The sequence below is a fragment of the Rutilus rutilus genome (genome assembly GCF_951802725.1).
Source record: "Rutilus rutilus genome assembly, chromosome: 8".
Classification (NCBI taxonomy): domain Eukaryota; kingdom Metazoa; phylum Chordata; class Actinopteri; order Cypriniformes; family Leuciscidae; genus Rutilus; species Rutilus rutilus.
Genome location: NC_140222.1, coordinates 10,181,965 through 10,303,200, shown reverse-complemented (window position 1 = coordinate 10,303,200; position 121,236 = coordinate 10,181,965). Strand labels below are relative to the sequence as shown.

Sequence of the window (121,236 nt, the reverse complement as noted above, 5' to 3'; positions counted from 1 at the left end):
AAAGTGCTGTAATAGCTCTGTTTGAAATTACAATAATAATAAAAAAACTACAACTTAAGATTTAAATATTTATTCATTTCTGTAATGTCACAAAGCCTTTGATGGCAGCATTCAGCTTCATGAGCCACTCTCCACCGGATAAACACACATCTGTTCATCTGTCCCGACTGTAACATCCAGACAAGATTCACATCACCCCTGTGATTTATGAACTCAACACTACATTTACATGGTGAGGTTGTTTTAACTTTTTATCCAACATAAATGTTCCTCAATTTATCAACAGTAATGGACAAATAAAATTGATAACTTATGTTTAGTTACTTTATAGATTTGTTCTACTTCTACATAACAGCAGACATACATCACTCAGATGCCTATTTCATATCTATTAGACGTATAAAATCTGCAATTCTTATAGAAGATTTTCTTGCCAGATATTAAATAGACATTTAGTAATTGTATTTAAGATGTATACGGTTTAAAATGTATGCAAATCCACTTTGGAGACGTATGTGTCCTTACTGGAGCTCCTCTGTTAGCTACATAATAAAATGTGATTTACAGCAAAATCACAAATATAGCGTCTTTACACTTTCAACAATTAAACAGTTTGCTGTACAGTAGTTCAACACGTGCGATCATTTGATTTGTAATACTCACATTTGAGTCTCGTCCGTCATCCTTTCCGTCACGTTCGAGTATGACCTATCCTTCTTCTTCTTTTTTATGACGTATCCTCTCGCGTCGCCTCCTGGGATAGAAGAGTATCCATCGGTTGAGCACTCAAAAATCTGTCCGGAAGCAGTAAGCCATCCGGGAACTTCTCGCCTACTCTTTTATGAATACTGATGTTTCGAACGTACTGCTTCCTTCACGTACTGTTTTCGCCTACTATATAGTAGGAAAGTAGGCATATTCGAACGCACTTAAGTCCGAATCTCGCGATAATTAGTACGTCACCCAGGTAATTCTCGCCTACTCTTTTGGATTCATACATACTTTTTCGCTCGCCTACTCTTTTTCCCATACTAAATAGTAGGGAAGTATGCGGTTTGGAACGCAGCCCTGTTGTCTAATTACCCATGTGCTCCTAAATGCCGATGTCAGAGCGCCCCCAATGGACAAATATATGATTGCATTAAAATGGCTCCTACCAGAGCCTGTCTAAGGAGAGCCTGCCCACTCCCTATTAAGTCCTATTGTACCGAATTTTGGTTGTGTAGTTCCACCAGAGTTCCACTGGAGGTGATCGCGGGCGAGTGCAGACTGAATAGGAGTCCATGAGGCTAGACGCCTAAATGTGTCTCTTTCACCCGATTGCCGTTGAGAAATCTCAGATTTGATTGTAGGTTTTGCAAGTTCAACATGGGTTTTAGGTCGAAAGTTGAATGAACGAGTACTTATGTCCTTTCGATTTCTTACAGGTTGAGTTGTTGTTAACACGCTAGCATTCTGCTAATGAACGCTGATTGGTCAGTGAAGGACTGATTATGACCAGAGATGCCGTTTGATGGCATCGTGGCATCCAAAGCGGGACAAGAAACAATCAAAACAAAAAAACTCTTCGAGCACGTGTATTTACTGTGTCAGCTGTGTTGTCGATGCCTCGAGAGAAAAGAAAGTGCAGAGCGCGAAAGCATCAAAGTGACTGAAGGATTGCCGTAAAGCAGTATCTCTGGTCGTACGATGTGTGTGACGTCACTGACATATTTCATATTTATTTTATTGGAGGATAACCCCTTGAGATGGAACATCTCGTTTTCGAGGGGGTCCTCAAGATAACACCAAACACTTACACACTCGCACATACTAAAGCTCTTCCTCACAACTAACCACCCCAGCCTGTCCCACCTCTGTCCAAAGCGTATTCACATAAACAGTATAGTAAGATATCAAGATATTACAGGAGAGAACCTAATTTAGCAAAGCCACCAAAACAAACAAATATATAGCCTACGTATACATACATATACAAAAATACATACATATATACACATACATACACATATGCACGCAGACATGCATGCATGCATACATACATACATACCTACATACAACATACATACATACACATGTACACATACATGCACATATGCTCTCATGCACATATACATACATAATCTTTTTTTAGGGGCATTAATGAGAAAGAAGGTGCATAAGTAAAAAAGAAAATACAGGTCATACACCAGGGAAACATTTACATTGGTCACAAGATTGCAAGTAAATTAAGAGGGCTGACTTAAAGAGTGGAAAGGAAGAGATGACCTTAAGGAACAAGGTAAGCTGTCCCAATCAGAGTGGGCTTTGAATTTGAAAGCACGTCTTCCGATTTCTTTAGATATATTTGAGACAGAAAAAAAAGAGATGATCAAGGTGTCTAAGGCCATAAGTTGACCTATATAAGACTAAGTGTTGCTTCAAATAAAGAGGATAATTAAAAAAGATACATTTATAAACAAACTGAAACCAGTGTAGCTGTCGTCTGGCCTTTGGTGATAAGAGGTTCAATTGCTGGTACATATGACAATGATGGGTTAGGAACGGACATCTTAACACAAATCGACAGAGACTGTTATAGACAACATTTAAGGATGTAAGGTGTGATTCTATTGTACAAAGTCAGCATAATCAATAATAGGAAATAAAAGCTGAGTTACAATTCTTAATCTAATCTGTTGTGTGAAGCAATTAATTGAATGGTATAAAAGTCTTAAGTTATAATTTACTTTTTTTAACTATAGAGTCAATATGAGGCCTGAAGGAGAGCTTGGAGTCGAGCCAAAGGCCCAGATATTTAAATTCCTCAACATTCTCCATAAATGTACCATCTGAGAATTTAATTGTTAGATTATTACCTTGGTTATGCCGGGCAGACCTAGTGGCAAATAACATGCTGTATGACTTTCTTTTATTCAGTATAAGTCCATTATCTGAGAACCACTTTGTTGCACAAGTTGCAGTGAGGATTGAATCGAATTAATATCACGTTTTGAAGAATAAATAACTGTATCATCAGCATACAGGAGAATTTGACTGTCAGAGCATATTTGTGGGAGGTCATTAATGAAAATAGAAAATAAAAGAGGGCCTAAACAAGAACCTTGTGGAACACCCTTTTCCATTATCTTGAACTGAGAAACAGCATCATTAAAAAAATACACACTGACGTCTGTAGTGAAGATATGAATTAAACCATAGAATGGACTGTTCAGAGAGACCAATGTTATATAATTTATCAAGGAGAATATAGTGATAAACCAGATCAAACGCTTTGGTAAGATCTATAAATATTGCTCCAGTGGACATATTATTGTCCAAAGAAGATTCTAGCATCGTTAACAAATTTTGTGAGAGCAGTAGTGGTGGAGTAATTGGGCCTAAAACCTGATTGGTTTGGAGAAAAAATAGAAAACTCATTAATATATTTAAACAGTCTCTTGAATATAATTTTTTCAAATACTTTTACTACATTGCTAATAATAGAGATTGGTCTGTAATTGTTAGGATCAAGAGGATCACCACTTTTGAATAAAGGTGTTACTCTAGCACACTTCCTCATGACTGGAACTTTGCAAGTAGATATAGATAAATTAAATAGCTCACATAATGGATATGCTAGAACATGAGAGGCAATCTTAATAAACTTTATCTCCAGACCATCTATACCAGCACCACTTCCAGATTTATTTTCGGAAATTGCCTGCTGTACCTCAATGGGAAGAATTGTGGTAAATGAGAAAGAACTGTTTGCTACATTACTATTTACGGGGTTGGAGTAACAAAAATCAGGTGGGCATAATTTACAAACAGAAGAAAAGTACTGATTAAAGGTGTCAGCCACAGAAGTTGGATCACTTATAATATTATTATTTATTCTTAGTTTTGTAAGGGAATTCTTATATACTTTTAAAAGACTTTTTAAAGCAAATAAGTGACTCTAAAAAATCTAACACCCAGCAATGTGTCATTTCTTTGCATCTCCTTTCAAATACAACATTCAAATTACTAGACAAAAAATGATATCCTGAGAAAAGTGGATTTTGAGGGGTATAGCGCCATAGACCTCCATTCATTCTGCACTCGTCCTGTGAGCGCCCTCATATGGAACCAGAGTGGAACTGCAACCAGTTCAGAAGCCGGAAGTTTACTGAGAGTGGAAGTTCTCCCCTTATTGGGCATTCTCTGCTCCTACACACAGTTCATCGGCCAGTCCGCTCCCACAAACCTCCCACTCCTCAGGCATGCCATGTGCGGTCAAGCTGCCGAATGTTGGTGTGGATCCCTCACGTAAGTCCCTCACCTTATATAAAATCAGCATCGAGACAGTATATTTTAAGTGTAATTTACAGAATTTATATAGAATTAATCTAACAGAAGTAAGAGTGGAATTTGTATGGATATGTGCTTTCCACTTTGTGAAGAAAAGTAGAGATTGACAGAAATCCCGTCAAGTAAAACAGAAGTAAAAGGTATTATTAAAACAACTGTTGGAAATAAGTGGCTAGAAGAATGGGTAAACAGTCAAAGGGGAGACATCTATTTAGCATTCAAATTAAAGTGGGGATTGAAAGAAGGGTATATAACCAGGTTTCATAACTCAAACATTATTCACTGCATATTATAGGAAAGTGTGAGTCAGAATGCTGCAATTTCATGTGAAAAATCAGAAACAGTTGAACGTGTGCTTTTACACTGTGATGCATATGAAGGAGAAATAAATCAGCTTGTTGAAAAACTAAGATATGGAAATGAATCACAATTGAGTTCAGAATATATTTCAGAATTCACAGAAACAGTTAAGGGTGTATGATTATGTAAAATATTTAAGAGATAGAGATTTGATTAAGGATTTTGTTTTTTCCTTCCGTTCATCAAGGCTTCACACTCCATCTCAAATGCACCTTAAGCTGGTTTACCACCATAAAACACAACAGAATTAGATGTTCTGCTGAAGTTCAAACTGAGCATCATAAGGGGGAATAAAGGTGATTTGAGTGACTTTGAACATGGAATTACTGCGCGTAGATCTTGTTAGGCACTTGATCTTTGTCATGATTATGATTTTTTTTTTTTGGTGCAATGCCGGAAAGTTGCTGTATGCCGTTCTGCATCTCTAAGATAAAAAAAAAAAAAAAAAAATCTAATCTGAAGTTTTATATATTGCCAAATAAACAGACAGAGATGTCAGTCAATTCCGAAGCCCTGTACAACACGTCCATTACAATTAAGCATTTGCACTACATAATGCTGGTGTTATTGTAATTATTATTGTTAGAGCATTAAAGCAGTTTTCCCACGATGAGTTATCACATAGCGACAGAATGCATGAGGTTATTGATATACAAATCATTCAAAAGTCTTCTTTATGAAATTATGGGAAGGGATGGGCTCATATTAACATGTGCCCATAAGCTGATATGTCACATTTAATGTACTTGAATGACATTTTCTCATCAAAACACGTTGCTTCCCTAAATATTACACGACATTAGCCTACTTCGTAAATCACCCACCCTTTTGATGAAGACGGTTGCTTTAAATAAAAAAATAATAAAAAACTTTGCCACTGTCAGTAGTTTGAAGGCAATTTGAATAATATTTTGACACTGACATGTCAACTCCAAATTTGCTTTGTAAAATGTAAATGCTGAAACTAGAATTAATTTGTGCATGGCTTTACAAACAGCAAGAACAATGAATAAACAAACAAATAAGCTACATGTGTAGTGAGGTTTGTGATGTAGGCCTGTGTAAAATGTCACAATCAGTAAATGCGCTATCGCTCCGCTAGTATATAAGCTTGTTGTTTGTACGCCTCTTGGGGTGTGTCATGGCTCCCCATTTCTTTCGATGTTACGGACTGTTGAGAATGTAGTTAGGTTTGTGACATCGTCTGCAGGGCTCTGAGTCACGCTGCTGCTTTGGTTCCAGTCACATTCTCCGTAACTGGTGCTGTCGGAACTTCCCCGATCTCTCACACGGGAAGCCCCTGCAACAAGTGCTAATTTCCCTCTGGAGTTTTTTTTTTTTTTGGTTTCATTTTATCAAATACATTCTTGATAACTGTTGTTTTTCACGGGAACTCGAACCTCTTGCCCTTTTCTTGAACAGTGTTTTTTTTCCAAGAAATTACGAGGAAGCTTCTCGCAATAGACATCAGGCAATGGAGACGGTTGAATTATTCCCTGCAGGTGTGGGGAAGTTTTTATTACTAAATAGCTTTGTCTCTATAAAGTATCGATCTCTAGTATTAGTGTTAGTTTCGTTTACGGTCGACACAGGCAACGGATACAATTTAGATGAACCACCGATAATGTTCATTACAATACAATTTTGAAGAGCTCCACAGCAATATGGAGACCTTTTCCGTGTTCGTATTTTTGTTCTACGGTAAGACTTAAGATTCATGTAGGCTATACTAGCTTAATTTCGGTTTGGCTTTAACTGTATAACTGTACTATACTATACTATACTATATAACTGTATATATAACTATATAACTAACTGTGCCATGTAACTTGTAACCACTATACTATATACAGTGGTCCTGTTTGGTAGGGTGAGTTTTTGCTTGGATTGCAAAACAGTTGTTGTAAGAAGGTAGACAACGCCAGATAGGTGCTAGCGATTTCCTTTCTTTGAGGTTGTAATGATGATGGTTTGTGCCTGGTTTGGAAAACAGGTTGTAAGCTGCTGCCAGGAGCTGGCTTTTGTCACTGTTTTGAAGTATTATTTAAGTTTGAGTCAAAGTATTGAACGTCTGCACCGATATACTTTCTATGAACTTGCTACCATCTGAGCCTATTTATGTGATTGTTTTGGTGTTTTTCTGAATTGTCAATAAATTGAATAGAAAAGACAACCGGGTTGGAATATCTTAATGTGCACCATTGATAGGCTTTACATAGCCTAACTGTAGGAAACAGTTAAGTGTTGCAGATTTAAAAAAAATCTTCTTTTCTCTTGTTTCTTCATGGTGATGGGCAGATTTTATTATTGCAAAAATCAGAGATGTGTTTTATGTGGTATTTTTTAAAATTGACATTATTTTGTCCTGCTCTTTTAAGTTGCATACATTTTTTTTTTCTGTTATGAATTCAGTATTATGTTATTTACATTGAGTCGATTTTTAGCCCTCTGCCTTTATTTTTATTTTTTACTGAAATAAATTGTAGACAAGTCAAATTAGATTTATTAAAGCGTAATAAAAATCACCTAATTATGTTATCTTACTGTCACAATTATGTTATGTTTGTGTGTTTTTCTTAGTTCCTTTTATTTATTTATTTTTATTACCTCAAGCTCCATTTACAAAATTGCCATGCCAGGTTGGCCTCTATTCTATGTACACTTTTACTTTTACTCATCTATTGTTTCATTAAAATACTTATTTTTGTGAACCACTGCTACTCTCTTCATCCTCTTATGGACTACCCGTGAGTCTTAATCTTCATGCTTTTCTGCAGTCACAGCAACAGTGTGACTCTTACAGTGTTTTATATCTAATTTCAGGTGTGTTTGGTGATACAGTTGGTGAAACAGTGTCAGTGATGGAGGGAGATACTGTCACTCTACATACTGGTCTCACTGAAGTCCAGATTGGAGATGTGATAGACTGGAGGTTTGGACCAAATGCCATTCTCATAGCTAGAGTCAATAGAGCAGCAGGTACAACTAAATTATATGATGATGTTATTGATGGGAGAGACAGACTATACATAAACGAGCAGATTGGAGATCTCATCATCACAAACATCAGAACTGAACATTCTGGACTTTATAAACTAAACGTCCATGGCAGAAACATAGAGATGATATACAATGTCAGTGGTGAGTATGTCAGGGATTTCAGTGTAATAATTAGATTATTTAATTATAATTATTTTTCCACAACTTGTCAGATATTAACTAGAAAGGGGTCATGGCGTGACGAATCAAATTTCTTTGGGTTGAAATTTCAGACCTGAAAAATGTATTCTCACTGCAAAAAGAACATTTGTTAAAACCAAGCTGTCAAAAATATTATTTTTTTCCACTTCCATTCATTTGTGACGCCACACTGTGACATATTTGCATTTGACTGTCTCCATGGCAACATTTCAGTGCCTATTTTACCTTATCAGTTCAGTAGCCACAGAGCGTCAGTAAGATAATGAGAGAGCATTAAGTCAAGCACTTCAAGTACTTCTAAACTAGACTAGTCAACATTTGTAGTGGATCAAAACCTTTCATCAAAGTTATACATGAATTTTGAACAATACCCGTTCTTGTCTTAGAACAACTTTGATGAATCTTTTTTATCCACTTCAAATGTTGACTACTGTAGTTTTATTAAAGTTTAAGATGTTCTGTAAGTTTCTGTAATACTGCACACTCAATTGTTCTTCCCCTTTTATAATAAAATATTCAAAAGCCACTTGCACATTGTGATATATTTTTATGCAGTTGTGTACTTACATTATCCCAAAAGTTCCCAACAATTTGTAAATCCAGAGAAATTCCAGTTTTAAATAATGACTCGTCCCTTGTTATTGTCGCCTATCAATGATGTAATATCCGCGCTATCCTCTGTTTCCGATGGGAGGAAAACAATATATATTGCACACTACAGTTATATTGAACTTTTTCTTTTTGTACTTTAGTAAAGTTTTTTTATTAAGTCTGGTGATCAAGTCCATAGCAGTGAAATGAAATACAGTATGTGTTACAAAAAAAAATGTTAGCCAATACTTTCAAGTACTGTGGGTTTGTCAAATGTACTTTTTAGTACGATTGTTTTAAACTGTGCAGCATTAACACACCAAATCATTTGACAAATAATCGCATATCAGTTATAGGCTATTATAGCATTACATTACACGTTTCATGTAGCTACTTCATTACGATTACATTAAAATACTTTGATTAAACGTGCAGCTAATACAAAAACTAATTTATTATCTCATCCGTGAACATGATTTGTGAATTCCACACATCTCTGGATGGTGAAAACGACATCCCTCATTGTTTCATTCTCTTTCATAGCGTCATCAAGATTCACCTTTGACATTGTTTTGAAAACGCGACCTCTGGTGGTAAAAACTTACATATTGTGCCTTTAATAGACCTAAAATGTGGATTTGAATAGTTATAAGATTAGATTAGATTAGATTAGATTCAACTTTATTGTCATTACACAAGTACAGGTACAAGGCAACGAAATGCAGTTTAGGTCTAACCAGAAGTGCAATAGCAGCAAGTGCAGGATATACAGTGGTTCCATAAGTGCAGAACATGGATATGTACTGAATAAATATAGAGTTGAATACTATTATAAACAAAAATTTACAGATAGATTGTCCTATGAATATAATATACAGATAACTATTACTGTGAACAGAGTTTACAGCTAGATATGTACTGAATATAATAATATACAGATGGCTATTACTATAAACAGAATGTTTACAGATAGATATGTACTGAATATAATATACAGATGGCTGTTACTATAAACAGAATTTTACAGATAGATATGTACTATGAATATATATACAGATGGCTGTTACTATAAACAGAATGTGAGCATAATATACAGATGGCTATTACTATAAACAGAATTTAACAAATAGATATATGTATAAGTTAGGCTAATGAGCAGTATAACAATGGATTTAAAGTAGTGCAAATAAAGTTTGGACAGAAGCTATCCGAGTGAAAGTGCAGTGGAAAGTAATTGCATATTACAGTTATAAAATGTTGAATCAAATTTTGACTGTTGAAGGAGGGGTGTTTTGTCTGTTGTTACACAATATTATATAAGGCTGATCTCTGAGTAACTCTTTTTGTTTTTCCTCCAGTTTTGTCTGATAAAACTGATGGAGTGAAGACTGTGTCAGTGATGGAGGGAGATTCTGTCACTCTACACACTGGTGTTACTGAAATACAGAAGTATCATCTCATTCAGTGGATTTTCAGAAACATTGTAATAAGTTCAATCGATAAAACATCCCAAGTAAAGGCCATAAAAAAACATAATGCTAAGCCATTCTTAAACAAATTGGAGGTGGATCATGAAACTGGATCTCTTAAAATCAGGAGCATAAGGACAGAACAGTGTGGAATTTATATCCTACAGATGACCAGCAGCACTCATACCATACATAAGAGATTCAATATAACTATTGTTGGTGAGTACTTTATAAAAGTTTATTCTCTCCTTAGAAGTGTAAATGAAATCATCCAATTTGGATGATTTGACCATTAATGGGGGGTCATGTGTAACCTGAATAATTTTATGGACTGATAAAATTACAGGGCACGGAATGCAGTATTTCATGACAAAATAGTAAATGTTAAAACAGAAGCTAGCATATCAATAAATATCAGCAAAAAGTTTCTTCCAATTCATGGATATAAAAGAGAAAGTACTTAGAAATGTTTTCTGTTTGTTCTCCATTTGTGTTTGCTGACACAGGTGCAGTGAAGTCAGTGTCGGTGATGGAGGGAGATTCTGTCACTCTACACACTGATCTTACTGATAAATATGATGAGATACTGTGGATGTTTGAATATGAAGACTTTCTCATAGCTGCATTTAATAGAATTGCCCGAAACGTCTCCACATATGATGGTGTTCCTGATGGGAGATTCAGAGACAGACTGAAGCTGGACGATCAATCTGGATCTCTGACCATCACAAACACCACAACTGAACATGCTGGACTCTATCATCTAGAGATCATCAGCAGCAGACACACCTTACACAAGAGTTTCATTGTTAATGTGTGCAGTAAGTATCTGAAGTCTTTTATTTGTTTCAGTTGTGTAATTTTTTACAGTATTTTTATATATTCAAATGATGTAGATCAGTGGTTCCCAAACCTGTCCTGGAGTACCCCCAACACTGCACGTTTTCTTTTTCTCCCTTGTCAAACACACCTGATTCAACTCATCAGCTCATTAACCCATGTGATAATGAGCTGATGAGTTGAATAAGGTGTGTTTGACTAGGGAGAAAAAGAAAACGTGCAGTGTTGGGGGTCCTCCAGGACAGGTTTGGGAACCACTGATGTAGATCATCTTAAATGAACAAATTACAGTAAATAAAACTGAAAGCATATGTGGCACGTTGCCATTGATCACAGAAAATACGTTTGAGACAATGTAAAAAATGTATTTTTCAATGTTTGGAAGAGATAGGAATGACTGTTGCATATGTTCTGTTTATATTCTTGATAACACTGACAGAAATGATGGAAAGAATGGATAGCAGCATAAAATGTTATTTTTATTTTATGTAGTATTTTTTGGGGGACCCCTCAAGAGCTTTGATACAATTGCAACACTGCAACAGCCCCTTCCACATATAGTGTTTACTGGTGAATTACCGGTGAATAACCAGTGAGAAATATGTGTAAACAGGACCTTTATAAAAAATAGGCAACCGGTAAATCAGTTCTGGGAATTTACCAATGAGGGGAGTTTTAATATTACCAGTAAATCACCCGTATGAGGCTGTGTTATTACAAAATGATGACTGGTATGATCACGTACAAGTCAGAACGCACTGATGTAAGAAGTCTGCTTTTATGGAGATAACGTTATAGCTTACATCTTAAGCCCGGTTTATGCTTCTGCGTCGAATCGACGGCGTACCCCCGCAGACCCCTCTGCGTCGCCGCGAACCCCTCTCCGACCCCCCCGCGTAGCTCCACGTGCACCTCCAAAAAATTGTAACTACGCGTCGAGGCGACGCGGGGCTGTGATTGGTCAGATTATACATCATTTCCGGAGTGTAGCTTTTCCGGTTTCCCCCTCCCGCTATACTGCCATTTTTGAAGTGACCACTGCTCGGAGTTGTTTGTTTCAACGATGGATCAACTTCTTTTTCTTCTGCGATTAAACATTTGCAATAAAATAATTTGTTGTTCAACGTCGATTAGCTCCAGCTGCAACAACACTCTCTCTCTTTTGCTCGCCATTGTCGAAAATGAAAAAGCGGAACCGGCGCACGGAACCAAAACAAACTAGCCCCCCCCCCCCCCCCCCCGATAACCGATAAGAATACAGTTAAAGTACCGGATCAATAAGCAGTATCGGTAAGAGTAGGAATACCGTAAAAAACCCAACTCCCCGGTCAGTGCTCCGACAACGGCCCAGACATGGAGCTGCTTCAGCCACCAGTCTCCCCAGTCCCTGGTAAGATGCCAAGCCCTGGTTCTTCGTCGGAAATGGCATCTGACTCAGAGATGGAGGTACAGCCTATAGCTAGAGACTCAAAATAGTTAGTTTGGCAGCTCATTGAAGCACTTTTTAAAAAATATTTTTATTTTTATATACAGTATAATTGTGCTTCAAAGAAAAAAAAAAAGAAGTATTTACCTAAACCTTATTCTTGTTTAAAATCATTTACATAATATATATGAATGTATAGAGTATGATAAAAAGGTGACCTTGAAATTGTGGCGTTAAAGGTGATGCGAGCCAAGATAAAATTTGGGTGCACCCAAATTTTGTGCTGGTGCACCTAAATAAAAAAGTTAAGCACACCAGTGCAACCACGGCAAAAAGTTAGTCTAGAGCCCTGCAGGTAAAGGCTCACTCTGGAGGGCGGATGAATGATTGTGTTGGTGAGATGTTACAGAGTATATGTTGATCTTTGTCATTCACATGTGTTTGAACAGATGCAGTGAGAACCATAAGAGTGAATATGGGACAACCTGTCACTCTAGACAGTGGTGTCACTAAAATACAGAAATATTTCCAACTGCTGTGGAAGTTTGGAGATGAAGATACTCTCATAGAATTCAATGGAACAAATTTAGTCTTTTCACGTGATGGGAAATTCAAAGACAGAATCCTTTATCATGAAAATGGATCTCTTACCATCAATGATATTGGAAATGAACACTCTGGATTTTATCATCTAGAAATCATCAGTAGCAGACACACCTTAGTCAAGAGATTCAATGTTTTGGTCACTGGTGAGTACCTTACAACTTTCAATGAAATAATGATTTATATTTCAATTTTATTTGGGCTTCTTATTTGGGCTTTGTAAGATGTTCTGAAAATAACACATTTGCACTATATTAAAATGTCTTTGTTTATAATGTATTTTAATAGATGGATACCAAACACTCATTATAAAGATGATTATAATTATTATAATTAACTCCTAAAACTCATGCAGTTTTAGTCAAAGTTCACAGAGTTTGTTATAGATCAGATACGCTCACACTAAAGCCTGCGTCTCTCTTTAGCGGTTGCAGCAGATCTTGAAGGTTATATTTCACTGATCTGTGTTGCTGTTCTGCTTCTGGCTGTAACTGTTGGTTGGATCATCTATAGAAGAGGTAAGAAACACCTACAGAATTTTCAGTGCAGACAGGAAAATAATCCGATGATAGACTAGAAAGACCAACAATATGGTATACTGTTCTACTCTAGCGTTTCTTTGTAGAAAACTCTGAATTTTACATTTCTCTGATCTCACTGTACTGGCAAAAGCATCCCTATGGAAAAATCAACATTTCAGACAGATCTTGTTTAATGACAGATGTCCTGTAACTTTAAATTATATTGTTCATTAAGCTCTTTTTACATTCTGTGATTCATTGCTTTCTTACAGGAAAAACTAGATGACATGATCTGAGAGAATCCCAACAGGATGCAGCTACCACAACACAATTTTCATTTGATTCAAATTATAGAAATTGTTTACTTTTATAAGCTTCACAACAACTTTTAAACTGTTACCTCTTGAAATACTTCGCAGACACTACCTTTACTTATGGAAATATGAAATACTCTTTTACTGGGAGCATACATAATTTTAACTATGTCAGTAGATATTTGTTGCTTTTTTAACCCTCAGATACATTTTATAAAACAAGTACTTGCAAGCACTACAAAGAACCTACAATAACTTTAGCTATAATGTAATTATTTGTCAGCTTTAGCTTACAAACCAGCTTTACTCACCTTGGTGTTGTTCTAATGTCATATGCCTTTCTTTCTTTTATGTACAACAAAAGGTGATAAAAAAAGTCCCACTTAAAATGGCAGTGAATAGTGACCGGCATCAAGCTTTTAAAAAAAGATGCAAACGTATCAAAGAAAGATATCAAAGATCCCATGTGACACATTTTCTATAATTATTCCATGTATTCTGGGGCTACACAATATGAAATTTCGTTGGTCTTCTGTGCTCGACTTGCATGTTTGCGAGACTCTATTAGTGCCTCAATTTACTCTGACTTGCCTAGAAAAACACACAAGCTGTGAGAAATCAAGATTAACAAAAACATGACATGAAATACAATCCTTGTACCTGTTGTGTCTGTCGTAACAAGACTTCATTTAATTTTAGGGTGAAGTGTCCCTTTATGTGCTTTGTCCTCAGCTGTTTCTTGGATGTTAGAAGCACATGGCAACCACAAAACAGAACAGAAAAGACAGAACCAGTCCCGACATGTTCGGCTTGTTGATTAATGAATGCAGTGACTGGTTGTACATAAGGACATAACAAGTTGCTGTTCTGAACTTTCACCTTCACTGACCCTCAGAAGTTGCAGAAGTGCTCTTGTACTGCACAAAAGGTCTAAAGATAAAACAAAGGCACTTCTTATTATTCAAAACTCTTGACATTTTTTGCACAATTACACATACATTTCTGAACTACCTCAAAACTTATTGCCACTCAAATATAACTATTGCAGCACTTCTAATGTCACAGAGCACCAAGAGTTCTTATTACATTTTTTACGAAGTCAAAAGAAACCTTTCAAGACATAAGATCCCGGGATTTGCTGAGCATTTCCCGGAATCTCTGTGTGAAGAGGGCATATTTACATTTACATTTATTCATTTAGCTGACGCTTTTATCCAAAGCGACTTACAATTGCTATATATGTCAGAGGTCGCACGCCTCTGGAGCAACTAGGGGTTAAGTATCTTGCTCAGGGACACATTGGTGTCTCACAGTGGATTCGAACCCGGGTCTCTCACACCAAAGGCATGTGTCTTATCCATTGCGCCACCACCATGTTGGTGGATATTGGGGGCCATCTGACTTGTTTTACACTTTTCTATGATTAATTGTAAGTTTGAATTTTGTCTTTGTTTCTCTGATATGTTATTTGATTGCTGGTTATTATACCATCTGTTTTCTTGTAACTTTGCCATTGGTCATTTGGAAGTTTAAATCTTGTCTGTGTTTGTATGTAAATGAGTTTCGTTTTAACCCAGGGGTATTCCAGAAAGCCGGTTATGCGACATGTGTAAGTTTACTCAGAGTAAGAAGATAACCTCAACTTTCGGTTCCAATTTCATGATTCGGGACACCACATAACACTAATAATAAAATAATAAAAAAAAAGAATTGGGGGTCCCCAAGATATTCTTATTTTAGTTAAAAAAAATAATGCTTTCACTTGGATATAATGATATTTGTTGCATCTGCTCAAAGTCTGTATGCATTTAAGGCAAATCTGAGTTTGACATTTCATCTATTTTTTATATAAAGACTATATACTTTGCTGCTCCTTTTTCTGAAACGAATGCTAATAAAAACATATTTTATGATTACTGTGAATTTGTCATGCAATTATTGAGTTTGTAATCAGAAGTATAGAGTATAATCAACTATATTTTTTATTTTATTTTATTTTTTTATATTATTATTATTATTATTATTATTATTAGATGGTGGCGCTAATCTTGGAATGGTGAGTTCCTGGTTAGGACACTAGATGGCGCACTAGTATTCATCCATACTGTTACTGTTTATAAATGAGTTACCAGTCCGTCACAAAAGCACACTGTGTGGGATGCTGTTCCTAATCTTAGGAAAAATCTTAACTCTGACCATCCCATATTAAATAATGATTTTGAAGTGAGTACAATAACTGTATTTGAAGTAACTTTGTTTTGGGTAAAACTATACTATTGTCTATGTTATTATTGTTGTTACTATTGAAACTATTGTCTTTGTGGTGAAGTGGTGAACATTTTCAATAATTCTATATCGTTATAGTGAACTGTTGTCTAAGTAAATAGCATTACACAAGTATAATTGGTTCTGTAGGAATAATTACCCATTCCTGTAGTGGTCAAATACTGATGTTTACTACATCTGAAGCACATGTAAGACAGTGGAACAGCACATGGAAGACAGTGAGGTATAGATGAAAGTAACACGTGTATACTGATATATGGAGCTCTGTGTAGGTGATCTGACTATGAACTGACAGAATATTTGAGACGGAAATGCTGGAGGATTTACAATACAGGAGCATTTGGTGGAAATAAATACATAATGTTGGTGAAATGAAGCTTTGTGAAGCTCTAAGGCCTTTTCCTTAACAATCGTAAAATGGCTGATTACTCGAAGCTTTTCAACACGGTACACACTAACCACATCATGTGGTCAAAATGTGGAAAATCTGCCTTTTTGATTTTGATTGTTTCAAATAATAATTCAATTTGTTACGATGATATGTTTTGAACAAATCCATCTAGATGAACACCTGCGGCCCACCAGATATATCACTTGACCCACAATGCACTTTTTTTTTGTAGAAGTTGGAAATTACTTTCGCAGTTGAAATGACCACAGATATACCCATCAGTGTGTAAACAGTCCTGTATTCCTCAATCACTCTTTTGACTACTAAATAACCACCCTCCTTATCTTATCAACATCTTATCTGACAGAAGTAGAGCTGCTATTGGTCCACTTGGAGTTTTAATATTGAGTCATCAGTCATGAGACATTACAGCTCAGATGACACACTTACAAAGACTAAAACACTGTAACAACTGCAAATGAGAAAATGGCATTCAAGTTGTTTAAAACTACTACTTTTGACAAAATGTCTAGATTGTTAGTGTTGCTTGCTACTTGTAGTTAGCTATAATCATTATAACTATTAAACCATAAATATCACAACAGAAAACACAATGTTTTTATTCTTTAAATGACGCAGACATTGAAAAAAACATGTGACATCTAGAATAGTTCTTAGACATAACTTTTTTTAAATGACTGTACAACTTATCTTCAGGTTCACAGCTTGTGGATAAAGTCATGATGCATATGCAAAACAGCATTGTTACGACCGCTAGGGGTCAGCAGGAAAAGGAAGAAAAAGTCTCACTACCAGAGAGATGCAAAGAAGAAAAAAAAAAGATTATTTTTTAAAAGGGTTTAGCATCAGGGGCAGACAAGGCCAAAATAAAACAATCTTTTTTTTCTTTCCCCCCCCCTCTACAATTTCTAACACAAAATACAGTTTAAACTTACCTCCATAGACCAAAAACAATGTGAAAAGATAGATATTCAAAATAAAATGGCGTCAACCCCCCTACCTCCCTTAATTTGGCAAAAATACAATAATATTTACAGAAGATATACATTACATAGCAAACAAATGCCAAATCAGAATCCAAAATTGTAGTCAATCAGGCGTGGGTCAAGTTAACAAGAATAATCACAGGTCCAAAATCACAATCACACTCACAATCTCTCTGGTACGACACTCTAAGCTAGACAAAACGACGACACAAGTAATAGCAAAACAGTCTACGATCAATCAATAATGGCAGAGGTCGAGTGTTTCGGCGGCCTTATATCTGGATCAGCAACAAATTATCTCAAGAAACCGCCCACATGTAACACAAACATACACAAACACAGAGACAATACACACAAGACAGAATGGAACAAATGACTCAGGATCATATCAGTATGATTTTCCATATTTTACAGTGTGACTTGAGACCACCTTAGTCAAAGCAGTTAAACTGTTAAATGGCATAAGTTAAACTGTTAACATCCTGTTGGAAGAAATGGAAAAACACCCTTCAACCGCATGCTACTGACACATCAAGATATATGAGCATGAACACACCACAAACCTCCAGACACAAGCTCATGCAGAAGATGTTTGTCCATCAAACCAATCTCTAAACTAATGCAATTTTACAGTCCCATTAATTTGACCTAGTCCTGCTTATTATATATTTTTTTTGATTATGAGAAAGCTAAGTGTTTGCTTGTTGTTGTTTTTATACCTTTTCTAATAGAAAACAAAATAGTTTTGAGGCTTTAAGAGTCAAACGTGAAAATGCTCCAATGTGCCACTAGATTTAGATAGTTTGCTAGAAGTCATTGAATTACAAATCAAAGTCTTTAGGAGAGCGCTTCATTCGTCCATCCCTCAACGTCACACTTCAAACCCCTCAGAGTCATCCTTCTGTATCTCTGCTGGGATTTTATGAAATTTCTTTCTTTCAGAATTCGTCAGAGGTGTAAAGAGTACCTGAAATACTTGAGTAAAAGTACAGATACCTTACAGTGAAAATTACTCCATTACAAGTTACACTTGAGTAAAAGTCTTAGAGTATCTGATTTTAACAGTACTTCTTTACTCATAAGTAGGCTCAAAGATGAGTCCTCAACACCAAAGAGACATTTCAATGAAAAACAAGAAACAGATGATTTGTGAGGAGAGCGATCACATTTATTTTCTAAAATTAAAATAAAACTGAACACCTCAATATTGCAATAAATCAAGGCTGCTTAAACATCTACAAATACTCACGTCTCAGTTAAGCTCAGGTGCATAAGTAAAAAAGTCTCTTCAATATAATGGATAAATAAAATAATGTTGAGTAAAAAAGTCAAAGCTTACTTGCACTGGACGTCCTGGCTTCAGCCTCATCTCATAAACACGTGCGATTCAGCAACTACCCGCTAATGCACTCGCATTCGTGTAAAGTAGGCTTGTTGACAAGTTTGTGCAAGTAAGGGCAAAATGCACAAGTTATAGTACCTTTAATGCTCTGTAGATGGCGATATCACTTCTTTAACTCAGCAATAAACTGCTGCAGAAAAAGTTAGGTGCCACGCAAAATGTAATGAGTTATTGCATTACTTTTCACAAATGTATTGGAGTAAAGAGTACATATACTTGTTCATAAAGGTACTCAAGTAGAAAGTAAATACTCTACAAAACTACAAAGTAACCAAAAGATACTTGAGGACAGTAACTAATTACATTTACTCCAATACTTTACACCATTTGTGCTGAATTCTCTTGCTACATGTGGTGATTCTGAATCCCAAAACTCAACCACAGACTAAAGGTTCGTAGAGCAAGCTGGATCTGGTATTCAGAAAAAGGTTTTTGATCATCTCATGGCGACAGAAACGTACACCACATCATCCTCTTCCATGTGATTTTCTGGTTTTATTTTCTGTATAAAAAACAACAACAAAAAATAACTTTATCTAATTTTTTTTGTACGGTATCTCACATTTTCAGAATTTTCTTCTAAGCTTGTTTGTTTGTTTGTTTTTGTTCACTGCGGAGTAAAAAAAAAATTTAAATGCAATTGTGACATTTTATCGTACAAAATTGACTTTCGCAATTCTGCGAAAAAAGTCTTAATTGCAAGATATAATCTCGCAATTGTGAGAAAAAAAAAGAAAAGAAAACACATGTGTAACAGTATAATGGATCTGTGCGTCAGGTCTTAAAGTGACAGCAGCCTAATATACCTGATGCCAAGTATACCTGACTCACCACTGAAACGAAACACAGACACACAACATAAATTAGGAATAAATGATCTTACCGATTTATGTGCTTTACTTTTGTAGAATGTTGGCTCAGCGTAAGTGATCTCTTCTGCATAACAGTAATAATAGATTCATTAGAACAACAAAACTATATCTTTGCTAGATGAGTTTACAACTTAGGGCAGTGAAGTTGTTTTATTATTGAATTAATGCAGATTTATAATTTTGTTTTCATTTAGATTGAGAAATGTGCGACATTCAGTGATATTATTCAGACATGGACATGTATTTTTACATGAGTGTAATAATTGCCAAATTTAATAACATTACATTTATACACTATATTACAATACATTTATAACACTATATTAATTTGGTTTCTTTCCATAAAAAGGAACTAGAGGGCATTATCTAGAAAATGTATGAGAATAACTGTTTATCATATTTAGACTGTACATTTAAAGTATTATTTATTACTTGTTTAAAATGATAGGTTACACTTGCCTTCTTGATCAGTTTTTCTACATTTCTTGCAGATGCAAAAGATCATGACTATAACAACAATCATCAGAGATCCAGCTGTAGAGATCAACACTATCAGAGACACTGGAGAGTGTGAAGAAGACTGTGTGTCCGGTGCTGTAATGATAAAGAAAGAAGTGAACGCATCAGTGTGATCTACAACAGAAGACAGAGATCAGGTCAGTAAATACACACATATATCATCAGTGCTGTGGTACCTGCACATGTGTGACAGAGTGTGTTGATGTCCAGATGTGTGGTCTGGTTGCTGATGGGATTGTTCAGCACACAGCTGTAGGTGTTTTTATCCTGATATTCCACCTCCAGAGGTAGAGAGAGACTGATGCTGAGATCACACACACTGATGCTGGACAATACACTGATTCCTTTGTACCAGGAGAGAGTCGCATTACACACATTCAACACTGAACACAGCAGTGAACAATTTGATGATGATGAAGAACAATCTCTGGTAATGTTAGGAGTGGGCAGATGAGCTGGAAAACATGAGAGAATAAACTGAAATATGGATACATTTAATCAATCTTATTTTTTAGTTCAGTGTGTTTAGAGAGTGTTTGTACATTCTGTCTACTCAAACTGTAAAATCATTCAACAATTCAATATGTAAAACTAAAACAAGAACATGTGAATGTTTGGACAAATTCTCTCTACTCACCATAGACAGAAACACTGAATGTTTTTGATGTTATTTTCACTCCATTTATATCTAGTGTATAATCTCCAGCATGTTCAGTTGTGGTGTTTGTGATGGTCAGAGATCCAGTTTGATCATCCACCTTCAGTCTGTCTCTGAATCTCCCATCAGGAACATCATCAGATATGGAGGAGATTCCAGCAGCTCCACTGATTTGAGCTATCAGAGAGTTTTCAGCTCCATATTTCCACACTATCTCGTCGTCTTCATGTATTTCAGTAAGATCAGTGTTTAGAGTGACAGAATCTCCCTCCATCACTGACACTGACTCACCAAACACACCTGAAGAACAAACATATAATCAGATGTATGGCAGATTAAGGTTCATGTTGTTAATAAGGCCTGCATTTAGCTGTAATTTGTACCCTTTAAATGTAAGTTGTAGAACAGCAGCAGACACACATAAGGAAATTAAAGATGATTTAAATTAACAAACAGATATTAGTGAACCAATAACTTAATATTTATTTAACCAAAAAAAACCTGACATTTGAAAGCAACCGAGAATTACAAACCCTCCAATAGTTTTAGTTTACATTCTTAAGAAATCTCCATTACTTTTCTGATTTTTAATGTGAAGTGTTAATAGGCATGGCAAATTATTACAATTCTACACATTTCCAAGACTTTTCAAAATTCCCTGATTTCTACCCAAACAGAGATCACGAACCGAGACCTGAATCCAAAGTAGATCTCACAATAATGTCTCATGCACTGTAAAAAATCCAACTTGCAAATTGTTAACTCAGTTTAAAATTTTAAGTTGAGTGGGCAAATTTTTTACTGCAATGTTGAGTTTACTTATAAAAACTATTTAACTGCAAGTGCACTACTATTTTGTCCAATGAACACAAACAATTAAGTTGAGAAAACTTAATATTTTGATTTCATAGTTCGAACGTTTAACTTCCCGTCATCGCGCATGCGCAGTCTGTCTCGATGTACGTTACTTGGGGTTTCCTCCTCCAACCACGCTATCGAAGGGACTGGATTTCATCTGATTGCGGTAAGTTTTCTTTAAGCTTTATGAATGAAAATAGGCTATAAATTGCACACATATGTTGATAAAATATAGTATTATGTTAAAAGATATATTTCGTGGTGACGATAAGTTTCTATTGTTAGAGATTATCCACGTAGCACATTGCTACTTAACAAGCTAATGTTACCCAGACTAACGTTAGAGTGAGGAAACATGCTTGAAAAAGAAGGACAAGGACGTGCATGGTGTTTAAAAGATGTTAAAAATGTTAAGCTCAGTAAGTCGTGAATAAAGACTTAAATGCGGTGCTTGCGCTGATTGAGAGACAGAAAGCCGCTTCTCTCGGACTCGGACAGAATCTGAGTGCGAATTCAGCTATCTTTCGTGGCGTATTGCGATTTAATAATGACATACACATACAATTATGTCAATAATAAAAAACAAAACAAAAAAAGTATTCAAGTAAACACAGTCGGCAATGTCTTAAGTGAACATAACCAATTTGGTGAAACCTAGATGTTTCAGTATTAGATCCATGAGCTCTTAAAGTGACCGCAGTCCGTTCAATTTAATTTCAAGTTTATTTGTCACGTATACAAATTTCAGTTACAATTTGTACATGCTTAGGTTGATGCTCAGTCATTCTACAGTAGTGCAATATAATTAAATACAATACAATTTAGAGGAAACATTTAATAATAGAAGCCTATGCAAACCTAATGTGTTATGTTAAAAATATGTATGTTAGCTTTGCATATCAAATAATAGAATGGGTAGTATGTGTGCGGTATGTTTTAAAGTGAATAGGATAAAAATATTGTGTATCCTTAAATATTAGGCTAAATCCTTAATGTTAATCAATTAACAAAAGACAAAATCGCTGTAAATACAGTGAAAACTATGCATTGATTCTTTTTCACATTTGATTATTCATTTTCTGTATTATTTTGCTACATGTTAAATTAACCTACTTTAACTGATTTTTTTGTTGTTGTTTTGTTTAATAAAATTATGTATCTTTGTTCTGTTGCATTTGTCCTTTTTAGACTAAAGAACATCAGTACAGTGACAAGATCCTTGGATGTGCTAAAACAGTGGCCTTTATTTTTGAAAAGATCAGGTGAGTTGAACTGAATGTACTTACTGTTTCTTACTGTTTCAACAATGTTTTTTTTTTTTTTTTTTTTTTCAGGGTCTCTGCTGAGTATTACAGTATCACACAAACTGATCCGAAGAGCACCTTTTTCTCTTAGTTAAATGAATACACATCTAGTTGTACAGAGCAAGTGGTGGAGATGAAGATCCTCACTTGATCATCAAGTAATTATTTTGCATGTGATCATATCTCTCTGGTTAAAGGCTGAATGGTGCCATCTCTTTTTCAAGGTAATTCCCATGCTTCACTTTGTATATAACTTGTTCCGTATTTGTTTTTCTGTCTTTCAGACACAGAAACTCCAATGTGCTTCCTCAAAGAAAGTCTACAACTCTTAAAGGTCTGCCTTTGTTTATGAGGGAAAAGTCTGGAAACATCCTGAAGACTTGCCTGGTAAGAAGATCATCAGCATATACACTCACACCTGATATATTTCACCTATTTACCAGATGCTGTTAAGAGATAGGTTTTGTGTGATATACAAAACTTATCATCAACAGACAAAGTCATGGTAAAAATTACTTTATTAAATAATTGTAGTTGAAACTTTCTCAGTGATCAGTTTGACTTCATCTGATAGCACAAATTCAACAAGCTGTTATTTTACCAAAGCAAAGACAGTGGAAAATTACTGCTTCACAACACTGTCCGGAGACATTCCCTCTGATATCTAACCTGTTAAAACAATACAGTGCACAATCATAAGGTTAAACAGTAATGTAGCAATAGCAGAGTAAATAAAATTAATATAATATGAAAGAATATGAATATAGGAGATATAAACAAGAAAAGGCAGCATGAAAGTAATCCATGTGACTCTAGTGATTTAAACCAATCTTCACTGATGCAATATGACCAGTTTTGGGTGATGAACAGAATGTGTGCCTTAATACATGTACGATTTTGGGTGACCTAAAATAACTAAACTAAAACTAAAAAAAGCATTAAATCAGAATGGCCGTGGATTCTGCTGTGGACGAATGCCACAGGCAATCACATCAATGCTGATATGGCATTGTTTGGAGTTGGGAAAATGTTTTCCGTTTATCAGTTTTAGCTCTATGGCTGAATTTGAACATGCTTAAAAACATGACCACCTTTACTTTTCAAGTGAAGTTACATGAGCAGACCTTTAGGAACACTCTGTGGTCTAACATAATTCAATACAATAAAAAAATGACCCTAAATTTATGCTGATTTATTTTCTACTGCAGGACACAGAGCCATTCACAAGGGGAGAAGATGAGGACCTTAACTATCGTTGAAGATGATGTTGCCACTGTCCACTCAAACCCAAATATAAGGTGCCTCTCTGTAGTACTATAAGAGCAGTTTGGGCCAGATAATGTGCAAGACCTTTGCCACAGTTGTTACTCTCCTCTTTGGCTTGATTTATGGCCCCAATGTTAACTATTCTAAAGCATTAAAATACACCAGTAGTAACTGGTTAAGAAAAAAATTGTTTAGTTTGTTTAGAAAAAAAACGTTTATTTATCTTGACCCAAAGTGCTCCGCAAGGCTGATTTTTTTTTTTTTTGCATAGTCCTTCAAAAGATTGTCCAAGTAGCTGCAATCCATATGGATAATTGTAAGGTTGAGCATTTATTTATTCCAGTTTGTACTCTAATTTTGTGCATAGTGTTTTTTTTTTATTTATATATAAATCTTGAAGAGTGGAATAGAACTTCATCACCTTAAAATATGTATACCTAATGCAAATAGAAAATGTGTTGTTTTGCAGAATATTTGTCAATAAATAAGTTCTGTAATGATAGCAATGTCTTTTGTATTGTGTTGTATTTACAGTATGGTTTACTCCCTGCATTTGAATTCTTAATGTGAAGGCTGTACAAGTATCTGGGTGAGATATTTGAAAAAGTTGAATCAACTTAAAAAGTAAAAAAGTTGAATCAACTTAAAAAAGTTAAAAATTGAATCAACTTAAAAAAGTGAAGCAACCAGCTGCAAAGCTTTTTTGAGTTTACTGAACTTCAGGACCTCCGTAGTTGTGCTTACTCGTTTCTTTGAGTTGGACTGGTAGTTGGATGAACTTCGACCACTGAAGTTGAGTAAACTCAAAAATGCTTTGCAGCTGGTTGCTTCACTTTTTTAAGTTTACTCAACTTTTTATTTTTTACAGTGTGAAAGCAGTGTAATTTGAACAGTATCAGAAGCTTATTGCTCTTAAACTGAAAAAATGAAGCCGTAAAATGTTTTTATAACTTACCATTCAGACGCCAACCGCACAAACAGAACAAAACAAACACGTGAAACATTGTCTTTGTCCGTGTCTGAACTACGTACCAAAAACACTGGAACTGTTAATCTGATGTGTGAATCTGAATCGTCCCCTGACAGACTTCGCCCCTCCTATAGTCACACACACACTCTCTGAACACATGATGTTACATGATATATAAAGTATGGTTATATAAGTGTTCTTCTGGCCCTTATTACGATTATAACTGTTTGATGACTTTAGAAAACATACATTCCTAATTCTTTATCATTTAACACTGATAGTTTTTGAAATGGCCTGGCTGTATTTAACATGTAATCCCCCGAAAGAAGAAGAATATTGAGTGAATCTCCCTGAATTTAATCACAACAGAACTTATAATAGTTATAAGAACTCGATTGTCAATTGTTGTGTTTGGCAAAACAAAAAAGTTGAAAACCACACATTTTCATTTTTATATGACACTATATATAGCTATAGCTATTCAGCAGTCAAACGGAAACCTGCTGTGGTTTGATTTCTTCAGAAATGTGATTTGAAGTTTTAGACAAATGTGTGCATGTAACTTGTAGGTGGAGAGCTTCTTCCTGTCCTATAGTAGTTATTAACCTCACAGTCTGACTTCCTCTCCAGATAGAACTGATGTACAATTAAATAAAATACTGAAGCCAAACTTATGTTTGAAAAAGAAGTGTCACAGGTCAGAAGTCAAACAGGATTCTTACCCATAATGCATTATTGATAACATACACAGACTGATAGCTGATCATCTTACAGTTCTTGGAACCTTCAACAATCTATAAGATCTCATTCATACTGCATGTTTATAATTTTGAGTGACAGATGTCATGTTTAATTTTATTTTTTCTATTGGGTTGACAGTGAAATGTGTTAGAAGAATTGTGTATCTTGATCAAATAAATGAAAATAACAAATTCAATTATTGTGTAGCCAAAATTCTATATATTTGTAATTAACAATCTCTCTATATGTATATGTATGAAGCGGGATCGGAACGGATCGGCAGATCTGTAGGCCAGCCTACTCACATCAGTACCAAAGTTTACTTTCAGTTATAGGCGTCATTAATGCGGAAGAACCAGACATTTTTATTTCCGGACAAAAAGTGGTGAAAATGAAGCTTTTCTTTATTTTCCTGTCAGTACCTTTGTTTTTTCTTGACCAAGGTAAGACATTTATTTGTTACAATCTCTTTTACCGCCGATAAAACGAACAAAGAACGCGACGCAGTTTCATTTTGTGTCAGCTCTAATTGCTTTACATTCGATGGAAATGTATTTTATTAGGCTATTTTTATTTCTCTGGTGTGTGTGTGTGTGTGTGTGTGTGTGTGTGTGTGTGTGTGTGTGTGTGTGCAGTAAAACATTTATTAGTCACAATCACTCTTTCGAACGACGAATTTTGACCTAGTTTCATTTTGTGTCAGCTGACTGAGCTCTAATCACTTTATATTCGAAAGAGATTAATTAATTATTAATTATTGTTGTTTTACTTCGAGGATAAATTTAGGTGAAATGTGTTTGTGATGTGGTCACATATATATTTTTCAACACATTTCTGAGGTTGCTGGCACATAAAAAGAGCAATTTCAGGTCGTGAATAACGGAAAAACATTGAAAAGGGGTGGGACCTATGCTTAGGTTAAATGACAAAAACATCTCATCCATCTTGCTGATATTTTTGTTGATATTGATATTATAGCTTCTGTCAAATGCATACACTACACATTAACCTATTTGGGTCTTAATGTTAAAATTAGCAATAAACACATTTTCTGATGTATTCATATGTAGGGCACAAAAGGGGTAAAAGCACCTTAAAGAAAATGTTTGCAGAAAAAAAAAATATGTTTTATTGAACATGGAGCAACACATTTTGTGGGAAAATATATCATAAAAGTGGTTTGGTTTGGTTTTAAAAATCTTATAAATGTGTGGGGTAGTGAGGGTAGGATCCCATTCAGATACATGCCTATTGTAATATTTTCCACAACCATTCTCCTTTATAATTTTGACTTTTGTCGAAACTATTTTCTTGTGATACGTGGATTCTCGGACTGCTGAAGAGTCTAATATTAATTAACTGAAAGTTATTTCAGTTTGAAAGACTAAGTTTATTGGTTTGAAAAGGTTGTCTAGTTTAAATAGCCTATAAAATGGTTTGAAATTTGAAGGTCAGGATATACAGAGACAATAGGCGGTAGCTAGGGTGTTGCTATGCAGTTGCTAGGGTAGTCTGGGTGGTTGCTAGGCTGTTTCTAAATGGTTGCTAGGGTGCTCTGGGTGACCTTCCATAATGTCCACATACAGTAGTCTTCTGTTTCTGATGATAGACCTACTCTTACAAGCTCAAAGACATTTAGAATCGGTTGATGTGTTTAGATAGGGCTTGGTGCCCTGGATATTACTATGTTGTAATTCATTAACATTATTTTAAACCGTATAGATCATTACTGCAACTGTTTCTCAAAGTCAAAGAGACAGATGTGTAAGTCAGGCCATAAATCCACAAGGCCATTTGCTTTTATGTTGCCACCCCTTGTCATAAATAATTTTGTAGATCCACCCTTTTATTTATTACTACATAAACCTATAACATTTAAAAAGCATTAAATATTAGATCAAATTTGCATTGCTGGCCTCAATGTACAAAGTGAAATGCAGATATTTAGGAAAGTGCTGCGGTGAGTTTTTGTGCAATCTGGTGAATTTCTCGGATATATGAATGTATAGGGAAGGGAGGTAAAATATGGATCAGGATGTCGGTTTTATGATGTTCATTAAGTTGTTTAAAATTATCGATGAGACTCCTGTATGTTTGTCTGATGAGTGAATATGTAAATCCATTATGCATTGTTTGCATGTGTCATGCATTACATTTTTAATCCAGGCTCTTTTTTTATCCACAATTTTTATGATATGTTTTCTGTTTTATGTAAATTCACAGCAATTTTTTTTTTGCTATTGTATATTATTTCCACATTATCACAAATTAATTTCTTCTTCAGGTGTGTCTGGTGTTGGTTCAGATGAAGTGTCAGTGTTTGTGATGGAGGGAGATTCAGTCACTCTAAACACTGGTGTTGTAAAAACCCAACAAGACAGAATTAGATGGTATTATAATGACACTCGCATCGCTCAAATCAATGGAGATCTCAGTAAAACTTGTACAGATGTTCAGTGTAATGAAGGCACTGAGAGATTCAGAGACAGACTGAAGCTGGATCATCAGACTGGATCTCTGACCATCACAAACATTCAAAACACTGACTCTGGAGTTTATCAACTAAAGATCTTCAGCATCAGCAGCATCAGTGAAAAGATCTTCAGTGTTTCTGTTACTGGTAAGTCATGTAACAAATGTTTAAATGCATATTATATGTTTAAATCACATTTTTTGAAACAGTGACAATTAGAGCAGCTTTTTTTGTTTGTTTGTTTGTTTGTTTGTTTTTTTAAGTTTCTTAGATTATAGCACCACTTACCTTTGGAAATAGATACATTTTGTCAATAACTTAGTCATTGTAGGCCAAAAAAAAAAAAAAGTTCAGGAAAAACACTTTGACTGAACAGTCCCTAGTGTCACCTTTATTTATATAGCACTTTTTACAATACCGATTGTTTCAAAGCAACTTTACAGTGATAACAGGAAAAGAATGCATCAAAGTTTGTTTCGGCTGTACAGCAGATCTAGAAGAAAATAGTGTCATAGACCAGCTTAAGTTCATTTCATTTTTGTTGTAAGAAAGTTATTAATTTAGCTGCTCTGGAGAGAACAGTGATGTCATCGTCCAGCTCAATTCAGTTCTCATATAATGGTGTCAATGCAAGCAGATCAATGATATTGTTGAATATTAAATGTCCCCAACTAAGCAAGCCAAAAGCCAAAGGGCGACAACCACTCACGGTTTAAGTAGGGGTGGGGCCAGGGAGAAAAGGGTGAAGCCAGTCTGCTCTGACTGAGGACCAAAGTGAAGCTGGAGGGAAGGCGGAGCCTGATGGGTGGAGGGACGAGTCGCAGATGAAGGCCTGGAAGTCCATGGCGACCGACAAGCAATGGCTGACCAAAGTGAAGCCGGAGGGATGAGGAAGGAGCTTTAGGGACGGCCGTCTCAAGTGGAGCAGAGGGAGTGAGTAGCCAAGGTGGAGCCGGAGGGATGAGGAAGGAGCTTTAGGGACGGCCGTCTCAGGTGGAGCAGAGGGAGTGAGTAGCCAAGGTGGAGCCGGAGGGATGAGGAAGGAGCTTTAGGGACGGCCGTCTCAGGTGGAGCAAAGGGAGTGAGTAGCCAAGGTGGAGCCGGAGGGATGAGGAAGGAGCTTTAGGGACGGCCGTCTCAGGTGGAGCAGAGGGAGTGAGTAGCCAAGGTGGAGCCGGAGGGATGAGGAAGGAGCTTTAGGGACGGCCGTCTCAGGTGGAGCCGACTGGTTAACAGGCTGAGGTGGAGCTACGGGCTTGGAGGTGAAGAGTTGACACTCCAGGGCTGACCTGGTGAACTAGAAGTCCCAGGTGGATCCAGGATACAAGGAGCAGACAGTTTAGGAAGAGCCAAAGGGCTGGCAGGAGCCAGCGAAGACAGGGCTGAAGAACTGGGTAGCATGGGCAGAGGGTTACAAAACGGCCTCTTTTGCCATTTCAAGATGGACAGAAACATTAAAAGTGGCCTCCTTGGCTGACAAGGGACAGACAGAAAATTCGGGATCAGCCTTCTTGGCTGACATGGGACAGACATACATTTCAGGAATGGACTTCTTGGCCGACACGGGACAGGCAGAGACCATCGGAACGGAATGGAACATCACAGACAACATTAACTCAGCTCAGGCTCTATGTCTGCGGTAGGCTTTAATTATGCCGGGGGCTTGGCTGAAGTAGTGATGCTTACAGCGTGGACCGTGGTTTTGTGAACCTCCTCCATCTTACTGATGGTAAAGGGAGATCCGCAGCAAAAAAGGACCCAGTCCACAAACTCCATGAATATGCGTTGATGGGCCATCTCCAGGCATGTGTGCTTTGGTTTTTGCAGATTCAAACCTGCCAGGAAAAACAGGCAGAGGCTGGCGTCATCATAGTGGATGAGATGTCGAAGCTCCAAAAACCGTGTGTGTGCAATATGTATACATATACATACACATACACATATATATTCGCTGCTGTCAAGAGCATGCCATACCAACAGGTGTTGATATAACCCTAACTGTAAAGCCTCGTTGGCCAATCAGAAGCCTGAAAAAAGGTTATAACCAGTTCTGGTAGGCTAACAACATGTTGTCATAAGCAGTGAGCTGTGTAGTATTGCAATCTGATGCCTCTGTTCCACAATATAATGGGAGAACTGTGCATGTATCTGTATGTTATAAGCCCTGTTTGCACAGCTATTAGGAGGAATATTTTGGCTATGTCAGATGTCTGCCAATGCACAGACTCGCCTCACTTAAACAAAGGAGATAGTGGCGCACAGTCTGGCATCAAACAAAGGAGATAACAGTGTGCACTCCGACGTCACAAGCCAAAATCTCCGGGTTCTACTGGTTTCTCCGGTTTCACCGTCTACATGACAACACAACTGTAGTTTCTAAGAATCTTCACCCTGGCAAGGAGTTTTCGAAAAAAAATTATTTCAGTGACCGGATACTGCATTTGCTTGTGGACGAACGGCCAAACTGCATAGAAAAAGCTGTGGTTTTGAAAATACCCGTGGACAGGGCCTAAGGCTGGTAAACCATGAGCAGAACAACCAGTATGTCTGAGAACAGACAATGGACTTAGAGAAACACAAGGCTGAAATATCCAAACAAACTAATTAACAAAACGATCACCAGGTGTCCAACATAATCAATCAAAAGAAAAACCATGGAAACAAACACAACCACATGAAACTGAACCAAAACCCATTCACCCCAAAACAAACACAAGAACAGAATATAGCTGCAAGCAGCAATACGGGGCCAAGCCCTGCAAGGCACAGCAAGCAAAAGCCGCTGTAGCGCAATGCGGAGCCAGAAGAGCAAAACATTAGAAATTTAATGTACATCAAGCACAGCAAGTTCTGTAAGCACATCAATTACAGCAGCACAGCAAGCATTTACGCACCAACAGCAGTGCGGAGCCAGAAGAACAAAAAGAGCAGAAATTGAATATACATGTAAATGTACATCAAGCACAGCAGCGCAGCAAGCATTTAAGCACCAACAGCAGTGCAGAGCCGCAAGAACAAAAACAGCAGAAATTAAATATAAATGTAGCACAGCGAGCATTTAAGCACCAACAGCAGTGCAGAGCCGGAAGGAATTTAAATGACAACTTTAAAGTCATCCCACATGGGACTCGAACCCACAACCAGAATGGTTCGGGATATGAGATACATGGTTTAGCAGATTGCGCCACTCAGAGGACGTGAATTTCAAAGCAGCAGAGGAGAGGGTTCAGTTTGAGCATTGAAGCATCAACAGCAGTGCGGAGCCGGAAGAGCAAAAAGAGCAGAAATAGAATGTACATGAAGAAGAGATATGGTTCAGAAGTACTTATGGATGAAATCAAAACAAGCCGCTTTAGCGCAATGCAGAGCAAAATATTAGAACAATGCAAGAATGAACACAATTTTTATGGTCATCCAACATGGTGTTCGAACTCACAACCAGAACGGCTCAGGATTAGTAACACATGGTTTAGCAGACTGCGCCACTCAGAGGACATACAATCACAAACTGCAGAGGAGAGGGTTCAGTGTAAGAATGAGCACACAAAAGCAAGTTATCCAGATTAGCATGCTAAGCTAGCTTAATGCTAATGTAGCTTATAACATGGTACATCCAATCCTGGCAAAATAGATATCCTCGGATTCGACATGACGCAAGGAATCGATAGACACCAATTTTATGATTTTGTGACAAACTGTTCACAAGTTACAGCCTCTGAACCAATTATGGGTCGACCTCATTAAGTTTGCGACATCATAACTTTTTTTTTTCCAGTATAGCAAAAAAATCGGGGACAGTACTTTTATGCGGCTCGGTCCGAAGATCATTTGAGCACAAGTTTGGACAAAATTAGACCAATTTTGAAGGAGGAGTAGCAAAAAAACTGTTTTACATTCGCTCCAATATGGCGGCCAGTCACATTGTTGAAAAATAACATATGAGATATCGTTGAAATCGGCATAAGCCAAGGAATACATTGACATAAAGAAATCAAATTTCAAGCAATGTTAGCAAAAGTTATAAGCGTTTTTTCAAAAAACAATGATATCTCTGGAACACTAGGTGGCGCTGTGATCAAACTTCTCATGTACCTTCGGGCCATGCTAATGACGATCCATACCAAATTTGATGAAGAAATTTCAAATAGTTTAAAATAGGGATGTCCCGATACCACTTTTTGCAGAACGAGTCCGATACCGATACTGTAATTTTTGGTACTCGCCGATACCGATACCGTAACCGATACCTGAATTTTCACTGCATTTGTAATTTTTAAATGTATTAGTAGATAAACCAAAAGATTATAAATCATATTAGTTGGCTTAATTTGTTCATCAAATATATATATTTCTTTCAGTTATTTTCATGCTTAATTAAGCCTGCTAAAATGCATATGAGCTTCTGTAAGCCTACTCACTGTTCATTCTATTGCTCTATCATATTTTATCTTTCATTTAATAGCCACAGCACATATTTAGAGCTGCTTCAGCAGGGCTCAGTGCTGAGGGCTGGGTCAGCGGTTCAAATGTTTGTCAAAACCAGTGAAATATCAATTATTTAATCCAATTTTGATACTACAACAAAAACTAGCAGCCTAATTAATGTGAATTTAAAACAAGTAAGCAGTCAGTAACAAAATAAAAACAAACAATTGAATTACAAATAGGACAAATATATACAATAGAACAAAGAAAGGCTACAAATGAAATAAACAGTGTTTTTAGAGTTTTTCGGGTAGATCGAACAGGTACAGAAATTTGAATAAAGTAATCAAATGTGAAAAAAAGCATATTCATTACTGTATGAATTATATATAGATGGATATTTTTGTAAAGTTGAAAAGGGTAGCCTATTTAGTCAAGAGCAGTGAGTATTTCTTTGTCCTTTGTTTGATTAACATTAAAACACAGAAGCAGGTTTATGCTGCCCCTTTAAGACCGAACGCACGGACCGCATTTGAACATGCTACGTTCATTTGAGATATAACCGACTTTGTTTACTATAGGATACTCACCAAGACGGGCGTTATTACATAGTTGTGTGTGAATTCGTCCGTACAAGCGCAAGACGTGAAAGACAATTTAATTCAGTATTCGCGCGCTGAGACGCTGGTTTGAGGGGCGCGCGCTTCGGATGTTTGCATTCATGAAACTTCTTGACCTGCACACGTCCTGTAATAATGTAGGGAACCACTCGTTATACTTCAGTCAGGTAACAGTTCATGTTTTACTTTACTTGCATATACGATTTAGTTTTCATCCAAATAACGTGCTGAGTGAACGATCAGCAATCAAGAGCATTCAACAGAAGTGCGCTTCTCGCTCTCTGTCTCTCTCGTCAGTTAACGTTAATATAATAAGCTAAAGCTACATGCCTCGTTTAATTTCGTTGCCATTGACATCGGACTGAACAAACTTTCCACTGATGTCTGTTTAAAGGGATGTGCTGACCAGCTCGCGCGTCTATGCCTCAGTTCACCTCGACAAAGCACTCGCGGCGGCCAGTTTCGTTTCGCAAAATGTACGTGGTATCGGTGCGTGGTATCGGCGAATTTTTATGAGTACGAGTACGAGTATATGAGGACAGTATCGGCCCGATCCCCGATGCCAGTATCGGTATCGGGCCATCCCTAGTTTAAAAGATATTGCAAATTATGTCAAAATTCAAAATGGCGGACACGTGGTACATCCCATCATGACAAAATCAATATCCACGGATTCGTCATGACGCCAGGAATCGATAGACACCAAGTTTACAATTTTCTGACAATCCGTTCACAAGTTATTGGCCAAAATATGCATTTTCCATATCTCATGACCCATAGGTGGCGCTGTTCCCAACTTTGGCATGGAACCCCAGATCATGCTTCCGATAAAGTGTACCAATTTTCGTTTCGATTGATCAAAGTTTGGCCAAGCTATAGCTTCTGAACCAATTTTGGGTCGACCTCATTAAGTTTGCGACATCATAACTTTTTTTTTTTCTAGTATAGCAAAAAAATCGGGGACAGTACTTTTATGCGGCTCAGTCCAAAGATCATTTGAGCACATGTTTGGACAAAATTAGACCAATTTTGAAGGAGGAGTAGCGAAATAACTGCATACTGTACTTTTCAAAATGGCCACTACTGTAATGGGCGGAGTCTTAATGTAAGATATTGGTTCTGATCAGCATGATGAGATGAATCAGGTGTACTAAGTTTCATTTTTCTAGATCAAAGGATTCAAAAGTTATAACCATTTCAATGTTGAATTTTTTAACTGCTGGTGGCGCTATAGAGTTGGTCCTAGAGGCTAAAAAATTGGTCCAATTACTATTCATTAGCATCACTAGAAGTGTACCAAATTTCATCATTTTCCTATGTACGGTTCATAGGGCTGCCATAGACTTCCATTTACGGAATAATAATAAGAAAACTAACAGATACAATAGGTGCCTCAGCCCCTTCGGGGCTTGGCCCCTAATGACCCATGACACCTGGGTGATATATGCCAAATTTTGTGTAAATTTGACTAATTGCCTGGGACAGGTTTGAAAAAATAACTTTTGTTGAAATTCCTCTGGTCATGTGTTGGATCTGAAGCATTCTAGTGCATGAATGCATTTTGTTTGCACAAATATTTTCACGTTTTTTTCTCGTTGTGGTGTTTCTTTCGCCAAAAGATCCTTCAATAAGCTGTTGGTTTGTGTTTCAGGTGTTTCTGCTGCTGAACAAGATAAAATGAAGATAAAATCTGTGAAGCAGGGAGAACCCGTCACTTTAGATCCTGGTGTAATAAACAACCCAAATGATGTGATGACATGGTATTTTGATGACACTTTCATCGCTAAAATCACTGGAGATCCCAATAAGACATGCACAGATTTTCATTGTCTTGAGAGATTCAGAGACAGACTGAAGCTGGATCATCAGACTGGATCTCTGACCATCACAGACACCAAAACAACAGACTCTGGACTCTATAAACTACAGATAAGCAGAAGCAGCCTCCGTCGCCGTCGTCGCAGCGTCAGCAGTGTAAAGAGCTTTGATGTTATTGTCATTGGTAAGTGTAATTTAGTCATTCAGGCAATTGTCCATCTGGCAGTGAAAACACCCTCACTGTGGAATATAAAGAAACATGATATTGGTACTTTATAATGTTCTCAAAAGGTTTGCACAAAAATGTATTTATACATCGTTTGTTGAAGGTTTTTAAAATGTCCTCATGTTGGGAGAAAACATTCTTAGAACATCCTTTAAACATTAGAATAACAATAACTTCAAATTAATAAGGTTGTGTGGCTGTTTTAAAAGATCATCCTTGGAACATGGGAAAGTTTAGCCTGTCCTATAGTTATTCCCCTAGCTAACTTTTATCTTAAATTTAGGTAAAGGTTATGCAAGTGTTAGAATGAAACGCTTTCAAAACAATCTTCATGAAATCACTACATATTGTCGTTAGTATTTGATGAATGTTCTCATAATGCTGGCAGAAAACATTCTGTGAACATCATTCCTCGAACGTCCTTTAAATATTAAGGATCACTAACTTTCTGGCTTAAACAATGGCTTAAATTTGAATGTTACACAGCAGAATCCTCTGTGATTCATCAACACCACTCAGTGTTCATATGTGTCCACACTACAAAGAGTTAAAATAACACTGAAGCAGGAACAAACATTTGACAGTACAAACAGTGTTTCCTGTAGTTGGGCTGATGGTGACTTCAAATGAAATATTTTCAAAAAAATCATCAACATCTAAACCTCTAATTCTCAACAAGAGCCACTGTAGATGTATGACAGAAATAAAGTCTGTAATAAGTAAAGTTGGTAATCGTGTTTGTGGAGTTGTTTAATCATCTTCTGCTGAGATCTTCAGAGATTTAATGTCTTTTATCTTCAGTTGATTTCATCTATAAGGCAGTGGCTTAAGTTGTAGTTCTTGTGTTTCTCTTTCCTTCAGTGAGGTGCAGGTGTTTGAATGTTTAAAAGAGTGTTTTCAGGAACATCATACTAACCTTTAAATTATGTTCTATTAATATTAAGGAAACTGGAGTTTTATGTTCTTGGAATGTTACAAATCAACATTCTAGAATGTTGAGTTGTTAATAACAATCAAGTTGAAAGAACATTTCAGGAACATCATAGTAACCTTAAACGTTCCAATAAAGTTTCGAGAAAACTGGACGTTTTAATGTTTCCATAACCAAAACATTGTAGAACAAAAATAATTAATAAATATAATTAATTAATGATAATTAATTAATTACTTCTGCATGAAATAGTTTTCCACTTTAAACTGAATGAGATTCACATGTACTCTCTCAGACCTTCTGATATCTCATTGTGTTTGTTCTAGATCAATCTGACAGATTCACTGACTGTCTGTCTTTTGCTGATCTAGGTTCAGGTCCTTCTTCAGCTGTTGTAGCAGGAATATCTGTTGCTGTTCTGCTGGTGTTTGTAGCTGCAGTTGCTGGTGTGATCTTCTATCGACACAAGAGCTCGGCAAGTATCACTTACAGATACTGTAGTGAGAGGAAAAAAACATCATCTTTATTGTGCAAAATTAGTATTTAATTATGTGTGTTATTATTTTTCAGGTCTTTCAGATAGTGACGACCCAACAAGATTAGCGGGTAGTCACTACAACATGATTCCCAATGAAACATGATTCCAGTTGATCCATTGTTATCAAAAAATACAGTGATAAAGCACTTTTAAAAGCAGATTTAAATGACCTGCTACTGGATGTTTACAATGGCTATAAAAAGTGTACACACCCCTGTTACAATTGCAGGCTATTGAGAAGAATAATAATAAATAAATAAAAAAAAAATCATGCAAGACCTTTTTCCTCCTTTAATGTGGTATTAAACCAACACAATTCATGTAACAAACAAATAGAAACTTTTAAGAAAAAAAGTACAAATAAAAGACACAGTAACCTGGTTGCAGAAGTGTGCACACCCTTTAATTTAACTTGGTTGAAACACCTTTTGCTTTTAATTCAGCAGCCAGTCTTTTTGAAAATGTCCATCAACTTCTTGTCAACATCTTGATTTGAAAATGTTTACCACTCTTCCTTGCAAAAGAGCTTTAGATTGATCATATTGCGGGGGATCTCCTGTCTGTATAGCCTTGTTCAAAACATTCTTTACGTTTTTTGATTGGATTTAGGTCTTGCTTCAGAATGGGCCTTTCCAAATCATTCTTCTTCCTAATCTGAAACCATTCTTTTAAAGTCCCTGTAAAGGCAATTCTAAAAAAAAATTCTAAACACATTAGAAATGTATTGCTAAAACATATTACAAAGACTGTGAACTGTGAAGTGCTGAATTGTGGAGTTAGACCGTTAAACAGTTTTTCACCATTGCTGTGTTCCGGATTTTTTGGGCGGGGCTAAAACGGGGGCTCGATGACGCACCGGAGCCCCTGAGATCCTGGACACGCCCCTACTTGATGACGCACTGGAGCCCCTGACGCTGGCCCCTCCCCTAAATAGAGCACAATCGCATCAGTTTACCGATCGCGAGTTACTGTCAGTACTATTAGTTACTACAGCCTACAGTTTGCTAGCTAGCTATGCATTCGTCACGGAAATGCGTACTACCTGGATGCGATCACGTACAAAACAGATCGGTGTCCTTATTAAAATTTCCAAAAAACGATCATATCAAGAAGAGGTGGATTAATTTAGTGAAGAGTCGCCTTGATGGAGAGCTGAGGATCACCGCCAAAACCTGCCTCTGTAGTGATCATTTTACACGGGATAGTTTTATAAACTTTCGTCGGAGACAACTGGGATTCACTGATAGTCCGCTGTTACTGGTGAATGGGGCTGAGCCGACTATCTCTCGCCTCGGTGTTCATTCTCCCGTCGCGCCGACAACTGGTGCTATCGTCGGCAGTGCGTGCCCACCAATGAGTGTAAGTTGCCTTGTGTGCTTATGTTATAATTATAGTAGGTAGTCCAGGCTCGAACATGTATGGCTTTGTAAAAACAATTAAGCTGCTAGCCTAGGAGCATCCATTCCGGCTGTAGCGGTGACAGACAGTTGAGTGTGGCGACGGCAGCTTTCCCGCGAGTGGGCGTGGTTTCAGCGCAGCCAGTGGACACGCCCCCAGCGTTTGAGAGCAGAGACAACTGCTCATTTTTTCAAGATTTTGATAGCTTATTTTATGTACTTGCCGGCTTTTTTTATCATTCAAATTTGGCTGGGTGGCTAATAACACATTTTTCTGTGGTGTGACAAACTCAGAACACATACTTAATTTTGACTTTACAGGGACTTTAATGACTTATTCATCCTCAGGTTTTTAATGGAGGCCTACAGGTTTTGTGCCAAATGTTCTGATATTAGGAACTATCCGTGTAGTTGGTAATTATGTTTAATCAGACCATAAAACATTTAGTCAAAATTTAGGTGGGCTTAGATTTTTGGTTTGGTTTGAATGTTGTTTTCACATGCAGCAAATGACCAGTACTTTCCAAACATTCATGCAGCTCTTTTAATGTTACTGTAAGTCTCTTGGCAGCCTCCTTGATACATTTTGTCAGTGTTACCCTACCTAGACAGCAACATAATGTCTTCCCAGATCCAGGCCACATGTACTGTCTGGTTCCGGATGTGGATTCAACGCGTACCAGATCTGGGCCGGATCTGGGCCGACGTTGCTGTTTGGGTAATGTCTCCACCGGTTGATGACTTCCTTCATGGTATTCCATGGCACATCTAATGGTTTGTAAATACTTTTGCACCCTTCTCCTGAATGTTTCCTCTTCACAACGAGATCCCAACAAATCATTTTTAAGCTTGTTGCAGGCCATGGCTAAGAAAATCCTACAGAAACGGCTTATTTTATATCATGGATAATTAGCATCACTTAAATGATAACCGGAGGATTTTAATTACGGTACTTTTCAGTAAGAGTTTGTCCCCCATTATTACATCCCTCAAATATAAATAATTATATTGCACACTTATGCAACCTGGTGATTTTATTATTATTTTTAAGATTTTTATTTTTGATCGTTTCATTAATTTTTAATATTGCATTAAAATGTAGAAAAAGATCTGGTATCATCTGCAATTTTAACAGTCACTGTAGACAATTTTAGCTGTTTGGCGTGGCAATATTTTCTTTTATTGTGCAATTTGCTGAAATGTGCCTTCAACCCTCATGTTGTGTTCTGGACATTTTGGTCCTGGAGATTTTCTTTTTCCTGAATGTGTTCGTTAATATTACTGCATTAGACTAAAACTGAATGTTTTTGTTTACACAGGGTAGACTGACTGCTGATTTTTTTTCTTACCTTTTTACACTTGTGGTGTTCAATGCCAAAAATGTCCAACCTCTGAAAAATTGCTTATAATATGCTATATTATTACCAAATATTGGATTCAATCTTTTTTATCAACTTGATTTCTTTCAATTAGCACAGGTTTTGTATTTCTTTTTCATAGGCCTTGTAGGTCTGATTGATCTGAGGTACCTCAGTTTTGCAGGGCAGTTATGTTTATGGTATTAGACAAAAACAATGGTAAGTGCTTTTGTTAATGACTGTGCTTTTGTTAATCTACATTGTTAATTCATCTATATTGTTAATCTACATATCTGTAGACTGTACTCGATATACTGTATAACTTTGAAACTTGTATTGAAGCACTTTTACTGTTGAAGACAAAGCATTTTTCTGGAAGATACAATCCCATTCATTTTCGCCATAGAGAAACAAATGCTGTATAATTCATATTTGAGGTTCATGATTTGATTCAGGCTTAAAACTACTTCTGTGAAATCTCTATTGTCAAAATAAATGGGAAAAATATTTACAAATATATACAAACAAACCACTGGAAAATTGTTCTTTGACAGTTGCACTATTTAAAGAACAAATAAATCATATAATATTTAGAACTAATTTTTGTGTTATGATGTGTACATTATTTACACTATGTGGGCAAATGCTGTAAATGTGATTTAATTCACACAATTAATTTTAACTAATGAAAGTTTACATCTTACCCCAATGGTCTTCTTTACTCACAATTAGTACAGAAATCTTTCAATAATAATTATAATTGATTGAGTTAAATAATAATAACAATTTTAAACATCTGGTAACATCAGGTCAAATTAATCATACATTCAATTTGAATTTGTAACTTGTTATTGTGACACTCTTTCAATTATAAATATAGGCCTATGTATGGCGTATGATGTATGATTCATAGATGTATATCAGTTTAGCAGTTGCTATTTAATTTTCAGTTTTGAATCATGGAGTTTTATTACCATGACAAATGTTTTTGTTGCCAAAGCAAATGCAGTTTTGCTGCATACAGTTAAAACGGTGCTAAAGGAAAGTGCAAAGCAACATAAAATACATTTTTAAAATATATCATTGACAAATATATATAAAATGCATGGCATTTAAGACATTATTAAATGTATTAATATTGAAGAAATATTAAAGAATACTTTGGCCACCAGATGGCTGCAGCGTATATATTGAGGAAAGCATTTGTGAGAAAATCTTAATTTTGCATTACTAACATTTACCTTTAGACCACATTATATTTTGAATGCCATGTTTCTTTCCTTATATAGTGTGGTTTACTTTTCCATATAATTTGAAAAAGCATTTATCATTTTTTAGTACATTTGCACCAACACATTAAACCTCTTGTTGATTTTATTGATAACTTGAATTTAAAACTTTAACATACGTCACACTATTTGTATTTTCCGTCCTCTCTTCTTCCAAACTTGAGGAGATCTGATGTCATAAACCAGAACAGACATGGTAGCCACGCCCACTAGAGCAGAGACAACCAATCGGATCATAGCTTCCATAGTATTACTACAGTGATTTTCAACAAGCTGACCGTAGTCTCTGCCAGGAACTCAAAATTGAGAACAAAAAAAAAACAAAAAAAAAAACAGGTAGTTTCAATATCAAAAAAAATCCCAGGCAGCAGTGTTAGCCAAGATCTGGCCCACATCTGGTACACGTGGATTCCACACGTACCCAGATATGGGCTGGATCTGGGCCGACACATTTTAGCTGTTTGGGATGATACCAATTTTTTGAAACAGAAAGATATGAGGGACTTATTTGGGAGCTTCACACACACTGATGCTGGACAGTAAACTGATTCCTTTGTAACATGACACAGGGGATTTTGCTGTGTAACTTATACTGGCAAGAAACTCTAGATGCAGGCTAATAGGTCCTTTAACTCACCGGTTCATAATCACATAGTCATCTATAGGGTGCAGCTGATTGGTTCCTGCCATATCAGCAGCCAATGAGCTCACTGCTCAACCTTCAAACTAAGGTAGCATTTGCCTTAGCAGTGCAGCGCGCTTCAGAAACCCTCCTCCACCTTCCCCAGCTCCACCTGTATAGATCCGCTACGAGTAATTCATGTACGCCATATTGTACAGCAGCAGCATGTCTTACTTGCTCACAGCAGCGTGTCGTGTGTGTGTTGGCAGTCTCAAGTCCCGTACTTGCTCTGCAGCAGCACCAGTGTAGCAGATCTATTTCACCAAGACCAAACATACAACATTGTCATACCCATTTCCATGCCAATCACTCCGAGAGTTGTCATGAAAGAATTAACTTTAAGCCAGAAAGTTAGTGATTTTTAATATTTAAATGGCGTTCGAAGAATCTTGTTCAAAGAATGTTTTTGCAAACATTATGAGAACGTTCATCAAATACTAATGACAATATGTGGTGATTTCATGAACAGTGTTTTGAAAGTGTTTCATTCTAACACTTTGCATAACCTTTACATAAATTTAAGAGAAAAGTTAGGAAGAATAACTAATGGGACAGCTAGGCTACAAAACTTTCCCACTTTCAGAGGATGAACTTTTAAAACAGACACACAACCTTATTCATTTGAAGTTAGTTGTCATTCTAATGTTTAAAGGATGTTAAAGAATGTTGTTCTGAGAATGTTTTCTCCCAACATGAGGACATTTTAAAAACCTTCTACAAACAATGTATGAATAACGTTTTTATGCGAATCCTTTGAGAACATTATTAAGGCATTTGGACAATTACAAAGAAATCCGTTTTGCACCTGTTTCATGAAAGAGGTCCTGTCTTTTAGTGTTCATAAACTGGACTCCAGTGTTTGGAAATCAGTCATAAAGTATATGAAAAACAACAACACTTTCATGTTTATTACTGGGGCTTTGGCTTCTTAACTGTGAGATGTATTTATAGCTCACCCTATCTGTCAAATTCAGAGTTATTATTGTTCCAGATGTGAAGTCTAATTTTGGACTTTAGATGGCGCTCTAATTAACAATGAAAGCCTGTCTTTCTAATTAATTAACCCCTTAAAAAGTGTCAAGGTTTTTTCTGGCTAACATGGCCCATTAACCTTAACTATTGTACACCGAGAATCATCTCTCCACATTGACAGGTTTTTTCCCTTTAAAGGTTTTAATAAAGGTTCAACGCATTATGACTCAGTATCATGTTACACCCCCGCAAAGACAAAACTTGTCTAATGTGGAGTTACTGCTTCTTGCCTTTGGACAGCAGCGCTGAAAATTGTCTGCCAAATTTATACATTTAGTTACCCCCGAGACTGATGAAAACTAAAGAAATGATTACTCTGAACATCAGAATTATAATTTCAACATTGCAACAATAAATTATAAATTGTGTTTATTCTTAAAAAAGTCCCCAGACATTGACAGAAAAAACAACAACAACAAAAAACAGGAAATGAACTTTATAAAAAAAAAAAGTGTGATGTCAAGAATAGATCTGCTTAGAACTAACTTCGGTTTCTCGTATACTGGAGTTAGAAATAACCACTGAAACTAGCACTGCTTATCTGCCATGACTATATGTGAGGTCATGGAGGGGAGCATGTACATGAGTACACTGTCAGAAATAGGGGTACAGTAGGAGTCCATTTCTGTCCCCCACGGTACAATCTACACTAACGTACCCCATAGGGCTTATTATTGGACCTCAAGGTACATATATGTACCTTTTTAAGGGTCAAAAAGCATTAAAAGATACATATATGTACCGTTTCTTTTAAAGGTGTAGGCACAATATTGTACCCTTGAAGGTACAGCCCCAGTGACAAGCCATTGTACCCCTAAAGGTACAATTATTTACTTTATTTTCTGAGAGTGTATTGATAAGTAATAAGTATTGATTACACATGATATTTTCACATGTTCACCTTCACACTAACATATCACTGTCTTAGAGAATCTTTTATCTGTCAGACTTGATTGATGGGTTCAGCATTTTGTAGTGTAGCTGTTTTGTGTCGACTGTGAGCTTCATATGAGCAGGAATGGAAAAGCCCTTCAACCACAAGCTGTTCACACCTCCGACACACACTCACAAACAGACGTCAAGCACACAAATCCAGCAGTACACACATTCTCATGAACAAGCTGTTTATCCACCCAACAAGTTCAACCACAATTTGTGTACAGCTCAGCAGTAAATATATCCAACCACAGGTTTCAATGTGACTCTAATACTGAGATGTTAGTGGACCAGATCCTCAAACTCCAGGAGTCATCTGACCGCAACTAAGTCACAAGTTTCCTCATTGTTTTAGCCAAATCAACATTAGGTGTGTTCAACTCCTGCGGGATTCAACCGGCGAGATTTGCCGTTCCATTTGGGGAGGAATTGAAAACAGAGAGTAGAAGTCAAACACCTTCTGCTTCCTGTAGAGACGTTTTGCGTAGGCTATTATCACAGATGGAGTTGATTAGATGCAAAAGCCTGTTTGTCAAATACACAGACATCTCAGATGTTTTCCATGACACTTTTCATTTAGTACTTTGTGTATTGGTTAATACAGCGCTTGTATGTACAAAAATAAAGTTCAACATAAGACTATACTATTTAAATACCAATAAAGTGGGACTATCTTTTATCGGTTTTATTTTGATAAACATTACTCAATATTACATTAAGATTAGGCTACATGAAAAGAGTTTTTACTGTTGTAAAAAAGTGGCTGTGTCCGAAATCACATATTTCCCAATTCTATACTAGGCAAAACAACAGTATGTGATAAAAGTAGTATGTCTGAATTCACAGTACTCATATAAGAGTAGGCACAAAGTCCCCGGATGACTTGCTTGTTCCGGTGAGAATGTGAAGAGTGCATACTATCCCATGAGGCCACGGGAGAGGATTTATGAATGGCAGTGAAGCGATGCAACTGACGCTGGTAGATCACATGATAATGACAACATGGCAAATGTAGTGCGTACTGCATACATACTATAGGCTACATAATGTACTTTTTCCATTTTTTTTTGTTTCTGTAAATGCACTGTAGACGGATGTGTTTGACCGTTGCGCTCCTGTCTCTGCAGGGTCTCACGCACGAGACCGGGATCTAAAAAAGTGGCGCTCAAGATAAAATAAGTTAAACTTTTTAAAAAAGCATCTTTAGAATTTGCGACTGTAAGAGTTAAACATGAAAAGGCTCTAAATAATTATTTAACCATTTTTTACAAAATTATTCATAGCCATCCATTTTACATAAATAGTGTTTGAAGAATAAAATATAATTTTAGTGGAAAAATACTGGTAATTCTCGCCTCGCACTATGGCGATCCATTACGGTCTAGGTGTAGAAGTGAACATTTTCTATGCACCCGAAGCTCAAATGGATCTGACAATTTGCGTTTGTTGTTTATCTGAGATAGTAGGCGGCTGTATTTGCTGCCAGTGTGAACGGGGCTTTAGGTGTGAACGGGGCTTTAGGTGCTACATGCAGTGATTGTCAACAATCCCAAAACTCTTCTACAAGTTTTAAAGAACTTGTCAGCAGGAGTTGTGAAGGTTGTTGCAGGAGAACAATTATCTTCTCATGGCGATTGGTGCATACTCCACTTGATCTTCCTCTATAAAACTCTGTGTAAAAAAAAAACAAACAAAAAAACAATAATAATAAAATATATATATATATTTTTTATTTTTTTCTGATGATAGATTTTGGGATTGTGGGATATATCTAGCATTGCATGATGATCTTACGGCTTTTATTTATATGATGGTGCTATTGTGTTTTCTTTTGTATTATGATACTGTACAAGCATACATATATTTGACTGCCTGTTAAATTTATACAGAGATGTACAACATAACTTAGGAATAAATTATCTTACCGTGTTATGTGCATTTCTTTCGATGAACGTTGGCTCAGAGTATATGATCTCTTTTTCAAGAGTCTGATCTGTTTCAACAATAATAAAAGATACGTTAAACAAATATATGTTTTTTCAAAACATGAAAATGTGTTATTATCATGGCTGTCAAAGTTACAGCGTTAAAAGGGCCATATATAAGATTTTTAATATAGGCCTATTTATCACTTTTTATTGCCAATGTGTGAATAGCTTGTAACGAAACTTAAAAAACAAGACTTTCCCTGACTTCCTGTTTGTCTATAAAAGCCTGTATGTGAAGAAATTGAAACCTTGTTTGCGGGAAAATGAAAAGGATGTGATGATTACATGCGCTCCTGAGAGCCTCTTGTCCGTTCAATGACACATTAAATGAATGCTTATACAATGTTCAGGATAATGCTGAAAGAGCCGTTCTGTACTGTAATGTCAATGTGTCATGCAAAGAAAAGGGATTCATTCAAGCTATAGTCTCACATAACCAAGATCTATATAGTCACTGCTATTCTAGAAATTAATTTAAACATCTTTTACACATGTAGTATTGTTATTGTATCAGTACATTAATGCAGATTTGCATGTCTGTCTTCAAATCACTTTTATTGTCACACCACTTACATGTGCCATGGTAAGTGAAATTCTTGTTTTGATGCAGTTTGAGAAATGCAGAAAGTGTATTTCTGAGTGAGACGAGTAAAGAGCGCTGACCAGGGTCATTTTATAGATAAATGCCAAACACTTGCCTTCTTGATCAGTTTTTCTACATTTCTTGCAGATGCAGAAGATCCCAACGACTGCAACAATCATCAGAGATCCAGCTGTAGAGATCAACCCTATCAGAGACACTGGAGAGGGTGAAGAAGACTGTGTGTCCGGTGCTGTAATGATAAAGAAAGAAGTGAACGCATCAGTCAGATCTACAACAGAAGACCGAGATCAGGTCAGTAAACATACACATATATCATCAGTGCTGTGGTACCTGCACATGTGTGACAGAGTGTGTTGATGTCCAGATGTGTGGTCTGGTTGCTGATGGGATTGTTTAGCACACAGCTGTAGGTGTTTTTATCCTGATATTCCACCTCCAGAGGTAGAGAGAGACTGATGCTGAGATCACACACACTGATGCTGGACAATACACTGATTCCTGCGTACCAGGAGAGAGTCGCATCACACACATTCACCACTGATGAACACAGCAGTGAACATGATGATGATGAAGAACAGTGTGAAGAGTTACTGATGATGACAGGAACAGGCAGACGAGCTGAGAAAGATTAGAATAAATCATGTAGAATAAATCATACTTTTTTACTGTGTTTTAATGTGTTGAGAGAGATAGAGTCTGTGATGTCAGTCATAAACAATAGACTGCTCAAAATGAAAGTGTTCAGTGGGCTGAAAAGGAAAGTCAAAAATAAGTGTGTAAAAATTATTTAACTCACCATAGACTGTGAAATTGAAACTCTTGATCACTCTGCTCATCTGTAGTGTATAAAGTCCAGTATGTTCAGTTGTGGTGTTTGTGATGGTCAGAGATCCAGTTTGATTGTCCAGCTTCAGTCTGTCTCTGAATCTCCCATCAGGAACATCATCATATACAGTCATGCTGTCGGCTGGTACATTGATTTCAGCTATTAAAGTGTTTTCATCTCCAAACCTCCACATAATCAGATCTTCATCCATTATTTCAGTGAGATCAGAGTTTAGAGTGACTGAATCTCCCTCCATCACTGACACTGACTTCACTGCATCTGTACCAGCAAACACTCCTGAAGAACAGAGTTTATCACAGATTAAGGGTCCTAAATAACTTTGTTGGTTTACTTAGGATCAGTACTATGTAAAAGTAAAATGAAGAACAGAAGAAGCCAAACGAAAGAACAAATAAATGAACATAAAAGCTAAAAATTAGAAAAGTTGAAGGAATCTTAATCTGTCCCTAAACTTATTCAGATGATATTCCTGAATCCAAACCAGAATAAGTAATACTTGTTCAATTTCAAAATACCTGAAAATAATAGCAAATGCATCTCAATGTTATTACTCTGTATAAAAACTAAAGCGTGACCTAAATCAGTATATACAAACATATAAAACACATTTTTACTTACCAGCCAGGTTGCACAACCACAAGCAGAACAGAACGACAACATGAACCATTTCTTTGAGCACTATAAGATGTGAACGCTGGAAGTCTGAAAACAGACTGCTTCGACACAGCAGAAGTGAGATATAATCTAGTGTGTGTGTGTGTGTGTCTGTGTGAATCCTCATATCCTCCCCCAACACAACCTGACCACCTATTACTGAAAGACCACGTATATTAACGATACATTTTTTAAGGTGGAAAACTATCTTCAGCTTTTCAAAGGCCTTACCTGAATTTTGAATTATACATTGCGCTGCATTGTGTGTATGGTTGAAAAGAAGCGTCCATAAGTTTAAACTTAAAAGTTCACAAATAAGGAATATTTAGAATGTTTCCCTAAAATCAGTGATGGGTTCATCTTATTTCAATTGAAATGGTGCTTTGCGTGGAGTGAGTCAAATAGCGAAGTTAGTGTATGTTAGTTCAGTTCTATAAATAGGGGAGACCGGGGACAGTTGCAACACTTTTTGCATTTCTCTCAATTACTCAGAGACTATTTGGACTAGACCAACCAAATTTGTATATATTAAACTTGCATCTGTCTGCTAATTACCCATACCATTTAAAGATGATTATATATGACATATCGTTCACAGTATTTATTTGAATGGAAGTCAGATGTTGCAACTGACCCCGACCCAGGGACGGTTGCAACACAACCCAGGGACGGTTGCAACATGTTAAAAATACCTTAAATTTCATTAATTAACTTAAGCTTTTTGTCTCAATGAGCAAAGAATTCAGAAAATATTAACTGTTTTAGGCCTACTATAATATTATAGTATTATTTATTTCAATAATATTATTGTAGCCTATTATTTATTTATTTAGTCATATTTATCAAATAACAGTTATTGAGTTTTGTTTATTCATGTGTAGAACATAGGCCTACATAGATTCAGTGTGCAGGTGTTACAGATGCTATTCAATCTCTCCATATTTCAGTGTCAGACAGGAAGAATTTAACAATTTGCAATGCAACAAACTTTTATTAAACATGCAATTTATAATTTGTTGCAACCGTCCCCAACCCTATCAGCCATGACAGAACATCATATGCCTGCTAGACACACTGACTTTGACACATGCTAACCATGTCACTTAGAAGTCAACAAAACAATAATTCAAACGAAGTAAGTTTTGATTAAATCATACAAAATTTCAGGACAGTATGACAAAAATATATCTCATGAAAAAATGTACTTTCATACCTCCAAAACAAGTTTTGTTCAATAAATGCAGCAGCAGATGTTGAATATGTCTACTGTCTTCTTGGTGGGTGGAGGGTCTAACCGTGCATGTGCAGTGTGAGTGTCATCGCTCGAGCTTGTTTCTGATTGGAGAAAAATAACATGTTGCAACCATCCCCGGTCTTCTCCCCTACCTAAGACTACTGCAGTTCCACTATGAATACTGCGTCACAGGCATTCAGTGATTCACATTCATTTTCTGCTAAGGAAAAACACGTGGCTTTTTGTGGGTCTGTTTAAATGGAACGTGTAGCTTATTCAAAGAGACTTCCTGATTACGCCTCACTTGATGTTTTGTAGCCAACTGTGGGCGATATCCTGCCCATGGGCTGCACGGGGAATTACGCGGATTTCCTTTCGCTTTCTCCTTCGCCTGACAGTAGGCTATTTCATTTGGTCTATAGTGATTATTGTAATTTGATGTGAATAAATATTAAATAGGTCGTGTATTTATTATCCGAAATTTATATTTACACTAAATATCATATTATTGAGGGCATCTTTGTGAGGCAGTAAGAAAGACAGACTCCATAGCAACAGAGAAACACCGCAGATGAAATGATGGGACGCTGGTTTGTGCTCACTCTGTGCGTTTTGCTCGATGGTAAGACATGTTTGGTTTTGTAGTTTAATGCTTTCCCTTTTCATCGATGAATGTTATTTTAAAATAATATCTAAAACCTTATATTGTATTGTACTTGTCGCTGTTTTAAATAATTTACTATATTTCCTTGTTCTTTAGCGTTTTGTGGGCGGTAGTTCTTCCTGTTCTGGACTAGGAAACGGAGAAAGTAGGGATGCACCGTAATTAAAATGTTGGGCCCGAAATTCTGGATGCACTTGGCCGAAAGCCGAAACCGAAAATGACCTTTAAAAAATGACTATTCATTTAATTTTTGTAACATTCTATCATTATTAGACTTTTTAAATTCAATAATTTTACTGAATCTGAATTAAAAATAAATAAATAAAAGCCACTAAAATAGCCACACATTTGTTTAAAATAACAAACAATGGACATAAAATAGGCCTATATTAAAATATTAAATATCAATATTTTCATATCTATATATCAATATATTATTCTTCATTCAGTTCTATGCAACATAATCAGATTTAACATGTAGTTAATTATATTTTTTAATTGATTACAATTGAAACATTTAATTGATTATTTTTTGACCAATTATCAAAATAATGCACAGTTCCACAAAGCTATTATTATAAGAGCATGTGAGCAGATAGCAGGGAGTGGATCAGTGAACGAGATATCCCATTTTACTAGCGTTGCCCAGCACTGCTATACACACCCTGTTACATCACAGTAGGGCTATTGCTAGTCTCGAGTAGCCAGATCTTCAGATTGACGGCAGAAGGTCTGGACTCTATCGCAGCTTTCCTTGGCCAAGGATCGTCCAAGAGGACGCTTGACTGACATGTAACGCAACCAATCACAGTTTGTTTTGGTTCTGTGTCATGTTTAGGGGCATGACAATATAATGTTGATGTCCCTACAATAAAAGGCTGGCGTGCAAATAAATTAATTCAAGAATGTTGTGCAAGTTTACTGCAACAATGGAGCCGCGATATTCACATCTTTTGAAAATCCAGCGTATAGTTGATCCAGATAAGCACTCATTGTCACGGTTGTAAACACAATGGCTTTCTTGTTCCACGGGGGGTTTTGGCGTCACGGTATTTGTTTCCAGGCGGACCGTTAAAGAACGCGACACACACGTCTCCCGGACATCCAGCAGAATTCAACCAATCAGATCGGGACTTCGAAACTCCTGAAGTGTTTCCAGAAAAGTGTGCCATATGCATCAGACGTTCAGCCAACGGTCCGTGGGCGCTTTTCCACTGCATGGTTCGGCTCGGCACGGCACGGTTCGGCTCACTTCGTTTTTCCACTGCGTGGTATGGCTCGGCGTGGCACGGCTCGCTTTAGCTTGGTTTGCTTTTCCACTGCAGTTAGTGCCGCTTCAAAGTGGGTGGGATTATAGACTGATTGTTATAGTTGCGGCAACCAACGAGAATAACGTCTGCTCTTCGTCCTCTGACCACGATTCAGCCATTTCTTTTTTTTTTTTTTTTTTTAAGCAAGTCAAGCAAGTAGTTTAAAAACAGGTGCTACAGCGGTGGCTGTTACTGGCTATTTAAATCTAGCAGGTTTGGTGCCTCGTGTTGCAAATGCAATGACACTGGTAGTGACGATTCTGTCTGACCAATCAGTGATCTGCAGTGTTTTCACATCACAATTTAGTATCAGTACGGTACGCTTGGAACCTCAACAGAGGTGGTACCATTTAAAGCGAGCCGTACCGTACCATGCAGTGGAAAAGCGCCATAAGCTATTGCAAACAGAAACAAGTCCAGAGAACTTGTGCAGCGCACACACGGACCGGAAAGCACAGCACACACACAGTGAAACACTGCAGTCACTTTGAAGATGTGCATCTTTGGAAGTGGAGCCGCTCGCAAAACATGCTTAGCCAGAGTGAAACCTGATCGCTGAACACGGAGGGGCGGCGAGGCATATTTCTGGCTTATATTTTCAGGCTTTTTTTTCTTTCGGCCAAAAAAATTATTTTCGCCAGCCGAAATTTCGGTGGATCCCTACTACAGAGCTGTTACTCATCTCGATCTCACAAGTTCCGTTATAACCAATGAAGCTGTCTACACTGCACAATGAATCTCGTATTTACATCGTGTCTACACTTCGTTTATTATAATGAGAGAATTTGCTGTGCATACTGCATAGTAATGAACAAAAACTCTGCCGTTTTTGAGTGGTACTGACATTTTGACTAAATTAAACACCTCTGATTGGCCACTGCGTTCAAGAGATCAACAAACATGTCTGTGATTGGCTACATTGCTCACCGCTGCAAAAACAAACTGTAAATAGAAACATTTGACATTCTGTTTAGCATTTGGCAAATCTGTTTAGTTAATATGAGGTTTTTACAATATTAACTGAGGGTACTCATGCTTTGTTTGTTTTATTATGTTTATTGATCTGTTGTCCTCATGGGGTGGTTAGCTGGTCTACACAATGTAGCTGATTTCAGGTTTATATTTGTATGTGGTGAAACCTGTACACACACACAGACACAAGTAGCCTGATTGTTTATTTGTGTCCTCAGGTGTGTTTGGTGATGAAGTGATTACAGTGTCTGTGATGGAGGGAGATTCTGTTACTCTAAAGACTGGTGTTACCAAACAACAACGTGACAAGATGCTGTGGTATTTTGAAGACACTCGCATAGCTCTGATCAATGGACATCACAATACAAGCTGTTTATATGATGGAGAAGACGGGAGATTCAGAGACAGACTGGATGTGGACTATGAGACCGGATCTCTGACCATCACAAACATCAGATCTGAACATGCTGGACGTTATGAAGCAGAGCTGATCAGAAGCGAAAGTTCAGGCAAAAGGCAAAGCTTAAACAGAAACCGCAAGTGTGACAGCACGAAAATCACCAGAAAAATCAGCAGCACTCATGATGACACCATAAAAATATTCAACGTGACCGTCAGTGGTGAGTCGATCGATGTTATTTACATCAATAAGTCACTCAATAAGCTTTTTTTTAAGAAATAAAATGATCTTTTAGAAAAAAATAGATGATATAAAACCACAATCAATGCCATTGGCATGATGTTGTCACATTTCTGTTTAGTTTAATTTTCATGGACTTTTAGTTTTGTTTTCACTTTCAACGCGTTTCTTTTTTCTTTATATCCCGCGACTCATGGGTTTCTATAGACACTGATTATTCCTATAGTTTGATTCCTCTGTGTATTTAAGTTCCTCCCCATTCATTCTCTGTGGTCGGTGTTGAATGTGTTAGTGTTTGTACAAGAGCATGTGTGTGTGTGTGTGTTCGAGCACACGTCGCTCCGCTTGGACTGCTCTGTGTTTATTCTTGGATTAAAAACCTTCGTTCTGGAAATCTCTGCACCTTCTTCATCTTCTCCCTGCCATAATGTGACACACAGAGGATGTGTTAGAGTCTCTTAAATATATCAGAAAGAATGGCATGCAGAACTGTCAGTTATGGTGTATTTGTCATAAGAGATGTTGAAACAGTTATTTTTATATTCTGAATATTTAATATTACACATCTATTCAAATTGTCCATCTTCCATGATGTATTATAAACTTTCATGTACAAAAACACAAAGTCCATGAAAATGAAACTAAAACAGAACTGTGACAGCTGTAAATTGAATAGTTCATTAACATAAAAACTGTATTTTTGATGACTCAGACTCATTTTCAGAAGAAATATTTTGTGAATAATTAAATATGACATTACTGAAATCCTGTGCTCCTACAAACAATCCAACATTAATATGTCTTTGTAATCTTTAATCAAAAGATTACATCAAAAACATCAAGTCATGTGTTCTTTCGTATTGCTTTATTTTTTATTGCTTTGTGTTTTCCAGCTTCTCTGTCTGATCAAGACGAAACCACTGCAGAACCCCGTTTGGAGAAGCAGGAGTTTAACATGAGTATGTTTTCTTCCTTTTTTTTAATCTATTAATATTGCATAACATGTAATACAGTTTATGTATGCACTGTTCTTAAGGGAGCTTGACTTTATAGTTCACTTAAAACGATATTGCTGTTGTTCTTTTAAACACATTTCAAATATCTATAAATATTGTTTGTCAACCTATCTTAAAAACGTATTTATAATTTATCAGAAATACTTAATAATGCTGATGGATACATGCTTGTTAGAGGTCACAGACAGCGAAAAGGCATCTCTTGTGCATAGATTTACAGCACAGATAGTTTAGTTGTAAACAGGGGAAGTTAATCTCTAATTCTCCTTTGGAAAAATTATTTGGTAACATACACAAATTTCATAAACTGTTATGGGATTATTTCACATTGGAATAGAGGAGTAAGCCTTTCACATTAGAATGTAAAAGTGTCGATAGAGATATAATGTCCATAGAGAATATATCCAAAGCATGTTGTATAAACACACAGTCATATTCTCACACACTAATGGCTGTTTGTCTTCAGATTCAGGTGTGTATTCAGGTGTGTTTCCAGCCGTTATCACAGTAATAAGTGCTGTTGTTCTGCTGCTGGTCTCTGCAGTTGCTGGTGTGATGTACTATCACCACAGGAGCTCTAGAAAGGGTAAGTGTTATCTACCGATACTATAATGAGAGGAAAACATTATGGGGCCAGATTTACTAAACAGGGCAAATTAGCGTGTGAGCGCAATTCCAAAAAAGTGCAGATGTGAGTGGAAAGTTCGACACAAATAAAAGAACACAGACGCAGCCGGATCATTTCCATAATGATCAATTCAATCCACCAAGAACTGCACAAATTAGAGTATTTTATTTTTTTGGGTGGTAAATAATGATGCAAATACCAGTACATTGACGACCGCAAACCTTAGAAAATCACCTTGCATGATTCATTTAAACACTCTCCTCCCATAAATTTGCGTCTGAAAGAGAAACTCCTTCAAATGTATGCAATAAGATCAGCTGGAAAAATAGCGCCTTTTCAGCGCTAATTTTTCACTGCGTGTCTTTTGTTGACAGAAGATTTTAATGCCAAAAGGTTTGCACTGCCGCAAGCTGTTAGTAAATCTGGCCCTATGTGTTTTATACACAATTATTACACTGCTCTCTGGAATTCTTGATTTTGATTGGTCCGTCGTGACATTCCAAGGTAATCAATAGCAACATTCTTTGGACAAATTCCAAACAGTGTTTTTGCGCCCTTGAAGGGACTTCTGGATGGGGCGCCATTTGTAGTGGCGTTCAAAAGTAAACAACTGAATGAAAAATGTGGTGATTGTTTTGTTTGTGATGTATTAAACACGTTCATCGTGCATTTCAAATGTTGGTAAGAAATGTGTTTAATAGTAGATACATTCAGTGTTGGGGCAAGTTTTAAAAGTTATGCGTCACTCCATTAAAAAGTAACTGATTGCATTATTTAGTTACTTTTTCTGGAAAGTAATGCACTACATTACTTTTGCATTACTTTTTCTCACCTGGGCTGGGCTTGCTGGGTTTGTTTTGTATTTTTTGGCAAATGCAAAGGCCCTTTCACATCAAAAGTGAAATGAATAATCCTCAGGCTGTAAATGTAAATGCAAATTCACACCTGTACAGTAGAGGGCGCCGCTCAAACAAACCTCGCAGCTGTGCTGCCATTCTGGATTACAGAAGAACTGGAGGCAGGAGAAGAAAGTTTAATAATAAAAATGAAACACAAATGTGATGTTTATCTAAAGTCATTGTTGCTTGTTAGTATGATTGATTTGAATCATAGAAGGTCAAAGACGCCTCTTCGTTACTCATGAGTTCTCTCAACATGAGGACAGGAGAGCTGTCTGTCAATAAATGGTAAAAAAATTACTTGAAAAAGTAATCTGATTATTTACGTGTGATGTTACCCCAACACTGGATACTTTTTGTGACTTGGGGAGAACGGGGCACACATTTTTGTTCCAGTGTGAGTGTGTACATTATCCCATTCTGAGTGTTTAATTTTGTGTATGTGATTTTTTTTAAAGCAGACAGGGAGAAATCCAAAGGACTTTACGAAGGACTGGAAAAAGATGAGGTAAGATACTGTACTGAACTTCTCTGTGTTTGATTTAATTTTCATCTGCACTGACAAACTCATCCTATGGCAAATCAACTCATTTACCAGAATCAAATTGATTGATAGACGACAGATGTGCTGAATGATGGTGTCTAAACGGTAATGTTAATTTCTCTTTCTCTCTCTCTCTCTCTCTCTCTCTCTCTCTCTCTCTCTCTCTCTCTCTCTCTCTCTCTCTCTCTCTCTCTCTCTCTCTCTCTCTCTCTCTCTCTCTCTCTCTCTCTCTCTCTCTCTCTCTCTCCTTACAGAATAAAAATACAGAATGTGTGATTTGAGAGGATCTCAGCAGGATCAGTGTCCGGGGCATTATAACCATTGAATATGAATATATAATATTATATATATATATATATATATATATATATATATATATATATATATATATATATATATATATATATATTTATTTTTTTCCATTGATTTTGCTTTGATATTATAACACTAAGATTATTTGATAAACCTCATGTTAACTGTGACAGTCACTCAGTGCACGTTTACATTTAGTCATTTAGCAGAAGTTTTTATCCACATCAGCAGATGAGCATCACAAGCACTTTATCACTTTAGTTATTATAATTGTGTCAGATGAATTTGAATGCATGTGGTTACTAGTTTGTCTTCGGGCCTCAGAGGGTGAAATGATCTTTCAAGCTTATAAAACTTCAATGTGTATATTGTTACTGAATGTTTGGAAATCAGTTCTGAAAGTTAAAATCCCATTCATTTTCTCCATAAAGAAACTTGTTATTTGTAATAATTCTGTATAAATCTACCACACATCTATCAGTAACAAAATGTATTTAATTTACAAATTCCACATGAAGAACTACAATATCCATAATCCTGAAGAAAAATCAGTCAGAGAATCATGTGTTAATTCCCTTATATGTGGAATTTTACCTCAGTCTTATTTTTCTGTTTTATTTTGCTTCAAATCATAGTTTGTAATGTTGTGATTCATGAAGACGGCTGCTGCTAGAGAATGTACAATATGGAGAAGATGAATGTGACAAACACTTCCAAAACAGAAATTACACTGTCCCTGTTTACACTGTACTATCATATTTATTCTGCATAAGGAAATACTACAACGTTATGTCTATAAAAAAAAAAAGACTCTTCAGCTTTCCTGTGGCATTTTGTTGCTCGTGTTTTTATTATTGAATTGTGTTTAGTGTATTTCTATTTAATTCAGTTATTAAAATAATCAAGCCACAATGTAATAATAGTTGTATATTTTAAACATCTTCATTCATCATGGATTGCATTAGTTGGTCCAGACAAACTTAGCAGAATCATTAGTCTGAATATGTTATTGTTATACAATGACTTCAATAAAAAGAAAGACTGTTGTTTTATTGGCATGACAGATATTTCTACATTTGTGTTTATAAAGCGTTTGCAGCTTTTGTTCCGTTCAATTAAAACAAAGCAAAGTGAAAATGTGCAAACCAATTAAACGTAAAATAAGAAACATAGCATAGAAATATAAAATGGATAGCACTTAAATGAAATATTGATACATTCTTGTATTGGCCTCCAGATGGACCCAACTTAGTCACTTTGGAGAAAAGCATCTAAAATGCAGACCTGTAAATCACTATTATAGATTAAAACTCACAATATTGTGATATCTGATGGATTTTTTTTATTATTATTATTCAATGCCACAATATAACAATCACATTATTTACATTAGCTGCCAGAAAGAGAGAAAAATACATAAAGCACTAAAAATGCACACATTTCTAACATGGATATGAATATCATTAATCTAGATTTCTAAATCTTTCCAGAATAGTTTTAATATTATACTATTTAAATATTGAAAAAATAGAAAGAATATGTCGAGCAGTCATTAACCTGTCTTTTTCCTTATTTTCATAAACTGATGTGATTCATAAACAATATATGATTCATATTGAAAGTTGGTTGTTTGGTTAATGGCTTATGTTTTAATAATCCTTATAGAAAAAAAAATGTATATATATATATATATATATATATATATATATATATATATATATATATATATATATATATATAAGTCTGCTGAAGACATGGTCTATTACACTGTATTTCCTCTAATGTGTTATGATGTGTAGCCTATTTACACTGTATGTTTTTAAAAAACTGTTTAATGCTATAATGTGTTTTTATTCAACTGTAGTGAATGTGACATACATAATTCACCTTTGTTGTTTAGCGTAGTTCTATACACTGTAGATTATAAATGCAGCACTTTGTTATTAGCGTGTTTCTTCATAACTGTTCAGGGATCGCGGTCCCTTTAAATGTTCTGAATGCGTGATGACGTGGGGAGCTTGGCAGCGCCATTGTTTTTCTGCATCTCTAAATAAAAGACACACGCATTCGTGTGCTCAACGTGAGAAATTGTCTCTTGCAAATGACTGCAATTTTCACACAACTGTCATTCAATGTGAATCTGAATTCATTCTTATTATGACTCCCCCTCAGTGATAATAGGCATTAATGATCATAGCTGTATATCAGTTCGGTAGGCTAGTGGTTCCCAAACCTGTCCTGCCGGCACCCCAACACTGCACGTTTTCTTTGTCTCCCTAATCAAACACACCTGATTCAACTCATCAGCTCATTATCACATGGGTTAATGAGCTGATGAGTTGAATCAGGTGTGTTTGATTAGGGAGACATAGAAAATGTGCAGTGTTGGGGTGCCGCATTGGTGTGACAAATGTGTGTATTTGTGGAGTTTCTGCATACATTTTTGAAAGGAAATTAAAATAGCAACATAACATACATTAAGAACATTTTAAAACATTTAACAAAAACGAGTTGCAGAATAAACACAAATATTCAAGAATATTCATATTTTTAGCCTCAGATGGAGAGAATATGAAAGCAAAGCTTCGTTTTGCCATCACTAAACAATTAGACCAGACATACTTTCATCTTGACGTTTAAAAATGACATCTCTTCTGGTTGCTTCGTTTTACCTTTTACCTCTTGAAGCTCTGACGTCATTGACCAGAAGAACAACAGCAGCCGCAGAAGCCACGCCCATCAGCGCAGTGACGACCAATCGCAGCACAGCTTCAACTGAATCACAACAGGGGGCGTGGCTTTCTGGAGAAACTAATGAAACAAATGATAAATTAAATTAAGATTTTAAAAAAGTTGCCTTTAGTCTTTCATGAATTAAAAAAGGTCTAATTGTCTGCTCCACACAAGAAAAAAAAATAGGAACAGTTTAAAAAAAAACATGAGATGACAGAAGCTCATTCGTCATGTCTGGCATCTTAAGTTATAAGTCTCAATAAAATCCACACATTAGTGAATATTATCATCAGTGCTGTGGTACATGTGTGACAGAGTGTGTTGATGTCCAGATGTGTGGTCTGGTTGCTGATGGGATTGTTCAGCACACAGCTGTAGGTGTTTTTATCCTGATATTCCACCTCCAGAGGTAGAGAGAGACTGATGCTGAGATCACACACACTGATGCTGGACAATACACTGATTCCTGCGTACCAGGAGAGAGTCGCATCACACACATTCAACACTGATGAACACACCAATGAACATGATGATATCCAGAATAAATCACATCAGTGAATAAAAGGGCAGGTTCTTTTTCATTGTTTTAATGTGTTGAGAGAGAGAGAGAGTTTGTGATGTCATTCATAAACAATAGACTGCTCAAAATGAAAGTATTCAATGGGCTGAAAAGGAAAGTCAAAAATAAGTGTGTAAAAATGATTTAACTCACCATAGACAGTGAGATTGAAACTCTTGATCACATGATCTTTTATCTCTAGTTGATCAACTCCAGTATGTTCAGTTGTGGTGTTTGTGATGGTCAGAGATCCAGTTTGATCATCCAGCTTCAGTCTGTCTCTGAATCTCCCGTCAGTAACATCATCGTATACAGTGATTCTGTCGTCCTGTACATTGATTTCAGCTCTTAAAGTGTTTTCATCTCCAAACCTCCACAGAATCAGATCATCATCCTTCATTTCAGTGAGATCAGAGTTTAGAGTGACTGAATCTCCCTCCATCACTGACACTGACTTCACTCCATCTGTACCAGCAAACACTCCTGGAGAACAGAGTTTATCACAGATTAAGGGTCCCAAATATCATTATGTTGCTTTATAGGCTCAGTAGGTAAAACTGAAATGAAGAACTTGCATGACAGCAGCACAGAGAGGAAAGTATTGCAAGTACAAATAACTGATCATAAAAGAAAAAGTTAAAGGAATCTGAATCTGTCCCCAAAGTTATTCAGATGATAGTCCTGAATCCAAACCAGAATTTATAAGTAATGCTCTGTTCAATTTTAAAATATCTGAAAATAATGCATCTCCTTGTTTCTCTGTATAAAAACTAAAGCATGAACTAAATTAGTATATACAAACATATAAAACACATTTATTACTTACCAGCCAGTTTGCACAAACACAAGCAGAACGGAACGGATTCTTTGTGCTAAAAGACTGCTTTAAAACTTTCACAGAGACCTCAAACAGAAAGCACAAAGCCTTTCTTTAAAGTGAATTTCGTTTTGTATTAATTGTAGCTTAATTTTTAATCAATGTTTCATCAACCAATTACCTGGATTTAATAAATAAGAGGAATGTAGGCTATAACAGACAATATATCATGATAGGGAGGTGCCGGCGCGTGCTCGTTTCATAAATTAAATGAAACTAAACGTAGCCTACTTGCCTCACAGACCTGAGAAATATATCTATAGAAATCGTGAAATGTGTACTTTTAAACAGAACAATTCAAAATGAAAGAAAACAGACTGCTTTCTGCTTAATCCGTATGCATCGGCGGCGCTAGGGAGGAGCTAGCAGGAGCTTGCCTTCAGCACCCCCAAGAAAGACCAAAGCACCCCGATAGCACCCCCAAAAATAATTTCTGGAAGCAATTATATTCAGGCTGTATTCTATGGAAGCCCTGAACCGCATTTTGAAGAACAAAAAAGAAAACTTATATTGTTATTTCGAGATATTAAGTCGATATTTCAACATAATGCCTCGTTATTTTGACATAATATATGTGATTTCGACATAATAAGGGGACATTCTAATCTGCATTAAGCCTCATTAAACATTCTTATAATGGTTTTCTATGGGATGAAAATGCTTAACATGTAATTAAACGTTGCGTTCATATTCTGGGCTCATCAGATTTTTTGTACATAGCATAGCCTACTTTGTTATGATTTTAGTATCATAATGATTAATAAATGCACGCACAATTATCCGTGAACTTGATTTGAACAAATGCCTTTCAACTTGTGTGTGCAAAATTCAGAATCAAATGAATGCGCAGCAATTTGTACAAATAGACAGTCTGTATAGGCCTAATATACTGTTTTAGCCATTAAAAAAGCGCATTTAGTTTCATATTTGTTAAAATATTATAATGTTATTATTTTCCATCTATGTTGAATATGAAAAGTGAACAGCAGGAGTAAGAGATGCAATATATTGAGAGGCATGGAGTGGGTCAGACATGATTTTGACCACTTCATTAAACTTTGTTTTGTAGAAAGCCTTTCTTTAAAGTGAATTTCGTTTTGGACAAATTGTACCTTAATTTAAAAAAACAATTTCATCCACCATTTCACAAATGCACATCTTGCTTGTTGCACGCACACATATTATGTCGAAATAACGAGATATATTGTTGAAATAACATTATTATTAATAATAAGTCTTTTAGAATATTTGAGTGAATGCTGAATGTTGCGCTTGTTCAATTTAATAAAATTAAAACTTTAATTGTGGTCACTAAAATAACTGAATATTAAATATTTAGTGGCCAAGTTTAGCTAATTTATTACATATATACAGTATAGCCTAGCAGCTCCCCCTGTCTATTAACTAGCACCCCCTCAGCACATGCATTAAAAATTCCCTTTAAAAAAAAAAAGGGGGGGGGAATTTCCGCCCCTGTTTCACTATGCGTTCAACTGCGTCACATGTGACTCATTCATTTTCTGCTTATAGGAAAAACCCTTTTGTAGGTGTTTAACCCTCATTTTCCCCTCTCGGGTCAAAATGCTGAAGTTATACTTAATTGTTTTGTTTTGTTTTGTTTTGTCCAGAAAGCTTATTTTCAAGTCAGTTACAAAACAACGTAACGTTAGATTTGTCTTATTTGAAACCGAAAGTCACTATCGTTCTTAAGAAACTTAATGGCTGGCTTGTTTGTGCAAACTACCCCGTGATTTTTATCTGGGGAATCTGGGGATTTACATCACGCTGAATGATGTTATGCTTTAGCCAAATGTTTCGCATTCGCAACCAACACGCGATATAGGCATACGTTATTTTTATTTGTCCGGCTAAGACATTAGACATTATTTTTATTTCATCTGGATCAGACAGAGATAGATTGAACAGATCAATGGAGCAACACTGGCTATTTAAATCAAACACAGCTGATGAAAGAATGGGACGCTGTTTTCTGCTTACTCTGTTTTTTCTCCTTGATGGTAAGACGTTTTTGAATTTATGGTTAGCCTATAACGCATTCTAGTTTCAGTTAACATCATATTCTAACATCGCATCTTGTTCTATTGGTCGCTGTTTAAATAATGTTGTAGCCTATAGTTTAGGAATATAAGGTGACAATGTTTCTTGTAATTTTTTTAGACGGCGTTTATTTCGTGTCTCCTGTTCTGGGAAAGTCAATCATATGACTACAGCTATAGGCTACAAACCACAATACGATCTTTTTATTCTTATTACACATAGGCCTACAAATATCTTATTTCTTAAGCATCATTGGTTGGTAGTTATTTCTCCAACACAGCAAAAACAAACAAACAGAGGCTTGAATAAAAGCCCTATTCGGACGGGACTAGTTTAACATGGAGAGATGGGGTAAAGTAGTTATTCTACCAGAGCTTCTCAATGATTTTAGTCTCATCTCAGTGATCACGGACAATGTCAGTAAAGATTACGGCGACTTTTAGGCTACCATCAGTAAAAAAGGTCTGGGAAAATTACCTCAGGTAGCTATAGGTAATCCTTTATAATCCCTTGCATGGTTTAGATTAGCCTATAGGACTTAGTCTGTTACGACCAGTCATCGCGTGCCGTCACACACACACACACACACACACACACACTCTCTCTCTCTCTCTTGACGGAACCATACTGGAGGACCGAAAAAGAAAATTAAACATGCTAGTCTTTTTATCGTGATGTCGAGAAGCAAAAACTCTGTTTGTTTGCAGGTTGTCGCCCACTATGACACAAACAAGATGAAACGATCGAATATTGCGTCCCGACGCTCCTTGTCGTTTACGAATCATGCCAAAATCGTGTAATCTGAACCAGGCATAATGCTGCGTTCAGGTTCTTGAGCACGTAAATCACGACTTCAAACCACGACTCACGACTTTGTAGCGTTCCAGGCCAGTCACGCCAAACTACCTGAGCGCAAGGAATTGTGGTAGCTAGATGTAAACAAACCATATTTAGGCTATATGACTTTTTTTTTTTTCATGAGCATGATCAATGCTGTTAAGTTCAGGTTTACGTCACCTTAATTTCCATGATGCGGCAATACACTTTCACGACATACTTATTGTTTCAGATACATAACATTGTAATACATTATCGTTTGTGTATTATTATCATTAATATTATATTATTATTAATTTGACTGCAACGTTATATTGTCCTAAAGTGTATTCTCACTGTGTACAGCCTGGCTATGTGCCGGGCTATGTGACGTCAGAGCTCGTACCTGGGAGTAGGCTACATCGATCTAGTACGAGTTCACGGGTGGGAAGTCACGGGTTTGACTGCCGTTCCAGTGCACTTTCACGGGTATAAGGTTGGAAAAACACGGGTTACAGGTTGCCTTGAACGCACCATTAGACCCGCTGTTAATGTAGGCTACGGAAATATTCCGTAATTTCCAAAATCAGTTTTTAGAGGCAAGATAGGCCTACTTATTTTAACGTTAGATAAGTGCTATTACCAACATACAATCTAAATGTATTTAATACATAACTGTTTTATACAAATAGGTTAGGCTATATTTGATGATGATATCAGGAAGCAACGAAATACTCACGACGACAGGAGTGATCGTAAATCGAGTTTCCCCTTCCACTTCTGTTAGTTTTATTAAAATCTCTTATCCCATGCGAATTGATGGCCATTATTATTACAGACGTCCTGTGGTAAAATTACATCACTCCACCTCTCCATGTTAAACTAGTCCCGTCTGAATAGTTCTATAGTGGAGACTTTCAATTCTGTAGTTTTAAATCAAAGCTAATGATTTGTTTTTTTGTCCCATAGCCCTTAACCCACCTTCAATCGTAATCTTTTGCATTTAGATATTAATTATTTGTTATGTTTATTTATTTATCTATCTATTTTTTTTTTATGGGAACGGTTAGCTAGTCGCTACAAAATCTGATTTCTGTCACAGTGTCTGGTTTGTGTTTCCCTGGGTCACCACTAGAGGTCCTCTTTCCCCACGGTGTCATTCACTCTTACTACATTTCCCATCATCCTGTTCTGTCACTCATAGTATCATTGCACACAGCTGTTTCCCGTCACCTCATTAGTATCTGTGTATATATACCCTGGTTGTTTCAGTGTTTGTCACGGAGTCCTTGTTTAATGTCACAAAACTTCTTGTTTCGTTCTTATTTCTTGTTTCGCTTTTATGGTTTTTTTGACCCTTGACTGGACTGGTTTATGATTTACAGATTACCCTGATTAAATACTGCTATTGGATCTATCCCTGTTGCCTGTGTGTGGTATTTTGACAATTTCAGGATATCTTTAGTCTATGTAGCCTATGTGAAATTTGTACACACACATACATAATTGTTTATTTGTGTCCCCAGGTGTGTTTGGTGATGAAGTGTCCGTGATGGAGGGAGATTCTGTTACTCTAAACACTAATATTACGAAAAAACATCATGACAAGATGCTGTGGTATTTTGAAGACACTCGCATAGCTCTGATCAACGGACATCTCAACACGAGCTGTTTATATGATGGAGAAGACGGGAGATTCAGAGACAGACTGGAGGTGGACTATGAGACTGGATCTCTGACCATCATGAACATCAGATCTGAACATACTGGACGTTATGAAGCAGAGCTGATCAGAAGCGAGAGTTCAGGCAAAAGGCAAAGCTTAAACAGAAACCGAAAGTGTGACAGCACAAAAATTACAAAAAAAATCAGCAGCTCTCATGATGACACCATAAAAATATTCAGTGTGACCGTCAGTGGTGAGTCATTCAATGTTATTTTCCCTTAAGTATTTTTGTTGTTTTTGTTGAAGGAATTAAATATTATTTAATTCAATTATTTTTCTATTTTCTATTATAATAAACATTCAATTTCATTGGCATGCTGTAAATTTAATAAACTGCATTTCTGATCACTCATTTAAAAAACTGTCAAACTGTCTAACTGTCAAAAAGTAATTTTTTAATTAAATATGCAATACTGTGATCCTGTGATCCATACAATCCTGCATCCATGTGTCTTTGTAACATTGAATCAAAAGATTGTCAAAAACTTCAATTCTTGTGTTCTTTCGTATTTTATTTTTATTTTTATTGGTTTGTGTTTTCCAGCTTCTCTGACTGATCAAGATGAAACCAATAAAGAACCATATATGGAGAAGCATGCGGCTGACTTAGGTATGTTTTCCTCTCTACTTCTAGTCTAAATCTAGCATAACATGTATTACAGTTTATTTAATAAAAACACTGTTCTTATGGGGAACTTCACTTTATCTAATGAATATATATATCTTTATAAAATATATCTAATGAATATTATAATTACAGTCAGATTCACTCACACTAATGTCTGTTTCTCTTTTGCTGATCCAGGATCAGGTCTATCTTCAGGTGCTGTTGCAGGAATATCTGCTGCTGTTCTGCTGGTGTCTGTAGCTTCAGCTGCTGGTGTGACTTACTATCGCCACAGGAGCTCTAAAAAAGATACGCATCACTTACAGATACTATAGGAAAACTTTTTGTGCAAAAGTATTACCTGGTTCTCCGGAATACTTGATTCTGATTGGTCAGTCGGGACTTTCCGCTCAGATATTTCTGAGTGAACAACTGAATCTCAAGGGGCCTTCCACAAGTCTGTTAGTGAAGGGTACATGTGATGGTCATGGAAGTAGTTTTATTGTTTATCATCATGTGACCATGAGTCCTGGCGATTCAATTTAAAAGCTAGAAGGTGGGAGAATTCAGTTAAAGTATAAACAAAATAAGTTTGTGATAATAAAAATGTTTAAAATATATGTTTTGCAACTAGGGGACAGTGGGGCACAACCTTACACTTTGTAACTTTCTCAGTTTTGTGTAAATTCACTTGAGGTTCAGAGTATTTTCCCCCCCTCAGTAATTCAACAAATCTAGAACAAATATGTTGTCTTGTTTAAATGGTGTATGTTTTCTTTTCTTTATTTATTTTTCTTTAGAAATTGGAATTGAAATGTAAAAACAACCATACAACAGCTTGAAGTGTTATCTGAATTTTGATGCTATTTTTATTCAATACACATTGATATGACAACTAGTAAATACACTACACACACACACACACAATATGATACTGTACTGACCTAAACTGTAGATCCGGCACTTTGCTCGATTTTTTTCACATAGCAGCAAAATAGGCTAAACTTAAAATACTCCGTCATTTATGGTCATACAGACTTAAGAAATATGAAAAAATAAACTGTTAAATGTCTACTTTTTATGTGTCCACTTACAAGTGAAAAAAAAAAAGTGTTTTTGTAAGATAAAGAAAATAAACAGGGTGTGCTTTCTGCCTGTCCGGCTTGGAGCACTTTTTTTTTGGAGCACATCTCTAAACTTAAACAAAACTCAGCGAGTACTATTCACCCAGGCATGAGCAATATATCTTTATAAACATTCAAGTGTGTACTTTTAAATTATCTAATTCAAAACTAAATCAATTATTCTCTGTTTATGTAATCTGTACAAAAAGAGAGAGATGCCAGTCGTTCACATCTCAGCTCATTATTTTTAATGTGATCCCGCCCACGGAGAACGCGCGCTATTCAAACGCAAATGATCTCAGGCAGCTCATTCAAACTGTGAACGCCCACATATCAGCTCGAGAAAACACATCAAGTTTAATCAGATCATCGTACTTGTTTACACCCTCTTGCAGTGCTGTGAGGAATAATACTATCGTAATAATAATGGAAAATGTACCTCAGAAGTGCTGGTATTTCGAGGAGCAACGAATACACTGTAGTACGTTTTTTCATTCACAAGTGAATCGCGCTTCTGTGTGTGAATGAATGATCCGCTTTTAGCAAACTATATTGCTATACTGAGATGAGTAAAAATCGACTGAAATATGTTGAAATAAAATGTATTTGTATAAGCAACGTATTAAACTGCAAATTAACATTTATATTCCTTATAATAAAAACGATAGACATATGTTACAGACATATGAAAGACAACATTTCTTTGACTAGTTTTGGATAGATTATAAATTCCTATAGACTTCCACATCAAATAAGCTTTTGTTTGCCAATTTCTGCTCTTATGTTAAATATAGTATGTTTTGTCAAATAATGTTATTATAGTGTTTCTTCCAATGTATAAGCTATATATTCAAAGTAATGCATCCTTAACTTTAATATGTATTATCAAATGTATACTTTAGTTTTTACAAAGAAAGATTGCACTTGAATTGTTGTTGTAATTGTAACCTTTTTAATAAAAATATATATTTACAAGTGTTATGGAAAAAATGCTCTTTTCTTTGTTTCATATATCACTGATTTAACAAAATGAATGCCATTCATTCACTTGGCTGTATTTTGAGTTTCTTTTTATGATGTTGATGTTGATGTTGATGGGCTGTAAGAGATAGCTCTGAGGAAAAACATTATAAAACTGCCAGCAAAACACCTCTGAAATGTCTCACTCCGCCTGCAGCTGGACTGTGGGTGGACGGGGAACTATTCTTGCAAGAATAAATATCTTTTAATGACAATATGAATGCTTATTTATAAGCAACTGAAAAAAGCACGAATGTCAGGGCATGTCAGAACATCTCAAGGACCCCAAAAACACCTTAGACCCCAGAGCGTTAACATTATTACCATTGGACTGAATATACTGTATAACATATTTAAGTTTTTAAAAAATACATTTTGTGAAATTTAGCTTCATGTTTAAATGACCCTTAACTGCATTCCTCTGTTCTGTTCCAATTTTTCAGTCACTGGGTGATTGTGTGTATGTGTTTTGTTTAGGGTTAGTTATGGATTTGTGATTTAGTTCATAAAACTTGTGCACAATAAATATTTGGTTCAGATTCTCTGCTTGTGGCAAAGTCAATTAGTTCACTTCAAAATTTAAATTTTCTCCATTTTTTAAAATTGTTTATACTTATTTATTTTTGTTTACAATCAAAATCTAAATGCCCCAGAGTTAGCTAGAAAGCTCATTTTCATCTGTAGTCCCTTGGCAGGTCAACACAGCATCATAGTACAAAAAGAATACATGAAAAACAGAAAACAAATTAAGAAAATAAATAAGTACAGTACAAAACCAGCTCTCTCTGAGTTCAAAAGGGAGGCAGTTCCAATAAGTTGAGGCCCGTACTGAGAAGACTGTTTGGCTAAACTTACTGCTGTTCTTCTGTTGTATAAATAAATAAAGTTTGCTTATAACGGGTTTCTATTGGTTTTAGAGTTGTCACATTTGCTTGGGACCAGCTTGTAAAACTATATGATATGTGGGGAAAATGGCATGCATAAAGAGTTTGGCTGCCTCTGTTGTTAAATATGGCCTGATGTGTCTGAAGTTAGACAAATTATATCTAATGGTTTTAGCCACCTTTTTAACATGCTATTTAAAAGTTCAATTAGAGTCTAAAATAATCATGAGGAAACAACCATGAGTTTTTCTCCTTCAATAAAAACATCAGCCTGCTGTACACTTGTGGACCTCTTAGAAAAGAACATACAGACTGTTTTGTTAATGTTAAGATGCAGATGTGACATTTTCAGCCATTCAGAAACATGCACCAGTGCTTCAATTTAGTTGCAGCCTGTTGTTTGTTCTTGGTATTGTCAGGTGAAACATGCAATTGATTTTGTTATTATTAATGCCTCGTATAAACAGGCTTATGTTTTTATAAGAAACCTTTATGTAAGAGAAGAACACTGTAAAGAGGTTTTTATAAGAAACCTTTATATATGGAAAACACTGTAGAGGTTTTAATAAGAAACCTTTATGTAAGAGTAAAACACTGTAAAGAGGTTTTTATAAGAAATGTAATGTATTTGGTTTATTAAAAATGGCACTAAGCTATTTGTAGAAAAATAATTTATTAAGGTAATACAATAATGAAATAACTGAAATGTATCCTGTGTTTTAAGCATTTATTAAATGAAGAAATAGTATAGATAGAAATACTACTATGCATTAATTTGCTTATAATCCAGGGAACAAAAATGCAAATTTATTTTTTGCCAGTGATGAAGCATGTGTGCAGCTGCAGCATCCTTATAGCCTGCCTCTCAGAAAGCCAGTCCTGGGAACAGTGTTTATTGTTAACCGCACGTTCCATTATTAGTGACGCACACTGGTAGAAGATGACAGTAAATCAAGTTTATGCTGTTGGGTTTGTTCTCTGTAGATTCGTTCATGCAATATGTAAGTTCATATATATATATATATTTACCTTATTAGTATGTGTCGAGCATGCGATTGGTAATTTCCTATGTTTACATTGCATTTACATTTACATTGCTCCATTGCTTGGAGTCATCACCAGACAAGATATCAGAGGTGGACGAAGTACACAACTTCCTTACTTGAGTGGAAGTATAGATACTACTGGTCAAATATTACTCTGTTACAAGTAACAGTTGTAAAGACCTATTTTTACTTAAGTAAAAGTACAGAAAAGTATCAAAAGTAAATGTCATTGCATTGTTTTATTATTGTTTGTATGTAATACTTAAAGTACTGTATGCCTCTGAATCTATGCCTGCATACCTACCCTCATATCAATATCAAATTTATTTCTAGAACACAGTTCCAGTAGTGGGATTGAATGTGAGATTGAATAAGTCACTCAATAACGTCCACCCAAATGGCTGTTCCCTCAAATATTGCCCTATTTAAAGTTTTTTGGCTTTTAGTATGAATATGTTAGCCTCACTGTTATCTATAAGCTAGTGAGCTCCAAAAAAGTGACAAAGTTCGCATTTTGAAAACCAAACCCAATGTTGAAAATGAAAATCGGGTTTATGTCAGAATCCAATGTCAGATTGACGTTGATCTCCAATGTTGGACAGACGTTGTATTGTGGTTGAAAATGAAAATCGGGTTGATGTCAGAAACCAACATCAGTCGGGTTCTGACGTCAAACCGACTTTTATTTTCAATCAATATCCAACGTCGGGTTCTGACGTCAGTCAGATGCAGGGTTGTAATGTCAACCCGACTTTCATTTCCAACCAAAATGCAACCAGAATCATCCCCTGACTGATGTTACTTTCTACTCAAGGACCTTGACAGAATTGTAGTGGAGTAAAAAGTACGATATTTGTCTTTCAAATGTAGTGAAGTTAAAGTAAAGTAAAGTTTTTTAATAGGCTAATTGCTAGCGCAAGCTAAGTGCACTCATCCCATACACCACTCTCCGAGAAGAGCATCAGTATCACAGATCAGCCGGAGATAGTACTGTCATCTATTCAGAACACAGACTATAAACTGCAAAGGCAAAAACCCATCTTACACATCTCTTTCCATGACGGTGAGAACCACATTTTTACATAAAGCAGTAAATGAACCAAGAACACTTGAACTAACTTAAGCATAAAAAACACATAATTTTACCATCACAAACCCCAACCATCTTGCTTTAACGCATCAACTCCCAACAAACAATTACCCATAATGCACCCAGCTGCTAGCACTGACTGCCAGGTCATTACAATATTGACATTTAAGTGGAATATATTTATTGCATTATGGTTGCTGATTTTCTGAGTGTTATTAGTGCAATGAGACATACATAGACAAATACTATTGTAAATTATTTCTTTATGTAGATCACATACAATCACAGATGCATATCAATATTGTAAATAAGTGCCTCATTAAAGAATCTCTCATGATTCTCGAATCTGATCCACATTTAACGTGCCTCAACCAGCTGAACTTTGCTATACCGCCCCTGATGATGATGAAGCCTAGTTTAATGCCATTCAGCCATATCCTCAGACCTTGCCAGTGCCACACAATATATTTATATTTACATACCAACGCTATCTCACAACCAATTCGTACGAATGATAAAAGTTGGCTAATTCGTACAACCTCACTCGTACGATTTTTCTAAACCCACGTGATGGGTAGGTTTAGAGTGGGGTCGGGATAGGTCATTCGTATGAATTCATACAAATTGAGCAATTCGTAACGCACGATTTTGCAAAAAAAAAAAAAAAAAAAAAAAACCAGCACCAAGTCGTACGAGTGAGGTCGTATGGATAAGCCACCTCGTAGAATTTGTACGTTTTCCCGTGAGATCAGGCTCTTACATACATGAACTTGAATGTCCACAATGCACAATTGGCTTTTTCAATGCTTTTATTAATTTGAGGGGTGTTTCAGAGAAGATTGGAGAGATGTTGTAAATGTGGTTTAATCAAGTGACGGTGGTGGAGCAGCATAAGGGTCTCACAGGTTCTTAACACAGATATAGGAGAATGAGATTGAACAGGGCACATCGTTCCAGCAACGGTTAGCTGTAAGGTGGAATAATGAAATCAGTTATTCTGATGATTATAGAGTTGTTAGAATCAAAATAAAATAGATTTTATAAATAGTTACTATTATGTGAAATTGGATTTTAAATTAGAACTTAAAGTATTAAGAAAAAGACTGCATTCTTACAACTAAAGTTGATCTCCAAACAGTTCTCGGGAACACCAGCATTGTTAGGTTCTCCAGCGCACCAGTTGGTATACAAAAACAGAGATCCATCACTCCACATCCAGTGTCCATCCTAAAGAGTGAAGAGAGTGAATACAAAGTGCACTACTGTTGTCAGACTTCAGGAAGAAGCGAAGTTCAGATTTGAAGTCAAACTATCTTCATTACAAACTTTGCATTTACTGGTTAAAGCAGTAATTATAGTGTAGACAAACAAATGTCTCTTTAGGACACAATTGAACTTACTTGATCAGCATCATTAGCACCAATCCAAGAACGTGTGGAAGAAGGCAACAGACTCAGCAGGAAATTATTTTCCAGTTTATTACTCACAGATGCGAGAGTCGCACCAAGACTTTCACAGTTTTCCTAAAGAGACAGATTTGTCAATACAAAACCAATTATTTTAGAATAAAGCAAAGTCTGATTTACTTGATAAAACCCTCGTAACAATTTGCCCTGACACCAAGTTAATTTTACTGCTACTGTTATCAAGTAAAATCTACTTAATATTGGGCTTAAAATTAGTTTGACATTTAAATTACAGTTAATTGAAGTACTTGCGTAAACGTTACTTAATATTTAATTTCACATAGAATTAAGTAACATCTACTTAGACTTTTGCAAATTAAACAAAATTAACTTTTTACTGAGACAATATAATACTGAATTAAGCCACACATTTAAAGTGTATGCTTTATTTAGAATCATCTTCATAAATCAAACAATAGATATTGAATCTACATTGAATCAACGGAACACCTCAATACTTGGTACACAATCCACAATGACGGTAACATTCGATAGATTGAGTAATTGTGTAGTAGAAAATTAATTCAGATGAGACAAAATGCCAAATTACTAAACCTACCAACAAAAGCTATGATAAAAAGGTGTACCGGTAAATACAGCTGGAAAACAGTGAAGTCAAAACGTATTAATTATTCATGCCACAGTGCATGATGGGAACACCAGTATAAAAGGTGAATAGGTTTTACTTAATTTTATATTGTTGAAATATATTGTTTGATTCACGATATTATAGAATTGACTTTTGGCTTGCCTGAACTTTTCCATGTAGAAATTATATTAGTTTTACTGCAGCATTTATTTCACTGGAGAATAACTTATCAGTTTAAGTTAAAAATTTGATATAGGTCTTTAGATCTGTCTTTTAGATGTAGTTAAAGACACCTATAAAGTGCGACCAAATCATCTTGTTGTAACACATTACCTCTGCTGTGAGCCAGTCAGTCGATTGAGAAATGTACTTGTAGCATCGGAGTCCATATTTTATCCATCCTCGGGGGCAAATACCGGCTAAATCCACTCTGCCCACTCTATTAACATTGCTTGTAGAATTCACTGCAAAGAATGTTTTGATTTTTTTTTTTATGTAGCTGATTTTATGTTTGTGTGATTATGTGCTGAAAATATGTGTACTTTATACACTTGTAAACCCTCATGCAAATATTAGTCAGTGGAATAATGTACATTTCCAAAATGTTTTTAGATAGTTTTACAAATAAATGTCTTGGTTACCTTCTGCATCCCCCATGGAGAAGATAATGAAAAGCAGACAACTTTTCAGCATTGCCATGATGAACCTGAAATGAATAAGCAGGAAAAGTTAAATGTCTGCATGCACTCATATGCTGCACACTGCTATTATCAACGCATTTAAACACAAAGCACAACATTTATTCATAACTCACTTTGGTTTTTAAACTGTTGCCGTCAGAATCTCAGAGGAAGATTTTGTGAAGCGCCAGAGCCTGTGTAACACCAGAACATTCGCATATCAATTGAATGAAGATGGGTCATATTTATACACATAATATCAGACAATAACATCCGGGTGTCCTGGGCAAAGATCAAACTTTATCATTTCTGGCATATTAGTTATAGATTTATAGTAATAATTAAAAGAGGTCAAATGTTAAAATGTATGTGTGTGTCTTGAGTTCAAGGTCTAGTTCTAAACTGAAAAAAAGAAAGAAAAAAACACTTGCAAAAAGTTTTTACACTCATTATTTAAGGATGTTACATGTATGGAACTAACAAATTAGATCAAATTAACAAAGTAAATTTAACTTGGCCAGTTAGAGTTTGTGGAGTAATTTCTACTTACTCAAGTATTGCTGAAAGCAACCCACGTGTAGCAGCACAAACAGCCTTCTTCAGGGTGTGCTTTCCAACCAAACAATTTCCTCTTTTATGTGTGCTAATTAGAAACACCTGAGTGACATAATACATGCACATACAGAGAAAGTCCACTAGGTGGCTACATTGCAAATTGAATCCAAAGACCAAAAAAAAAAAAAAAAAAAAAAAAAAATTATGATGAAAGACAAAAGTAGGCTAGACACAGAAAGCATAAATCACAAAAAAGGACTGAAGTCTATTTCTTCATTCAACCCAGGGTATACTGTGGCCTGTAGCTCATATATATATATATATATATATATATATATATATATATATATATATATATATATAGCCTATATATATATAGGATATTTCTCTCTGTAAAATTTACTTTAATCGGTCACCACCCCGAATACTCTTTTTAATCATTTCTAAACCCTCAACCATTAGGGCTTCTGGATTATATTGAGCACATTTTTGGAAGTGTTTTGCCATAGGGTAATCTAAATGAGCTTTTCTAATGGCATTTTTATGCTCCGATACTCTGTCTTTAAGACGTCTCTTGGTCCGGCCTACATAAAAGCATCCACATTTGCATGATAACCTGTATACCACAAAAGTAGTATTGCAATTAATGAATGCTTAAATGCTGTACATTTTATGTGTCTTGCAATTACAGAATTATTTGCATTCTTTAATATTAGAACAATGATTACAAGACCCACATTTGTAAGTACCTTTTAACTGTCTGTAAAGCCAAGTAATCTGTTTTTTGGCAGGAAGATGACTAGGTGCCTATTTCGTAGTTTTGAAGCTCGTAGTGTTGGATTAGAACTGAAGTCCACTGCTGTGAATCTACTGAAGCTGTGATCCGATTGGTTGTCTCTGCTGTGGTGGGCGTGGCTACTGTCATTCTTCTGGTTTATGACATCAGATCCACAAGAGGAGGAGACTAATGGAGGATCAGTTGAAAAATCAACAGCTTATGATAGTTTCTTAAGAATGATATATCTTTAAATAACCACATTTGTGTAAAGAACCAAACAACATGTTCGTACGTTGCTAGAATTATCTGCACTGTTGATCTATCAGAACCTGTAGAAATGACATCAACTGATCATCCATGTTCGTGAAATATTATATGTTTGTTTTTGGTGTCCTTAGTTAGTTCGAGGCTGGGTCCTCATTTTCTACAGCCGCTGGAAGTATAGAAGATCTCTTCAGTAAACTGTGAACTGATTGAACTTCAAAGATTATGCTTTTTTACATGATCAGATTTCATTCAGCTTCATTTTTGGGGGATTTTACTATTTTTAACTACAATTTTAAAATTATTGGCGTAAGAATTTCTTTAACAATCCCTCTGATTTAATAATATCCTCTTCACAGTATTATCCCTAATCATAGGCTATTTTTTCTACAGTTGGTTACAGTTGAATTTTCTCTTTGTAATTAGTCACAAAGAAAAAAAAAGCAAACTGAGTAAAAACTAAGTAAAGCGAAATAGAAATAGTATTTTGTACTGACAAATGATTAGTTAGTGAAGTTTACATTCATATAACTAAAAAATACAGATAGCCTACTTGAACATGTTTCCTATTTCTTGATGGCTTTAACTACTCAGAATAACTATTTTCAACAACTACATACTTTCAAATGAAATGTGTACTACTGTGTATTATGCCGACTCCCAGAGTGCACATTAACATGAATACATTAAGCAATTGCTTTGTTTTACTATTTTTGGGGGCTTTTTAAACTATTTTATTTGTTGTCTTGTGTCAGTAGTAGCACAACCAAGACAGAAATTTGTTTTATTGAAATCTATTCAGTCTTATTAATATGTAAGGGATAATGTATAGTGAGCCGGTTGTTATAGTGAATAACAACCCCGACAGGCTGAACGGGATCCCGACGCGAAGCGGAGGGATCTTGAATCAGCCTGAAGGGGTTGTTATTCACTATAACAACCGGCTCACTATACATTATCCCGCTTATTACATGGCTACCTACAAAATAAATAAATAATTTGCCGCGAATTATTGATTTAAAAAGGGGTTATTGATTTAAAAACGATTGTATTGCTTCCGCTAAAGAAAATAGTCCGTTGCGCGTCCATAGCAACGCGCTGTTTTTCATGGCAACGGTCTGTTATACTTCGCAGCGGTCAGTTATAAAGAAATAACAGACCGCATTCTATATTGGAATTCAGCCAAGCCATGTAATATGTAAGGGATAATGTAGAGAGAGGCGGTCGTTATAGCGAATAACAACCCCGACAGGCTGAACAGGACCCCGACGCAAAGCGGAGGGGTCTTGAATCAGCCTGAAGGGGTTGTTATTCGCTATAACGACCGCCTCTCTATACATTATCCCGCTTATTACATGGCTACCTACAAAGTAAATCAATAATTTGACATGAATTATTGATTTAAAAAGGAGTTTATTAATTTAAAAACAATTGTATTGCTTCCGCCAAAGAAAATAGTCCGTTCCGCGTCCATAGCAACGCGCTGTTTTTCATGGCAACGGTCTGTTATACTTCGCAGCGGTCTGTTATCAAGAAATAACAGACTGCATTCTACATTGGAATTCAGCCAAGCCATGTAATAATATGAGTTAATTACCTGTATGATGCAGTGTGTTAATTACAAAATGATGATTATTGTATACGCCTACATCTTAGACATCGGTTGGATACTATTCATGTCTTTTGTTTTTAAGAGCAAAAGCACATTCTGGCTGTAAGTAGCCTAAGTCATAAATTAATGTTGTCATATTAAACAGATAACTGAACTGTTAACTATAACTTAAACTGAAGCAATTCTACTTATGCGGGCGAAAGAAGGCAATTAAGGCAGAGTAACGGCTCCTGAATGTTGTCTCCAAACCAGAAAAAAACACGCTTCAACTGATGCCTTCGATGTCTTCCTCTCAGTACGTCTTATGTTACTTATTTTCTCCAGCAGGTGTCATTATTCCCATCATGCAAATCAAATATACAATTTCAAAATAAGTATTAAGGTATTACACAACATTTATAAAACAAAACAAACCAACAAAACAAAACCCTTCAAAGGTGAAAAATATTGAGCAAGAACATAGCCTAGGTTGATCATTTTGGTGAATTTATTGTGATCCTAGTGATTTCCTCAGTCTGAAAAGGTTATTTAATGTTTAGATGTGTTTCTGTCAATGAATGAAGTTATATTAATAATTAATGTTTGCTATTAATAAACATGTCAAACTGATCCTTTATTTACCTGACTCCTAAAATTGATGCAGTTTCTCTCTTGATCTCTCTTTGCAGTCGCTGCAGATCTTGAACACCCAGGTTATATATCACTGATCTGTGTAGCTGTTCTGCTTCTGGCTGTAACTGTTGGTTGGATCATCTATTGTCGCAGGATGTCTGGAAGAGGCAAGCACACCCTACAGACACTACAGTAAAGGTAAACATCTTTATTTGGCAAAATTAGCATTTTATTGCGTGTGTGATTATTTTTCCATGCAGACAGGAAAATAATCCAACGATGGACTAGAAAGTCCAACACTGAGGTTTCTCATTCTCTCGTTTCTTTGTAGAACACTCTGAATTTCACATTCCTCATTTATAGCCTACTGGCAAAAGCATCCCTATGGAAAAATCAACATTTCAGACAGAACTTGTTCAATGACAGATGTGCTGATGTTCTGTAACTTTAAATTATAATGTTCATTTCACTCTCTTTCAGTGGCGGCTGCTGGTCTTTCAAAGAGGGGAAGCTCATTATCAGCCTACATCATCAAAATTGTCCATTTATTTATACGTAAATTCTACGTTCCTATTCAAGAAAATGCTCTGTGACCCTGTTGTACCAACTAGGCGTCTTTTCCAGTGACTTGAAAATTGTATAAAAGGTATAAAATGTAGTAATATAATTGTAAGAATTGATAAATTAGGAAATTCCGGACAGTCTGTTTCTGGGTTGACCATTTGAACTGGCCCTCGTGCACTATCGAGACGAAAGTCTCACCTCCGAGTCATCCTAATCTACATCTCTTTCCAACACAGCAAAAACAAACAAACAGAGGCTTGAATAAAAGCCGCAGTATTCGACTGCACTAGTTTAACATGGAGAGATGGGGTAAAGCCTAGACTAGAGCTTCTCAATGATTTTAGTCCCATCCGAATGTGCCATCTCAGTGATCACGGGCAATGTCAGTAAAGATTACGGCGACGTTTAGGCTACCTTGAGTAAAAAGGTCTGGGAAAATTACCTAGGTAGGTAATCCCTTAATCCCTTGCATGGTTTAGATTAGCCTACAGGATTTATGTCATCGCGTGCCGTTTCACACACACACTCACTCACTCACTAACTCGCGCACACACACACACACACACACACACACACACACACACACACACACACACACACACTCTTGACGGAACCATACTGGAGGATGGAAAAAAAATTAAACATGCTAGTCTTTTTATCGTGCGAGAAGTAAAAACTCTGTTTGTTTGTAGGTTGTCGCCCACTATGACACAAACAAGATGAAACGATCGAATATTGCGTCCCGACGCTCCTTGTCGTTTACAAATCATGCCAAAATCGTGTAATCTGAACCAGCCATAATGCTGTGTTCAGGTTCTTGAGCACGTAAATCACGACTTCAAACCACGACTCACGACTTTGTAGCGTTCCAGGCCAGTCACGACAAACTACCTGAGCGCAAGGAATTGTGGTAGCTAGATGTAAACAAACCATATTTATATTACATTTTCTTTCTTTTTTTTTCATAAAGCATGATCAATGCTGTTAAGTTCAGGTTTACGTCACCTTAACATTTCCATGCGGCAATACACTTTCACGACATAGGCTACTTATTGTTTCAGACACATAACATTGTAATACATAATCGTTTGTGTATTATTATTATATTATATTGTCCTAAAGTGTATTCTCACTGTGTACCGCCTGCAGAAACACTGCATCCGTAGGGGCTGCCATTGTTGTTTTGTATGGTTTCACGGGCTATGTGACGTCAGAGCTCGTAACTGGGAGTACATTGATCTAGTACGAGTTCACGGGTGGGAAGTCACGGGTTTGACTGCCGTTCCAGTTCACTTTCACGGGTATAAGGTTGGAAAAAAATGGGTTACAGGTTGCCTTGAACGCACCATTAGACCCGCTGTTAATGTAGGCTATGTAAATATTCCATAATTTCCCGAATACATTTTTAGAGGCAAGATAGGCCTACTTATTTTAACGTTAGATAAGTGCCTATTACCAACATAATACAATCTGAATGTAATTAATACATAACTATTTTATATATACAAATAGGTTAGGCTATAGAGTGACGGCGGTGCGTAAATCGAGTTTCCCCTTCCATTTCTGTTAGTTTTATTAAAATCTCTTATCCCGTGCGACGTCCTGTGGTAAAATTACATCACTTCACCTCTCCATGTTAAACTAGTCCCGTCTGAATAGGGCTATAGTGGAGACTTTCAATTCTGTAGTTTTTAATCAAAGCTAATGATTTGTTTTTTGTCCCATAGCCCTTAACCCACCTTCAATCGTAACCTTTTTGCATTTAGATATTAATTATTTGTTATGTTTATTTATCTGTTTTTCTCCTGGGAACGGCTAGTCGCTATAAATTCTGTTATCTGTCACAGTGTCTGGTTTGTGTTTCCCTGCGTCACCGCTAGAGGACCTCTTTCCCCACGGCGTCATTCACTCCATTTCTACATTTCCCATCATCCTGTTCTGTCACTCATTGTATCATTGCACACAGCTGTTTCCCGTCACCTCATTAGTATCTGTGGATATATACCCTGGTTGTTTCAGTGTTTGTCATGGAGTCCTTGTTTAATGTCACAAAACTTCCTGAGGCCTGTTTCTCGTTTGTTTCTCGTTTGTTTCTCGTTTGTTTCTCGTTTGTTTCTCGTTTGTTTCTCGTTTGTTTCTCGTTTGTTTCTCGTTTGTTTCTCGTTTGTTTCTCGTTTGTTTCTCGTTTGTTTGGATTGCTTTTATGGTTTTGACCCTTGACTGGACTGGTTTATGATTTACGGACTACCCTGATTCCATACTGCTATTGGATCTATCTCTGTTGCCTGTGTGTGGTATCGTGACAATTTCAGGCTATCTTTAGTCCATGTAGCCTATGTGAAATCTGTACACACAGACATACATAATTGTGTGTCCCCAGGTGTGTTTGGTGATGAAGTGATGCCAGTGTCAGTGATGGAGGGAGATTCTGTTACTCTAAACACTAATATTACTAAAAAACATCATGACAAGATGCTGTGGTATTTTGAAGACACTCGCATAGCTCTGATCAACGGACATCTCAACACGAGCTGTTTATATGATGGAGAAGACGGGAGATTCAGAGACAGACTGGAGGTGGACTATGAGACTGGATCTCTGACCATCATGAACATCAGATCTGAACATGCTGGACGTTATGAAGCAGAGCTGATCAGAAGCGAAAGTTCAGGCAAAAGGCAAACCTTGAACAGAAACCGAAAGTGTGACAGCACAAAAATCACCCAAAAAATCAGCAGCACTCATGATGACACCATAAAAATATTCAGTGATCGTCAGTGGTGAGTCACTCAATGTTATTTTCCCTTAAGTATTTTTGTCGTTGTTTTTATTGAAGGAATTAAATAATTTAATTGGCATGCTGTAAATTTAATAAACTGCATTTCTGATCACTCTGCTCATTTAAAGAACTCATTTCATTTTTGAATTAAAAAAGCAATACTGTAATCCTGTGATCCATACAATCCTGCATCCATGTGTCTTTGTAACATTTAATCAAAGGATTGTCAAAAACATCAATTCTTTTGTTCTTTCGTATTTCTTTATTTTTATTGTTTTGTGTTTTCCAGCTTCTCTGTCTGATCAAGATGAAACCAATAAAGAACCATATCTGGAGAAGCATGCGGCTGACTTAGGTATGTTTTCCACTCTACTTCTAGTCTAAATCTAGCATAACATGTATTAAAGTTTATTTAAAAAAAAAAACACACTTTTCTTATGGGGAACTTCACTTTATCTAATATATATATATATATATATATATATATATATATATATATATATATATATATATATATATATATATATATATATAAAAAATCTCTTTAAATAATATCTAATGAATATTATAATCACAGTCAGATTCGCTCACACTAATGTCTGTTTCTCTTTAGCTGATCCAGGATCAGGTCTGTCTTCAGGTGCTGTTGCAGGAATATCTGCTGCTGTTCTGCTGGTGTCTGTAGCTTCAGCTGTTGGTGTGACTTACTATCACCACAGGAGCTCTGAAAAGGATAAGCATCACCTACAGATACTATAGGAAAACTGTTTGTGCAAAAGTATTACCTGGATCTCCGGAATACTTGATTCTGATTGGTCAGTCGGGACTTTCCGCTCAGATATTTCAGAGGTAAAAGTGAACAACTGAATCTCAAGGGGCCTTCCACAAGTCTGTTAGTGAAGGGTACATGTGATGGTCATGGAAGTATTTTTATTGTTTATCGTCATGTGACCGTGAGTCAATTTAAAAGCTAGATGGTGGGAGAGTTCAGTTAAAGCACAAACAAAATAATTTTGTGATAATAAAAATGTTTAAAATATATGTTTTGCAACTAGGGGACAGTGGGGCACAACCTTACACTTTTTAACTTTCTCAGTTCGTGTAAATTCACTTGAGGTTCAGAGTATTCCCCCCCTCCCTCCCCTCAGTAATTTCACAAATCTAGAACAAATCTGTTGTCTTGTTTAAATAGTATTTATTTTTATAAATAGTGTTTATTTTTCTTTAGAAATTGGAATTGAAATGTAAAAACAACCATACAACAGCTTGAAGTGTTATCTGAATTTTGATGCTATTTTTATTCAATACTTTTATATGGCAATTACTAAATACACTATATATACACACACACAATGATACTGTACTGACCTAAACTGCAGATGACAGATCTAAATCTACAGATCTGTAGATGCCCTCTGCGGTTGGCAAACGTGCCGGCGTGTTTTGCACTTTTTTTTTTAACATAGCAGCAAAATAGGCTAAACTTAAAATACTCCGTCATTTAAAGAAAATAAACAGGGTGTGCGTTCTTCCTGTCCGGCTCGGATAACTTTTTTTTTTGGAGCAAGTCTAAACTTAAACAAAACTCAGCGAATACTATTCACCCAGGCATGAGCAATATATCTTTATAATCATTCAAGTGTGTACTTTTAAGTCATCTAAATCAAAACTAAATCAATTATTCTCTGTTTATGTAATCTGTACGAAAATAGAGAGATGCCAGTCGTTTGCATCTCAGCTCATTATTTTTATTGTGATCCCGCCCACGGAGAACGCGCGCTATTCAAACGCAAATGATCTCAGGCAGCTCATTCAAACTGTGAACGCCCACATATCAGCTCGAGAAAACACATCAAGTTTAATCAGATCATCGTACTTGTTTACATCCTCTTGCAGCGCTTTGAGGAATAATACTATCGTAATAATAATGGAAAATGTACCTCAGAAGTGCTGGTAATTTCGAGGAGCAACGAATACACTGTAGTACGTTTTTTTCATTCACAAGTGAATCGCGTTTCTGTGTGTGAATGAATGATCCGCTTTTAGCAAACTATATTGCTATACTGAGATGAGTAAAAATCGACTGAAATATGTTGAAATAAAATGTATCTGTATAAGCAACGTATTAAACTGCAAATTAACATTTATATTCCTTATAATAAAAACGATAGACATATGTTACAGAGATATGCAAGACAACATTTCTTTGACTAGTTTTGGATAGATTATAAATTTCTATAGACTGCCACATCAAATAAGCTTTTGTTTGCCAATTTCTGCTCTTATGTTAAATATAGTATGTTTTGTCAAATAATGTTATTATAGTGTTTCTTCCAATGTATAAGCTATATATTCAAAGTAATGAATCCTTAACTTTGAAATATGTATGATAAAATGTATACTTTAGTTTTTACAAAGAAAGATTACACTTGAATTGTTGTTGTAATTGTAACCTTTTTAATAAAAATATATATTTACAAGTGTTATGGAAAAATTTCTCTTTTCTTTGTTTTATATATCACTGATTTAACAAAATGAATGCCATTCATTCACTTGGCTGTATTTTGAGTTTCTTTTTATGATGTTGATACAGCTGGAAGGGTGTGTGTGAGGCTTCAGAGGTGGGAAGATTCCCGGGCTGGGGAGGGGTTAGAGGAGCCACAGGGGTTACTCTGTTTCTTCTGTTTGGGGGGCTGTAAGAGATAGCTCTGAGGAGAAACATTATAAAACTGCCAGCAAAACACCTCTGAAATGTCTCACTCCGCCTGTAGCTGGACTGTGGGTGGACGGGGAACTATTCTTGCAAGAATAAATATATTTTAATGACAATATGAATGCTTATTTATAAGCAACTGAAAAAAGCACGAATGTCAGAACATCTCAAGGACCCCAAAAACACCTTAGACCCCAGAGGGTTAACATTATTACCATTGGACTGAATATACTGTATAACATATTTAAGTTTCTAAAAAATACATTTTGTGAAATTTAGCTTCATGTTTAAATGACCCTTAACTTCATTCCTCTGTTCTGTTCCAATTTTTCAGTCACTGGGTGATTGTGTGTGTGTGTTTTGTTTAGGGTTAGTTATGGATTTGTGATTTAGTTCATAAAACTTGTGCACAATAAATATTTGGTTCAGATTCTCTGCTTGTGGCAAAGTCAATTAGTTAACTTCAAAATTTAAATTCTCTCCATCATTTTTTAAAATTGTTTATACTTATTTATTTTTGTTTACAATCAAAATCTAAATGCCCCAGAGTTAGCTAGAAAGCTCATTTTCATCTGTAGTCCCTTGGCAGGTCAACACAGCATCATAGTACAAAAAGAATACATGAAAAACAGAAAACAAATTAAGAAAATAAATAAGTACAGTACAAAAGTTCAGTAGGGAGGCAGTTCCAATAAGTTGAGGCCCGTACTGAGAAGACTGTTTGGCTAAACTTACTGCTGTTCTTCTGTTGTATAAATAAATCAAGTTTGCTTATAAAGGGTTTCTATTGGTTTTAGAGTTGTCACATTTGCTTGGGACCAGCTTGTAAAACTATATGATATGTGGGAAAAAATCATGGCATGCATAAAGAGTTTGGCTGCCTCTGTTGTTAAATATGGCCTGATGTGTCTGAAGTTAGCCAAATTATATCTGATGGTTTTAGCCACCTTTTTAACATGCTATTTAAAAGTTAAATTAGAGTCTAAAATAATCATGAGGAAACAACCATGAGTTTTTCTCCTTCAATAAAAACATCAGCCTGCTGTACACTTGTGGACCTCTTAGAAAAGAACATACAGACTGTTTTGTTAATGTTAAGATGCAGATTTGACATTTTCAGCCATTCAGAAACATGCACCAGTGCTTCAATTTAGCTGCAGCCTGTTGTTTGTTCTTGGTATTGTCAGGTGAAACATGCAATTGATTTTGCTATTATTAATGCCTCGTATAAACAGGCTTATGTTTTTATAAGAAACCTTTATGTAAGAGAAGAACACTGTAAAGAGGTTTTTATAAGAAACCTTTATACATGGAAAACACTGTAGAGGTTTTAATAAGAAACCTTTATGTAAGAGTAAAACACTGTAAAGAGTTTTTTATAAGAAATCTCATAATGTATTTGGTTTATTAAAAATGGCACTAAGCTATTTGTAGAAAAATAATTTATTAAGGTAATACAATAATGAAATAACTGAAATGTATCCTGTGTTTTAAGCATTTATTAAATGAAGAAATAGTATAGATAGAAATACTACTATGCATTAATTTGCTTATAATCCAGGGAAGAAAAAATGCAAATGTATTTTTTGCCAATGATGAAGCATGTGTGCAGCTGCAGCATCCTTATAGCCTGCCTGTCAGAAAGCCTGTCCTGGGAACAGTGTTTATTGTTTACCGCATGTTCCGTTATTAGTGACGCACACTGGTAGAAGATGACAGTAAATCAAGTTTATGCTGTTGGGTTTGTTCTCTGTAGATTCGTTCATGCAATATGTAAGTTCATATATATATATATATATATCTTTACCTTATTAGTATGTGTCGAGCATGCGATTGGTAATTTCCTATGTTTACATTCACTCAAAAAAATAATATGTTGGATTTACTTAAGAAAACTTCGTCAAGTGGGTTCCACATAGCTTTGTTAAGTAATCTCAACAAACAAAATGTAAGTTGTATTTACTAAAAAATTTGTGTAAAGTTGACAATTTAAATGTTGTATGAACTAAAGAAATCCTAGTAAAGTTACTATTACATATACATAATGTTTTGTTGTATGAACTAAAGAAATCCTAGTAAACTCAATATGACATACATAATGTATGTTGTATGAACTAAAGAAATCTTAGTAAAGTCACCATTACATATACATAACGTTATGTTGTATAAACTAAAGAAATCCTAGTAAAGTCAATATTACATATACAAAATGTTATGATGTATGAGCTAAAGAAATCCTATTAAAGTCACTATTATATTATCATATATTATTATATTATTACTATTATTATATAATTAATGTTATGCTAAATTTACGAACATTTAGTGTGCAATAAACATTGAAGGATTTCAGTTGCTTTGTAATTACGAGCCATACAAGTGTTCCAAGAAAACTATTAAATAATCAGACAACTATTTTTCAGAAACAAATAGCTTTTTATTTTTTTTATAATACAAACAAGTCTTGAACTTTTTTGTTTTTCTCAAATAAATTCTACAAGTGAGCATGACAACGTGTTTCTAACATAGGGTCACACCCCAAAGCGCTACAGAACTTCACATTTATAGAATACATCAACATATTATGGAATATTTATGACTGGCATGTTTTTTTAATAAAAAAAAAAAAAAAAGGAATATTGTTTTTCAAACAGCAGCATTGTACTGGAAGTAATTAAACTAAACATCAGTAAATTATTCCATAAGTTTGTTTTTAAGTACCTGAATTTTGTGTGAAAGTTTGCTGGCATCAAGTTCCATTATCACCTTTTGAAGAAACTCGAAGGTGTACTTGAGATCACATGGATAGCTCAGATTCAAACTATAAATTACTCCCAAGAGGAGAGCACAAGCCTTGGTGACATCTCCAAGCTTCTGAAGCACTTTCACTCCTTCAACAAGGATCCCAACATCCAATGGTGGTTGTTCAGGTCCTGCACCTTCAGCTCGGACAATGAAAATTCCAATGACTGTATTAGCCATGTCTCTCTCAGCTTTCTCCAAGTCATTGTCCTAAAACAAACAACAAAAGTTAATCAGTTTTAAAACATGGAACTTACTTTGACAACAACACTTCCTATATTTAATCCCACCGGTCACAATAGTGACAGTAAAAAAATGTTTCATTTCTAAGGCTATAAAAATGTTACTGAATGATCTATCAATGCATTTCCAGCAGATATTGAAATAATAAAGGGTCTCAATGAAATACGTGCAGTGTCACATGTTTACTGTAAATTGTCACATGACCAGAGCTGTTTACTTCCTGTTTGCGCCAAGAGAAGAGGATGGCAGCAAGAAAGCTCCCAAAGAATATGTTAGTAAAGTATGTTAACATAAAGATAGGACATAGATTTTTGATACACATCATGTTTATGGTGTCTAGTATTGATATATGCATTTGCAATTACTCAACTTTGTTTAATGTGGTCATAGAACTTACAAACATGTCAAAGGCAACAATAGTGACCGGTGGGATAACCCATTGTATCTACATACTAATAATACACATAGGCTAACTGTTCTACCTTACTTTCTACCTAATTTTACACACACACACACACACGGTCACGTCTCTTCTGATGTCTGATCTCCACACACACACACACACACACACACACAGACAGAAACACACACACACACACACACACACAGACAGACAGAAACTCACTCACACACACACACACACACACACACACACAGAAACTCACACACACACACACACACACACGGTCACGTCTCCTCTGATGTCTGATCTCCACACACACACACACACACACACACACACACACACAAACACAAACACACACGGTCACGTCTTCTCTGATGTCTGATCTCCACACACACACAGAAACACACACACACACACAAACCCACATACACAAACACACACACACTCACACTCACACATGGTCACGTCTCCTCTGATGTCTGATCTCCACACACACACACACAGACACACAAAAACACACACACACACAAAAAACATACACACACACACAAAAACACACACAAACACACTGCACAGGTCAAACAGACCTATATTAAATCAATACAATGGTTGATACAACACAGTATCCCACCGGTCACAATTGTGACCGACCATAAAACACACTTTTTCACACACTTTTCCATGAAAATTTAAAAAAAATATGATTGATTGTTTCAAAGGGATACTAATGACACATGATTTGGATATTTTTGTGTCTGGGAAAAATTTGGGATTAAATGGGTTAATATCATAATGAATAGAATAGCTTTAAAAAAAAATACAGCCACTTAAATGGCATCTTACACTGTTTATGTGGCAAGCATAATTTTTTTTTTATGTTTTAGATCACATATATGTTCCCTCTATTCTGTTTATTCTAACTACAGCATACTGAATGGGTGCTTTTAGCTTCAACTAATTTAAGTGTGTAATGTTTTATTTTAATATTAGTTTAAATAAAAATTCAACTTAAAGTTTAGAATCAAACTGCCTTATGTTGTGTATGCAACTGTGCACTGAAAATGACCAAATAGCACCACCTATTAACCCAGAGTCCAACCAGCACCAATAAAAGTATTACCGGTTTGAACTAAGGATAGCATTAGGGGTGTGCGATTCTATCAGTTGCAGTCAGGGCTGGACTGGTAATCTGGCATACCGGGCAAATGCCCGGTGGGCCGACGTGCTTTTGGGCCGATACATCTCATACTTTTTTTTTTTTTTAACGGCCCATAAAGCTCGTACATCGGCGGCCCATTCGTTTTGTTTTGTTTAATTGACGCCGCTGGGTTAGTGCCGGTGTAATGCATTGGTCAAAAAAAAAGTAAGCGTTGTTTTTTTTTCCCACTGACAGACCAGCCCATGAAACGCGTAGATCAGCGGCCCATTGGTTGTTTTCTTGATTGACACTGGGCTGGCCCAATCACATCTTTAAACACCTCCCCCTCTGGGCTCTAAGCGAGCGTGCAGTGTCAAGTGTGTATCTGTCAAAATAGTCTGAGAGATGGAGAAGAAACGCAAGGAATGTGCAGAGAAATAGCGTTAAAAATAGATACAGGCCCTTCAAGCAGACGCTGTAAAATGTGTCAAGATATAGCTTTGTTTTCTGCAGCAGCAGGACCTTCATCAGCTCCAGTGGCTGATGAGGAGGATAGTGAGGAGGATCAGGAGAGAGATGAGAAACTGTAACGTAGAGTCCGCGGTAAGCAGAACTACTTTCAAAACACTTTGGCTATGAGTGTATGAACCCATAACCCAGTTACAGATTATTTCCATCATTTACTAGAAATCTAATGAGACGCGTTTTTATCCATGTTTTCCGCCAAAATAAAAGCTCGATGCAGTTTCCGTCAAAATAAAAGATCATGTGCTTATCTCTTTCAAGTATAGAAATTAGTACAAAACTAATTATGAAAGTTTTCTTTATTTTTCAGTGCATATGTTTTACAATATATGGCTATTAGGCTACTGTCATGAGATTAATATTATAACTAGGCTATTATTAGTAGTGTAATATAGACAGACACTGTTACTAAAAGAGGTTTGGTTTTTTCTTTGTTATATTTGCACACTGAAAATGGGTTGGAGCTTTTAATTTTGAACCCTCAAACCGCACCAGATTGATGAATTTAACATTAAAATGCACAAAATTTTCTTAGGGGGGGCATGCCCCCAAACCCCCCTAGAAGGACTGAAGTCCACCCACCACAGTTTTACCAAAATTCCTTTGAGAAACAATGGTATTGCTATGCCAATGCAGCTTATATCTTGTTTTTGGGATTCATCACTGTGGAGTAGGCTATAGTTCAATTGTATTAATAAATTACAATTTTGTACTGATTTCATCTTTTAACTCTCACTCGTTTATACTCACTCATTACATGGCATTAGTGGTTTTAATGAATAGGAGTTGAACAAAAACATATTCAAAGGCGTTCAAAGATGGGTGGTGTTTATGATCATATGTAGTGGGCCAGTCTGGGCCAAAATGCCAGGGCCGATTTTCTGTCCCAGTCCAGCCCTGGTTGCAGTTCTGGCACCTCTATCCCAACATTGTACATTCACATCACATGTTAACGGAGATGTAGTGTTACAACAGGCATGAAAACAGGTCAGGGGTTAAAAAGGTGAGAAGGATGCGGCAGCCAAAAATCCAATCCAATGAACTAATATATTTAGATAAATATATTAGTTCATTGGATTGGATTTTTGGCTGCCGCATCCTTCTCACCTTTTTGACCCCTGACCTGTTTTCATGCCTGTTGTAACACTACATCTCCGTTAACATGTGATGTGAATGTACAATGTTGGGATAGAGGTGCCAGAACTGTATGTATATATAGATATTATAATGATTTTTGGATCACTGTGGTGAGTGGACCTCTGCCACTCTAGGGTGGTTCGGGGGCATGCTCCCCCGTAAGAAAATTTTGTGCTTTTTAATGTTTAATTCATCAATCTGGTGCAAATTAAACAAAGAAAAATTCAAAACTCTTTTAGTTACAGTGTCTGTCTACATTACTAGGCTACATAATAATAGTTATAATATTAATCCTATGATAGTAATAGCAATATATTGTAAAACAAATGCACTGAAAAATAAAGGAAACTTTCATAATTAATTTTGTACTAATTTCTATACTTGAAAGAGTATATTTCCATTCTTCACATTGAAGATGTGATTGGGCTAGCCCAGTGTCAATCAAGAAAAGAACCAATGGGCCGCTGATCTACGTGTTTCATCGGATGTCAGAAAAAAAACTAACGCTGACTTTTTTTTTGACCAATGCATTACACATTAATTACGCACTAACCCAATTAAGCAAAACAAAACGAATGGGCCGCCGATGTACGAGTTTTATGGGCCGTTAAGAAAAAAAAAAAAGTATGAGATGTATCGGCCCAAAAAGCTTTGAAAACAATTATGCCGGATTGGCTGTCAGGTTTCGGCATTAGGAATGATGATTGGTTTTTTAAAGCTGCGAAGATTATGGTAACTATAGAGATATAGCGGGTCAATGCTGGCCACGACCCCCCAATAAATATTTTCTCATCGGATCTGCACAAATCACATAAGTGACCCATTTTGGTTTTAAAACGGCGAATTTCGCAGAAAGGTGAGGAGTTTTCATGCCTGTGCACTCACAGGACACTGCAGTTCACAAAAGTTCATTATTCGCATATGCTTTAAAGCCTTGTGCTTTAAAGCCTAAACATTTAATTAGCTTGTTGGGGCACAATATCCCTTCAATGTTAATATATATATATATATATATATATATATATATATATAATTGTTTTTTTTTTTGTTTTTTTTTTTAAAAACACACAAGGAGAAAATCAATCACTGCTTTTGACTGAGAAATGTTATATTAGCTTTAATAAGAATCAGTGTATAATTTATAAAGTAAAGTCTATGTAGTGTTTTAATTTTATATTTGTTCATTTTATTTCTTTTTTAATGCCATCTTCGCCACTTTGGGCTAAATGCCATTCTGGCACTTTCTGCCATTCTTTTTGTTAACTTGTAAGGCTTTGTTTTTAAAATAGAGAAATATTTTGCCATAACGCCCACCCCAAGATAGTCGGTATGAAAACCGAAAAGTCGGTATCATGGCAAGAGTAATATTCTATGATTAGAAATAATTCCTTGGAGAACTTACTTTATATTCCTTCATGAGCTTCTCGTTGTCTTCATTAAGATACACCGAAAGTGCTTTGAGAATGCAAGGTCTTCGAGTTGAGATAGTATCATCCTGTAGAAGATTTTGAAGAGAGAAAAATTTACTTAAATAGTTCAAATGTGCTGATAATTCACTCGCCCTCAAGCCATCCAAGATGTATCTGAGTTCCTTTCATCTTCAAAACAGAATTATTATTTATTATTATTATTTTTTTTGTGATTTCAATCCAGGCCTCAAGTTGAAATAGTCCATTTGTTTTGATGGTTTAAAATGCACACTTAGAAAGGGATCTAAAATATCCACACATCCAGTCAACAAAAAGTTCTTCTGAACCGAAATTATTGATTATTTTCAGAAACAAAGTAATACTTTTATAGTGTATTAGAATATATTTTTATAAAGCTGCTGCTAGCTCTGGTCCTTGATTCTGATCAGTTAAGCTGTGTTCGAAGCTGTTGGAAATTACTTTACAACCATTCACCGGTGATATCATTACTTACTGCACCATTGCTTCTGTGTGTTGCTGCATCCTTGGCTCTTGCATCACAAAATTAAAGTGCATGTGTACAACGTGCTTACTTATTTGAACATACTTCAACATTTGCACAATTAATGCCGATATCCAGAAAAATGGTAATAATCACCTCAATCTTTATGCATGCTTTGCACTGCATCTGTGTTGCTTGACAACTACTTTGTTGAAATGTTTCTAAAGAACTACATTATTTGCGGGAAAGAATAAATATGTTTATTTAAAAATTATGGACTAACCATAAACCATAAATAAGTCCTGTGAAGCCGTGGATTACAGTGAATTTAGAACAGCCAAGGGTGTTTAAATTCATTGTAACCCACAGCTTATTAGACGTATTGCTTTATTTAACAGCAAAAACTTTATTTGTCAACTGGATTCATGCAAATTATTTTGATGAATTTTGGACCATCAAAAAACTGGAGGAAATGCATGTGCATTGTTTAAAGGACAAGTTCTGTATTTTAAACTTAAAGCCCTGTTTTCAAATCGTTTCTGATTAAATAGAATGGTTAAGATTAAAATTTGGACACTTGCTGCTGGCCCGAGAATTTTAGTTTTCTTTCCCAGGATGGTAGGGGAAGACTCATTAATATTTATTAGAGAAGTCATCCCTGATTGGTCAATGGGGGTCTGATGACCTACCCCAACCCCGCCATTAAACCTAACCGTCACTGGGGTTAAGACCAATCAGGGATGACTTCCCTAATGAATATTAATGAGTCTTCCCCTACCATCCTAGGAAAGAAAATATCGCCTACCTCAAATGAAATTCAATACAAATCAATGGAGTTGTACTAAAACTACGATAAAACCTGATGGAAATCATCTTTTGCAGCGATTTATGTGTGAACATATCAGTGAACACCCCTGACCACTCGGTGAGTTTCACGTCTTTGTAAACGAAAGTTTAATGCGTTTTAGGAAGGATTTTTCATATGGACCTATGCAGCCATTGTGTAGCTAACACCAAAACCTAAAATTCTCGGGCCAGCAGCAAGTGTCCAAATTTTAATCTTAACCATTCAATTTAATCAGAAACAATCTGAAAACAGGGCTTTAAGTGTAAAATACCGAACTTTTATATATTACAAACTCAGATATATCTTGGATGACCTGATGGTATGTAAATTATCAGCAAATTTTCATCTATGGATGAACTATTCATTTAACATAAATAGTTTATTGAAATCATTCATAAGAAACATCACAAACCTCGTCAATGACAGACATCAATTCACTGATCTTACGCCCTGCAGCTCCTCCTTTTTTCCTGAAGAGTCTGGTCAGTTTGTTAGTGTAACCATCCAGCTTTGACATGAAAGTTTGAATCAGTGGAAGGGTGGTAATCCGAGTGAACTCAGTAGCCATCTAGAGATTTAAAGGAGAACTCCGGTCAATTTTAACACTGAGCTCATTTTTTTGTAAATTTGGAGTGCTGTCAGTACAGAGAGCCAGCGTACATGCCTGTATTTACTGCCTGTTTTCGGTCGAAGTCCACAGTAGTCGATTGTCGAATTTGCGCGCGTCTGAGTCTCCACAGTTGCTTAATCACACGCGTGAACTCGACAATCGATTACTGTGGACTTCAACCGAATACAGGCAGTAAATACAGGCATGTACGCTGGCTGAAATAACATCACTTTTATTCAGATCTTTCACATCTACTGCAGTCAGAGTCACCGTGTTCACTCTTAAGGTAATCACTCACATGGTTAGGCACTTGTAATGTCACACCAAGGATGTTAAGAGGCTAAAAAAGCAGGTTTAAAATTTGCCCCATTGAAGTCAACAGGGTGCAAATTTTAAAAATAGGATAACACGGTGTAGGCAACACCGATTTCTGTTGTTGTTCTCTGTACTGACAGCACTCCAAATTTACAAAAAAATTAGCTCAATGTTAAAATTGACCGGAGTTCTCCTTTAAGAGTCATAACAATAAGACGTAAGGTTAATGTACAAGAATGGCACTGTTCATTATTCTATTGAAAACAACATTTAGCCTAAATGGACAAGATCAAAAAGCATAATGTGACATCAGGGAGGCTAGTTACTATTAAAAGCAATTCTATCAAACTTGCCTGATCTTCACAAAATAGAGCTGGCCATCTGCTCTTGAATTCGGCAATGAAGGGCATGTCTTGGACTACCTCATGTCGTCTGTAAGCAAAAGTTTTGTCCATTTTCTGTTTAATTGTTTGATGGTTGTCCTTTTTCTGGATTTCAGACAACAGAGCCAATCTCTCTTTCTCTAGACTTTCTTTGTCTTCTCCAGCTGGATAGTCAGGATAGAAATTGACTTCTGCTTTCTTAGGCTTCTTGAATTGGATTGAATGCGAGCATGCACCATCTGGTCTTCGTTTTAAAGAATTTATCTTGATTTCTGGACATCCAACAGCTCTAAGGGTACGACGGTAGTTCCCCATCTTCCATTGTAAACTGACTTTCCAACCGAAAAATCCACCAGAAGATCCCTTTTCTTTTAGGCATGGATACTTTGCAATCAGTGCTTTCGCAACATCTTCATACTCGTCACTCCTTGGGTAAACTTTGTACTTCAGTATTTCTGCAGCCAAGGATTTCAGAATTTCTGTCTTCAGTTTAGGCTTGGATTCTATATTTAGTGAAGTGCCATTTTGCAAGAACTCCTCATGGGCTCTCTGCAGTTCCAGTTCTACCTCGTAGGGAAACTGAGGGATTGGAAAATTGGTTGGCCAGGTTTCACTTCTCAGCATTGTTGAAGACGACATTGACTCAGATGCTGAGCCAGACGAATCTGATTGTGATGCTGTAATTGAAGAGCAAGGTGTTGGCGATGAAGATGATGATGAGCGTATATCAGTGTCAGCAGAGGAAGGAGAGCAGACATCAAATGATCTTTGTGTGAGTACTTTGATTGTTGCCTTGTCTTGGAGGTCCACAGTAGAGGTAAGATTTACGTAATCTTCAAAGTCAGTGTCTAGATACTGCAGCCTGAAATCCCCTGTAACTCCACATTGTTTCTTAATCTCAGTTTTTAACTCATCAATGGTCTTAGGAATTCCAGAGGGCAGTGTCAATTTCACAGAGTCATTGTCTCCTAGTAGAATCCGAAACTTTGCTGAAGCACTCATCATTTTTGACTAAAGGTAAAGGTAGAAAGAGGAGTTAAGTAGCATGTATGTACCTTTTCAATGTAACCATATGAACAGATCCAACAGTGTAATCAGAGAGAGGATAGCGATCTGCTAATTGACCTAGCTCTATAAATGAAACATCCCTAGGAGTTGGTTCAAGTTCAAATGAGCGATAGTGTTGATTGTACCAGGAATCTAACTTTCTTGCTATAAAAGCAATTCCATCATCCAGAACACATATCTGCATAATTTGAGCAAATTCTGGAAGTCCACTGACTGTTCCATGCACAATGATCATGCCCTTTGTGTACTTTATGCCATCAGAAAATACTGTCTGAGCTAAATTAATAGCAGCAGCATTTGGGTATTTCTGATTAAAGGTATGAGCAACATCCTCATTAAGAACATCAACAGGGACTGTTGAAATACGAGAAACCTCTACAGAGGATATGTCACAGCTAGGTGACTGCATAAATTGACCAACCATGAGCTGATGTTTCCTGGCCAAAGTCTTTGTGATATTTTTGAAGCAGTTTGTATGCCTAGCCACCCGTTTAAAAAAACTGTGCTTGGCTTCAAATCTCATTGTCCACACCAAGACAAGTGGACCATACAGACGAATCATTTCTGGATAATGTTCCAGAAAGTGATGCTTCGGCAATAGCTTTTTTTCTGGAAAGAGTACTTGGTATCGATTTCGGTGTTCAGATATTTTACTCTCAAAGTATGCAACAGACTCGTTAGTATGCACAGGACATACAGCAAGTTCAACGATGTCTTTCAAGAGTAGAATTACTTCCCAGGCAGGTTCATCTTCAGGTACAAGTTTCCCAACAATTAAAGGTAACAGCCGTAGCAAACACCAATTCTCGTGTGCATTTCCACCAATTGTTTTTTTCTGAACAAATGTCTGTGGAAGCACATGAGGACGGTTGGTCTTATCTCCCCACTTGAATGGAAATTCTTTAATCAGTTTGTTAAGAGAATCAAAGGTGAAATATTTCTTCTTTAGAAGTATTTCAAAGCACCCTGCCAATTCAACAGGTACAATACCCTCCAGGAGATCATGAGCAACATCTGGGGGAAAGCCTGAAGTGACTTTAAAGTAAGACAGACTCTCAGCTAATGGGCACACATTCTTCACACCACAACAATGTTCTCTTTTTGCACGTGCACCTGATAAATGTACACTATGCTGTTCTTCAGATCTGAGAGGAAAAACACCATCTTTGACCTCTTTTGCCTGAATTTCAGTGCGTGTAGCAGTGCAAAACCTACAAAAGTACTCCCCCGAAAAATTCTCAACAAAACCAGCCAAAGAATGTGCTCCAAGGCTGTCTGCAGCAACATATTGCACTGTACCTTTAAGGAAAGCTCCCAGGTGACTGACAAACACCCCTTGATGCTCTAAAGTGATGAGATCAGTCACAAGAGGTTCCAAAAGTTTTTGATAGCCAAAGGTCTTCACATCATCACTCTTGCATAACAGTGCTAGATAAATTGAGGACAATGAAGAATTACAACCTGGTGGCAAGTTTCCTAAATTCCAATAAACTGCACACATTTTGTGCTTTTTGCGAGAGGTCCCTAATGGGTTGCACAGTTCAAAGTCATCAATGTACAGACACACAGATAGTCTAAGCTCATTGTCTGAGAAAAACTCATTATGTTGAAAATGCTGACCATCTTTGAAAGATCTGTAAAATTCCCCATTTATGTTGTGTTGCTCGTTATGACCATCAACAACTTTACTAATTATGTCTTTCCGATTGAGTAGTAGTTGTAACAATTTTAAGATTGGCACATAGTGAAAAGAACGGTTTGTTTCTGACTGAAGAATGTATTCCACTGGATCAATTACATCAAAATTTTCTCTGTAATATTTCATGCGCTTGAAAGCAGTGGCTAAAGGGCCATCCTTTGATGTCAATTTCAACAGAGGGTTGTGCAATGATAATGAACTGAAAAGTTCTTGAACAACCTGCTGATCTACATGGAGATCATGTTTTTGAAAGGTCTCAAGAAAAACTTGAGTTGATATGGGCACTGATGCAGAATGCAAGTACTGTAAATCTGTCAGAAGTTCATCAATTGCATTGCTGGGAACATGAAAATAATTTTCCAGTTTTAGAAGAATACATGCAAATTTTCGCTCGATTATCTTAGACAAATCTTGTCCTTGTGTGCCAATTTCAACATTACTTGAAACATCTACAATCTCCTCCTCAACTGGTAATTCATTGTCATTGAATTCATTAGTGGAAATTTCAGCCCCCCTTTCTATGATGACCCCTTGTTTGAAATCTTGAAGAGAATAGGGATTGTGCTTCCTATTTTTATGGGACTTGAATGTGCCATACACATTTGTATGGAAAGAGCAATTCTCAAACATGCAACGCACTGTTTCATGATTTTTAAGGTGTTTGTAGATATGACAAAAGTATTCCTGTTCTGACACTATATCACTGCGAGAACACAAATGACAGTTAAATGTGGTTAAGCATGCAGTCTTATTAGTATGTAATCGACTTAAATGACTGTGTAGTGCATTCCAGGTTTTAAAACGGCAAGGGCAATTGGAATAAGTACATGGGAAATTATTGCTCCGACCAAAATGTCCATGCATTAATCTGTAATGCTTCAACAATTGAGATCGTGTTTGCACTGCTATCTTACAGTCCTTACACTGCCACATGGTCTTGAAAATTTCACATAACTGATTAAAATTGAAAAAAAAAGAAAAAAAATACTATATAAAGAAAAGAAAAAAAATCAAGATGCATGACCAGACTCCAACAAAGATGTCATAAAGATGTCAAAGGATTTAAAAAATATTTACACATCAACTTCCTTTGCAAAAGTAATTAAATCTGGTGCATCTGCCTTTCACAGCTCGGACAGCAACAGCTCTACAAAAAAAAGAAGAAAAAAACCCTATATTGTAATAGAAAAGAAAAGCCAGTCATTAGCTGCGTTTACATGGATAACGTTAACTTATTATCTGTTAGTAACCACATTTTAACCACGGATAAACCTTCATGTAAACACCTCTATGGATCCGATTGAGCTCGATCCGAGTTAAATTTATTTAGGATTGTAAGTGGTAGTGTAAACATTTTATGTAAACCGATCGTTTTAAGAAAATTTTAGCAATGAAAAATCATGTGATCGCTTGCTTTCTGAAACTGTAATGTTCTGCAAATGGCTTGCTTCTGAGAGTAACGTTAACGTTAATGGTTTGTGCGGCCTACGCACGTGAAAAGATAAATTTCAATGTGATACATGGAATATTGCGCACATCAATCTGATTAACTTAACGTTAATTTATTACTTTTGCGTTCATGCGAACACAAATTCATCACTTTTGCGTTCATGCAAACACAAATTCATCAATCACAATGAATTAATTTCGTGTAACCGCAGCTTATGACATAAACTGACATATTAAACATTGATTGATAAAGTGTACATTGATATAGTGTACTACATATTACTTTTATTGGGCATTATTTTTCAGGATGGCAATATTCATACCTTTCAAAGTCGCCAATGTGTCGTCCGTCGTCTCCTCAACGTTCGTCTGTGACTGTCTATGGTCTTTGGCGCTGCTGCATTTGCATACGGTGTGTACAAAAGGACAAAATGTTTTTTTTATTTTTTGCGTTTGTGCGTTTCACTGAACAATGATTTGTTGACTGAACAAAAACACCTAAAGTTAAAATGACAAGACACGGCCAATTATTTTTTAAATATAAACAAGTTAAACATATTTTATCCACTGAAAGAAATGACAAAAACGTTTTATATATATATATATATATATATATATATATATATATATATATATATATATATATATATATATATAATTAAATTAATTTTATGCACTGAAAGAAAAAAGAAAACTCAACCTGCTTTTCCCCTCCGACAAAAACCCATACCATAAAGTGCAAATACTATTTGGTCTTCAGCTCATCTACAATGAAAAACACGTATATTCTCTGATATTACCTGAGATCTCGAAGTAACAATACTTTTATTGGCAGTATTATTCAGGATGGAAATGATTTAAGCCAAATATACATACCTCACACAAATTAAGTCGCCATGCCATCATCTCCTCTCGTCTGTCTTTGGCGCTGCTGCATTTGCATACGGTGTGTGCAAAGGGACATACCGTTTTGGATTTCTTGTATTTGTGCGTTACACTGAACAATGATTTGTTGACTGAACAAAATCTTCTAAAGTAAAGATGACAAGATGTGGTCTTTTGTTGAAATTACTAAGTTAAATTAATTATATCCAGTTACTTGTGTTTGTTAAGTAAAGTGAACAAGAAATTATTTAGTAAAACTGACACCAACCAAGTTCATTTTTTTGAGTGTTGCTTGGATTTACAAACTCCATTGCTTGGAGTCATCACCAGACAAGATATCAGAGGTGGACGAAGTACACAACTTCCTTACTTGAGTGGAAGTATAGATACTACTGGTCAAATATTACTCTGTTACAAGTAACAGTTGTAAAGACCTATTTTTACTTAAGTAAAAGTACAGAAAAGTATCAAAAGTAAATGTCAGTGCATTGTTTTATTATTGTTTGTATGTAATACTTAAAGTACTGTATGCCTCTGAATCTATGCCTGCATACCCTCATATCAATATCAAATTTATTTCTAGAACACAGTTCCAGTAGTGGGATTGAATGTGAGATTGAATAAGTCACTCAATAACGTCCACCCAAATGGCTGTTCCCTCAAATATTGCCCTATTTAACGTTTTTTGGCTTTTAGTATGAATATGTTAGCCTCACTGTTATCTATAAGCTAGTGTGCTCCAAAAAAGTGACAAAGTTCGCATTTTGAAAACCAAACCCAATGTTGAAAATGAAAATCGGGTTTATGTCAGAATCCAATGTCAGATTGACGTTGATCTCCAATGTTGGACAGACGTTGTATTGTGGTTGAAAATGAAAATCGGGTTGATGTCAGAAACCAACATCAGTCGGGTTATGACGTCAAACCGACTTTTATTTTCAATCAATATCCAACGTCGGGTTCTGATGTCAGTCAGATGCAGGGTTGTGATGTCAACCTGACTTTCATTTCCAACCAAAATGCAACCAGAATCATCCCCTGACTAATGTTACTTTCTACTCAAGGACCTTGACAGAATTGTAGTGGAGTAAAAAGTACGATATTTGTCTTTCAAATGTAGTGAAGTTAAAGTAAAAAGTTTCCAGAAAAAAAATAATACTCAAGTACAGATACTCAAAAAGTGTACTTAAGTACAGTACTCAAGTAAATGTACTTTGTTACTGTCCACCTCTGCAAGATATTGTGTTTTGCTTTACATAAGTGTATTATACTGTGTACCATTTTCGTTAACTTCCTTGTGATTATTGTAATAACTGCCAGTTATTAAACGTTTGAGCAGACTGGAGCTAAATTATTTCTTTTAATAGGCTAATTGCTAGCGCAGTGCACTCATCCCATACACCGCTCTCCGAGAAGAGCATCAGTATCACAGATCAGCCGGAGATAGTACTGTCATCTATTCAGAACACAGACTATGAACTGCAAAGGCAAAAACCCATCTTACACATCTCTTTCCATGACGGTGAGAACCACATTTTTACATAAAGCAGTAAATGAACCAAGAACACTTGAACTAACTTAAGCATAAAAACCACACAATTTTACCAACACAAAACCCAACCATCTTGCTTTAACGCATCAACTCCCAACAAACAATTACCCATAATGCACCCAGCTGCTAGCACTGACTGCCAGGTCATTACAATATTGACATTTAAGTGGAATATATTTATTGCATTATGGTTGCTGATTTTCTGAGTGTTATTAGTGCAATGAGACATACATTGACAAATACTATTGTAAATTATTTCTTTATGTAGATCACATACAATCACAGATGCATATCAATATTGTAAATAAGTGCCTCCTTAAAGAATCTCTTCTACACTCATGATTCTCGAATCTGATCCATATTTAACGTGCCTCAACCAGCTGAACTTTGCTATACCGCCCCTGATGATGATGAAGCCTAGTTTAATGCCATTCAACCATATCCTCAGACCTTGCCAGTCATTACATGGGACAGTTATTGTTTTTAATGCCAAAATTGTTGCTGCATACCCCTCTGACACTGGGTAGTTGCACCCCTGGATATACCCATCCCTATTGGCAGCAACGAATTAAAAGTTATGGCCAATTTACCTGTGATTAAATTCAGTATATATACTTCTGCCATATGTTGCCACCCCTGAAAAATTCCTGCCCCCCTCTCGCCACCCCATAAATATTTTTCTAGATCCGCCCCTGCCAGTGCCACACAATATATTTATATTTACATACCAACGCTATCTCACAACCAATTTGTACGAATGATAAAAGTTGGCTAATTCGTACAACCTCACTCGTACGATTTTTCTAAACCCACGTGATGGGTAGGTTTAGAGTGGGGTCAGGGTAGGTCATTCGTATGAATTCATACAAATTGAGCAATTCGTATATAACGCACGATTTTGCAAAAAAAAAAAAAAAAAACCAGCACTAATTCGTTAGAGTGAGGTCGTATGAATAAGCCACCTCGTAGAATTTGTACGTTTTCCCGTGAGATCAGGCTCTTACATACATGAACTTGAATGTCCACAATGCACAATTGGCTTTTTCAATGCTTTTATTAATTTGAGGGGTGTTTCAGAGAAGATTGGAGAGATGTTGTAAATGTAGTTTAATCAAGTAACTGGAGCAGCATAAAGGTCTCACAGGTTCTTAACACAGATAGAGGATAATGAGATTGAACAGGGCACATCGTTCCAGCAACGGTTAGCTGTAAGGTGGAATAATGAAATCAGTTATTCTGATGATTATAGAGTTGTTAGAATCAAAATAAAATAGATTTTATAAATAGTTACTGTGACGTGAAATTGGATTTTAAATTAGAACTTAAAGTATTAAGAAAAAGACTGCATTCTTACAACTAAAGTTGATCTCCAAACAGTTCTCGGGAACACCAGCACTGTTAGGTTCTCCAGCGCACCAGTTGGTATACGAAAACAGAGATCCATCACTCCATAACCAGTGTCCTTCCTAAAGAGTGAAGAGAGTGAAGACAGAGTCAGGGCTCCAGACTGCGACCAAATGGTCGCATTTTGCGACCAAAATTTGAGAATGTGCGACTGAATTTTACATCCAGTCGCACATGTGCGACCAGTAATTTTTTTTTTTTTTTTACGTTAAACGTGGAAGGGGCGCGTCAAAGAATCCGGAATGTGTAGCAGGCCAATGAGTGTGAGAAGAATAGATAATGGCCACTGTAACTGGCTAATGTGTGGAGGGGGAGGGTCCTAGAGATAAGCGAGCGCGCGTAAGTTAAACGTCTGTGGGAAGGAGACGGAGACAAATATCAATGTCACGGACAGACCTATTTTTTTACAGTCTATGGGACAGACACAGTCGGTCGGATGATGATAAAGGCCTGAACCCACTATTTTCGGGAAGACTGGCTACGAAAATTCAGCTGGTTGAGGTACTGTAAGTAAGGTGACGAACTCCATGAGCTGCGAATGTTGCAGTCGCTACCCCAGAACTGCGGGGAAATAGAAGTTTGCAGGCACTTCGCAGTTTAAACACAAAACGCATCTCAGCCTCAAGCAGAGTATTCCGTGACATGTTATTAAATAAAATGAAAAAAACTGCGCTGCGCTACTCATTTCTACTTCATAGACCGTTTAATAGTTCGAACCAATAATAGACAGCGCAGAGCTTCTCTCGCCAGTCGCGGGCCGATCGCGATCACGCGAAACAGTTACATCGTGGAGATCCAGTGAAGAAATCCATTGAGTTCGCGACAGAATTAATACCATTGCTGCGAGATCCAGTGAGAAACATTCAGATTTGACGCAGAATTCTCTGTTATATAAACCATATCAGATCAAACAGCGCTGACGTGGAAACCAGGAGAAACATGTGCCATGAACGAACAAGTTATAGAAGGCTTTAGGTCCACAGATCAGCAACATTCACCATGGATTTAATGTAGTAACACCACTTACTGTAACTATGGTATATTGTGTTTATAACAGTAGCCTACACATCTTTTTCCAGCACTTCAAAACTATAATATCATATATAAATGTTATTTTTAAGGTGTTGACCAAAACATTTTTTGTTCATCCTTTAAAGATTGTCCCTATTTATAAAACTAAAAGTTTCAAGAAGTAGGAAAACTCACACTTATTTAAAAAAGAAAAGAAAAAAATATTAAATTACTATTGTAAACATAGCTGCAGAGGACGCTTATTGGCTATTTTCACTCCCTAATATCTATTTTGTCACTCATTTTGCTTTTGAATTATTAAGACATTATGAATGATAATAATTAAAGTTAACTTTATCTATACACCTCAAATTAAGCTCAGTGCTCTGTCATCCCACAGTGCTACCAAATACTTTCTGTAGAACTTAGTGCCGCTGCCCTCAAATGTTAGTCTGGAGCCTGTGATCTTAAAATAAAACTGCACCATACTTTCTGTACGTTAAGGCTATTTATTATCAAAGCATTTGTCAGTAATACAGTTATTTGGGGAAAATGTGAATAATTGCATTGTAAGATGATTTAAGGGGCGCCCCTAAATTTTCTGCTTGTGCTCCTAAAATTTTAAGTCAGGGGCTACAGCGCTCCTAATAAAAAAAGTTAGTCTGGAGCCCTGAGAGTGCACTACTGTTGTCAGACTTCAGGAAGAAGCGAAGTTCAGATTTGAAGTAAAACTATCTTCATTACAAACTTTGCATTTACTGGTTAAAGCAGTAATTATAGTGTAGACAAACAAATGTCTCTTTAGGACACAATTGAACTTACTTGTACAGCATCATTAGCACCAATCCAAGAACGTGTGGAAGACAACAGACTCAGCAGGACATTATTTTCCAGTTTATTCCTCACAGATGCGAGAGTCGCACCAAGACTTTCACAGTTTTCCTAAAAAGACAGATTTGTCAATACAAAACCAATTCTTTTAGAATAAAGCAAAGTCTGATTTACTTGATAAAACCCTCGTAACAATTTGCACTGACACCAAGTTAATTTTACTGCTACTGTTATCAAGTAAAATCTACTTAATATTGGGCTTAAAATTAGTTTGACATTTAAATTAGTTAATTGAAGTACTTGCGTAAACGTTACTTAATTTCACATAGAATTAAGTAACATCTACTTAGACTTTTGCAAATTAAACAAAATTGACTTTTTACTGAGACTAAATAATACTGAATTAAACCACACATTTAAAGTGTATGCTTATTTAGAAACATCTTCATAAATCAAACAATAGATATTGAATCTACATTGAATCAACTGAACACCTCAATACTTGGTACACAATCCACAATTGTGACGGTAACATTCGATAGATTGTTTGAGTAATTGTGTAGTAGAAAATTAAACAAAATGCCAAATTACTAAACCTACCAACAAAAGCTATGATAAAACGGTGTACCGGTAAATACAGCTGGAAAACAGTGAAGTCAAAACGTATTAATTATTCATGCCACAGTGCATGATGGGAACACCAGTATAAAAGGTGAATAGGTTTTACTTAATTTTATATTGTTTGATTCACGATATTATAGAATTGACTTTTGTCTTGCCTGAACTAACTTTTCCATGTAGAAATTATATTAGTTTTACTGCAGCATTTACTTCACTGGAGAATAACTTATCAGTTTAAGTTAATAATTTGATACAGGTCTTTAGATCGGTCTTTTAGATGTAGTTAAAGACACCTAGTATAAAGTGCGACCAAATCATCTTGTTGTAACACATTACCTCTGCTGTGTTCCAGTCAGTCGATTGAGAAATGTACTTGTAGCATCGGAGTTCAAATTTTATCCATCCAGCGGGGCATCTACCGGCTAAACTGCCCACTCTATTAACATTGCTTGTAGAATTCACTGCAAAGAATGTTTTGATTTTTTTTATGTAGCTGATTTTATGTTTGTGTGATTATGTGCTGAAAATATGTGTACTTTATACACTTGTAAACCCTCATGCAAATATTAGTCAGTGGAATAATGTACATTTCCAAAATGTTTTTAGATAGTTTTACAAATAAATGTCTTGGTTACCTTCTGCATCCCCCATGGAGAAGAGGATGAAAAGAAGCAGACAACTTTTCAGCATTGCCATGATGAACCTGAAAGTAATAAGCAGGAAAAGTGAAATGTCTGCATGCACTCATATGCTGCACACTGCGATTCTCAATGCATTTAAACACAAAGCACAACATTTATTCAGAACTCACTTTGGTTTTTAAACTGTTGCCGTCAGAATCTCAGAGGAAGATTTTGTGAAGCGCCAGAGCCTGTGTAACACCAGAACATTCTCATATCAATTGAATGAAGATGGGTCATATTTATACACATAATATCAGGCAATAACATCCGGGTGTCCTGGGCAAAGATCAAACTTTATCATTTCTGGCATATTAGTTATAGATTTATAGTAATAATTAAGAGAGTTCAAATGTTAAAATGTATGTGTGTGTCTTGAGTTCAAGGTCTAGTTCTAAACTGAAAAAAAGAAAGAAAAAAGAACACTTGCAAAAAGGTTTTACACTCATTATTTAAGGATGTTACATGTATGGAACTAACAAATTAGATCAAATTAACAAAGTAAATTTAACTTGGCCAGTTAGAGTTTGTGGAATAATTTCTACTTACTCTAGTATTGCTGAAAGCAACCCACGTGTAGCAGCACAAACAGCCTTCTTCAGGGTGTGCTTTCCAACCAAACAATTTCCTCTTTTATGTGTGCTAATTAGAAACACCTGAGTGACATAATACATGCACATACAGAGAAAGTCCACTAGGTGGCTACATTGCAAATTGAATCCAAAGACCAAAAAAAAAAAAAACAATTATGATGAAAGACAAAAGTAGGCTAGACACAGAAAGCATAAATCACAAAAAAGGACTGAAGTCTATTTCTTCATTCAACCCAGGGTATACTGTGGCCTGTAGCTAATATATATATATATATATATATATATATATATATATATATATATATATATATATATATATATATATATATATATATATATATATATATATATAGGATATTTCTCTCTGTAAAATTTATTTTAATCAGTCACCACCCCGAATACTCTTTCTAATCATTTCTAAACCCTCAACCATTAGGGCTTCTGGATTATATTGAGCACATTTTTGGAAGTGTTTTGCCATAGGGTAATCTAAATGAGCTTTTCTAATGGCATTTTTATGCTCCGATACTCTGTCTTTAAGTCAAGTCAAGTCAAGTCATCTTCATTTATATAGCGCTTTTAACAATGTAGATTGTCTCAAAGCAGCTTTACAGAGATAAGCGTATAATTTAAGGCAACAGAGATTGTTTCGGCTGTACAGCAGAGTTAAGTTATTTCCATCTAAAGTTAGTTTTAATTGATTTGCTTCCGTCGCAATGATCATTTGTCATTTGCTAAGACGACACCATTCTCTCTACACAGACTTTAAATGCGAACCTGTGAGAAACACTGATGGCGTTCACATGCGCATTTAGAATGGGTTCTATAGTTATGTGCGTTTGAATATACGCAGGTTTGGAATTCCCTACAAGCCAAGCCTAAACAGAATACTTGTCTTTCCTTATCAATTTTGATAAGGAATTTTATTTTATTTGTTGCTTTGGGGTAGGACCGCGAGACGAATTTTCCCGACAACGCCTTATCTGTAGAGTGGTAGTCGGATCCTCCATAGGGAGAGACTAGTTGGCACTTCAGCACTGCGTTGTCATCGGTCCAGGCGAAGGTCCTTCGTCAGATCTGGATACGGCCTGGATCCGGCAGGCTGCAGGAAAACCTCGGGATAAACACAGACACTAAAATTAGCGTAGATGCCATTCTTCTCATGATGTAACGAGTACATCAGGATTTTTGGGAAGTGTTCCCGGTTCCGGCTGACCTACTATATGCAGCCTAACATTAAATTATAGAAGTCTATAATGTATTATGTGAAAGCTAGGTCAAAGAGATGTGTCTTTAATCTGGCTTTGAACTGACAGAGTGTGTCTGCTTCCCGGACAATGGTAGGAAGACTGTTCCAGAGTTTTGGTGCTAAATAGGAGAAGGATCTACCGCCAGCAGTCGATTTTGATATTCTAGGTATTATCAACTGGCCGGAATTTTGAGATCGTAATAGACGTGACGGACTATAATGCGTTAAGAGCTCGCTCAAGTACTGCGGAGCTAAACCATTCAGTGCTTTGTAAGTAATCAGCAATATTTTAAAATTGATGCGATGTTTAATAGGGAGCCAATGCAGTTTTGACAGAACTGGGCTAATATGGTCATACTTCCTGGTTCTGGTAAGAACTCGAGCTGCTGCGTTTTGAACCAGCTGTAGTTTGTTTATTAAGCGTGCAGGGCAACCACCCAGTAGAGCATTACAATAATCTAGCCTTGAGGTCATGAACGCATGAACTAACTGTTCCGCATTTGTCAATGAGAGCATATGGCGTAATTTAGATATATTTTTAAGATGGAAAAATGCAGTTTTACAGATACTAGACACGTGACTTTCAAATGAAAGATTGGTATCAAAGAGCACACCCAGGTTCCTAACTGACGACGAAGACTTAACAGAGCAGCCATCAAGTGTTAGACAGTATTCTAGATTATTACGTGAGGAAGTTTTTTGTCCAATAATTAGAAACTCTGTTTTTTCAGAATTCAGAAGTAGGAAATTACAAGTCATCCAATTTTTTATATCCGCTATGCATTCCGTTAATTTTGTGAATTGGTAAGTTTCGTTAGGTTTTGAAGAAATATAGAGCTGAGTATCATCGGCATAACAGTGAAAGCTAATGCCATGTTTCCTAATGATATCTCCTAATGGTAGCATGTACAGAGTGAACAGCAGCGGTCCTAGTACTGAGCCTTGTGGTACGCCATACTGAACTTGTGATCGATGAGACATCTCATCATTTATTGCTACAAACTGATAACGGTCAGATAAGTATGATTTAAACCATGCTAGTGCATTTCCCGTAATGCCAACATAATGTTCTAATCTATTTAAAAGAACGTTGTGGTCGATGGTGTCAAATGCAGCAGTAAGATCGAGTAACACTAATAGCGAGATACAACCACGATCGGATGATAAGAGCAAATCATTTGTGACTCTAACGAGAGCTGTTTCGGTACTATGGTACGGTCTAAATCCTGACTGGAAATCCTTGCAGATATCATTTCTTTCAAGAAAGGAACACAGTTGTGAGGATACCGCCTTTTCTAATATATTTGACAGAAAAGGTAGATTCGAGATCGGCCTGTAATTGACTAATTCTGAAGGATCAAGTTGCGTTTTTTTAACAAGCGGTTTAATCATAGCCAGCTTAAAGTTTTTTGGTACGTATCCTAGAGACAAAGACGAATTAATGATATTAAGAAGAGGATCTATGACCTCTGGAAGCATCTCTTTCAGTAGCTTAGTCGGTATAGGGTCTAACATACATGTTGTTGATTTAGATGATTTAACGAGTTTAGTAAATTCTTCCTCTCCTATAGCAACGAATGAATCAAATTTTTCCTCAGGGAGACTACAATGCACTGCCTGATGTGATACTGTAGTAGACGGTTGCATAGTTATAATTTTGTCCCTGATATTATCAATCTTATAAGTGAAGAAGTTCATAAAGTCATTACTGCTGTGTTGCTTGGAAACTTCGGTGCTTGAAGCTTTATTTTTCGTTAGTTTAGCCACCGTTTCAAATAAATACCTAGTATTATGTTTATTTTCTTCTAATAGGGTTGAAAAATAAGCAGATCTAGCAGCTTTTAAAGCCTCTCTGTAAGTAATTGAGCTCTCTTTCCATGAAATGCGAAATATCTCTAGTTTTGTTTTCTTCCAGTTGCGCTCCATTTTTCTGGCTGCTCTCTTAAGGGCCCGAGTGTGCTCGTTGTACCACGGTGTTGGACTATTTTCTTTAATCTTCTTTAAGCGCAACGGAGCAACTGTGTCTAAAGTGCTGGAAAAGAGAGAGTTAAACGTTTCTGTTGTAATATCTAGTTCTTCTAAGCTATCTGAGATGCTGAGATGATGAAACTGTTTAGGAAGATTATTAATAAAGCAATCTTTAGTAGCAGAAGTGATAGGTCTCACATATTTGAAACACGGAGTCGGCTTTGCAGCCTTGGCTAAATGAAGTTTACACGAGACTAGATAATGATCTGAGATGTCATCGCTCTGCTGCAGAATTTCAACGGCATCAACATCTATTCCGTGTGATAATATTAGATCTAGAGTATGATTACGACGATGAGTAGGTCCTGACACGTGTTGTCTAACTCCAATTGAATTTACAATGTCTTTAAATGCCAATCCCAATGCATCTTTTTCATTATCGATGTGTATATTAAAATCACCAACAATTAGTACTTTAGCTGCAGTCAATATTAATTCTGATAGAAAGTCCGCAAATTCTTTGATAAAGTCTGTATGGTGCCCTGGTGGCCTGTATACAGTAGCCAGCACAAATCTCAAACGTGATTTATCGTTTACACTATATATTTTTACATTAAGCACCAATGCTTCAAAAGAATTATATTTAAAACTTGATTTCTTAGTGGTTTTGAAACTATTACTATAAATTACAGCAACACCACCCCCTTTGTGTTTCAGACGAGGCTCATGTTTATAACTGTAATCTTGCGGGGTGGACTCATTTAAAGTAATGTAATCGTTTGGTTTTAGCCAGGTTTCTGTCAAACACAGCACATCTAGGTTATTATCTGAAATCATATCGTTAACAACGAGTGCTTTTGAAGTAAGCGATCGAATATTCAGCAACCCAAGCTTTAGCATTTGCTCATCTGTATTATAGCTGTTTTTTTATTTGTTGAACATCAATTAAATTTTTAACCTTAGTTGGGTTTAAACGTTTTTTGGATTTCCAAATTCGGGGAACAGACACAGTCTCTATATGATGATAGCTAGGTGAAAGAGGCTCTATGTGATAGGATTTATCTGACCTTGGTGACGCGAGGCCGCTAGCAGACGGTCGGTTAAGCCAGTCTGTCTGCTTCCTGACCTGAGCCCCAGATTGTCATGTTTGAGCTCTAAGACTATGAGCCATATTACTAGAGAGAAGAGCAGCACCATCCCAGGAGGGATGAATACCATCTCTTTTCAACAGGTCAGGTTTGCCCCAAAAACTTTTCCAATTGTCTATGAATTCTATATTATTAAGCGGACATATTATTATATCTATATTATTATATCTATTATATCTATATTATTAAGACGTCTCTTGGTCCGGCCTACATAAAAGCATCCACATTTGCATGATAACCTGTATACCACAAAAGTAGTATTGCAATTAATGAATGCTTAAATGCTGTACATTTTATGTGTCTTGCAATTACAGAATTATTTGCATTCTTTAATATTAGAACAATGATTACAAGACCCACATTTGTAAGTACCTTTTAACTGTCTGTAAAGCCAAGTAAACTGTTTTTTGGCAGGAAGATGACTAGATACTAGCCTATCTCGTAGTTTTGAAGCTCGTAGTGTTGGATTAGAAGTCCACTGCTGTGGATCTACTGAAGCTGTGATCCGATTGGTCGTCTCTGCTGTGGTGGGCGTGGCTACTGTCATTCTTCTGGTTTATGACATCAGATCCACAAGAGGAGGAGACTAATGGAGGATCAGTTGAAGAATCAACAGATAGTTTCTTAAGAATGATATATCTTTAAATAACCACATTTGTGTAAAGAACCAAACAACATGTTCGTACGTTGCTAGAATTATCTGTACGGTTGATCTATCAGAACCTGTAGAAATGACATCAACTGATCATCCATGTTCCTGAAACATTAGTGTGTGTGTTTTTAGTGTCCTTAGTTAGTTCGAGGCTGGGTCCTCATTTTCTACAGCCGCTGGAAGTATAGAAGATCTCTCCAGTAAACTGTGAACTGATTGAACTTCAAAGATGACTTATTATGCTTTTTTACATGATCAGATTTCATTCAGCTTTATTTTTGGGGGATTTTACTATTTTTAACTACAATTTTAAAAATTATTGGCGTAAGAATTTCTTTAACAATCCCTCTGATTTAATAATATCCTCTTTACAGTGTTATCCCTAATCATAGGCTATTTTTTCTACAGTTGGTTACAGTTGAATTTTCTCTGTTATATTTCACTGATCTGTGTTGCTGTTCTGCTTCTGGCTGTAACTGTTGGTTGGATCATCTATTGTCGCAGGATGTCTGGAAGAGGCAAGCACCACCTACAGACACTACAGTAAAGGTAAACATCTTTATTTGGCAAAATTAGCATTTTATTGCGTGTGTGATTATTTTTCCATGCAGACAGGAAAATAATCCAACGATGGACTAGAAAGTCCAACACTGAGGTTTCTCATTCTCTCGTTTCTTTGTAGAACACTCTGAATTTCACATTCCTCATTTATAGCCTACTGGCAAAAGCATCCCTATGGAAAAATCAACATTTCAGACAGAACTTGTTCAATGACAGATGTGCTGATGTTCTGTAACTTTAAATTATAATGTTCATTTCACTCTCTTTCAGTGGCGGCTGCTGGTCTTTCAAAGAGGGGAAGCTCATTATCAGCCTACATCATCAAAATTGTCCATTTATTTATACGTAAATTCTACGTTCCTATTCAAGAAAATGCTCTGTGACCCTGTTGTACCAACTAGGCGTCTTTTCCAGTGACTTGAAAATTGTATAAAAGGTATCAAATGTAATAATATAATAAAGGTGTAAATAATAATAAAGTATAATAATAATAATAATAATAATAATATATATTTTTAATTATTTAAATAATTATTACTATTAATAACACAAAACATATAAGTAATAATATAATAAAGATATAAATGTATAATTGTGTGAAATGTATTCTGAACATTGGCTAGCAATTTCGCCAAGCAAATACCAAGAAATTAGCCTAGAAATCTAGACGCACCCTAGCGGCAGCAAAATGTATTTTGCAGCCAGGGTAGTCTAGCAACTCTCCATAGACCTTTTTGCTGCAAAAACCTAAATTGGGTTAGGCCAATAACGTCGTGTATAGAGTCGGTGGGGCAGGCTTAACAAAATGACGACAAAGTTGCAACCGTTAGGGAACCTTGAAAACAATGAATGGGCGGCTGCTGCTGCTGCTGGCGAACAGCGGTCTTTTGAATCGGCTTTGGCCGCGACACTGGACTTGCAGTTTAAGTTTTTCTTTGAGAAAAGAGCAAGAACAGCACTTCAGTCATTTTTTAAAAAGGAAGATGTGTTCGGAGTTTTGCCGACTGGATACGGAAAAAGTTTATTATACAGATCAGGGGCCTCATTTATAAAGCTTGCGTACGCACAAAACGGGGCTGAAAACATGCGTACGCCAGTTCCTGCGCAAAAGGTGGGATTTATGAAGAAAAACTTGACGTGAAAATATGCGCACCTACACGCAAACTCTGACCCATGCGTACGCACATTTTGGAGACGGAGCAGTTTGGCGACACCGATGGTGAGTTGGAGTTAAATGTCTTTTTGGTCACTTTTAGAATTTAGAATTAAAATTAAACATAATACAAAAAGATAATACAAATATAATTTCCCTCACCAAGCCTGTCACTTGAAGCAAATATCCATTCCTTCTTATGTCCGCGCCAGCGAGCGCGTTGGGCCGTTTAGTGAAACTGACGCAGTTTAAATAAATAAAATAATGATTTAAACTATGTTTTACTTCTGATATAAACATTTAGATTAAATATGCCATTCAAATTATGGAGTTAAACACTTAAACATGAAATCATACTGAAAAGTTACAACATTTTTTTATATTCAATTCAATCAATAGAAATATTTGTTGTGGATGCGATTGTTTTTGAACACTTTTCCTGTGGCGTGCTGCGTTTTAATGTTTTAACCACAGAGATAATTGCTTATCATGATAATACCAGATTGTCTGAGAAAATAGTTTCGTGCAAATAATGCCCAAGGCCTATCTGTTTCCATTAAAAATATAAATCAATTAAAAATACAATTCGGCAAGTGGAAAAGATTGAGAAAAACTTTCTCTGAAATGTATTTGACACTATTTGATTTATGTAGGCTATTCAAAAACAAGGCAAGGATAACTACTTGATTTGTATTAATGTAATGTTTCTTGTACCGTTTATATCATTTGCATATGATTATTCATCCACGTGATAACGTTTAAGTTATCACGTGGATGAATAATCATATGCAAATGATATGTAGATGAGGATCTGCATAGTAAAACTAGGCGTTGTAAGCTCCATATATGGTTATTTCGGGTGGAGACGCATGTACGCACAATCTTCCGCTGACTGGGATTTATAAAGTGAATTCTGCGCAGGTACTGGCGTACGCACGGTTTTATAAGTCTGAATATTTTTTTGCGTACGCCATTTTTGGCTTTTGTGCGTACGTACACTTTTAGTAAGGTTCCTACGCACAGTTTTATAAATGAGGCCCCAGAGCCATAGAGAGATTCTCTATTCATTCTCTCTATGACACTGATATCGACCGCTTGTTGCTCTGATTGGTTGTAGCGCTATCCTATTGCGTGCAGAGGGATTTTGAGAGACAATAACCGTTTATCCCGCCCCTCAGATTGAGCCGTGTCTATGGAGAGTTGCCAGACCTAACATCTTGATGTAGCCATAGGTCTGGCTTGCCAGGCTACCAAGAAATAGCCCAGCCAACACACCCATGTGGGGCCCAAACGGGCTGCAAATGGGCTGATATCCGGGGCCCACCTGGGCTACCCAACTGGGAACCCAGCTAATTTTGGCCGCGGTTTCCGTGGTGGTCCCACATGTGTTAGCCCAGATAGGTTGATGATGGGCTCTTGATGGGCTCCATATCGGGCCCATATGGGTAACCTAGGTAGCACCCATTTAGGGCCTACAGGAGTCTGCACACATGGGTTGATGATGGGCTCTTGATGGGCTCCATATCGGGCCCATATGGGTAACCTAGGTAGCACCCATTTAGGGCCTACAGGAGTCTGCACACATGGGTTGATGATGGGCTCCATATCTGGCCCATATGGGTAACCTAGGTAGCACCCATTTAGGGCCTACAGGAGTCTGCACACATGGGTTGATGATGGGCTCTTGATGGGCTCCATATCGGGCCCACATGGGTAACCTAGGTAGCACCCATTTAGGGCCTACAGGAGTCTGCACACATGGGTTGATGATGGGCTCTTGATGGGCTCCATATCGGGCCCATATGGGTAACCTAGGTAGCACCCATTTAGGGCCTACAGGAGTCTGCACACATGGGTTGATGATGGGCTCTTGATGGGCTCCATATCGGGCCCATGTGGGTAACCTAGGTAGCACCCATTTAGGGCATACAGGAGTCTGCCCAGATGGGTTGATGATGGGCTCTTGATGGGCTCCATATCTGGCCCATATGGGTAACCTAGGTAGCACCCATTTAGGGCCTACAGGAGTCTGCACACATGGTTGATGATGGGCTCTTGATGGGCTCCATATCTGGCCCATATGGGTAACCTAGGTAGCACCCATTTAGGGCCTACAGGAGTCTGCACACATGGGTTGATGATGGGCTCTTGATGGGCTCCATATCGGGCCCATGTGGGTAACCTAGGTAGCACCCATTTAGGCAGAGCCGGACAGTAACGGAGTACATTTACTTGAGTACAGTACTTAAGTACAATTTTGAGGGATCTGTACTTTACTCGAGTATCATTTTTGGGGAGTACTCATGACTTTACTCAAGTACATTTGAGAGGCAAATATTGTACTCTTTACTCCGCTACATTTCTATCCATAACCGTGAGTACCCGTTACTTCTTCTAAAAAAATAATAAATAAAAAAAAAGGAAAAAAGAAAAAGCGAGCGACAGTGCGCGAGAGAGACCGAGTGTGTCTGCGCGCGCGACCGGCTCTCTCTCTCTCTCTCTGCTCGTTCATTCAGTTAAACATGCGCCCTGTCACAAGCGGCAGTTCATCTACTTTACTCACCGATCAAATAAGACTTTGGCGGGACAAAAATTCACTTTGGCGAGCGCTAAAACAAGTTCAATGCTGGAAAATTCATGCGTGAATTTAACTGAGTAGTACATGACCATGCACTCGCACAAATGGCACTACAATTTGAACTCGCACATTCTCAATAAAACGGTCACGTATTTGGTCGCAGTCTGGAACCCTGTGATTTGATTGATGAAAAAAAGAGAAACTCACATGTACACACAATTGTTAGCTGAATTTTCTTTTCTGATATTACACATTAATGTAAGCTGAGCATTTGCGTTGATGTTCTTGAGTATGCGGTGTGTTTAACACAGTCGGGTTCAAATGTGGGTGCAAAAAATCCATTAAAACTCTAGCAGAGGTTTGTCAGAGCGTTGCCATTGTGCTATTGCCTTGTGGGCAAGTGAAAATGTTAAATAAAGCAGCATGGTAAAAAGATGAAAATGACTTGATTTTACTTTCAATTTCTTTACATTCTCCAAGGTATTAACTAGGGGTGGAACGGTACATGTATTCGTATTGAACCGAATCGGTACGGGCGTCACGGTTCGGTAGGCTACATGAATTTACACGGAGAATACGGTATAAAAATAAATAAAACTCGCGTGCAAATTAATTAATGTAATGCGGAACTACTGTTAGATACGCGGGTTCTTTAGGGACACCTAATCTGTAGCCCCGCCTTAAGCTAGGTTTGTTTATACCTTATACTGTCTATGGTTTATACTTTCGCCTGCCTCCGCAGCGCGAGCCTCCGCTGACCGTGCGCGCGCCTCCCCAAATGGACGAGGCATTTATACTTAGCGCTCGCCGGTGTATATTCTTTGAAACGACAGGGTGCGACTCGGTGTAATTGTCCTCTAAACCATCAGGAATCAGTGGTTTGAAGTAAGGTAGGCTACACTCGTGAATGTTTATTTTAGTAAAACAACACTTTAGTACACCAAAACCACACAGCAAAATAATCGTGTAAAGCAGTAAACCAGATTATTCCTTGTGACATTAGAAAAAAAAATGGATATGAGAACGTAACCTACAACTAAATTAACGTTATCTTACATAATTTCTAAACATTTTTATTTAGTTTTGTGAACCTTTTTATAAAACATGGCCATTTATTTTTATTTAAAGGGCTGATGTCTGCTATTGTAGGCTCATTTTGTTAATGTAAGCAACTAATTTAGACGCAAGAACTGGGTGCCGGTGCTGTGAGATGTACATGCTCGGCCAGATTCGGCTCGAAGTCGTGCGTCTTCGGATCATATGCGGAGCCGTGCGCTAAAAGCCGTGCACTGCACACCGCCAAGCAAAATGTGGCCTTGCACACCCAACGCGCATGACCGCCCACACCACAATGACGACATTTTTGCTGCGCGCACCCTCGCGCTCCTGCGTCCACACATAAATAAGAGATGCTTTATTTTTAGTTTTATAGCTGATTGTCTTATTTTGTTTACATCTTACTTTACACACTTCAGGGCAGGCTGTTGCAGCTAGCTCAGGGGAGAGACTGTATGACACTAGGTGGTACAGCCTGAGACATGCACAATAAAAAAAAAATTGCCTTCTGCATTTTTGTTTTGCTTTTCCCTCCATTGTACCGAACTCGTACCGAACCGTGATGTCTGAACTGAGGTATGAACCGAACCGTGACTTCTGTGTACCGTTCCACCCCTAGTACTAACATTAACATTTTTCATAACTCCATGTAGGACGTTTCTCTACATAAATGTAAGCACTATGGCAGTAGTAATGCAATATTTAGAAAATGTACTCTTGTACTCTTGGTACTCAAGTACTTTTAAAAACAAGTACTTTAGTACTTTTACTTGAGTAGACATCTGACTGTAGTACTTTTACTTGTACTTGAGTAAAATTTAGCAAGGGGTATCTGTACTTTTACTCAAGTAATAAAGCTGTGTACTCTGTCCGCCTCTGCATTTAGGGCATACAGGAGTCTGCCCAGATGGGTTGATGATGGGCTCTTGATGGGCTCCATATATGGCCCATATGGGTAACCTAGGTAGCACCCATTTAGGGCCTACAGGAATCTGCCCAGATGGGTTGATGATGGGACCCAGATAGGTCTTATCTAGGGCTCTTATGGGCCACAACGGGTATATATATGGGCTACCATATTTAGGTTACCTTATTTGGGTTACCTTATTTTACAGTAAACCCCTAAATACAATCATTACATGTAATCCACTAAACTATACTAAAATGTTAAAGGTATTCAATGAACAGAAACCAGTAGTTCACTTTTAAAGTTACTTTATTAAGCAAGTACAAGTATCACAAAACAAGAAAAGAAAAAAGTAATATATATATATATATATATATATATATATATATATATATATATATATATATATATGCACACGTTATATATGCATATCTGAAAAATTAACCATTTCACAAACAAAACAATAACCGTGCAGCTTCTCACTCCTCTGTTGTCGCTCTCCCAACGGCCCTTTGAAAAGAGAAAATAAATCAGTCAACCATTATGCCACTTTTTTAATTCCTTTTCACAGTTCAATCAGATGTGTCAGGTTAGCCTTTTGGTGCCCCACATCAAGTGTATCTAGATAAGGGGTTTACAAACCTGTCCTGGAACACCCCCTGCACTGCACGTATTGGAAGCACAAAATGTACATTTTGACCAACTTTTACCACTTTGAAGTAATTTCTAAAAAATAATTAGTGTTGAAGATCATTAAACCGTTATGCTGCCTCATAAGTCTGTCTGAAATCAGAATGGTTACTGCTCAAATAAATAAAAACTAAACTAAATCGGTTTTGTGAGGCACCTTAGTGTGTAAACGCTGCCTGCTAAGTCGTTGCCTGATAGGGCAGCGAGGCAATGAGTCAGCTGCCTAAGTTTTCAGATGCAGACTTTGTACGTTTCCCTCATCTAATATACCGGATTCATCACATTAGCTCATTTATAGAAACTGCAAGATCTGAAGTGGGTGTGCAGTACTGAGGGTTCCCAGGACAAGTTAGAAAACCAAATATTTGCCCATCATTCATCCAACTCAAATATTGCTTATCACTTGACATGTAAGTAGTAGCAACTTTACAAAGTCTACTCGCTCTAATGTTATGTTACAGAACATATTTCTCCTGTTTTACAACATTTGCACTGGCTCTTAGTTCAATTTTAAAAACTAAACAAGTTGGCTCCTTTATATCTTCTTCATATACACTTCCTCCACTACATCCTAAGATCGGCTTCTGCACTTACACTTGTTCTTCCACGCACTCGGACAACTTCCATGGGGTCACAAGCTTTTGGTTGTGCTGCTCCTGATGCCATCACTTCCTCTTCACTTCTTGCCTGCTGTCTGTACTATCCTGTATAAATAAAAGCAAGAAAAACTCAATACAAAATAAGTCATGTACAAGATTTTCACTTTACAGTTCAATTAGTCGGGTAGAAAACAAAGTATACAACACTATCCATTCTAAAACACATTTTATGTATTCACACAAGCAATTCTTCAGAGCCCCAACATGGAATTGTAAAAAAATTAATATTACTCCCATGTGTCAGTTACGATTACTATAATGATAAGGTCATGATTTCATCTTTAAAACAGATGAAGAAATCAACAAATTGTGGTGTTGAGCTGAGAGGGTTGTGGTCTGTTGCTCTTTGAATTAGGCCTATATCTTTCAATGCAGGTTTATATTGTTTCAACAATTTGCCTGACCCCTGGGGGCTCCGTATATTTCTGATAATATTTGTGGAGAAACATTACACTGTTTTAATTCAGAATCCTAACCATACATTGTAGGCTACTAATTAAAAGTAATTTATTAAATCAAGTAAAATAAAAAATAACACAAAAGGCCAATGAATCTGTACCAGAAGTGATAGTGCAATGTAGCAGCTAAAGAATAATCCTCCACCAAATTGCCAGTAATCAGCTGGTCCTTGGCGAATCTGAAGAGGGGGAAAGAAGAAATTATTCAATGAAAAGTCCTTAAAAAGCAGTATTTTCTTATATCATTCCTTCAAACAATCTCAAATTAAAAAAAAAAAAAAACGTTTGCCAATATAACATTCACACTACATGAACTGAGTAATGTCAAGGGCTGGGTAAAAAATATTGATTTCTCGATTTTATTTGATTCTCATTTTTACGAAACAATATCAATTCTTAAATCCCAAGAATCGATTAGTCAACCTGTTTTCAGTTGATGAATGAATGGAACATTGTAGCGTGCATCCCATCCAATAAATCCAGCCCTAGGAATGTCATCTTTGAGACTGTTAGTTGTTACATGATGATTAAAAATGTAAACATAAACTTTAAGCATGGCAATCCCATCAGAAATGTGTATCATTGCAAGGGAAGCACACACAAAAACAAAAAAAAAACAAAAAAAAATGTAAACAAATATATTTCCAATACTGTTATCAGTGTTTGAAGAGGTTATGTAAACATTCTTCTAACGAATAAATGACTGTTTTATCACTTTACTCATTCCAACGCTTTTTTACCTCTCATGCGTTTTTAAACTAACGTTAGCTGACATTAAACACACAACGTTACCAACAACAAAACACAGCAATGTCAGATGGTACTAAATTACATTGAAATACGTGCTTATATTGCTACAGCAGTACAAAAACACACACAGAGATAACTTATTGAACGTATAAGGTTGCATTAAGCCTATGACTGTTAACGTTTCTCATGTCCATAAACGTTAACGTTAATTTAACTGACTGCTATAAGGACTGAAAAATGTTTTCTTACCTGATATCGCCAGTATTTTTACAGACCACGTACGAACCCTTCCTCTGTTCACATTCCAGCTTTTGTTCTTCATTGATATCAACTTAAATTCGCTCAAAATTTAAGAATTCAACAGGCAGATATAAAATAATCCAGGTCTGACCGAGTAGGCTAATCAATGCAAGCAGCAGCTCAGCTGCTGCTCAGTGCGCGCCTATTTTAAATTTGAAAATACGTCCGTTACTCTCGGTCGGTGACTGAGCCGCGCAGAGCCGCGCACATTCTCATTGGACAGTTTCCTGGAAGACAGACAGATTAACCAATCATGCTCAAAGTAAAACGGCGAAACAACCAATAACAATAGTTTAATAACAGTTAACATAGCGGTGTATTGAGTTTTATTTGCAGTCTGTATTATTATTTAATTAATTAGTCAAATGACATGACAGTGTATGAATACAAATGTAATAATGCAATGTAAACGGTTAGGCAAGCAGACAAAATTGTAAATTCAAACAAAATCACATAAGGCAAAAGGTTTGAAACTTTTATTGTTAATAACGATTTTAATTCAGATTGGCTTGATTTTAAGCGATTGCGCAATGCATGCACGGTTGCAATCAGAAAAGCTAAAGCTGAACATTTTCTTATAGAAACATCTCACAATCTAAACAATTCATCAAAATTTTGGAAAAGTGTTAAATCATTAACTGAAAATAATAAAGGCATGGAACTTCCATCATGTATTAATTATGGCTCTGATACAATCATTGATAAAGTAAATATGCTTAATTGTTTTAATGAACACTTCATTGCTTCTGGTTTTTTGTTTGATTCAGTTAATGGTGCTCATGTGAACCCTTCGACTGTTCAGTCAGAGAGCTTAGTGTCTAGTCAATCATTCAACTTTTCACCAATTGCAATCTCTGAGGTGTGCAAAGCCCTTAAATCTTTAGATGTTTCGAAATCGGCAGGTCCGGATAATTTAGAACCTTACTTTTTAAAGCTAGCAGCTGATTTTATTGCCCCACCTCTGACTCATATTTTTAACCTTTCACTTGACTTAAATGAAATTCCACTTATATGGAAATCAGCTTTTGTTCTTCCTCTGTTTAAAGGCGGAGATCCTACACAACCAAATAATTACCGGCCCATTTCTAAGCTGTCAGTTTTGGCCAAAGTCCTTGAAACATTGGTCAACAATCAATTAAAAGAATTTCTGTCTGTAAATAATACCCTGTCTGATTTTCAATCTGGTTTTAGAAAACAACATAGTACAACTACGGCAGCCCTAAAGGTAATAAATGATTTTATTGAATCTGTTGATAACAAGAAACACTGTGCAGCCTTATTCATCGATCTATCAAAAGCATTTGATACTGTTGATCATACTTTACTGATAAAACGACTTGTCAGTATTGGATTATCTAAACATACGATCGGTTGGTTTAATAACTATCTTTCAAACAGAACTCAGTGTGTACAGGCAGAAGGTTTTATCTCTGGTTCACTCAATGTCACTAAAGGTGTGCCACAGGGGTCAGTCCTAGGACCACTCCTATTTACTCTATATATAAATAATATAGATCATAATGTTCATAATGTAAAGTTTCATTATTACGCTGATGATACAATCATATATAGTTCAGCATCCACACCCAATCAGGCTCTCTCTCAGTTACAGCTTGCATTTGATATTGTTCAGCGTAACTTATTTGAATTAAAATTAGTTTTAAATGTTGATAAAACAAAATTCATGTTGTTTTCTAAATCCAAATCAATCCCTCATAATAATCTTCTGCCTATTACTACGTCCCAAGGTTCAGAAATTGAGTTTGTGTCTCAGTATAGGTATCTGGGGATTTTAATTGATGACGCTCTCTCCTTTGGCCCTCATGTCCAGCAATTGGTGAAAAGATTGAAAGTAAAATTGGGTTTTTACTTTAGAA

At 36.4% G+C, this 121,236-nt stretch overlaps 8 protein-coding genes and 1 long non-coding RNA gene across 10 annotated transcripts; 4 read left to right on the top strand and 5 right to left on the bottom strand.

Annotated features, from left to right (window-relative positions):
• The first annotated feature begins 6,191 nt into the window (after nt 1-6,191).
• LOC311295824 (uncharacterized protein) lies at nt 6,192-15,486 on the top strand. Its single transcript, XM_084417344.1, has 7 exons — nt 6,192-6,393; nt 7,516-7,833; nt 9,843-10,172; nt 10,460-10,774; nt 12,669-12,968; nt 13,248-13,340; nt 13,616-15,486. The coding sequence occupies exons 1-7, from the start codon at nt 6,357-6,359 to the stop codon at nt 13,627-13,629; spliced, it is 1,407 nt and encodes a 468-aa protein (XP_084273470.1). The 5' UTR covers nt 6,192-6,356; the 3' UTR covers nt 13,630-15,486.
• Nucleotides 15,487-26,250: 10,764 nt separating this feature from the next.
• LOC311294837 (uncharacterized protein) lies at nt 26,251-37,285 on the top strand. The gene is made up of 5 exons (XM_084415878.1): nt 26,251-26,374; nt 28,216-28,551; nt 35,101-35,451; nt 36,796-36,899; nt 36,995-37,285. Exons 1-5 carry the CDS (start codon nt 26,323-26,325, stop codon nt 37,025-37,027), a joined length of 876 nt encoding a protein of 291 aa, XP_084272004.1. The 5' UTR covers nt 26,251-26,322; the 3' UTR covers nt 37,028-37,285.
• Nucleotides 37,286-43,835: 6,550 nt separating this feature from the next.
• LOC311296193 (uncharacterized protein) lies at nt 43,836-47,842 on the bottom strand. The gene is made up of 6 exons (XM_084417870.1): nt 47,714-47,842; nt 47,045-47,371; nt 46,579-46,866; nt 46,343-46,477; nt 45,582-45,649; nt 43,836-45,327 (listed from the first exon to the last, which is right to left on the bottom strand). The coding sequence occupies exons 1-6, from the start codon at nt 47,760-47,762 to the stop codon at nt 45,274-45,276; spliced, it is 921 nt and encodes a 306-aa protein (XP_084273996.1). The 5' UTR covers nt 47,763-47,842; the 3' UTR covers nt 43,836-45,273.
• Nucleotides 47,843-49,350: 1,508 nt separating this feature from the next.
• LOC311294591 (uncharacterized protein) lies at nt 49,351-55,997 on the top strand. 2 transcript variants are annotated; one of them, XM_084415544.1, is made up of 6 exons: nt 49,351-49,605; nt 52,148-52,549; nt 53,463-53,528; nt 54,052-54,171; nt 55,574-55,620; nt 55,911-55,997. In XM_084415544.1, exons 1-6 carry the CDS (start codon nt 49,560-49,562, stop codon nt 55,935-55,937), a joined length of 708 nt encoding a protein of 235 aa, XP_084271670.1. In that variant the 5' UTR covers nt 49,351-49,559; the 3' UTR covers nt 55,938-55,997. The 2 variants fall into 2 exon arrangements, with proteins under 2 accessions (XP_084271670.1, XP_084271669.1); XM_084415543.1 differs by having other exon boundaries at nt 49,414-49,605; nt 55,571-55,620; nt 55,911-55,994.
• Nucleotides 55,998-61,663: 5,666 nt separating this feature from the next.
• On the top strand, nt 61,664-67,406 carry LOC311294621 (uncharacterized protein). Its single transcript, XM_084415577.1, has 4 exons — nt 61,664-62,155; nt 64,538-64,930; nt 65,282-65,347; nt 65,543-67,406. The coding sequence occupies exons 1-4, from the start codon at nt 62,068-62,070 to the stop codon at nt 65,677-65,679; spliced, it is 684 nt and encodes a 227-aa protein (XP_084271703.1). The 5' UTR covers nt 61,664-62,067; the 3' UTR covers nt 65,680-67,406.
• Nucleotides 67,407-71,305: 3,899 nt separating this feature from the next.
• On the bottom strand, nt 71,306-73,853 carry LOC311295386 (ladderlectin-like). The gene is made up of 7 exons (XM_084416732.1): nt 73,794-73,853; nt 73,378-73,437; nt 73,205-73,269; nt 72,897-73,027; nt 71,909-72,031; nt 71,624-71,735; nt 71,306-71,475 (listed from the first exon to the last, which is right to left on the bottom strand). Exons 3-7 carry the CDS (start codon nt 73,260-73,262, stop codon nt 71,408-71,410), a joined length of 492 nt encoding a protein of 163 aa, XP_084272858.1. The 5' UTR covers nt 73,263-73,269; nt 73,378-73,437; nt 73,794-73,853; the 3' UTR covers nt 71,306-71,407.
• Nucleotides 73,854-85,783: 11,930 nt separating this feature from the next.
• On the bottom strand, nt 85,784-92,695 carry LOC311294604 (uncharacterized protein). Its single transcript, XM_084415558.1, has 3 exons — nt 92,542-92,695; nt 90,774-90,866; nt 85,784-86,132 (listed from the first exon to the last, which is right to left on the bottom strand). Exons 1-3 carry the CDS (start codon nt 92,644-92,646, stop codon nt 85,815-85,817), a joined length of 516 nt encoding a protein of 171 aa, XP_084271684.1. The 5' UTR covers nt 92,647-92,695; the 3' UTR covers nt 85,784-85,814.
• An 8,431-nt stretch (nt 92,696-101,126) lies between these two features.
• On the bottom strand, nt 101,127-105,278 carry LOC311295573 (galactose-specific lectin nattectin-like). The gene is made up of 7 exons (XM_084417040.1): nt 105,187-105,278; nt 104,769-104,828; nt 104,593-104,660; nt 104,294-104,418; nt 103,328-103,447; nt 101,445-101,556; nt 101,127-101,296 (listed from the first exon to the last, which is right to left on the bottom strand). The coding sequence occupies exons 3-7, from the start codon at nt 104,651-104,653 to the stop codon at nt 101,229-101,231; spliced, it is 486 nt and encodes a 161-aa protein (XP_084273166.1). The 5' UTR covers nt 104,654-104,660; nt 104,769-104,828; nt 105,187-105,278; the 3' UTR covers nt 101,127-101,228.
• An 11,620-nt stretch (nt 105,279-116,898) lies between these two features.
• On the bottom strand, nt 116,899-119,450 carry LOC311296059. The gene is made up of 3 exons (XR_014628472.1): nt 118,411-119,450; nt 117,787-117,896; nt 116,899-117,012 (listed from the first exon to the last, which is right to left on the bottom strand). It is a non-coding gene; the product is annotated as an uncharacterized lncRNA (long non-coding RNA).
• Nucleotides 119,451-121,236: the final 1,786 nt, after the last annotated feature.

What these genes read in the sequence shown, in the direction of transcription:
- LOC311295824 (XM_084417344.1), top strand. Translation starts at nt 6,357, where the DNA reads ATGGAGACCTTTTCCGTGTTCGTATTTTTGTTCTACG. An exon ending in GATGATATACAATGTCAGTG is followed by an intron (nt 7,834 to 9,842) that starts GTGAGTATGTCA and finishes TTTTTCCTCCAG; the next exon opens with TTTTGTCTGATAAAACTGAT. An exon ending in TTTCATTGTTAATGTGTGCA is followed by an intron (nt 10,775 to 12,668) that starts GTAAGTATCTGA and finishes GTGTTTGAACAG; the next exon opens with ATGCAGTGAGAACCATAAGA.
- LOC311294837 (XM_084415878.1), top strand. Translation starts at nt 26,323, where the DNA reads ATGAAGCTTTTCTTTATTTTCCTGTCAGTACCTTTGTTTTTTCTTGAC. An exon ending in TTTGTTTTTTCTTGACCAAG is followed by an intron (nt 26,375 to 28,215) that starts GTAAGACATTTA and finishes TTTCTTCTTCAG; the next exon opens with GTGTGTCTGGTGTTGGTTCA. An exon ending in TCTATCGACACAAGAGCTCG is followed by an intron (nt 36,900 to 36,994) that starts GCAAGTATCACT and finishes ATTATTTTTCAG; the next exon opens with GTCTTTCAGATAGTGACGAC.
- LOC311296193 (XM_084417870.1), bottom strand. Translation starts at nt 47,762, where the DNA reads ATGGTTCATGTTGTCGTTCTGTTCTGCTTGTGGTTGTGCAACCTGGCT. An exon ending in GTGGTTGTGCAACCTGGCTG is followed by an intron (nt 47,372 to 47,713) that starts GTAAGTAAAAAT and finishes TCTGTTCTTCAG; the next exon opens with GAGTGTTTGCTGGTACAGAT. An exon ending in ACTCTGTCACACATGTGCAG is followed by an intron (nt 46,478 to 46,578) that starts GTACCACAGCAC and finishes TTATCATTACAG; the next exon opens with CACCGGACACACAGTCTTCT.
- LOC311294591 (XM_084415543.1), top strand. Translation starts at nt 49,560, where the DNA reads ATGATGGGACGCTGGTTTGTGCTCACTCTGTGCGTTTTGCTCGATG. An exon ending in TCTGTGCGTTTTGCTCGATG is followed by an intron (nt 49,606 to 52,147) that starts GTAAGACATGTT and finishes TTGTGTCCTCAG; the next exon opens with GTGTGTTTGGTGATGAAGTG. An exon ending in AAGGACTGGAAAAAGATGAG is followed by an intron (nt 55,621 to 55,910) that starts GTAAGATACTGT and finishes CTCTCCTTACAG; the next exon opens with AATAAAAATACAGAATGTGT.
- LOC311294621 (XM_084415577.1), top strand. Translation starts at nt 62,068, where the DNA reads ATGGAGCAACACTGGCTATTTAAATCAAACACAGCTGATGAAAGAATG. An exon ending in ATTCAGTGTGACCGTCAGTG is followed by an intron (nt 64,931 to 65,281) that starts GTGAGTCATTCA and finishes TGTGTTTTCCAG; the next exon opens with CTTCTCTGACTGATCAAGAT. An exon ending in GAAGCATGCGGCTGACTTAG is followed by an intron (nt 65,348 to 65,542) that starts GTATGTTTTCCT and finishes TTGCTGATCCAG; the next exon opens with GATCAGGTCTATCTTCAGGT.
- LOC311295386 (XM_084416732.1), bottom strand. Translation starts at nt 73,262, where the DNA reads ATGGCAATGCTGAAAAGTTGTCTGCTTTTCATTATCTTCTCCATGGGG. An exon ending in CTCCATGGGGGATGCAGAAG is followed by an intron (nt 73,028 to 73,204) that starts GTAACCAAGACA and finishes CATTCTTTGCAG; the next exon opens with TGAATTCTACAAGCAATGTT. An exon ending in CTGACTGGCTCACAGCAGAG is followed by an intron (nt 72,032 to 72,896) that starts GTAATGTGTTAC and finishes CTGTCTCTTTAG; the next exon opens with GAAAACTGTGAAAGTCTTGG.
- LOC311294604 (XM_084415558.1), bottom strand. Translation starts at nt 92,646, where the DNA reads ATGTCAAAGCTGGATGGTTACACTAACAAACTGACCAGACTCTTCAGG. An exon ending in TGATGTCTGTCATTGACGAG is followed by an intron (nt 90,867 to 92,541) that starts GTTTGTGATGTT and finishes AATCTTCTACAG; the next exon opens with GATGATACTATCTCAACTCG. An exon ending in AGCTCATGAAGGAATATAAA is followed by an intron (nt 86,133 to 90,773) that starts GTAAGTTCTCCA and finishes TGTTTGTTTTAG; the next exon opens with GACAATGACTTGGAGAAAGC.
- LOC311295573 (XM_084417040.1), bottom strand. Translation starts at nt 104,653, where the DNA reads ATGGCAATGCTGAAAAGTTGTCTGCTTCTTTTCATCCTCTTCTCCATG. An exon ending in CTGACTGGAACACAGCAGAG is followed by an intron (nt 103,448 to 104,293) that starts GTAATGTGTTAC and finishes CTGTCTTTTTAG; the next exon opens with GAAAACTGTGAAAGTCTTGG. An exon ending in GTGCTAATGATGCTGTACAA is followed by an intron (nt 101,557 to 103,327) that starts GTAAGTTCAATT and finishes TTCACTCTTTAG; the next exon opens with GAAGGACACTGGTTATGGAG.